Source organism: Anoplopoma fimbria, chromosome 17 (genome assembly GCF_027596085.1).
Source record: "Anoplopoma fimbria isolate UVic2021 breed Golden Eagle Sablefish chromosome 17, Afim_UVic_2022, whole genome shotgun sequence".
NCBI classification, from domain to species: domain Eukaryota; kingdom Metazoa; phylum Chordata; class Actinopteri; order Perciformes; family Anoplopomatidae; genus Anoplopoma; species Anoplopoma fimbria.
The window spans coordinates 7,105,263-7,249,441 of NC_072465.1; the positions used below are offsets into that span (position 1 = coordinate 7,105,263).

General features: G+C 41.0%; 4 protein-coding genes across 5 annotated transcripts; all 4 read right to left on the reverse strand.

Moving 5' to 3' along the window:
* Nucleotides 1-6,157: 6,157 nt before the first annotated feature.
* On the reverse strand, nt 6,158-10,213 carry bhlhe40 (basic helix-loop-helix family, member e40). Its single transcript, XM_054617484.1, is given in 6 exon segments — nt 6,158-7,714; nt 7,717-8,376; nt 8,478-8,601; nt 8,976-9,083; nt 9,190-9,253; nt 9,415-10,213. Coding segments are annotated over 6 exon segments (1,212 nt in total). The 5' UTR covers nt 9,474-10,213; the 3' UTR covers nt 6,158-7,517.
* A 3,069-nt stretch (nt 10,214-13,282) lies between these two features.
* Nucleotides 13,283-97,638, reverse strand: itpr1b (inositol 1,4,5-trisphosphate receptor, type 1b). Of its 2 annotated transcripts, XM_054617485.1 has the most exons (60): nt 97,472-97,638; nt 95,990-96,103; nt 91,807-91,877; nt 81,977-82,092; nt 81,705-81,791; nt 80,746-80,904; nt 79,281-79,379; nt 79,094-79,177; nt 78,508-78,654; nt 78,245-78,349; nt 77,982-78,026; nt 77,115-77,269; nt 74,182-74,281; nt 73,933-74,093; nt 73,624-73,765; nt 73,363-73,521; nt 73,102-73,274; nt 72,308-72,427; nt 72,032-72,223; nt 71,676-71,927; nt 71,446-71,587; nt 71,197-71,350; nt 70,019-70,212; nt 69,793-69,931; nt 69,503-69,557; nt 69,228-69,393; nt 68,910-69,077; nt 68,725-68,796; nt 68,491-68,628; nt 67,425-67,550; nt 67,065-67,265; nt 66,625-66,876; nt 65,420-65,545; nt 65,069-65,197; nt 64,931-64,948; nt 64,423-64,449; nt 63,983-64,103; nt 63,683-63,867; nt 61,506-61,654; nt 59,852-59,963; nt 49,686-49,815; nt 47,268-47,452; nt 40,764-40,947; nt 40,114-40,370; nt 39,131-39,331; nt 37,701-37,811; nt 37,066-37,161; nt 36,860-36,994; nt 36,237-36,344; nt 35,479-35,710; nt 32,063-32,185; nt 27,419-27,594; nt 26,819-26,983; nt 26,121-26,310; nt 25,707-25,799; nt 24,214-24,362; nt 23,020-23,185; nt 21,907-22,067; nt 16,032-16,193; nt 13,283-14,610 (listed from the first exon to the last, which is right to left on the reverse strand). In XM_054617485.1, the coding sequence occupies exons 2-60, from the start codon at nt 96,079-96,081 to the stop codon at nt 14,524-14,526; spliced, it is 8,244 nt and encodes a 2,747-aa protein (XP_054473460.1). In that variant the 5' UTR covers nt 96,082-96,103; nt 97,472-97,638; the 3' UTR covers nt 13,283-14,523. The 2 variants fall into 2 exon arrangements, with proteins under 2 accessions (XP_054473460.1, XP_054473462.1); XM_054617487.1 differs by lacking the exon at nt 64,931-64,948.
* Nucleotides 97,639-105,933: 8,295 nt separating this feature from the next.
* setmar (SET domain and mariner transposase fusion gene) lies at nt 105,934-109,095 on the reverse strand. The gene is made up of 2 exons (XM_054617579.1): nt 108,902-109,095; nt 105,934-107,121 (listed from the first exon to the last, which is right to left on the reverse strand). Exons 1-2 carry the CDS (start codon nt 108,998-109,000, stop codon nt 106,318-106,320), a joined length of 903 nt encoding a protein of 300 aa, XP_054473554.1. The 5' UTR covers nt 109,001-109,095; the 3' UTR covers nt 105,934-106,317.
* Nucleotides 109,096-122,824: 13,729 nt separating this feature from the next.
* On the reverse strand, nt 122,825-134,815 carry lrrn1 (leucine rich repeat neuronal 1). Its single transcript, XM_054617327.1, has 2 exons — nt 134,707-134,815; nt 122,825-125,522 (listed from the first exon to the last, which is right to left on the reverse strand). Exon 2 carries the CDS (start codon nt 125,358-125,360, stop codon nt 123,207-123,209), a length of 2,154 nt encoding a protein of 717 aa, XP_054473302.1. The 5' UTR covers nt 125,361-125,522; nt 134,707-134,815; the 3' UTR covers nt 122,825-123,206.
* Nucleotides 134,816-144,179: the final 9,364 nt, after the last annotated feature.

Consider the following 144,179-nt stretch of genomic DNA (forward strand, 5'->3'; position numbering starts at 1 on the left):
CGCTTTGCAGAACAAGAACAACACTTCCGATCCGAGTTTTTCAGAATAAGAGCGGGTCAAAAAAAAAAAAAAAAAAAGGTCATATAACTCAAAGCTTCCGCCAGCCGATTTCTTTTGGCTTTATATTAAAGCTAGGGTGGGTAATTTCTTTACTGTAATATTTGGCAAAACTGTCCTAATAGCCAGTCAGCTATATGTAGGTGAAGTGCTCTGAGAATACTGCTCATAACTTTGCTCTCCCCTGCCTCTGTGGGCCGCACCCAAAAATTGCCACCGCTCATGTACACTTTGACCAATCAGAGCGAGGCTCCGATTCTCCGTTCTTATTGGCTGTGGGACTGTCCGGTCACCTTGGCAACGACGTTGGTGCGTCCCTGCGTGTTTCGTCTTCCTATCAATGTAACTGAATTCACATGAACGCGCATAACTGACGTTCGGTGGGAGGAGCTACAGCAGGTAGCGTGGCAGGGAGAGGCCAGAGAGCACGCGACAGAATCTCAACGGCTGTTTTCTCCAAAATCGCCCACCCTAGCTTTAATGATGATTACTAAAAAAATATTAAGAAAAAATACTTGAGAAAAACAACTTGTACCCAAAATATGAAAAGTAGGCTGCTCTTAATGTAGAATATTATTGCATCTTTATTAATGCATTATGGGAACAGTACTATAATGTTGTAGCTGGTCGAGTTGAAGCTAATATTTTCTGCTTAATTTATTGTTGGGTAGTTAAATATATAGAAATGCATCATATTCCATGAACTGATAGTGTTTTTTTCAGTAAAATATTCCTGTGAAAAATAACACATAGATTTTGTTCTTAAATACATGCGCTGGTGGATAAAAAAAAAGTACAATATTTCACTCTAAAATGCAGAGGGGTAGAATTATAAAAACTTAACATCGAGAAAATGTATTCACTTACCCACACTAAATAACTGATAATGTACTTTTCTTACGTCACTTGTTGAACTTTACAAGTAATTCCAAACAGGAAGTTCATTAAAGAAATCAGTGTAACTGTTGACAGAGGAACTCTTTGGTCTGGTGTGAATGTATTCATACTTTTTGGTATTCTGCAAGTCACATTTGTTGAGTCACATTTTCCTGCAAAGATGAGATGTCATTCTGTTGGTTTGTGTTTGGACAAGGCCTAATAATTTGAAGTAGCGATGAAACAGAAAATATTGTGCACTTGCTTCTCAACTTGTCACAATTAAATTGTGCGGTTTGGAATAGTGATAAGTTTGATTGTAGAATACTTTGAGTCCACTGTGTAGGGTACAATAATTCTCAGTCACTATACATTCAAACCCCAGTGTTCACTGCCCGATGATCACAAACAGACAAAACAATAACAATAACATCTAAATATTGCAATATAATTGTATAATACACATTACGCACGTTGGAATAAGGAAACATTTGTGACAGGTAATTAGACTAACTGTTATTGTAATAGAAACCCAAACGGAAATCTTGCCAGTGGAATGTGGTAATGTTGGTTGGCTCTAATCTGCCAAACAGTATTGTTGTGAGCCTTGTAGATCTTGATTTGTATGTGGAGTGTATGCTCTGCAATTCCATGTCTACACACCCTTTAATGGTGAGTGTGAGCAGTGTGGTATATGTTCAGCTTCTAATAGTAGTAGAAAAAGGGGAACATTTTATATTATGATGGCATAAGGCTGGTATAAACATGGTGATCATTATTCCCTGCTTGGTAGATCGCCTAAAGGGAACCTGCCCCCCCTCGTCCCCCACGGTAACTGTGGAAACCACCACCAGCTTGAATAAAATCCAGTTGAACCTGTTAAAAAAGCCAAATTATTTGTGTTAAAGTTCCACAGGATGTTGAAACTTAGTTTGAATGTCAAAATCATATCTAATAATAGTATTAAGTTAAATAAAAAGTTATTGAGTTTTCAACAAGCACCTCAGCAATAAGTTGTCATAAGCTCCTCTACACAATGCTTTTTATGTTACGGAATACTGTGTAGTGACCATTTGTCGGAAAAATTGAAATCAAACCTGAATCAAAGGGCCACTGATACATCATGGGTATGTACATTACATTACATTACGTTACAGTCATTTAGCAGACGCTTTTATCCAAAGCGACTTACAATCAGTAGTATATTACATATCATTCACCCATTCACACACTGATGACAGGCTACCATGCAAGGTGCCACCATCAGACTCTAACTAACATTCATTCATTCACATCCAGTCCACACCGATGGCAAGCCTTCGGGAGCAACTTTGGGTTAAGTGTCTTGCCCAAGGACACATCGACTGCCGAAGCCGGATATCGAACCACCGACCCTCTGATTGGAGTAGTCTGAGTGGAATGTAGTATATATGCAGTTAGGAGTCCATTGCTCACGCAAAGTTTCTTTGTTTATTATAATGTATTTATCAAAAAACAAGCAGGCAAACAAAAGTACACAGAAATGATGCCTCTCTCTGCCTCTCCTGCTCATGTTAAAAAAAAAAGAGCCAGACCCCGTGCATGCTGGTCCTATACTCATATATATACCTGCAGGTGCCCATGGTGTTACCCAATTCATAAACAAAACAAAACTATATGCTAATTATGCAAAATATAAATACATCAAAGCAACCAATTTGCTCTGGTTTATGCTCTTAGATGCTTGTTTAAGAAAGGAGATGCACTTATGACTTCTGGTGACTAGTAGTTCTCTTGAATACCTATGTTGAATACACTTATTGTAAGACGCTTTGGGTAAAAGCATCTGCTAAATGACTGTAATGTAATGTAATCAAAGCAACCAAAATAATTAGACAAAACAAATAGCAATTAAAAAGGCTACCCAAATTAGAAAATCTAACAACTAAATCCTAACAACAAATAAATAGCTCCTACATACTACTTCAGGACCTCCTAGAGAGTTCTGTGGTCCTGGAGTTCCTTAGTGTTCAGCTGCTGCTCCTCCTCAACAGGACACACACTCACACACAGCTGAAAGTGTCAGGTGAACTGATCATTTTGGCTTTGGGGAATGGAAACTTGGAATGCATTGGACTGTTTTATCTCAGGCCTCATCTGGCCTGGGGACTCCTCGGGGTCCTCCAGGAAGAGCTGGAAAAACATGACTGGGGAGAGAGAAGTCTTTCAGACCCCGCTTAGTCCATGCGACCCAGTGCCTGATATGCAGAAAGGATGATGGATGGATGGATAAATTCAGAGCCAAAAAATTAAGAAATACAAAAACAAACACCTTTAAGGCATGAGACCGTAGCTATCTCTGTAGTTGAATGAACAATCTAGTAAACACTGGGAGGAAAGCCAGGGTTGATATACTGCAGCAGATGATTAGATGATGAGACTCAGGTGTACCTGCTGTGAGCTCAGGAGCAGGAGAAGCCACGCCCTCAAACACACACACACACACACACACACACACACACACACACACACACACACACACACACACACACACACACACACACACACACACACACACACACATTACATACTAACAGACAGCCAGACCACACGAGTCAGGAGGGCTGGGAACACAGAAAACACTTAGAAGAGGCAAGACAAGAGAAAGAGATCATGACAAAATGTTGGCCTGCAACTAACGCATGAATATGTGCTGTAATCCATTCATAAACCAATTTTCATGTGCAATACAGTGCTGAAACATTTGTGTCGTTGTAAATAAGTATTTTCTGCTGCTTAAGGTTAATTCAATTTAATACTATTAGCCACAATCAATTCCTTCTTTTGTAAATCTATAAATTCAGGAATAAAGGCGATTGGTAGTACAAGCTTTTGTTCTACTTGATGTATGAAGTTGTAGCACAATTTAAACCTTTAACAAAAATGCATCAAGGTACTGTTCATTCTGTTAATTAAACCTGATAAGCATAAGGTCGTCTGGTGTCGTGTATTAGGATAACATAAAAAAGCCCTATCTGCAATTGTGTGAACTGCAAACTGTCCAGTCACACATCTATAATGATTAATAAAACAGTTATTTAAATGATCTAACACCAGTAACATGTTGTCTCTGTACAGTACAGTTTGATATAGCTGATGAGTTTCTGCATCAGGTTCTCTTGAAAGCCTCTTGACCTCAGTTAGTCCTCCACGGGGCTGGATGAATGGAGGCTTTTCAACCTCCTCTTTAAGGTCAGCCTGATCTTTGATTAGTGCTCACCAAGTGTTTTGAGCCTGAAGAGAAATCAGTCTCACAGTGCACACTCTGTTTCCAACAAGAACAGCCATCGAGGCCGAATCCTCGCACTTAAGCTTCCGCAGTCATCCCAGTCACAGTCAGGTTTTAAAGTTAGACTTTTATCAGCCAGCATCTCAATAACAAGGACATTCATTTCTCTGGTTCTTGGAAGGCAGTCTTTATCGCGTGTTGATCTTTTTTTTCACACTGGTGTCAGTGTTTTCTGCAGTAGCCGCCAGCAGACCCCATTCTGCCTCGGCTCAGTCATCAATGGCCTTACAGTCAGTGGAAGATACTTTTTTAGAAAGGATTGAGAACCAATTGAAGATGAAGGAAAACAAACAATATGAAATAAAGTTTAAAATATTTATTTATTAGTTTTATTCATATTGTATTTGGCTTCACCGCAGTCAGCATGAAGTACAAATAAGTCAACAGAAAGAATAGAGTTCAATCATATGAAATCAAATAGTGTTCATTAGGCATAAACACAAAGGCAATTTATTTGTCCACATGGGGGCAACATAAACAAGTTGTAAACATAAAATTGTCATATTATTACCATATTACACTGTAATTAATATCTCTGGTCAGGTTTCATCAACTCTTGATAAAAAATAGCAGACTCTGTAGCTGCTAAATGCTCCACTGTGTTCACAAGCTGATAATGTTGTCATTTTACTGCTTGATGCTGAGCAGGTAGTGTTCAGTAAAACCAAAACAATGAACTGAAAGAACCTGAGAGGAACTACAGAGTTGAGTTTTAATTCGTCACTAATAGCAGCCCCTTTAATTGTTCATATAGACATTTTTATTAAAGCAACTTTCAAGACTTCTTTTCTCCTCAAACTCTATGCTGTTTATCACACAGGATAAAATGCTTGATATTTTAATGATTGATTTCACATGGGCAGTTCTATACGTCTATTAAATTGTAACTTATTCTCAGTTTGGTTTCCTAAAGGCAGCATATAAGGAGGATTTTTGCTTTGGTGTGAAAATTAGATGACAAACTAATTCCACAAGGTGGAGCCTGAACTGCATTTTTGAGCACGTCAGGACCGTCAACAGGCCGACGTTTGGTATTATCTCGCTGATCTGCCGACCAAATTACAAAATACTGTTGTGATGATGTAAAGGAACAAACAGCCATTTCCACATTTGTCAGGGAGGAATGGTGGGTGGATATGATAAAAGCCTTTTTATTTTAACTATTACTAGAGCTACAGCAGCGTCAGCAACCAGGAAACAGACACACAAACATGCAGCAGGAGGTCGGGGGGAACTGGTATTCCATATTATTAAATATGAAAGTAAATCAAAGACATAAAGTCCTTTCTCCCACAACCTCAAATACCATTTCCATCCTCTGTGGTGTCAAGTTGACAGACACATTGTCTTCTCCTACTCAGCACTCTTTCAGTATTGTTACAGTGACTGACATATGGTATATAAACCATATTAACTGTATGTGAGAGAAATTACTAAACCACATTAGAAAAATTCTGATAGTTCAGGGAATGTGTCTTTTATGTGTACATTCTTTACAGAAAACCAAAACCTTTAATATCTCCCATTTAGAAATTTTGTAAATAGCATTTTAAATTATAGTGTATAATATTTGAAAGTATTTAGAAAGCAAACATTTGTCCATAATCCAAATTGTGATGAGCTAAACGTTGTACCGTTAAAGACAGTGGGATCAAATTTAGGAATATAAAATGAAAAATGATTAACTTCCTACTGTTAATTTTCTAGAAATGCTTCAGAATTTGAATGTTTACAGCCTGCAATCTAAGACATGCTATTGATTTACAGAGGCTGCGCTACTTTACGGGTTATGTAAGTGTTATGTAAGTGTGTGTTGTTATGAAGAGCTGTCAGGTTTTCTGGCTGCAACACGAGCAAGCCGTCAGGCAGTGAAACACAATTTCCACGGGGAAGGGGGGAGAAAAAAAGCTTTATTAATATTTTAATATATATCAATAATACTTTATATACAAAATATGTACAACAAACAAACAAACCTCTTTGTTACATTTCAAAATAAAAATCCCAAGTACCTCTTTCTATACAAAACTATTATTTTTCTTTGAACTTTACATTCACTCTCTTTGTCACAGACACGACATTTAAAGCAAAAAATACATAGAAACACCTGCCATCACTGTCTGTGTGTTTGTGTGTGTGTGTCTGTGTTACGCGAGTAAAGGCAACAGCATGAGCTAAGATCAGGCCTTAACATGACTGGGAATTTGTGGGCAATTTGCAAATAAATCTGGTTGAACACAATGCTGTATGCTGCGCACGATGTCTGGGCGTACAGCTAACGACTGCCTCAACCTTCATCTGGTTCGCAACTGCGAATACACTCAGTGGGTCACGTATCAAAAATAGAGATGTGTACAAGTAGTATAAGCAAAAATAATTACAAGACATTACTTCACAGGGACTCCATATAGATGCACGAATAGTCATAAGTCACAAATGAAATCGTTAAAAGCGCGTGCGGCCACATCACTTATTTTGTTTAAATAGACACGAGTGGCACACCTTGTACAGTGACAACACCCTGAATTCTTGGAACGCCATGAACACTGTTCATCTGACTGCAAGGTAATTGAGGGATCATCATGTCTTTTGTGACGTCTCTCATCAACATTTTTTTTTTTTTTTTTTTTTTTTTTGGTAACATTCTAGTCTAAACAATGGTTTGTCGCAGCTACAGGAGCGACAAATAAAGTAGATCCTCCGTTCACAGATCTACAGCAGGTCGTTATAACTCAAGCAGCATCTACAGGGGGCTTTTTGTTCAATCTTTACATTCATTACAGAGTGGTGTGTGTGCAAAAAGTAGGTCCAAATAATTGTTGTGGGGGGGGACTTATCTGTGCCTTACATTCTGTGTTTACCTCTGACATTCAACACTGAGTGCAGAGAAGCTCACTGAAAAATAACATAGAAAACCTCTCTAGATCTCGTGCGCACACATCGTCTTTGAACTTCTTCACAGTGTTTCAGAGCCGTGCGACAGGTGATCCTCGAGCCTTCACGTTGGCACTCCAGGTCGCCCCTCCAGGTCGCCCCTTAAAGTCCAGTTTCAGTGTGTGTGGAGCCGACGGTAGACCACTGTGACCTTTTTTGGGGTCTTTGCCGGGGGTCAATGTTCTGATGGGCCAAAAAAAACCGCTGTGGTTTGAAGGGTTACCAGTGCGTTTGTGGGTTGTTGTTGTTTTTTTTTTTTTTTTACCCTCTTTTCAACCTCATCAACATTCGGAGGTCAAGATTCCAGCTGAAACACATCCGCTCAGTCTTTGGTTTCCATGTTCAACGGGGGAACCTGCTTTAAAGCTTTGTGGAGAGCGGGGGAGTCCATGGGGTTCTGGTAGGACGCTGGGGACGCTGCCCTGGGGGACATCACCAGAGATGAGGGATGCGTCTCCGGGGTCATGCTCGCTGCTGAGCCGCACATCCCCGGGTACATGACCGGCAGGCCCCGTGGAACCAGCGTTTCTCCAGCATGGGCAGGTAGGCTGCCGCGGCCGCAGCTGCGGGGGGGATGAGGTAGAAGGGGAGGCAAAACGGGGGCTGGTTGGGGGAAAAGCTCATGTAGCCGCCGGGGCCTCCTGCTACGTGAGCGGAGACAACCTCGTCCTCCGAGGAGTCGGGCCTCGACTTCTTGGCCCGAGGCTCGTCACCCTCCTGCTTGATGGCGCTGGCCGTCGCCTCGGATGCGGCGCGCCTGCGCTCCCCTTCCTTGGCGTGGCTCTCTGACCACTGGGCTTTGGCGTCACGCTTCTCATGCTCCCCCCCATAGCCGCTGTCAGTGTCCGTGTCACTGCCGCTTTGCTCCCCCGTCGCATGGGGGTAAGTCCTTTGAATGACGGGGACACAGTTCTTGGCGGAGCCCTCAGACGCCCTCTTGGGCTCTGCGGCGGGCTGCTTCTTCAGATTCTCTGAAGTCTGAGGGACGGACTCGTCTGGGCTGCTCTGATGGTGCAGGACCTCAGCTGCGACCTTTTGGATGTGGTTGATGACATGGGAGGGGGTCAGGTCCCTGCTGCTCTCCTGGCTGGCCAGATAGTGGAGGACCTCTTTCGCACACAAGTGAAAGCCGGAGCGGAACATCTCCTCACTACTCTCGGCGCCGCCAACTCCATGATCACCTGGTTGATCAGAACCACAAGGTTAAGAATGGATCTTTACAGCACAATTTCTCTGTGAAGTAGTTCCGTAGTATTTCACGCACACACAACATCAAACTCACCGATCTGCAGGTCGTTCTGTAGCGCCATGATCTTCTGCTGCTGCTGCTCCAGGATGCCACTCAGGGCTTTCACGTGCTTGAGAGTGAGCTCCAGCACCACAGCTTTCTCCAAATGACCCAGCGTCTAAAAACAGGAAGACCTTCGATAAGCATGTTGATCTTTCTTATGTAACACATTCTGCAGCTGAACAGAGGACAAGCACCGAACACCCGGGGAACTCATGCGATCCGCACACACACACGCTCAAAAATTCTTGACAAACTAAAATCTAAAACAAGAAATTAGAGGATTTGTTTATAAAATGACAAAATTACAAGAAAGAAATGAAGTTTATTCATCTCTACTCTCATCTTAAAATGAAAAACTTTTATTCTTTGAGACTCCAAAGCTGAATCTCCAAAGGTTCAGATCAAACAAACGGCTCAGCAGAGAAACATGCAGCGTATCCGTTTCCCTGGCTGTAAGCAAACATGCCATATGTGGAAGATAATACTCACTGTAAGCTTGAGGTGTTCTGGCAACAGATCCTTCAGCTGGGCGATGCATTCGTTTATTCTGTCCCGTCTTTTCTTTTCGATCAGTCGGTGTGGCAACTTGTAGGTCTCCTGGAGGAGAGGGTTGAAAAAATGTTGTTTGTGAAATCCAGGCTGCTCGGTTCAAACTGATAAAGGATATTATTTAGGAATATTTAGCATTTTAACTTGAATTTACCTTGCTGTCATCCCGACACTTCATTCCCCTCCTGGATTTGTACACATACATGGAGAAATCGATTCTTTGGAGAAAAGATGGAATTTGTTAGACTTCAGTTTGGTGAGGATTTAGTATTAAAAAAAAAAAAAAAAAAAAAAAAAAAAAAAAAAAAAAAAAAAAAAAAAAAGCTTCATATAGTAGGATTTAATAGAACAGAATAAAATGGAAATATATTCCTTTTACCCTTGCATGTCAGCTATATCCAGTGACGGTGGTGGTTGCGCGCTGGTAATCCTCTCCATAATGCTTAACTGTTAAAAAAAAATTAAAAAAAATCCCTTGAAAACGTTCCAAATGTGTCTCTGCAGTCGCACTTCAAAACCGTGGTTGAAAAAAAATAAATAATAAATCACACATAAAAAAAAAAAAGAATAAAGTCAAAAGTATCTCCTGATGTCCAGTGTGCTTGTGTGCGAGTGTGTGTTTTCCCCGCTGTGTGCTCGGAGTCGGGGCAGTGCGCAGTGTTGTCACCCTGAGGTTCCTCACTCGGTAGTAGGTCTGGGGAGGATCCACGCCCGGCTCGGTGTGTGAGCGAGAGAGAGAGAGCTGGGTGGGTTTTTGACTACGTGTTAAACAAACCCTGTGACTGCAGGCACGTCTCTCGGCTGGAGACACAGACTCGACACCGTCACATGAGCCTCACGTGTTGGACGGCGCTTTCAACTCCTCACCCTCCCCGCGCAACACACGCACACACACACACACGCACACGCACACGCACGTCCCTCCTCCCTCCCTGCTGCTGCTGCTGCTTCTGCTGCTGCTGCTGGAGTACAACCCATTCCTGTAGTACTCCTCCACCGGGGCTGAGTCCCGTGTACCACCATGCTCCGGCTCTCGGGGGCAGAAACCGTGTTTACAAAGACAGAAAGTAGAGCAGCGGCTGAGAAGCGCTGAAGTGATAGTCCGCACACTGCAAAACATGCGAGCCTTTATATCACACTGCAACACCAATAATGTATGTATGCCTGTATGTTATTAACATAAATGTAGTTATAGCCTAGCATACGAGAACAAGTGTGATAAGGTCACAGTCAAGTCAATTCTACGTTACACTCTTTTGGGAATGTTTGGGAATGTTCGACCACACCATTGTTGTTTTTTATTAAGATAAAAACTATCCCATAGCCTACAACAACACGAATTATAATAAGAAGAATTGTATTATTATTATTATCCTAGAATATTTCAAATGATTTGGTATAGCTTTGACACATTTGTAAAAAATAACTTTGACACATTTTCAATTATTGTAATTAGACTATATATATATATATATATATATCCATCCATGATGTGTTTTTATATGTATATATATATATATATATCCATCCATATGTGTTTTTATATGTATATATATATATATATATATATATATATATATATATATATATATATATATATATATATCCATCCATGATGTGTTTTTATATATATATATATCCATCCATGGTGTGTTTTTATATGTATATATATATATATATATATATATATATATATATATATATATATATCCATCCATGATGTGTTTTTATATATATATATATCCATGGTGTGTTTTTATATGTATGTATATATATATATATATATATATATATATATATATATATCCATCCATGGTGTGTTTTTATATGTATATATATATATATCCATCCATGATGTGTTTTTATATATATATATATATCCATCCATGGTGTGTTTTTATATATATATATATATCCATCCATGGTGTGTTTTTATATGTGTGTTTTTATGTATATATATATATATATATATATATATCCATGGTGTGTTTTTATATATATATATATATATATATATCCATATATGTATATATATATATATATATATATACATCCATGGTGTGTTTTTATATGTATATATATATATATATCCATCCATGGTGTGTTTTTATGTATATATATATATATACATCCATGTGTGCTTTTATTTATATATATATATATATATATATATATATATATCATCCATGGTGTGTTTTTATATGTATATATATATATATATATATATATATATATATTCATCCATGGTGTGTTTTGTTATATTTTAGTGTTTCAATGTGACCAACAAGGAAATCATTTCTACTTTCCACATTTTTTAGCCTGGCATGTGTCACGCGCCAAGTGAGCGCGCCGTGTTATTTCATACTGTACCCGCTGCTGTGTGGCACGTGCACCTGCGGCGGGATACTGTCGCTGTGGCGGAGCGTTTTGTTTCCCTTTTCTCTTCGTACCGGCTGCCGTACTGATAGTATTAGATAGTATTAGATAGTATTAGAGCGGCCTCTGCCCACCGGCCCGGCTGTCACGTTGAGCTCCTCATGGTCGGGAGAGAGCCGAGGAGCAGATCCCTGCCGGTGACGTCAGGCGCGCAGACAGCCGAGGGTTCCCGACTGGTCGGTCGGCTCCTCCCGCCGACGTCCCGAAGCAGCCAGGGACTAAAGATAGAAGCAGCTCCACAACAGCGGAGCGCCAGGCAGGAAGCGAGGGAGGGGGAGGGAGAGGGGAGAGGGGGGGGTCTCTGTCAACATCTGATCTAAATCCCGATAAGATCTTGATGAAAATGACTCTTCTTTCTGCTCTTGTTTTTCGGTGGAGAAGAAAATAACGACGTTGTCAGGGTGCTTGCTCTTCCCACGTTTATTTACATTTTCATAATAGACCTAAAGGCACCATTACAGGTTTTATTATATATTATGATACACATTAACGTGACATGGCGACCTATTGCATACATCACTATGGTACTGCTGCAGGTGTTTTCTAAACTATTCCATGCCATCGGTCATCAGGCCACTGCATCTGAAAATGTTTTGTCCCCAATATTTAGTGGTGGAAAAGTGGTCCTAAAGTTTTAAGTAAAAATAATAGTGCCATAAATAATAAATAAGATATATAATAAATATATATATATTTATTTTATTTATTCAATAAAATTACAATAAAAGTAAAAGTCCTGTATTCAAAGTGTATTAGCAACCTAATGCAGCCTTCCTAAAAAATATAACTGTGAAATGGCTTCTGTCAGTGATATATATATATACAATTTGATTATTCATATTCTTTTTATTTATGTATTAATACAAATGTGTTGTAGTCAGTCGAGGTGGAGCCAATGTTAACTACTTCATATGCTGTTGGGTTGTTTAATCTTTGCTTTGTATTTTATTAAATGACCAGATATTTTGTAAGTAAAGTCTTAATCTTAATCTAAATGTACTTGAGGTACACGTTCAATATTTTCCTCTGAAATGTAAATGTCACAGAGAAGAAATAAAAAATATCATGATGATTTTCATGATGATGAAAATAATCAAGTAAAGTACAAGTAGGCCACCTCAAATTATGACCTACTCAAATACTATGGAGTTAATAGTTACTTTCTATTACTGCATACCCACCCATTTAAAGCAGCAATCCTTTTCTCAAGACTACATCAAAGGTTAACTTGGGGACACTGTTGGCTCTCAGCAATGTTATCTGTCTGCTAATGCTCATTGCATAGTCGCCGTATTACTTCAGTTTTAGTCTGACTCATCACAAAACAGTGTCTTGACTCCAGCTTTGAGGCAGATCAGCATCAGCTCAACTAAAGACGAGTAAAGCTTGGCTATTGATAAATACTTGGTATAATTAATTAGGATAAATACTATTTTAAGTCCACCTGCTCACGCACATTCCACTCATACTACTAACATTTGCTGGTTTCATTGACGCATGTTTCCAGTTGACAGAGGTAGTTTCTCTGAAAGCCCGGAGATTAAATTCAGGACATGGTCTAGATTATTTTCTGAACTAGAAAATGACTGAAATTCCTGTATTTGACTCATGGAACATAATGTATATTGTCATCAGGTATATTATAAACGTCACTTACAGTGTGCATATTGGACCCGTTTTCTCTCATTTTGATCTGCGCAATAATGTACGATGGTGTATAAATACACTGAGGCAATAAACAGCATCGAAAATCACCTCAACAATAAACAAACACAACATGAAGTAAAGGATAATTACATCAATTTTAATAAATAATTCTACTTTAATATACAAATTGACAGTGCTTAGATTTTTAGTTAATCTTAACATTCATGGGTAACAGTTTTTTTCTCCATCTCATTTTTCTATACAAAAGCAAAGATATGCAACAAACTTAAACATAGTATTCAAAAAAAGAAAGATATCATTCTAACAGCAGCATGAAAACCAACTAATACATTTCAGTGAAAAGGAACATAAAAGTTAGTGACTGCACAAGCAGCAAACACGTATCAGACTTCAAACAAAGACATAAAAAAAACAAATAGGCACCAATGGAAAATGTTTGCTGCAAAACAGGAAATTATGCTAATGACATTTGTGACAATAGCAGACTCCTGAGCAAATTGTAATAGCATGAGTGATACTGAATAAATTACACAGTATAATTAACGGACAAGTCAAACATTCTAAACGTCCTTTAGAACCCAATTAAATAAGAAAGCAGATTTATAATAAAACAAGTTAGCACTGAGATGTGATACCATTTTATTTACACAGGTGAAAGAAAACTATCTGTATATATTGCCCTCACACAATATACTATCTCTATTGAGAAATAAAAAAAAAAAGTAAAATTGAAAAGGCCAGCTTATTAAATATTATCTCTATATTTGCGTAAGTAAAGACAACCAACTACTCCCTATTTTATCCAGTACAAACAAAAAAATTGGCCCACGCTTTTTAATAAGACAAGATTGATGGAACTTAAATCCACACACCAATGAGGTTGCATATTTAAGTTAATATATTGCACGACAACATACAAAAATAAGACATTTAATAATGTTTGTTATGCCAGATATATAAATAGTAAACTTTAAAATAAAACAAAATGGTACTAATTCCTCCTGTCCAGTCAGCGTCACCGTGTTTCAAGTTCAACCAGTAAAGGCCATGTGTTGAGAAATCCAATTTCTTTTTTTTCTTTTTTTTTAAACGTAGAAAACATTTGGCACCAATTCCAAACCGGACTGAACAGAACGAGGTGGGTGAGTGTTGCTGTTCGCAGAGACACGTGCGTGGGGCAGAGCTACACATCGCCTTATGACTACCTATGTTACAGTGTTTCCCTACTGTTACCAATCACACTCAGCGCAGTATACGTTATGTGCAATCTCTGAGTGAGGACCGTGCACACACACACACACACACACACACACACACACACACACACACCGTCCGTCCACGCGGCCGATGCTGTGAGCTGCTTCGGGGCCCGTTTCACCTGACCTTATGCAGGCTGCTGGGGGTTGACGTTCATGTGCTGTGGGTGTCCCAGCAGGCCAATCCGCTGCTTCTGCTTCCTCTGTTCTGTCATCTGAAGAGCACAGAAAAGACGGATATAGATTTTTTTTTTTATTCATTATACCTGTACCTCTGGTGGCACGCACGCCTTCCTCCGCAGAACATGCTGGCAAGCCTCCCTGGTCTATCGTCTTCATGGATACATTCTCTCAAGTCGCTTTACAGAAACTAACAAATGCCGCACAAACTCGGCACACCGCTGAACTCAAAAACGGAATCTTTTGAAAATACAGCCGGCCTCGTCATCCACATTGCTGCCGTGTCCTCTGACGAAAGCGGCACAACACAAACTACTAATACTGAAACTCAGTCAAGAACAATTTCAGAGATCAAGCAAAGTATGTGAGTCATAACACAGGTGCTAACCTTTATAGCAGCAGTAGCTAGACAGGCTTTTCTGCTAAGAATTGACTTTATTTAACGGCAGCGATTTGAGCCTCGACACTGAAACACAACAATATTAAGAGTGAGAAGACAAAGTGGTCCTGTGATGAGTGTTCCAGGAGAAATAATTCTGCGTAGAAGGACGTGTTGGAGAAAAATACCATTAAGACACATCAAGAGGACAGTCTAACCTCAGTTAGCGGCAGAATGCTGGCCTCTCACACTTTAATTGCCTAATTAGGCCAATTTTACAGAGAATGCTCGGAGCGCAATATTCCTGTTTGTGCTATACTCTGAATGGATGCCCATTTCTTTCTAAGGAGAATCAGAATTCACGCAACAACACTTTTCCACTTACAGTCGTACTTTCTCCACCGTTTCTTAGTAACATAAGTCAAAGCACATGTTGAGTTTGGATTGAAAATGTGACTGATGCTGCTGTGCCCTTCACAGCTTGCAGAAACACAATAATCATTTCCCCCCCTGTCTGGGTCAAAATGTCTCGGTAACATTCACTTCCTCACAGATAGTTCTCATTTCAAGGGTAAAGACATTTTTTACAATTCTGTTTACTAGAAAGGTCAGATTTCAGTGATTGTGCAATTCAAGCCTCATTCGAACAAAACATCAGCAGAATGTATTCTGACACAACTAAGAAGAAGTGTTTAAAAATGTCTTTTAGAGTTATTCTCACATTATCACAGAAATAGTGTTTAATTAACAAGTCTAATATTTGGCAATTATGATGAAGGAAATCTCTTTCTTAATTATGTGCTCTTCTTAAATCGAGAAAGGCTTCTTCCATTAAATCAAAATAAAGACCAATGAAAACCAATCAAATGGAAGCTGATTGAGAGCCTCGTGAGATGTGTTTAGAAAGATGACTCACCGACTTTTGCATTTCTAGTAAGCTCTGCATCTAAAGGGCAAAGAGCAGCAAACAAACAAGCCTCGAGCAACGTCTGTGGTCCACGTCTCAAGAGAAACGTGTCTCACTGATCGTGTTTTCCTCGCGGTAAAAGTCTGCGTCTTCGCTTTCGTTCAACCGACCTGTTCTTTGAGCTCCGTCAGCTGGCCCGACAGGTTGGACACCAGCTTCATGGTGGACTCCAGTTTCTCCTGCAGGCTCCTGATCTCATTCTGCTCCCCGTCCGCATCGCTGCTGACCAGAGACATGGCCCGCATCCGAGGGAACCAGTCCAAGTTATGGTCCTGGTAAACACAGACAGCAACACAATGAAAACTGATCAGAATGTTTATGGTACTTCCTCAAATCTGCTGTAAGTTTTTGCTTTTTTAAAGAAGTGATTGCTGCCCTTTCTAAATTTGATTAAGAAATAAACGTAGTTTTCATTTATATTTCAATTCTGCATATACACTATTCTAATTTCTACCTTTCAGGGCAGTTGAAAATGCTTCACACATTACAACACATTAAGTGCGAATAACTGCCGAGACCTATTTGCTGAGTGTTTTTCACCGTAGGCCCTGTTTTGTCTCTTTGGCTGTGAGCAATGATTTCAAGCGAACTCTAAAAGTGGACTCAAACTAATCTTGAGGGACTTTCCAGATTTCAATCACATGGGATATGGGGGCATCCTTGAAATCAAACGGAACAGGCTGTTCACTTATCGGTTATACGTTTCCATCACGTCTAGTCTCGCCATACACACAGCAAAATGTACAAAGAAAGCTGAAACAAACAAGATGGAGGAAGAAACTTCCTCATTTGATTATACACGCATCGCCTCACATGCAGCGCTGAGATGAACACACAGTACTTGAATGCTCCTCTGAGCCACAGACAAGAACTCCGTTAAGCTGTTTCACCAAGAGCTGAAACCTGGTACACTAGCCACAGCAGCTGGAGGCGAGGAACTGAGCTGTTTTCAGTTGGAGTTTGTGTGTTGTCAGGGTTTTTTAAATGCGGGTTGGAGAGAGAAAACTTTTGAACTACCGGCTGAGATGGTGATTTGTACTGAGAATGAAAGATGCCGTTGATAAGTAGAACTGGCACACTGGTGTGAGCAGCAACCAAGAAACATCCAGATTAGATGTGTAGATTTGTATCGGTTCTTTCATAACTCTGAAGTCGCTGTTGCAAAGTCAGAATTGAAGGAGCTGTTAACTGCCAGTGAATGGTCACTGCCAATGGAAGGTTGAGGTGTTGAGTTTGGCATACTTTGGGCACAAATCGTTTCAGTATGTCTGAGGGTGTAAACTGATTACAACAGTTAGGAACAAACTGGCAGTTTTACATAGTTGGGGGTGTGGGATTATTCTAAAAGACTGAATTATTGTGTGTGTGTGTGTGTGTTTATATTTGATGAAGTACTGAAGCAAAAACAACAAAGTCTGCAAAAGTTATAATCATTAAGATTTTCATAAAATCAATCCCTGTTTTTGATACTCTATATGGTAAAAAAGCCATTTAATGTTTCTTCATTCAGTAATTACGTCTCTGTACAGTCATTTTCATTGTTTGTGGCAGAGTCCACATTTCCTGCACTGGATTCAAATTTCCTTTATACGTACGAGGGATTCAAAAGAAGCGATGCTTACATGTAATCCGTCGTTAAAGTAATATCTGCCCCACCATTTACTGGTCAGTCTCCCAATGCAGTATCAGAGCTGTATAAAATGGACTGCTCACACAAACCCAAAGTCTCTCACTGGTGCTGCCTTGAATTTAAAGCATTAAATGAATGACACACAGGGTGTGTCTTATTGTGACACAGTCAGAGGAAAAACAATTCATCTGTCCCAGAGGTTGGTGCAAAAAACAAACTTCATAAGATATTATAAGTTATGGAAAAATCTATTTCGTGCTTCTTTAATGCACTTAACTTGCATACATAGCATGCAAAAATGGCAGAGGCATGACACGCAGCGACCACCTCAGAGGTTGCTGAGTTCAAACGGGGCCATGGGCCACTCGGCTGCATTCTTTAACGCTTCCATCTCCCCCGGCACTCGACTACCACATGCCTTTGTTATTGTGTGTCGTCTGGACCTGCTTCCAAATAAGCCCCGGTCACAGGAACACATCTATGCTTCATTCTTCACAACACATACATGCCATATCTCTCTATCATGTGTCCTCAATCGGCATTAGCCATCTGTCCTGACGCAGCATGAATGAAAAGTGAGGATGCTGCGTAGCGACTGAGGTCGCTGGCTGGAAACGGCTCAGAACCGGTCTGGAAAAAGTCCCGTAGGTTTCAGCGGTTAATTCGGAGGCGTAGGGGTGAGTGAGGTGGCCGTCCGAACCACAAACCAGCCGTGGGTCAGACAACAGCCCGAAGGGGAATCACACAACACTAAGATAATGAGCAGCACATACTCATTCTGAGAATAGAAGAGGGCTGCTGTGAGCAACATCAACTTCCTGAATGTGAAGAGAGAGGTTGTGTTTACCTAGTTTATCTGCCCCGTTCTCTATGTACTGACTTTGTCTACTAAAAACATGTTCCTTGCAATATTTGTAACATACTTCATTTAGTAAAAATCTGTTGTTTTTATCGAAACAGTGCTTTAATTTATCAAAGCAAGTCTGTCTGTTAAAGAATAAATAATAAATGATCTCTGTCTTTTAAAAAAAAAAAAAATGTGTCACCAGTGTTTCCCACACTCAGTTCTGCTCATATGCTGTCAGCATGACAGAGGTCACTTCCCTATTTCGGATCTCATCTGTGGCGCCAGAGGCTCATGTTTGTTTGTTTGTTTGACGACACTGTCACCACCCGCCTGGCCCTTCTTTCCATCTCCACTGTTTACAAATGTAAGCACTTCCAGTAAACTGAGAACGTGGCCTCGACTTAAGACTCCGCACCACGCCGGTTCAATGGAAATGACGGAAGTGGAGTTTTCATTATTAAAACCGCACGGCCATGAGAGAGAAACAGGATGCTGTGTGGTTAAAACAGCAACAGAAAACGTCACAGTCACGCCACAAGCCACCTGACGAGGCGACATAGCCGACAGCCCACTCAGTCAACAAATATGCAAAATAAATGGCCCCACCGAAAATATATCACACATCAAAACAGACGCAGACAGATATGGTTTCAGCATATTTCGCTACACTCGTATGCTTTGTGGCTACTGATGTTTCGAATCAGCTCGTGGAGCTGGGGCATCCTGTGGTGCTGAATGCATTAAAAACGAGGCCAATGAGTGTGAGCCAAGCATCATCTTTTTTTACACCCTAGATTTGACACTTCACTCAGAGACCTTCAGCATTGACGTCAGTCCTAGTCATTGTCAGAGTGATCTGACTTCAACACCCCCTTCTGTCCCGTTTCTTCTTCCACCTTACTGCAGCATGGGACGAATCGAAACGGGGTGGGCAAGAAGCAGCATAGATCGAAGGAATCGGGCCTACGCAAATCACATTCTATAAATAGCATGGGATGAATCTGTGGTAGACTGCGGAAAATGCAACTGCAAGATCGGCAGAAAAAATTACAGGAGCATATAACCAATAAATGATTTGATCGCAGTACAAAATAAACAGCGATTCATTCTCACAAAATGTATTTTAACAGTGTTTCGTAATTTGTTTGATTTTCTAAATGTATACCGCCGTGTGAACCTTTGTAAGGTTTTATAATCATAACACAACACTTTGCTACACAAATACTGTGGGTAAAGTACATGTAAAAAATACATTTTCAATTAGTAAAACTTTACAACCTATATAACCACAGAACATAAGACACAAAAACTTTAAAGGAGAGAAATAATAGAACGAGTGTACTTACACAAACAGTAGGGATAAGGTTAATTACAAATGCTGCTGCTTGATAAGACATATGAGTCTTGACAGACAGCAAGATGAACTAAATAAAGCATTTTCATTAAGAAGGGCAAAATACATGAAGACACAATATATGATTGTGATTTCCCCCTCATTCAGTAATACTGTTCATTTTCATGGTACAAAGAAAACTGACTTCTTCTTATGTACATTTTTGAACGTAAATGATATAGTTTCTGTGATGATGTATATCTACTTTATTGAATTTCTAAATGCTCATTGATGGTTTATCTCCCTGGTTTTTTTTAGATTAACCACAGCCACCATCACAGAGCTTGTTTGCCTGTTCACATGCGTGATGTATAAATACGGGTGTGGTTTGCACTCTTCAAACATTTTGCTCTTACAAAGATTCGTAGAATTGTAGAATTCGTAGAAGTAGGGTCGAAACGTAAACAAGAAAATTCATTTTTGTAGCCCTGAGTAGTGTGCAGGCTTTACCTTTTTAATCATGCATTTACTTGATGTATAAAAACATTTACTTTCTTCAACAAAGAGCATTTCTGCTAAGTCTGCAGACCTAATGAATCTTTAAGTCTATTATTTAGAAATTGTGAATAGTATTTTTGCATGTACACATATGTTTTGAATATTTACAAACTAATATAATGTCTTTTCTGTTTCTCTGCTAATTTCAGAAACAAAGAATGTAGAATACTCAGACAACAAGGAGGCCATGCATCAAACAGTTGCATGTGAAGGATGACTGGGTCAGCTGATGGGTCATCGGGGTCTTTCGTACCATGTGTGCCCTCGCTGCTCTGCCTGCCCCTTAAAGCTGCCGGTCAGAATGCAACCTTAACAAACTCGTTTTGGATCAGTGGGGTGTAAGGTTAATGGCATAGAGGATGGGGGTTAATCCCAAATCAGGTGGTTCCTCACAAGACCGAGTGTAGCAGATCAAGGCAAAAGGCAGTGATGTGTGCTAAATGGTATCTAATGAGAAACTGTGTCAGAAACTGACAGCAGCACAAGTGCGTCAGGAAAGCAACCACTTCAATAGCAGGGGCTTTCCTGTGGCAGTTAAAAAAGCTTTCTAATTGCTCACAGGCTACGAGTGTGATGCAACAATCAAAACAATTAATTCTCTTTCTGGTTTTTATTTTTCGCAAATGGAAAATTTCCAGAGTTTGTCTGGTTAAAATAAGACGTGACATTAAAAGCTGACTTGTGCGTGCTTGTATCTGTTGCTCTTGTTTCGTATTTATGACGTTCAAAAGACAATTCTCATTGGTTGGGATTTCAACAATTTAATGCTACGATAACCTTTGCTAGAACTGCACCAATTTTTGATTTGAATTAGTTTTTTTTAAATCAATTCCATCTGATGTACCATTTTTGTAAGTATAATACACATACCACAAATGTGTATTTATATATATACACATTTGTCGTATGTGCGTATATATATATATATATATATATATATATATATATATATATTTTTTTAGAGATAAAATAAAATAAAGAAAAAAAGAATATAAGGCATTCCTTTTTTATGGTTAAATATTTATACTTTCTTGATATTTAATAAAGAAGACATCTTCAAACTGATGCTTGACAAAAACCATTCGGCTAGGTCTGGGTCTGCCTATCATTAAGTTATATGCAGGGTGGGACCTGAGTGTGTTTAATGATTAAAGCAAGGCATGGCTGCTTTGGGGGATTAACACATTTTATGCCAGTGGCAGACTCCATCTGAATGTTAATTCTCCGTTCACAGAGCTGACTGATGTGATAATACTTTGGAGGGATTCAAGGTCACGGAGGCAGGGATTACATCATGCAGTCCTGGGACTCTGGGACAGTTGATGTTAAAATGCTGCCTATCGTTGGTGCAGAGGGACAAAAAGGCTGCAGCAATCAACTCTGTCCAAACCCATATAGAGTCACAGCGCCTACTGTGCTGCTTAGAAGTGAAGGTTAACCTCAGTGAACACCACAACGTCAGCTGATATCAGCGTTGCACGGTAGTTTTGCATGCGTGGTCTCTGAGGCTCGTGAATTGCTACCTGCAGTAGCAAACAATATTTATTTTGAAAGGAGCTTGAAGAATGAAGCATTTGTTCACAGGAAGTGTATGCATGTGCATGATGACATACTTACCCTGATCATTTCAGCCACGTAGCTCTCCGGGCCGGTGTACTCTGTGGAATCCTTCACCTTCACCAGGACGATGAAGAACAGGTAGTGCCACATATTGTGCTCGACTTTGATGTGCTCTTCGAAGGTAACAGTCTTATTGTCAAACTTGTCTCTCTCCAAACCTAAAAATGAAAGTAGACCACCCCAAAAGGACCACACACACACACGCACACACACACACGCACACACAGGCAACCACACACACATTCATTTCTTTGGAAGAGTGAAGAAATACGCTTTGTGTGGAAACATGACTTAATCATTCTTGTGACCTAAATGAGGATGACTTACTGAAAAAAACAAAGAGGAAATGGGGTCACGAGGGGCAGACAAAAACAAGTCAGGTGAGATCTTCTAAAAATGTTCATGTACAGTTTGTCGCAACAAATCCCTGTAATCTATTTAGATTCTTGCAATGCATTTGCAAAAAGAGGAACAATCACTTACTAGCAAAAGCAGTAAGAATGACCAGAAGTGACCAATGATTGTTTGGGGACTGTTTAGAATGAGGCCACAGTGAGTCTGAGTGAGTGTACAGTCTAACATGGTCAAGACCCATGTGGCAACAGGAAGAAACACTCCTCCTCCACAGCAGCACCTGCCATGACTAACCATTCATTCTGGGAAGAGGAGGCGTTTCGTTGTTTACACTACCCAGAAAAACAGCCCCCATTTCTCACAGAGGACCGAAGCAGATCTGCAACGCAGCAGTGACACACTCACACAAGAGCACGCTCGCTGCAGACCGCTCATTTGATTTGTCTTGATTTCGTTAATATCCAACCTCGGCATTCACACCTGCTGATTGTACTGCATGACAAAATGCCATACAGCAGAGTGTCAAGTATCGCTTGCAGATCCAACTCGAAAGGAACTGCAAGGCATTTCCACCTTATTAAATGAACTGCTGCTGCCTTTAACTGCTGAGTAAGCCGAATGCTTTCGTGGCAAAGAAAAAAAGAAAAATCTAAAACAACAATTAAATTACGAAAAATAGTTTTGAACCCATTTCACAGTATCACTATCCGGAGCAACATTGAAAAGGCAATTTTAATTTTATTATTTCTTCCTCACCGCAAATAAAACATGTGGTCTTCAGGATTTCCTCTTTTTTCTGCTTCTCACTCCTCAGGTCAGCGAATGTGTCGATGATGACACCAAAGATGAGGTTGAGGACGATAATGATGACCATGAAGAAGAAGAGCAGGTCGTAGATCACCCTGGCTGCGAAAAGGGGCTCCTGTTGAAGCCAAACAGGAGAAAGGTTGTGAGTCTTGTCACTGTCACAGTGGAAGCAAGGCCCTGTTTAAGAAATGCAATGTACAGTGGGTTGCAGAGAGCTTGAACCCTATTTTCTGGATCACAAAGCCAGATTTGACTAAGAAAAACTTATAGTATTTATTTTCTCAATAAAGACTACGAGCGAAATGGACTTAACTCTTTTGCAGATATGCTAACAAGGCTGCATGTTGTCACATAAAATTACCAGTGAGGTTGCCTTCTGTTTTTATGTAACAAGGTTTTGAGTTGCCCGTTTATAACAAATGCTACTGTTATAACACGTTGGAGTGACTCACAGTAGCCTATTTGCCTACAGAGTACCATGAACATGGGCCATCCTTGTATGTCGAATGCAACTGAAAACACTACAAAAAATTCACATGAGTGTTAAGCTAACTGAGGTTTATATAAGTAAGAGTCATGCCCTCATTCTAGGGGGAAAGCTCCAGATCTAACACATGTTGTGGTAGGGCACAAGCTTGGTACCATTAATGCTTTTTCTGGCATGTTTGAAGCTATGAAAGTCCCCCACACAACCTCTCTGAGCAACTCTCAAGTCAAAAGATATGCTGTAGCCTTCTCATCTTGGAAACCACCTCCTCCTCTGGATGAGGAATTAGCCAACCACTTGATTTTGTTTCTTATTAGGTCAAAAACGTTATGTAAGAGCACTTAAAGATGTATGAGTTGATTAAAATAAAATGATTAAAATAATCACATTTTAAGATCTAATATCAGTTTCCTCTATCCACTCTAATTGATTTCAATTTAATTTAATTGTTGTTGTTTGTGTGGTAAGGGATTGTGCAAGCATTAGAGTGTATTGCATGTTGGTAGATTACATGGTTGGTAGATTGAAGTGGTAGATTGTAGACAACTATTTTAAGGCGGGGGGAGGGCATTAAATGATACGGTTTTATAAACTCGTAATCTAAACTCAGCTTGGGTGTGATTCATTCCCTGTTGTTGTGTTCCTGTACTTTGTACCTCTTTGGATGGCTTCCGCAGGACGTCCCCAACACCTCCTCCACTCCTGAGGCCGTGACTCAGTACTGTGACAATGCACATGAGCAGGGAGTCACACGATCGCTCCTTGTCCTCGATCACCACTGCCGACGGCTGGACGGCAATGGAAGCTATAAGGAGACACACAGATACAACCTGTGAACAACATGGTCGCTTTATACCTTTCCCATCTCCTACACCGACACACTCCCACCCGCAACCTCAGATCCACCAACGCCAACCACCTCAACCCCCCTACTCGGTCCAAGCAACAAACCTGGGGGGACAGGTCCTTCTCCATTGCTGCCCCCCTCCCTCTGGAACTCTCTCCCCTGGCACCTCAGACATTCCCTGTGACTAGCCACTTTCAAAACTGCACTTAAAACTCATCTATTCAAATCTGCTTTCAACCTGTGATGCTAGTATGTCTTTTTTCTTGTTGTTGTTTTGTTTATTTCTGTTATAATATCATCTCTCTGCCTTGTTTACATTGTTATTTCTTTGTTTGTTTCTGTCTTCACCATGTAAAGTGCGTTTGAGTACCTTTTAAAGCGCTATACAAATAACATTTATTAATATTATTATTATTATTATACAGTCAGATAGTCATTCTTTGTACAGGCTGAGTGCAAAGCGTTTTCTTTTCCGTCTGTTGCATTACTTCTACCAGTCAAAGATGACTTAACACTTAAATCCATGAAGAAGAGAGGCTGCTAAGATCATGGATACATTACAAATAAAAGACTTTAGATCCAATACACAACCAACTTGATATACTCTTATATATACTATTATCAGTCTCAGCAAAGGGGGTCTCTGAGGACACAACAAGTCTTGGAATTTTCTATCCACACAGAAACAAGTCACCAGACTACCGTAATTAGACAGCCTGGGGGTGATGGATAGGGAAGCCTAGACAAAGTCGCAACAGTGTGTGGATTCAACATGGTTGGCTGACCGATGTTAAGGTGGTGCATGGGTTCCTCTTTGGTTGAGGCTTTCCCCAATTAAGGTCAGTAGGTTTGGAGGAACTTGTTGTTTGCTGTGAGAAGCTCTCTGCGCCATCACTGGTTGCACACATGGACTTGCTTTGTACCTAATAGTAATTAATCCCTGAACTCTCAACCCTGGGCCTCTACATCAGGTCTTAGGCGAGTCTAAACCCCTTCACCCTGCTCCCTGAAAACCCCCACTTGGCCAAACCAGGTTTTAATCCCATGACCACCCAGCCGACCCAGACTTGCATCTCGGTGGAAACGAATCTCCTGTGGCTGAGTTGTGGAGTCGTCCGCAAGGACATAAGAACTTCACATATTCGCACATACAGGCTTGCGCTTTAGCACAAAGTCACACACTTGGGAATCTCTTGAGAGACACGCATGCACAAACGCATGGATTTACCCGACTGAACCCTCCGACCCTGACGCCCAGTCTCACGCACACGCAAAGATTTCCATTCACTTTTGTCAACCTACCATCCATAACGGCCTCTGTGGAACAGTTCTCCCCATTTTCTTTCTGGCACACTCCACCAGAGAAGAACTCTCCCACCATACTGGCCCCATGCTCTATTCAATAAAGAAAAACACGACAATGTATTTTCATCAATCCATATTAATGGCGACATCCTTTATATGCTTGTTGATGATGATAAAAGCTAGAGAAGTTTAGAAATAAAAGTAAATGCATGTACATGACACACTCTTTTTTTTGTCTTCCTTCCCTTTGACTACATTTTTTTTTTCATAGACAAACGTGTGTGTGTGTGTGTTTGTGCAGCAGAAAAAACATTACATGTTTCAGTCTCTCGACTGTCTGGGTCAGGGAGGTTAAGTTATTTATGTGCATTGCAGTAAGAGAAGTGAGAATTAATCTGCATTTGAACGTACCTAGAGTTTTGTTGGGTATCCTGTCGACAGCCAAAATGAAATCGTCTTTGAAGAAGATGTAGCCCACAATGGAGAAGAGGTAGACGAGGATGAGAGCCAGCACGGCTGTCAGAACAATGGAGCGGCCATTGCGAGTCACACTCTTTATCACGTTCAGCAAGGTCTCTTCTCGGTAAACCAGATCAAAGAGCTGGAAAGAGGAAGGATTCAGAGATATGTGTGTACAGAGTGTGCTTATAAAATGTGGACAAAGGATAAATCTTTTAGTGAACCATTATGATCAATCAAAAGGCATCTAAATATATTTTTATCTAATGTTTCTCTGTGTTACAATGAGAATGCTTTTTTTCTTCTATTCAGGACAAGTTGAGCATTGTTGCTAGTAGTACCTCACATCCGAAATATTGACTCCCTCCCTCAGTTCAAATCCTCTCTCAAAACCCACCTTTTCAGGATAGCATTTTCACTGTAGTTGTCATGTTTTTTACTTGCACTTTTAATGGTTTTGTTATTTGTTTGCCCTTGTTTTAAATTGTTTTAAATTTGTAAAGTGTCCTTGAGTGACCTGAAAGGCGCTGTTAAATAAAATGTATTATTATTATTATTATTATTAGTATACCATTACTAAGGGGGCTATGTCCATATGTGTACGTGTGTTAAAATGGTTAAGACGATATGTCTAGTGTGTGCTCACGTACTAGCAGGCTGTAGAAGAAGACATGGACGAAGACCCCCAGGCTGCAGATTATCAGGTAGAGCAGGTGGTACAGGAACTCCACGTCCATGATCATGGCTATGTAGCCACGTGTGAAGGTTCCACGGTTCCCAACGAAGCTCGTCAGGAAGATCACCTTGTTACACAACTGGAGAAGGATGCACACCACAGAGACGACTTGTAACGCAGAGACAGTAGCCATGGTAGCCATGACAGAGGGACAGTTAACTGTTTGAATTGAGAAGGGAAGGTTTACAGAAGCTTCAGGTAGGAATTTCAAACGCTTATTGCTCGGGGCTAATGCTTCAACACCTAACAGCAAGGCGTGACATTTCTATTAGCAGCTGAATGCTTGATGTTGCGCTCCATTATTAGGAGATGTGTGTTCCTGCACTGTGTACACACCAGGTCCTGCATTAATACGTTAAATGTTACGTTAATGTTTGGCAAGTGACTTTGTTGTTTGCCAAAGGCAACTCCAATGAAGCATCCACTGTGCAATCAAGCATAATCTAAATGGGACACCGCATGGGAGGTCTGAACAATTGCTCATTGCTTACTGAACACACGGATACACACTTACGTTGAAACCCCCCAGCAGAAGCAACGTGGGCTCCAGGCCTACAGAGAAGATCAGACGCAGGATGGTGGAAGCAATAAGCGCCCGGATACCGTGAGGCTGAGGCAAGACGATGACGATGGCCAGGGAAACCAGCATGGCCATCCACAGCAGGGCGGACAGATGGGGCTCCAGGGTACCTGAGGATAAAGAAGGTCACATTTAGGAGATGTGTGAAATGAGGGCATTGTTCTCTTTCTAACGCGCCAACAAGAGGCTAACTCAGTTACCCGGGGGTGAGACATGCCATTCCTCTTCAACTGTGCGTGTCTGGAAATTAAACAATAAATCTCGACAGCTTTACTCCAACTCATCCTCACTGCATATTTAGAAAGAACTGCAATGTCAACATCAGTTAAAGTATGTGGCGCATGCATCCTCTTTCCAGCACGGCCTTCTTTCATATTTGCTTTATATACTGTTCTGTGACAAGAATGTTTCCCAGAGAAGAGACCCAATCCCTTTTTTTGTAGTACTTATGCTTTTTTTCTGCCTCTGAGGTCATTACAACTACAAAAACACCACTTTGAACAACCCATTTGTGCCATTACAGAACATGCCATCATGAAGTAGAAGTGAAGTGGCATAACTGAAGCAGACTTATCTGTCGGTTTGTGAATGATGTGTAACCATAACAAAAGGTATCCCAGAGCTCCCAGAGCTCTTTGCCTCTCTCTGTGAGTGTGTATGTTGGCTCTTATACAACAGTTATGTGTTCCACATCAATCATTGCCAGGTCAGCAAAGTGTTATCATGAGCTCACCAGACACTGACTCAGTGTGAATCCAATTCCTCTGTGTTAACACACAAATGAATTTATCAAGTTGAAAAAAGGTCAGTCAGGTTTTCTTTTTTCACTGCAACACCAAAAACGCCCCTCTGAGCCTCTCCCTCCCTGCTCAGGCCTCTTTCTTCACGCCTCTCTGTGTACAGATCGGTTACTTGTTACATAACCTCCGGTTGGCTAAAAATACGCTTGCTTCCAGCAAAATTCATCGGGACGGTCCTGGGCACTATGCTGCCTGGGCGCTTGGACTTGGCACTGCAGCCGACCCAAACAGAGCAGCTTGGATGTCACACACCTACAGTGCGGTCTATTCATCTAGCTTACTCTGCAGCTATAAGATAGAGAGACTGACCTTTAAGCTAAACCACTTCACCAAACTAAATTATAGACACAGCCAGACGTTTGATACATGAAAATAAAGAAGTGTCTCTTATTGTTGGAAAGTGTCTGCCCTATAACTCCAGTGTCTACTTGTCACATAATCGAGCAGTGCCTGTGACAGAGTGAAGATTCTGTTACTTTGACTTCTACTGGTCAAGGGTTGGGAAAAGATCACAACCACAGTTTCCCATCAAACAAACCGCCAAGAGGAAACATCAGCTGAGAGACATGCGAGTGTGGTGTGCAGCTGATACAATAATGTTTATGGGGATTTTGCGGTGTTTATCTATACAATCTGCAAATTAAAAAGGAAAGATCAGAGATTTAGAGCATTTTGATTGTCTCTCAATGGCTCTCAACCATATGCTACGTTTCGTTTATCAGCTGTAAATGCTGCATATGAGCTGTGGCTGTGAGCGAACCAGTGGAGCTCGCTCACATGCACAAACGTGCGCGGCAATGTCAACAAAGAACGTAGAAGATCGAAAAACAACAGAGTGAGAGAGCGAGAGAATGACTTCATTCTCTGCTCAGGTGCCACTATATCTTTACATAGCCAAAGGTGGTTTGAATGTAAAATACAGCTCCTTTAAGCATACCCAGTAAATATATAAAGGTGTCTTAAATGTTAAACTGTCCCAAATGAAGTTCACTGGAGTAGCTTGGTTTATTTAAGGTTTACAAGCAGTACATATCAGAACCATCTGCTCATATTTAATCCAGGAAACAGTGCGAGCATGTGTGTGCGTAGACACTTAACAGTTAACTCAACAGTGGCTTTTTTTTTCATCTGATATTGCCGTGTCCTGGAATGAACTGTTAAGCTCCCGGAGGACCTTTGACCCTGAAAAACCCCATGGAGTTTCTAAAGCTAAGCTAACAACGTCTTTTTTTGTCTCCTCTACACCACTGTGAGGAAGTTCAAACAAAAGGGAGCTCGCCGTTTGACCCCAGACAGAACAATTGAAAGTTTATGCGAATCACAATGTGTGTCTTCTTTCTGCTTCTCTGCACTGAAACAATGCCGGCCTTAACGCCTGCGGCTTTTCACATCCCCACAAACACTGCCCTCGAGGAGAACTGAGAACAAAAAAGGAAAAGGAATAAGAGACAGCAAAACAAAAAGAAAGCTGAAACTGCACGTAAAAGCTAGCTCAGGTCTGCCACTCATTCCTTTGGTTTGTGAAAAACCTCCAGTCATGCAAGAATTAGTATCACTTAGACAAATCCCTTTGAATTAATGTTTTATTTATTACAAATCTGTCACACCTTGTGACCCAACACCAGACCAGATTTTCCCCAACCTAAATCTGGACCTTTAGGCCACATGACAGAGCCTGACTGATCAGGAGTTAACATGGTGTGGCAAACAAGGTCAAATATGTGGCTCCCACAAAGGAACTGAATTACCTCTTGTTTTTTTGGTTTTGTAATATCTTTTGTAATATGATATTTGTAAATATCATATTTTAAACAAAGAATTCGGTTTGTATTCTATTGTTCACACTCAGTGTTGGAGAGCTGTTTAGCCTTAGGTTTTTTAAACATTTTCATGAGGTTGTTTCGTAAATGTTTGTTGTGTGGTTTCGGTTCTTTATTTTTCCTCAGAGACGTGTGTGTCTAGTAGTTATAGTCTGGTGTTGTCTCCCAGTGGATAATAATCTTCTTCTACACCAATGAAACAGGCAAAAAACTTGGATGCAATAAGAAAATCTTTTTTGAATCAGTGACATTCTTTTAAGCTGCTCTGACTGAGACTAACAATCAAAGTAAGCAATTTCCGAGGTTACATGAGAATAAAGTGAGAGGTCTGACGTCTGACTTTCTCTGCTGTGTGTCTGCATCTACCTCCTATCAGGCAGGTGTCACTTTCAGTGGTAAGTTGCATGGTATTGTTTCCTGCTAGGGTATTGTTTCCTGCTAGGGTTTCTGACCATACAGGGGAGACCACAGTATTTACGTAGATCAGTACACAGAAACACACAGGCACACAAATGATTACCAGAAATGACACATATGGAGAAAAAGACTACTCAACCCAAGACCAGTGTGAGAACGAGACTTGAAATCTGATTAAATGTCAAGTCGTGTGTATGTCTCAAGCTCAGAAAAGATACAGTATCAATAAACAAGTCAGGAAGTAATTAAGAACAAATCCATCTTGGTCATTGGTGACGGCACAACAATTTCAAGATGCAAATGTTCTGCTGGGATTACATTCTCATCACACCTCCACTTGTGGTGAAACTCACTTTGGGAGGTGTGAGGCTACACCCAAACCACAGGCACGAGAGTACACAGTGTTCTGTAAAGTCCTGTGCACACTGAACACTAATAATGAAATCTTACGAATGTCTGAATACATGCCAACTTCTATAAATACATGTACTGTATGATTGTAAATGCAACATCATGAAGTGTTCAAGGATCCACGTTTCCAGGGGGAAGCAAACAGTCCAATGACTGCACTCAATCTTCCGTATTCAGCTCTCAGATTGAGAGAGGCGGTGTTGTTAATGATTGTGTTGGATTATCAGTTGTTTGAAGCTGGTGTAAAGCAGATCTAGTGTTTTGCTAGTATCAGCTAATGTTGCCTTATGCCTAATTTATGCTTTGGCGGGAACTACCGAATCACACCTATCAAATCAAAGAGAAAGGATCTGAAAACCACGGGTCCGAATTAAAAATAAATTAAATGATAATGGCAATCCGACGCAATACTTTGTATGTCTGTCGTGGGTGATACCTGCCCGCACCAGCCCACATATAGTCTCAATAAAAAATGTACGAAGCCAATTGCAAAATACCCTCTGTCAGATCAGACCCTTATACACTTCTTTTCAAGTATGCAGTAGAACACCCAAACACCTGTAAACAGACAAGTTCCCCTTTGAGCTCAAATCTGAAGTGGAAACCATTTTTAAGTAAATTTTGTCACTCTCTGTTGCTGTCAAACTATATACAACTTTTGTTGTGTTAGACAAATAAATTCCTCTGTTTCCCCAGAGCTCCATATTTGCCCTACCTTCCCTGTCACTAGGGTAGTCGAGGACAATGTCCGCTTGTAAACTTTGAACCAGAAGATTGTTTACCTGGCTGCCAAGAGCTAAACGGGTGTAACACTATCTTTCCTGCCCCTAAAAACAAAGCGCTTGACAAGTTTTGAACCAAATTCTATTCTCGTTAAATCTTCGTCATACAGGTTTCTGTTAAAGTACAAAATGTACTATAAGCCTCCTGCCACACCCCTTGCCGGTCCCAGCTAATGTTTGTGCCAATCACTCCCATTTCCTGAGTTGTAATAGTCACACTCATTCTGTTTATCGCAGTGCACATACACACAAACACAGGATCACAACAGCCCAGCCTGTTGCTCTCCAAGTGTGAAACAGCTCAAGGAAAGAGAAAGCTTAAAAAGGTGAAGACTTTAGCAGACTGACCTCCACGGACTCCCTCCAGAGGGTAGAAGAAGGCCACAAGCAGGTTCATGAGCACAGCCAGGTTGAAGGAGATGCTGCTCCAGAATGACATGTTCCTGGAGCACCAGTACAGGATGGGCTGAGCTGGAGGACAGGGTATTGAAATTCACACGGGTCATTGAACTGCAGCGGGATCATGCTGCCATCGCTATATGGAATCATCAAGCACAATGTATCTTATGATATCAAAGAACACTTAAGTTTACAGTAAAAGTAAAACACATTATAGCTGATCAGTGTTTCACACCAAGGAGGAACAAAACACGTTGAATTTGTGCTATGAGTTTATTTCCAATTAGTTTTATTTAAAGCTAAGATATAAATGTATATGGGGTTTTTTTTCCCGTGCTTTGAGTTAAACAAATCATATCAGTGGCAAAATTCCACCATGTCTCTCCACAGTAAATTTATTTTTATCAACAAGACTTCAATTTTAAGCACTCCAAAGTTGAACAGGGAGTTATTTCAGTCATTTGAGAGATGCATTAAATTTGGGGTGAAACACATTTATCAAACCGTATCAGATGAGGTCTGTATGGTGCCATTATCAGCACCAAAACTGTAAAGAAAGGATTTACCTTGAAGTGTAAAAACAGGCAAAACTTAAAATCTATTCAAGCACACCAAAACAATTGGTCATGCACATTTCACACACACTACCCAATTTGCACATCAACTTGCATGCTTGCATGCACACACACACGCACACGCACACACGCAAAGCCTTCTCAGACCTCGGTCAGGAGATCAGTATTGTGCCATGGCTATTTTGAGCCGGTTTATTAGAAAAGAAGAACTGCGGGTGGGGATTTAAGCACAAGAAGTCACAATGTGGTTAGCACCAGCAGAATAATAAGGTCTGAATCATTCAGATAGGAGAGATACGGATGTTGTCACGTGTTGTCACATTATAGACAAACCATCCTCCTTCAGACCTGACCGTGGGACAGGCCACACCATAGCTGACAGAATCACCCAGGCGGTCAACAGGTCAACGTGGGGTTTAGGCCTGTACGACTATGGTATTTAAGATTAGTGAAAAGACTTGCTTCTGTTAAAGAAAGAGGACTTATGAAGTTCCCCATGAAAGTTTTACACACATTATCTTTTTTCTGGATCCCCTGTGAACAGCTTCTCCTGTGTCCGCTTGCTGTTTCTGATCTGCCGCCTGCTGATTCAGGAGCTATCCTGCGTTCACTACCGGGCCTTCATTTTTCTCAGTCGGGTTGTGCCGTGTCAGAGGTAAAGAATGTCTGACTGAGCATGACCTCCAACTGGCAGGTAGATGAAACAGGTTTGAGACATTAATCCCATTAAGATGGGAGAGGCTTGGAGCATCCTGCTAACTCGGGATCTTGTGCCTACATTTTGACTTTTAGCCCACTGAGTTTAAATCTTTATCACGTCTTCACATATTCACTTCACTGCCAATTTTTTGGTCCGTGTTTACTGTTCTTATTTTGCGTATAAGGAAACAGGAAAACAAAAAAAATAACTTAATAAGTCAAAGACTTGGGACAGGCTTTAATGCTCCAGCCATATATTTTTTTTTTTTACCCATTTGACACTCTTGTGACCTCTTAAACACTAGTTCACAGTTTAAGCTCTAAATTCACTAGACTTAAAAGGAGGGACGCCGTTGAGGTTAATACTCTGTACTACTAAATCCTGCTAGAACATTTTTCTGTTGCATTGTCCTCTCTGTTTTTCTGTTTCCAGCAAGCCTAATCCAGGAACCTGCCTATCTAATGTCCTGACAAAAATAATTGACATTTTTGTGAATGGGCTTGCGTACTGACCACAACTTTTGCGTTTACCATGCACCACATCACTCTCACAGAGCTGACATCACTCACTCTTGGCTAGAAAACATTAATTTACATCTTTAAAACGACACATTTTCTCATCTCATCTTAGCCTTTAATTAACTTACATAGATACTATTGTAACTATGTTTATATTTAAATAACATTCTTATCAAGGTTTACATGCTCTCTCCGCTTCCATTCCTCCAGGCCTCAGAGTTCACTGGGCAGAGTGAAGCCCCTTTTACACATGAAACCTGCAACATTTCTGGGTTCAATTATCAGAATTAGTTCGTAGTCTTTCTTTACAAGTTATTATGATTTAGAAGGAAAATGTGTCGAGCCTGTTTACACACATGCATGACCATTCCATCCAATAGGCTTTATTTTGCTACTTGCCAAGGGTGTCATATTTGGAGTACCAGAGGTGTGTATCACAAGGCAAGTTTGACAGAGCCAGGCTTTCATATTCTGTAGTTCAGTAAGAGCAATAACAACCCTACAAATAAAATATGCTATATTCTTGCTCAGATTTTCTAGTTCACCACATGACGTACAGTACAACAAGTTTGCATATATAACGTATTCTCTGAGCCGAGAATATCTTTATTGCTCATAGAGAATACCTACAGGAAGCCAACTGACATATTTGGTTCCTAAACATCCCCTCTTACAAGTCAAGGTATGTTTTTTATAGCCGAATTCAATCAGAAACTGGTATGGACCAGGTTTGGTGTCCACCATAAGTTACCATGGCATTCTAGCCAAGTTAAAAGAGAGCCACCTTGGTGACATTGAAAACTCTGACTTTAGGCTCAGTTAACCCCGCCAACCCACTAACCTGGCTCTGTGGTACACCCCTCTGGAGTGCCCAGCACTGGGCAGCTATGGTCTTTATCTTAGCATGATGCTTTAAGTGTTGCCAACATCTTAGACTCCACAGGATAAGAGGTAGATGTACAATGCTTTATATTTCCTGCCCCTACACTCCAAAAATATTAGTTGAGCAACTCTCTCCCAAATCCAAAAACTACAGTGCTATAACTCAATTTGTGATGTCATTAAGTATGAAGTGCTTAGCTGGCCCATAGACGATGAATTGGGAAAGATGTTATGCACCCAGGAGGATGTTATCTGTATTTGGGCACTTTTTCTGAGAACACTACAATAGAATAAAACTCAATAGGATATAAAAGAGAAACCAAATCACAAAATCAGTCTCCCAGTCACTGTCTATGGATGACAAATACTTGTTGACATCACAAGTTTGGGACTTGCCGCTCTGGTTTCTTGCTTTGAAAGAGAGAAGCCAATGGCTTTTGATCACACAAGAGGTGTGGAGGAAGAGTTTGGGGAATCTTCTAGATCTTGAGTTGACAAATTGCCAAAGTGAATACATGGGAATTTTGTCTCCAGTTCCTACTCTCACATGATGCCAACATGTGGAATAAACACTTTTGGAATGTATATCTAAAAGGGGGGGTGGGGGTTCCTCAGGGGCCTGGAGGGATGCAAAGGGACAGCATGTAAACCAGGAACTAGGAGATAAAGAGTTGAGGAAAAAAGACGCACAGGGAACCGTGTTTGTGTCTCCAGTAGCCTCTTGAGTACCTCGCAGCTTCTTCTGCCAATTCATCTCATTGAAAAGGTCCTCAGAGCGCAGGAAGAAGTCATTGATCTTACTGCCTTGCTCATCTCGCTCTGTGGTGTAATAGACACGCAGCTTGGACTCCTGGGTGAGGAACTCGCAGATGTTGGGCACGGGAAAGACTATCTGCTCCATGGTGCGATCCAGCCGTACAATCTGGATAGAACGTCAGAAGCGGTCACCAATCAGATACACTCTATGGCAAATAAGTCTTAACCCCTGGACTGTCTTCTTTAAAGCAAAGGTTTTTTTAGATCATTCAAATGTCTGGTTATTGTCACAAAATGTACTTGCAATACCGATAAATTGGGTTGTTTTCTTTAAAGGGTGGCATGACAAACTAAACCAACAACTTAGGTTTGGCACACGGTCAACAATCTGCATTCCTTCGACCCAGGAAAACGTGTTAACATGCCAAAGGTGTTTGCCATTCTGTTTAGGTACATGATGTGACGGCCAAGAAAAACATCACATGCCCCAAGTCAATTGTGAGGCCAAAATGTCTCAATCCTCTGCAGCTCACGCAGACGAATCAAAATACATGTCAGATAGTGGGGCAGACAGAAGTGACAATTTTGGAGGATTTCTCAGTAAAACGTAATAAATAACAATAAAATACAAAGATGGCAAAAGCAGATCCAATATGGTTCAGTTTAGTCCGTACATCGACCAAACGACTGACCTCAATCTGAGCTGTGTGCTTGGCGTAGAACTCCAGGGCCTCATCACCCTCTCCATATGTCCCCCCCGGCTTCAACATAGCCTGCAGTTCCTTGTTGTGACGGGCTAACTGAAATGACAACAAAACACCATCAAACCAATGCTAAACAGATCAATGAATCATCAATTAAAACACAAAGAGATGCTTCTTTGTCTAATGTGTTATGTTGGTATGTGCTTCTATGATTTACGAGCCAACATTGCTGGTACTTAACGACTGGGTACAGTACATACGTGCTATTTATTCTTTCCTTTCAATGCACAATGTTCTGTCCATTCAACCGCAATGAGGCTGCACGGTGTTGATTGACAGTGGGTGTTGCACAACCGCTATTGTTGTCATTAGTAAATTAGGTTTTATGCAGACACTCTGCTAATGAGAGACCCATAGCCCAAGGGCCGGAAAAGAGGATACAAGTCCTGAATAGCAGGTATAACATGTCTTAACACCTTCAGGAGAGGGCACAGACCTACAATAACAGTAGGGCCACTGAAAGTCCAAATGCTACATTATGCATGTGCTACAGAATTTGCTCAATTTTGTGTCTGTATCCGTGCTGATTTCACGGACAGTTGGTGGCTTACTTGATGTGCCAAGATGTAGATATTGTGACCGACGTTGCGGGGAGACGCAGAGTGCTCCTCCTCGCCATCTTCGCCCTCCTGCGGCTCCTCCACCTCGATCTCACCCTGCATGTAGGCCTTTTTGATCACTTCCACCTGCAGGAATACAGACTGTCACATAACATCCACTTAATGCCGCGAGATGACTTGCATGACGTCACACTCACCAGCTCCTTAGGCCTCATGTTGTACAGTATCCTCTCAGCGTTCTCGCTGTCATGGCGACTCTCCATAATCGCAAGAAGAAGCTTGGAGGCATTATTCTACGGAAAGATGAGAGCGCAGATAGCGGCGCAAAAATAATCGACTCAGGTTCATTTGTTTGGCATTCCAAAATGTACACAGGGAGATTAAAGAGGAAATCCATCTGTTAATATTCTTATTATGTAATTTGTGATGGGGTACTTAATAATGATGTTTTGTAATAACATATTTTGGGTAATCTAATCTAAATCAACAGGTCCAGAATTTTCTTCAGTCAGTGATTTCCTGTAATGACTTGATAGACTCTAGAGAATGATGAGTCTTAGCCAAGTAGCTCACAACATCGGGCTGTGACTGTGATCATTACACTTTTTTTGTTGCCTTGGAATGTCACATCTGACATTTGTGTTTTGAAACTAATTTTAATTAATCTAACTAAAATATCTGACATTTTTCCACAGGAATTACAAACATGGAGCATCAAGCAACATGTTTTGTAATTCCTCAAGCAACAAATCAAAGACTAACATGCCTGTTATGTGACACTAAAATAGTTTTGAAGTGTTTTTTCCTCTTCCTTTTATCGATAATCACTCACTTTGAGTTCCAGCACAAGATCCATTCTCTTCTTGCCGAGGGGGTTGATGTCATTGAGGATGAGAGCGATGATGATGTCAATTCCATTGCATTCATGAGTGGCGATGCAGTTCTAAGGAACGAAAGACATGAACATAGATGAAAGTTCAGACGGGAACAGGAGAGCTACCGGTATTAAGTTGTAGGAAAGTTATAATTACCATTAGAAGGTGAACTTCTGATTGACAGGACTTTTATGTAAAGAACAGAAACACTCAACAAGAATTACATATAATATTGAATGTTTTCTGATGCTGCTGGTCTTTGGTTGCCAGCATTTTCAGTTATGATCAGATAAACACAACCTGTACTCTATCTATTTAGAGCTCTTCAATTTTTTTTCTCATACCCGCCACCTACAGGCCCTGGCACAGTCATGTGCTGATGAGATGGGTCACAGTTTATAACTAATGGGATTAACCAAAATCACTCAACAACACAAACCAATCGATCGAAGCAGCGGTAGAACAGTGACTTCTGAGTTCTGCAAGGAAAGATGACGTTTTTTTTCCATTGGGATTTGGTGGCTTTGAAGAGAGCATACATGGATATATATTTGCTTCTGATTAACAGTTTAGCTGTCTGACTGTAAGGTATACTGTGGTGAAAATATTCTAAATTAAGCGTACACTTAAAGTGATAAAGACATTTTTTAGGTGGGCCCTTCTTTAGGTGGCTAAAATACATTATGCTGCTGCATAGGACCACAGCAGTAGATGCCTGTATGGTTTCTCCAAACTGTGGGTGTGCCGGCAGCCATCTATGGTTAAGTACCTCATACAAACCCACTGCAAAACATCCCAAGTATCCTTTTAATACCGCACAAACAAAAATAATTCCAGCACTTGTCTCTCTCTTTTCCCTCTCAGTAGAAATGAACAAAGAGCTTAGTTTAGTCTGGCCCTTCTAGCGCTGTTTGAGGGAACCGAAATCAGTTAAAGCGGCGGCTGCATTTAGCCAGTTGCTTGTTTAGTCATGCCAGTTTCACACATGCCATGAACGGACCCCACGGCGGATGGAACAGAGGATGTCACCATCATGTGAGAAGACCAAGCAATGCTGATCCATACCAGAGAGATAAAAAAAAAACAACACAGGCAGGCTGCCCAGTCTTCTGCTGTTTGAGAAACACTGAATAGCTTTAGTGCAGCAGCTGAGTGCTGGGCATGAAAAAACAAACACTCAAGACTAATTACAGTGCTACCCAAACAAAATCACCAGTGTGATTACTGAAAGTGAAAAGGTCCCTCTGACATGAGCAGAGGACCTTTTTTTTCAAACATTTGATAAGAAAACAACATTTAAACATTGAAATGGAAAAAAAAAAGGCTCTATGTATTTACAGAAACACCTGCAATGTGATTTCCGTTTTTCTTTGTCTACATGTATCACCTGGTTCTCATGACAGGGACCTTGGCAGTACTCAGTCAGGCTCTCCACAGTCTGGTTGATGAGTCCTACGTTCTTCTCATTGATGTAGAGTCCCAGCAGCCCCAGTCCGCCCGTGGTGCTGCCACAGATGCAGTCCAGGAACTGAAGTGTCTCACACACCAGATTATAGTTGTTCTTGTTATTCTGGTTGCGCAGAAAGTTCTGGAGAGGGAAGGAGATAAAGCATACGCTAACTATGGCACATCCTCAGGACCCATGTTATGCCCCTGATTTTGGGCGGTGCAGTTTCTTTGTCATCAAGACAGTGTAAAAAAAGACAAAGCTGTGGGATTTGATGTTGAGCATCATGGTCTCTGGATCGGAAGAAACACTCTTAAGTCTATCAAGCTTCTTCTCAAGGTATCTTAAATACTTACCCAAATGTTCTGTCTTTCTCTGAATTGAGAAATAAAAATATGAAGTTAAGAGTAACGAGGCTCATTCTACTGTTTTCACTTGGATTTATAAGCATGTTATCCTATACAGCCGGCAGAAAATTACTCCATCTCTCTGGAAAGAATAGAAACATCTCAATGAATTGATCATATGTGCTGCGTGGCTAGCAGTAAATCAATATCTTGCACCCACGCTTGGTCAAGATGGACAAGACAGAGTGATTCAGTGCTGAGCCAACTACCATCTAATGAAGGCCTGCAAAGGTTCCGGATGCAAACTGAATCAGTGCAAGAAGGAAGTCTTCTGTCTGGGCTGCAGGAGCCAGCCATTACTAAACACCAACACCACCCTCATAGTGAAACCAGACCAAGCCCCACTAGTTATGGAAACAGCTGCATCAGGAAGTTCTGCAAATGGTACCTATTTTCTACCCGGTTTCGTTTCTGTATAACCGAGTGTGGTGATAGAAATTCGGATCACAGTTCAGGGGGGGTGAGGGTTTAGGCAAAACAAACAGCCACTCTACACAAACTGGTGTGACAGCTCACCTGCAGATCTCTGTTGTGGTTCTCACAGAGCAGCTGCATGAGGCGCAAGATGGGCTGCATGATGGTGATGATGACGCTCATCTCGCCTTCCTCCTGGCCCTTATCAGGAGTCGGGACGGGAGTGCCGTCAGCGGCCGCCTGGTGCTCTTCGGCTTCGGCCTCGCGGCGGTAGGTCGTGAAGGCCTTCTTGGTGACAACGGAGGCCTCCACCAGCTGCTCCTTCACCTCCTCGGTCACCACTGCCACCACCAGCACATCTTTCATTAACCACAGGTAGAGGAGAGTCAAACACAGACCACTGGAGATAAGACATGCATTCATGGACTGCGTCGTATAAACATTAATATGTGTATAGCCTTTTTTCAAGGAAATATTGTCTTAATTCAGGAAAAATAAGGCTTTAATACTTGGATCTGTATGAAATTCCTAATATAAATGTCCACAGAAAGTCTTCAAGAAGTAATAAACTAAATAAATGATGTGGCAGTTTCTGTTTTAACACATAGGACATTTAGAGAATGTGTATTTAAACAGACTAAATGCCATGTTCACAGAAGACGACAGAGGATGTATTTAGCCAGTTCTATGATCTCATGTGAGTATGATGTCACATTTCCAGTTGGCCTAGACCTACACTCCGGCTCCATCACCTTTCTTGCGTGCTGGCGTGTCCTTGTCGGGCGGCTCCTCTTCCTTCTTCTTGCTGCCCAGGTCGCTCGTGTTGACCGTCACGGTGGCTTTGATCTCCTGCTGGGCCAGCTTCATGCGCTCATAAAACACCTTGAAGAATTTTTCGGACTTGTTGTCCCCAGTCAAACGCTGGTAGAATGACCGCTGGAGAAAAATAAGAAAAAAGAAGACGATGCATGTTATTTGTACTCCACTTTCTCTGTGTTACACCAAAGAATGGTTACTGGACGGAGTTCACCCACCACTTTCTGCTCACTTATTTTTTACCTAATGTTATGCCAAAATGGAGATTCGAGGAGGCTAGTTTTCAACGTCGACATGTTACCTGCAATGTTTCCTTTCAACAAATCTCCCTGATCAGGGAAAAGGTGTTCAAGGTCGGAGGACATTTTCTTTTTAATAACCCCCACTCCTTATCATTGTCTCTCTTATTGTTACTACGCAGCAGCCAGAGGTTCTGTTAGAAGCAGTTACATAACCCCTCTCCCACAGTGCAAGATATGCTGCAAGGCCTCACCTTGCACACCTGATTTCACACCATCTGCCCCCTTCTACATAACATGGCTGTAGCACCCTGAGGACTAGCTCTGGGCGGTATCACAAACAGGCAAGAAAGTGCAACAAAAAACCCCACAATAACAACGACTAGATTTGGAATATTTACATACTCAAATACATGCGCACACACAAACACACAGCTACACACCCAGCTGAGGACACAGTGCTGTCCAGTGTACAAACACACAAACAAAGGTGCGCCAGATCCGCACAAGCAGGTAAAAGCACACACACACAGCTGTGGAAAGACTCATAGAATTTGCCTCATTTGATTGCGTAAGGCCAAACATATTTGCTTTCATGAGCTTTCCAGCTACGTAACAGTGAAAGTGAGATTCAGGGTGAGTAAGTGTTTTGTGAAGTCGGGTTTAGGTTCTGCAGAACTACATACGGGACAATCTTGTCTGAGAACCTTGCATGCATGGAGCTATTGTTTTTCTGCTACGGGCTCATATGTTCTGTTCCCATTTTCCTCCCCACAATCCCTCCTTACATAAGACCTGTAATCAGCTGAGTGGTTACAGTGAGGGCACACAGCGCCTCAGCTCTAACACTGTTACATCAGCCCACAGAGGGCGATCAGCGGAGAGAGGAAAACCCTGCCCTACCTTTCAGTGCCAGAACGCCATGAATTGAGCGTGTGGAGGGAGGGTCCGAAAAATGGGAGCAGAAGTGGCGGTGTTGGTGTTGGTGTTGGTGGTGGGTTATCGCATACATGGATTTCTGGGGCAGTTTTGAAAGGCTATTACATAAGACTCTTTCCAGGTTTAGCTCAACTCAGAGTTCCGAAAGAGGGGAAAGACATTCAGTGGTGGGTTAGGAGATAACCTCTGCAGACTCACCGGACTCAAGGCCTAATGGGTTGCAGAACACTTAATGTTATTAAGCAAATCCGTGTTGTTGTCCTTCTCCCTTTCTTGCAATGGTTTATCCTTGCTTGTTTTTCAAGCCTTAACATTGTGTTGTTGACGAGATAGGGTCATCCACCGATAGTGATCTGATTATGAGTCAGCAGAAGACTTGCGTAAGCACTCCTCCAGACAGAAACAACAGCTCCAGGACAGCAGCTTTACAAGATTACCATATTAAATGGACCTCATGACTGGGGCCTTAAAAACTCTATTTCTTCACCGATGTGAAGGGAATCATGTTGTCAACACTTGTCGCCGTGGGCAAAAGGAACAGAATGCAACCGCTGTCGCCCCGTGCTCTGCCAGCAGAGTCAGTTAAAGAAGGGCTGGGTATCAAACTTTTTTGGTGTCTGATGCACACAGTCTCAAAAATCTGCGATGAAAGGGATGAGACTTAGGACTTTCATGCAGAAACTGGTTCCGAGGAATAACTTTGATTTTGACAAATCTCTACCAAATTTAGCCCGGACTTCTCCCCTTGAAACGCTGAGTCATTCATTCAAGAAAATGGTCAGTCAGCCAATCAGCGACGTCTTTTCTCCCTGAGGTGGCTTTGCCTTTTATTGCGTCCCACTGTAGAGCCATTAAGCCTCCTGGGAGCTCTGCTGATCCTACAGCTGTCACTCATGTTTAGCACAGCAGGCTTAGGTCGACTCATGTATTCACTCTCCGATTCTTCAGATTCAACATGATGGCACAGTAGGGCCTCCTGATGATTACGCCTCCCTCCTACTTCTCTCTCTGTTTCCCCTATCAGCTGCCACCCCTGCTCCTGGCATCAACACGGGCCAGTTATGTAAGGCCTGTTTACACCACCAGCTCTCCTTTTCTTTTTTATCCCGTCTCCCGCCTGACACCTTGGCGAGCGACAAAGCCATCCCTGTGCTTATTGGAGGGCTCTCAGTGGCGTGCTCTGCCACCGCCCGGCTGGTAACCACGGAGATCTGCTCTTTGAAGCTACGGCGGAGAGCTCCAGACAGGAGGTTGAAATGAAAGTGGAATGCATGGGTGAGCGTGTGTTCTCCAGATTCTGTGCAGGCAGCAAGCCAAGCCAAGTATTAAATGTAACCAGTGATTTAACAACAACAACAAAAAAAAATGTGAATGCACTATTCTCATTAAAATGCTGCACCAGGCATGAATGACATACTTAAACTTTAAAAAAGCTATAAACTAAGTTTTAAGAGGAGAATCCCCTGGCCCACTCCGCAGCTAAAAAAGAGCTGGTATGTTGATGACACCGATGCCTGGAAGTTCACTTTGTAGACGCTTTTTAAAGCTTTCCAAGAGGTAGCTGTAATGTGAACATGAACCGTGCAGAGGTGGTGGTGGTGGGGGGGGAGTCGGCGTGCCACGACAAGCCTATTGAGTAAGAGTGGTGGCACCTGTTTGGTCCTGTAACAGTTACGGATCTGAGGTCACAAAGACTGTGTTGAGTAGATGGATGGTGGGCTGGGAGGAGCAGAGCCGCACTTCTCTTACATAACACACACAAACACACACACACACACACACATACACTCTCTCTCGCTCGCCAAAGTCTGCTTTTGGAATGAGCTTTGCAGCCTCTAAATATATATCCAGGAGTGTGTTCGTGCGTGCGTGCATGTGGTAATGGGGTGCACAGATGAGTATGCAGGAGTGTAGTTTTATGCATATGATACAGTCCGTGTGCGCCATGTCTGCTTGAGTTTCACTATTAGTGTCACAGTATTTGCTGCTTATCACTGAACAAACAACCTGGAGGGTGTGCGCATACGTGCCATACAACATGTTAACTTGTCCATGATGATCTACTCAGGTTTAGGTTATTTATGACAAGTCATGTCAGGTCAATTATTCAAGTACTGCCAGATTTCTTCAAAGCCCAAAATTTGCCAATAAGTCAGTACATTATTATCACCAATTACTTACTTCACTTATGTTTCTGCTGTTTCTTTATCAATATGGACAAGGCTGAGCCGGCGGCTCGCAGCTAACAGTGCTAACAAAGTTTAACAGTACAATCGATGGCAAACATGCTGACAGTGCTAACAGTGTTTTCCTAAAGGGGAGAGTGAGTTCCTTCTCTGCTCAGGTAGACATTACTCCACTTAATCTTTACATAGCAAATAGTTGTTTGCTGCTATATTTATGCTCTGAATATTGCACCTTGAAGTTTCGACATTTCAGCTGCCCTAGCTGAGCATGGATTGCTTCTCGGTGAGTGCTGAAGCCTGAAGGTAAGTAATGAGCATATTACATGTATGAGGGATCGGTTTTCATTGGTTATAGATGATAAATGATAAACAAACAACTAAATAATCATTTTCAGCTTATGGGCAGATGCTCGGGTGAGAATTTACACAAAACAATCCTTTAAAAGTTTAAAGCAAGTATTAATATTGCATCAAAAACATTTCATGTTCACCCATTAGTAAGTACTGTATGTGTTGATCAGGTGATTCCGTTAGACTAAATTTGTGCGGGCTTTAAACATCTAAATGGATAAATATTTGCCACTTGTTGTTGTTTCAGTACAACAAGTAAACGTGTGATAGAAACCCAAGTTGTAGTCTGATATCACAGCCCAATGGAAGACATTGAGCAACATGTTTGTGGCTGTAAGGGACATCACCGGACAACCCAACAAATTAAATTATTAGGATTTAATAAAAGAATAGATAAGGTCTAAACGTCTGAATCATGAGGCTCAGTTAATGGGCCTTTAATATTCTTTTCCTGATGTTCCGCCCTGTGGCGTTCTGGTGATGTGTCTAATGATTTTGGCCAGCTTATAAACATCTCTGAGGAAGCAGCTTTGGCCCGTTCAGTGTGTTACTCTTACACGTCATGCAGGGGGGAAAGCCAGAAAAAGGCTGCTAGGACAGACTGGGTCCTGCCCTATTTCCTTTTTGTTGTCACTAACACACTTAGCCTGTCCCTTGCGGCTGCCATATCAAGTCCAGCTAGCACAGAACTCTGGGCCCTGGATGAATTCATTCTGAAGCGAACTACCATCTATCCACCTTTTCCCCTTATGCTCTCTTTCTCCCCCAGAAATTTGGTTGGCTAGGCTACGTCCCTGGTTTACCTCGCAAAAAAAACAAATAAACAGGACTGCTTGGAGCAATCAGTGGGCAAGTTTTTTTCCTGTTTTTCATTTAGACAACAAGAACCCTTCTGTCCAAAAGAGAGGCAGGCGACCCATCGTTATGTAACACAGGGAAATGTGGTGCATCTGCTGATATGTTGTAATGTCACTCTGGACCATTAATGATTGCTCAACAAAGCTCTCTTGTTCCCAGACATGCTAAACAACTATAAAAACGCCCAACTTAAAGTCGGAAACAACAAGCTTCTTTATAATTGTGTCTCCTCCTTTTTTAAGCCAATAAACTGCAACGTGTTTCAAATTCCCTTTGAGTTTATTTTCTATAGGCAAAGGTAAAGTGGGAGAAATGCATTGTCACGGTTGGAGGTAGAATTGTAGACATTTTACTCTTCCTTTTTTGCAATTTATGCCAGTGACTTAGTGCCTCTTGCCTGTAACATGAGCACATGCACTTCAACAAGACAAAGGGCTTTGCAAACATTTATTATGGCCTGGGGTGCACGACACAAACAAAAAAGGTCCAAGCCCTGTTCAATATCCGTGCCACAGGCTACTTTCATCAGTGGACACTGAGCTTCTTCATCATGGCCTGACCTAGAAAAGGCAAGTCAGCACATGAAATGACCGCTAAGCGGACAAGACAGCTGAGTTGATGAGCCCTAGGGGAGGCCATGGGAGCTGTTTCTCCTGAGGTAGCACCAGAGAGCTACTGAAATCTATCTGATCTCTCAGGAGGCCTCCGAGGGTTTAAGCCTTTTCCTTCCATCTTTCCACCAGCAAAGCACAACCCAGTTATGAGTGTGGTTGGAATGTGAGGAGGCCCGTTGTTCTGGCCGCCATTCACCCGGGAAGAGAGGCAGGCAGCAGCTTATGTAACGGGAGTCATGCATGAGCCTTTGTGTATATTTGTGTGTACAAAGACATTCAACCACAGTAGTTCAGTAAAGTACTGACTGTAACCTCCTACCAAATTAAAGCAGTTAATTGGTGCAAGTTAAAAGCAGCATCTTTGCAATTTCCTGTTCAATCAGAAAGACGTCCTTATCATAAACAGTTATTTTAACTGAAGTTAATGTTTCATAATTAGCCTGGAAAATAAAAAAAAATTGCACACGTTTCTATTTATACAATGGTGACAATGACAATGGTGACAGCAAGAATAGGAATCAATTCAATCCCAGGATTCCCAACCTTTGTAACAACACTATGCAAACAGGGGTCTATTATGCAACAGGCCTGTTTATGCAAGAGAACACAAAGGAGCACACATGCACAAACCACAAAACCAAAATACACCGATAGACGGCTTACAAGCAGCATGCTCTCACACACACTTGATCATAACTACACGTTTTCTACTCCATGCACTCTATGAAGACACACACACACACACGCACACGCGCACACACACACACGCACGCACACGCACACGGAAATAATGCAGTTGCAAACACAGCAACTTTCTCCCCTCTCAACCTGCTTGCTGTGACGGTTGCAAAGAGTTAGCGTTGCCTTAGCGACCCCTGGCTGGCTGTGGGGAGGCGATGACGTGTTTGGCTGCACAGCTTTGACCTCTCCCAGCAGACAACTGTTCCTCTTCCCTTATGACATCCCTTTCTCCTCTACATGGCCCAAAATCACTTTCCCCTTTTTTCCCTCCACTCAAAATCAACTTAACTTCAACTTAAAATGTCAAGTCCAAACATGTCAGGATGCTTCCTGCACAGGACTGTGAAGCCTAGCTCCTTGAGGTTGAGAGATTAGAGTTCTTCACGCCACAGCTTTGAACTCTGTTGAGATAACATTTTCTTATTGAGATTCTGCTAATGCCGCATTAACACTTCCGCCCTCCTTTGCACCGCTTGTTCTTTTCACTCCTGAACCCAGTAACCCACACCTACCTGGATGACTGTGTTTCCACCCTCCAGCAGAGCGATGGCCAACAGGATGCTCTCCTGGAAGATGCGGTCGCTTGTAGCGTTCATGATGAGATCAATAACCAGATCGGAAGCCCCTTCTTTGTCCAGATGGCACTGGACCTCTGCCAAACTCAGCTCCCCTCGACCTCCGACCCCAGAGCTGACAACTATGGAGGCAGAGGTGAAAGTGATTATCATCTACATTAATGCTGATGCATTCAAATGTCAGACGGGTTACATAATAGGGCATGGGTGACAATCTATTATCATATTTAATTACCAAATGCATGCTAAATGCAATTTGAGTTCAATGGATGCCTATATTCAGAAACTCATTCATATCTTACTTGTGTTGCGACAATATAAACAAATGAAATGTTATTGTTAGTTATAACTTACCAATATCAATTAATAAATGTAATACACAAATATGGTTATTAAATTTCAGGAGAATGCTAAACTAGCTAACAAAAATAATAGGATACGGACCATTAATGCTAGTGATCACAATTACAAATTTTAAAAATGTGTTATTATAATTACTGCTCCACGGATAGTACCCAATGAAACTGAAGATGATGGATTCATAGACTGCACCGATTTTCACCGGGACTATTTCATTCACAAAGCAAAAACCTTCAGAATAATAATGTCTTTTTTTTTAATATATATATATATATATATATATATATATATATATATATATATATATATATATATATATATATATATAAATATATAATATATATAAATATATATAAATATATATATATAAATATATATAAATATATATAAATATATAGTGGCTTTAATAAAAAGGTCCAGAGGATGTTTAAATCAGGTTTATGAAGGATGCTATTTGGTAAAGAGAGTTTGTGCTGCATGGAATGAACCGCAGGTTTCATTTCTATCCATAGTGCACAAATAAGATCAGATGTGTCTGTAATCCATGGAGGTCCTCCAACTCCTACTGCTGCTGCCGGCTACCACAGCCAGCCAGGGAAACAGTGGTGAGATAACAGCACCCATCAGAGCCATCTCTGGCTGGGCGAGCCACTGAATCAACAACACATCCCATTCTAGACAGAACTTGGCTCGCTGGTCGCCTGGCAACAACACGGCCCACGTTATGCTGAGGAGAGAGCCAGTATGCTCAGTAGCACAGCCAAGGTCCAAGGGCTTAAAGGAGTACAAGGCCATGGCTGTGAATACCATTTTTTTCTCCTTCCTCCGCTCTAAAGAATTAGAGATGAACCATGAGTCATAGCTGCGATGACAGACACAGAGCGACTAGATGAAATGAATAAATGTCAGTTTACGAACACTCGATTGAGCAAAGATTGAGACGAATGGATGAAGAGACCGCTTTTCTAATAACAACTGTTTTCTCTACCTATGTATGGCCCTCTGTAAATGTATTGAACAAAATGCACATATGCCCAAATGTATACTGCTGTGGAGTAACATTGTCCAGGTGAAAGCGATCATGTGTTCACTGCTACCCATCGGAAATTGCCAGTGACACCTCTCACTATGACTATTCTTTGTAATCGGTTTAAAAAAAGATTTCCAACATGAGAGGAACTTCCACATCATCTGTAAACACTTTCCTGTGCAATTCATACATTGCTTTGAAATAATTCTGAAAGTGTAACCTTGGACTGAAATACACAGGCATTTTGGATAACAGGTTTTACTCATGTACTGTATAAATCATTTGACTGATCATAAAAACAAAAATAATATGCATCAGAAAATAAAAAAGCAAAAGAATGTACAGGTTCTCATGTAAGCTAAGGGCCCAGCCTCAAAGGTTAACACTGTTAGATCTGTCAGTATTAGCAGTTGTTTGCACTGTTAACTCTGTCAGCACTTTTAGCCTCTAGCCTCCTGCTCAGCCGTTGAGCTGAATAAAGCTCTTTTGTAAGCATCTATTTAAACGGAAAACATCTTCAATTTCATTATATTATCATGAAGATCATCATCCTATCGTTAAATGTTCTGATGACTTTGAGGAGATTATACATACGCAATGGTCAAGAGATTTTCTTGGACAATAAGCGAATCTGAAATATCCCAAGGCTTTATAAAACACCTTTCTTGAAGTTTATTTCCTGGCTGGTGTAATACAATACTTTAGCTGTTCCCTCTTTTAATGTTAGTTTAGTAAATGTTTGAATGGTGCGACTAAAGGTAAAAGTTTTTTTCATGTTTTTTCTTTATTAATAGCAAAACATTTTTTGTTTGCATCATATTCCAGCTGGAAGCTGTAAACTGAACTATTTAAATCTTTGATTCATTTTGTTTGTGCTGTGTGTTGAGCTTGTTGCAGCACTTACCCAGCATAAAAGTACCCAAAGTTAATCATTTCAAAATCATATCATCTTATTTTACACACACCTGTAGGTAATTTCCCCTGTGCTCCAGGAGAGAGTGGCACGTTGCTGAATGCCGAGAGGCTCTCCCTCCTCTGGCCAGGTTTGACGTTCCCATAGTATCGATTGACAAGGATCTGCCGCAGAGCTTCGCCCTGTCATTGAAAATGGATGTTAGGAGATGAAGCCCAAATAAGGTTTTTATCACAGAAGTGGAGCTGGAACCTAAAGTCAGAGCTACTGTGCTGATGTAACAAGACCAGAACATTAATGCAAGAATACACTTAATCACACTAATGGTTTGAAATCCCACATCAAAAAGACAACAATATAAAGCTGTGAAAAGTTACATGGTCACCTCTTTGTAAAAGAGTTATAAGATGGATTCTGAATTCCTTTAAGAGATGCTGACGGCAATAAAATAAAATAAATTTAAAACTTTAAAATGAATGAAGAAATGTTGTAAAAATAGGAATAAAATAAAACAAATACAGAGAAATAAAATGAAAAAAGAAGAGTAAGAATGATTAAGCATTGTAGGCTAATCATAATAACATATCCCCCTTGGAAGAACTCAACTCACAGCATCTTCCTTTTTGACATTTGCCCTCTGACCTCAGTCAGTGATGTTCAAAGGCGGCGCTGTGCCGTCTCCCATCTGTACATATGCTGACATTCAGTGTTTCCCCCTATTGTTTTGATGTAAATAAGTGTAGCGTAGTCACCTACACAACCCACTCTGGGCCAAACACGTCAGAGGCCGTCAGAGAAGAGAGGAAGACCTGAGGTTAACGTCCATCAGTTGATGTGCCAAACGTGTCACTTATCATATAAGTGACAGGGGAGTGAGGGAGTGCCATGCAGTGGAAGCAGTCTGACTGTGAGAGGGCATCCCAACCTTTTAGTCAGTTGTCGACCATCACTAAGATGCAGTCGTAAACCAAACTCAGTACCTACCCTCCTCTGATCCTCCAGTTGCTTCTGCGGCTGGTTGGGATCAAGCTCCTTAAAAGGTGAGGTGAGTTAGCAGAAAGCAATAAAATAGAAAAGAAAAAAAAAAAAAAAAAAAAAAAAGGTCGGAAAGGAAATTAGAAAACAAAATAGGCTGTTAATACAGTGCAAATTAGTTACTTTACTAGCATGCAGGGAGTTGGGTGCCAATTAGATCATGCAGTTAACAGGGAAGTGGTTGTGTGAGGGGAGGACGTGAGGTCGAGTCAAAGTCATGCAAGGAAGGAACGATATTCATTCCAAAACATCATATACCTACATATGAGTTAATCATTATTAATAATAATTAATAATTATTTATGCCCACAGTCCAGTGGGGGGAAAATTCAAACATTTTACCCTTTGGCCTGCGGTGCATCACTCATTATTTCAGTCACAGAGGAAAATTATTTACATAAGAGCATGACAAGCTGCAGGAGGGGGATTAACACAAGCCATGAAAACAAGAAGGGAAAAAAATAATACTAAAAAATAAAACCTGTCCACGTTACATAATGAAGCTGTGAGCCACTGACACACTGTAAGCACCAATCTGGCATGGAAAAACACCTCCCCGCCCCCGCCCCGAAGAAAGATCAGGAAACTGGACTTTGCTCAAAAACCAAGAGGTGGAAGGAAAGATGAACAAAAGGTGGGAGGGAGGGAAGAATGGATGAGCGGACACGGCACTCATACACCACGCGGGCCGATATGTAGCACGTTACACGGGGGTGGGGGAGATATGCAGCAGTGGGCCGTGAAATGAGGAGGTTTAACAAAGGGATGGATGTGTTTCTTATCTATTTTGATGGAGAAATGCTTAAGACTGAGGACAATTGTAATGGGATGAAGTTAGTGCATAAATATGACAGATCTTTGATCAGCAGTGACCCATATTAGCAGGCAGCAGGGCCAATAAGGGTCTTAAACACACCTCAGCAGGGACTTCAGGCTCGGGTGGAGGTGCCAGCTGATTGGAAATAAAAGGATGATGTTAGTCAGAGTTTGAAGATGTTGAATTAGTTACGTTTCCTCCAAAGAGTAGCACCCTTACCTAAAACAACTCCTCGTCCCTAGAGGCTGCCATTCACTCATGTTTATTTCTGTATCTGGCCTTCTACTGCTCACTAAGATTGCCGGTCACATGCACAACTGCACATCATACATGTGCGAGACTTAAAGAGCCAGGGGGCAGAGAGAAAGCGGACGAAAAAACATTTCGCTCTCCGAGACCTTGGTGATAATGGATTGCTTTCAGTACGTGGTAAATTACTTGATTTCAGTACGTCTCGTGTTTTCGTGGAGCTGGTGTAATAGGACAGTACGGATGATGAGTAGCATTGGCCTATTGCAGAGCGAAAGCAGAAACTCTGTTTCCACCTTCACCACACCGGAGACCGTATGCAAAGCTACACTGTGGTGTATTTAGTATTCTGTGGTTCGCTGTTAACCTCCTGTTGCAAAGTGTTCCTGCCTTTCACTCTACGTGACAAGAAAGGTAGGGGCTGATAAAAGACCAAAAAATATGCACACTCATCTGCACCCAATATGTACATTCATCTCAGTGTGCATATTGGTTGCCATTAAAGGCCAGGTGAAGATTATTGTGGTCCAGAAGATTTCTACTGAAACATTTTAAGATGACAAAGTTTGTCTTAGCAAAACATAAACTGTAACGAGAGTTGTAAAGATAAGATATTACCAATGACACTTTTTTACTCAAAATCTGATTAAGAAGCTCAACTAATCCTTTACCAGTAAATGTTAAAACAGCGGAAATTAGTTTTAAGAAAAACACATTTTCAGTGCGTTTGCCAAACAAAACAGTTCCAACCATTCAGTTAAAAAAAATATTAACAACATGATTTTTGGGGTTGCTGTGGCTCATGGCATGTCAGAAATATAGTCTGAAAAGGACAATTAAAACAATTAAATAATAAAAAATAATAATAATACAATTGTTGACCAAACTTAACAGTCACTTTACACAAGACTACAAATTCATACAATTTTATTTAAAATTAATAAATTCCAGTTGTTCAAGAAAGTAAACTTCTTATTTAACTGACAAAGCTTATACCTAAATACAAATCCACAAACACACACCCACATACCCCTTCACTGCAGCGAATGTACTAAATAACAAACACACAACCTAACATTGGCATACATTACATCACCCTCTGTAACCCAGTCATGCTGGTTTATGCTGATTCATTGTGCAACAGGACAGGAATTCCCCTATATCAAGCCCCCTTTTACGTCAATACACTGATTTCCACGGAAAAACGGTGATGCATCATGCGTGCGGCCAAAGATACATTACTAACTTCTTCTAATTCACTGAAAAATTAAACCTGCTCGTAGGACATGTTAACTGCCGTTTGTGTAATCTGAGCTCATTTTCCATGTTATAACAACTCGCCTGTGAGTTTTCTGGGTTATAAAATATGCATCAGCTGGACAGCTTGACGACATAGATGTCAGCATCAGTTTCGCTTGTTATGCTTCCAAGAATGTGCAATAAAAACTCCATAGACAAATAAACACAATGAGATTTGGAGCATTTTGCGGAAACAGAGGCAGCTAAAGTCATATGATATTGCTGACCAAAAAAATCTGTGTACTCCTCCAGTGGTCAAACCATCCCTCGGTTTACAATAACGTAACAGAGAGGCCCGACATGTCTCAAAACAGCCAGAATTGTCTGATCATAATCAAAGATAACAAGTGTTCAGCGAAAAGGCCAGAATGATGGCTTGGTATAGCGCTGGCTTAAGTGCACACTCACCGCCTAAAGTAAACCCCTTCCCTGTCCCTGCACCAATGCTACTGTCTCCCTGAAGACATCTCTGCTGCACTTTTAATGCCAATTACCAGCGAAGGTCGCACATCAGTGGAGAGTTAAATATTACTGGAAAACGGAGGAAAGGAAAAAAAAAAAAAAAAAAGGAAAGAAAATTGTTGGCTCTTATGTAACTGCTTGTGAGAGCTGGCTGGATCCCAAGAATCGTGCAGCATTAAGTTCAGGCAACTGGGAACAGCTGCTGCTTGCTGCCAAGGCAGCTCCCCCTGTCGACTGAGAGACGAAACAAAAAACAACAACCCAGAGTCTCCTGACTTCACCCACAGTCGCAGGCAGGAGGATAAACGAGGACATGCTGGAGTCTATCTGAGGGCAGTCTGGCAGAGTCAGTGATGGGAGTGGCAGCAGGATAGGTAGCACACTGAGAACAAAGCACGGCTGAGAACGTGAAAGTGGACAAAACAATAATAATTTGTCAAAAGGAGTGGCACGGATGCGGTCAGAAAAAAAAAAATGCAGAAGGTAAAAAGAGGAAACCGTTATCGAGAAATCTCAAGCTAAACAAATGTGGAGATGGACACGGATAGATGGAGAGCTTGACACACACACACACACACACACACACACACACACACACACACACACACACACACACACACACACACACACACACACACACACACACACACACACACACACACACACACACACACACACACACACACACACACACACACACACACACACACACAGTATAGAAATAGTCCCTTATATAACCCTTGCTACATGTATGGGTTACGGGCTCAGCGCCGTCCTCCTCTGCAAACCGTGTAACATCACATCGTCTCTTACTGACCACTCCGACCTCCCACAGTCTCACAAACAAGCACTTGAAGGGAAAGACAAACACATGCAGTAAATTGTATGATCGGGGCCTGACGACGAGGGCTGCAGGTCGATCATTTCCTGTTTTGTTCACCACCCCCCTCCCCGGGCTTCTCATTTTATCACATTTCTATTTCTGGTCGAGTGAGATAACCTCTGCTAATGGGCGAAACCGTCACACTGCTTTATCCTGCTCTCTCATCACTCTCCATAAATGCACACACACACACACACGCACGCACGCGCACTCGCACTCGCACACGAAAACTAGAGGTATGATTGGAGTCTGTCAGACAGTAGTGAAACTGACAGCTGCACTCATTCCTGGAGACCTTCGAGTGGGAGTCGGGTGTGTTCGTGTAGGTCAGAGAGCTAAACGCTGTGCTTACATAACAGCTATCATGGCAGTTTATCTCACTCCTGCTCAGGGGAAGTTAAGGTTTTGGCCTGCCTGTCTCCCATGTGAGTGACATCCACACATATGCTGCCAGCCGTCAACTCAGGGCACTGTACACTAATGTTAATGTGAGTGCGTGCATGAATGAGTGACATGGAGCATGTGCTGGGCGAGGGCGTTGAGGGAGTGTGTGTACATTCTTAAGATGCATAGGGGAGGAGTTGATGAGACCAGCCCGGTTTGTTTTTGTGGAAGCCGGGGATTTCCACTGCTGCAGCACCGAGCGGCACGCACAAGGAGAGAGGGAAGGAGGGAAAATGAGACAGAGAGACATAACAGAGAAACTGAGAGCATATCGCTTCCTGGCAACTCTGGAAAGACCCTTTCCGACAATTTCGCCATTTCCCCTGCTCACATCGTGTTCACTTCCCTTGCACTCAACGCACTCTTGATTAAGTGACTAGTCTGCAGTGTAGAGTGTTATTTTCCTGCTGGCACAGATTACTCCCGCTCTGACTATGTGTGCTTTCAGTTTAGACAAATGTACTGATTTCTAATGAAGAATAACGTACACATTAATAAATGTTGTGCCAAACGAACCCAAAACAATGTCCTCTCCCTAGCTTTTCACCGGAGCATACAACCACGTTACACAGTCCTCAGTGGACAGAGTTTGCTCAGTTGAGCTTATAGTAGCCGTCTCTGTAGCACTTTTAGGCTTGCTCATCTTAAAGGCTCCAGAAAAAGAAACTAGCAGGTGGACTATTTACGAGGCCAAGAATGGATGAGATGTCACAAAAGTGTTACAAATGAAATATTAACAGCTAATAAGCTACGTCTGCTAATAAAGACCCTTTGATGCGGTGGAAAACACCAGAATTAAAAATGTAGAGGACTTGGGGAATTAGGACTGTTTCATCAAATTGTACAGTGCATTTCTATATAAAGTACTTGACAATATACACAACCTTTTAAAGAGCAAAGCAATCCAAATATAAATTACAAAAATAAAAACAAGACAAAAATGAAAGCTTAATAGGGACAGAGAACATGTGTCCTCGTCTTCTAGCAATGGTCAATAGAACAGTGGCTATCTTTTAAACGAGCCAAAAGGTGAGTGGATTGACCTCTGGTCTGAATAAATAGAACTGCCGCAGTCAAAATGAGAGGCTACTGAAGTACTACGGGCTACTTTTTCAAGATCTCTGGGTGTTAAAAAGGATCTGGTCCTACAGTTATTTCAGTGCCCTAAAACTAAGATAAAATCTAGAATTTATAACCCTTTCAAAAAATATCAGTCCAAACTAAATAAAACAAAAAAAAGAAAACTAAATGTCTCAAACAAAACCGCTACAAACCATGAATAGACTTGTGTGGGAGAGGTCCCATCCTGTGATATTTGTCACCAGTCACATATCAGATATGGTTCCTCTGTAGTCGCACCCATAACCCCCGTGACATCTACTCACTATAACAAACACAAACAGAAAGGAGAAACCTCTTTTATCCACTTCCTTAAGGCCACAGGTCACGATCACACACATATTTTTGCAATGTACACGCATGACATGCACAGCGCCCCCCATGTGTTATGAACTTTCTGTTAGAGTACACATATACTGTGTACACACACGCACACACACACACACACACGCACACACACACACACACACACGCTCTTGTAATGGTGGCCAAGGGCTTAGAACATGATCTCCGACCACCATCCATCATAAGGAGGCTGTGCAACATCTGGATTGAGTGACCAGAAAAATAGAAACATCGCATTGATGTTGATTGATAATTATCATAATCACGATTACCAAAATCAAGATTTAAGGGACAGTTAACCCCATAATCTAAAATACATTTTTTTTTCTCTTACATGACGTGCTATTTATCAATTTAGATTGATTCTGATGTGAGTGGCCTAATTTTGGAGATATCTGCCGTAGAGTTGTCTTCCTTCTCTCCAATATAATCTATGTGGCACTCAGCTTGTGGTGCTCAAATTGCCCAAAAATACTTTTGAAAAACTCAACAGCAATGTCTCTTTCAAAAAATCATGACCCGGTTACTCAAGATGATCCACAGACCTTGCCGTGAGGGGTTTCGTGTAGGAACTATTTTCTTTCTATGGAACTACACGCGACAACCGTAACACCACGCAGAAGGAACTGTGCTCAACTCTATACAGCTACCTCACCTAGCATCCCCAAGCTAGCTAACGTTACAACTCAAGTGAAGAGGACACCATTAATGTTTACATCTTACGCTGTCAGAAGCACGACTCCACCTGGTTGTTACAGAAAAGTTTGTGACTGTGTCTTGATCAAAAGAAAGTAAAAAAAGAATCACACTCTGTCCCTCCACGGAAATTCCGGGGCCCCAAAGTCCCACACAATTTGTGATGAGCAATCTTAGCTGCATATAAAAGCTGTAATGGCCATACTGTAAAACTGTTCTGTTATAAACACACTTAATGAAGAATTCGAAAAGGATTAACAATAGAAGTACACCTAAAAAAAGTTGGTAAAAAGCTGAATCCCTGCATTCTCTAGAACCTATTCAGTAAAATAGTATTGTTCTAAAAACTAGTTTTTTTCCTTAAAGAGTGCACCAGTACAGAAAGTTAGTACACGACCATATGCAGGCAGAACAAACAAGCATATGCATAATGTGAGCTAGACATGCTAGCAGTATGCTACATTATAACATGGAGATCAGGAGCAACTCTTACAGACACAAAAACAGGGATGGATGGACTGAGCTACTGACAGCAGTCACGGATGGTAACGTGAACCATAAAGACTACGAGCAGCACAAGCATGTCTATGTTGTTAGTGGGAGACAAATCAGATGTAACATCACAATAGGAAGTAAAATGATCAACCTCAGCCACATCCATTTCATCATCAAAGGCAATCAGCTGCAAGAAAAGAAGTATAGGGGGCAGAAGGTTAATAGAGCCAGATTAGTGAGTTAGAGCTCCGTCACAAGTGTGCAAATGTAAAGCTTGTCACAATCACACACATACACGCAAACATACAAAGCATTTTATGCTTTTCAACAAAAAAAAACAGTGAAAGGATAGAATGTTAATAATTGTAAAAACCCACTCCTATCTTCGTGTTTTATTGTCCTACAATATTAAAATCACAGATGATTTTAAGTTTGTTTGGCATTGATTTCCCAAAAAGTATTTACTACCTTTTAGTAAATATTAAGTAGAGGAATATAAGGTGATAACTGAGATTAACTGAGATCCTCTGCCATAAAGCTGCAACAACTAAAGCCGTTGGGTCTCCAATTTCACGACCACTAAATGTTATCTTTGTGGCCTTTTTCATTAGTGCTTTCTCGTTTGTGCCATTTTAGAGGACTTCCTGTACTAATATATGAAGCTGTGTCATATTTTGCACCATTATTTCTTTAAGTCATTAACTTGTTTTTTTTTTTTTTCTTGTTTTTTTTTTTACACACAGATGATGACACTCCTAAGAACAACTGGCTGCACGATCCGTAGATATAATTTTTTCCCACTTTGACACATGAAATTCTTATTGCTGTTGATCAGTATAAAAAACAATCCTATTTTCTATCCATTGTGGTGAAATGTTGCTGAACATTAAAACAATAAAATATATATTATTTCAGGCACTTTACATAAAGTTGAAAACAGCAAACTCTTCAACATCCACAACCCTCTAGAGCAAATCTTTTTGGGATGTTTTGAGCCTTCTGTCATCACAAAGAAAAAATCTTAAACATATGTATTGTATTGTATGTATGTATTCTGATTCTTAGGTTTCTTAATGGTTTAAATTTACCAATTCAAAATATATGTTATGTCAATGAATAAAATGTGAAGTGCTTTGGATACCCACACCGAAGCTGTATATGCATGTCAAAGTGATCTATCACTTTCTATGCAGATGACATAGTTCTGATCTTTTAAAGCAGTAGAGTATTTTGTGAGTACCCATTGACTTTTGTGATTGTTTTATCTTCTCTTAGGTAAGACAATTTTTTTGCACGAGTGGTCAAAAGCACTCTTACCGCGAAAAGAAAAAAACTTCTTGTTTTCATGGTAAACAAATTGTTTGTCAAACAAGGAAACGTAAGTTTCAGATTTCAGCAACATAAAAAATGTATATAATTTAATCAAGATTAGATTATTAAATGTTGTACTCTATGTATTCAATTTAATCTTATTTTTTTCTTATTTTAACATCCATGTTTTCTATAGCAGTTTACTTCTTCTTTCCTCTGGTTGACTTTAACCATCACCAACTTTTGGTAGTGCCCACATCCTCTTACATGTCCGTCCTATTGCACATACATAAGATACAAACGGCTTTAAAATACATGATCCGTAGTGCTGCTAGTGGCCAGAAACTCCAGAGTACCTTTACCACCTATTGCATCAAAATATGAAAATAATTCAATTTCCTGAATCTAAATCCTTATTCCAGTTGTGGGTTGACTTTGTTTCTACCAGTGCACTAGAACATACTGATATTGTTGTAAGCTGCAAGCTGACAGAGTTGAAGCATTCAATTAAAGATTAGTTTCATTAGTAGCCAATGAGGTCATTAGTAACCGATGAATGTTGTTATAAATGGTTGAGTGAAAGATTTGAAGCATGTTGGATGTTAATAGTGTTAATAATGTTGATGTACCTTCATTCAATCACTAGAACTTATTGTTTGTAAGGTCCTTTGGGAATGAGCAATGACGGAATCGTTTTTTTCATTAAAAGAAGTACCAGTTTTTGCCAAACATAAAACTAAACATTGTGATGACAGTATTCATAAACTGCCCTGGCTTTAGTGATTTCAAATAAAGGACTGGATGACCTATGTATGTATGGGTCTTTTCTGTTAAGCGTGCTATACAGTATATACAGGCTCCGGAGGCAACCAAGGAGAGCTCAGTCTCTTCTTATATTTTACCCTTTTTTTTAATCTTATGTCTCCCAGTACGTTTGGTGCAGTGGTACACAGGGACACTGTATCCTGAGATATCAGTAAAGTGTTTTATCTCATGTGTGGGTGATTCTTGGGCACGACAACAAGCAGATGATAAAAAAACAGGAACGCAGAGGGTATTGTACCTTTTCCCCATAGCCCCGGTCTTTTGTCATCATTTCCCTCAGTGTCTGCAGTACTTTGATGCAGAGACGCTCCTCGTTCTCTTCCAGCAGCTGTTTGGTGTGTTTGATCAGCCTGGTCAGGAAAAGAGAAAGCAAAGTGAGTGCATACAAATGGATCTGTGAAAGCCGCAGTTCTCCAACCACGTAACTCCACTGCTGAACACACCTAAAACACCTATGAAAATCACAACATATTATTTGGGCTAATTTCCATCACAGAATGGCCTTCTTCTAGCCCACAACATCAGATTTGGAGGACCAGGGCCTGACAGCACACTTAAATGAGTGAAAGTGACAGAAAACCACTTAGTAATGGGTCATTCAGAATGCATTAAGGAAACTTCAACAGAAGAAGGGCATTTTTTTTTAGCCCTCAGAGACCTACAGCTGTGCCAGTGATTAACAAAGCTGCTGAGAGTTGACACACTTCTTCACAAACTACTGTACTCCACAATGGCAGCCATAAGTGGGATAATCCCTGCAACAACAACGACTCTTTGTGTCCTGCAAGGTTCCTGTCACCCAAGAGCTCTAATCAGGCACAAAAAACACCATCATAAAGTACAGCTTATCATTGTCCATAAATGAAAGGGAAATACCTTGTTTTAATCAGGCCCAATAATATTTATCGTATTCGATGCATATTTTTCTTTACGACTGAGTATTTCCCCAACATCTAATTTGCATAGTTTGATAGTTTTCAATATTGTGGAAGTTTTGGAAAATCCTTGTCAATAATGACAATTCATATTTATAATAACGTCAGCCTATTATCTGTAAGGTTCCTTTATTTTATTTGGACTACTGTTTCCACGATACTTATGAGCTTGCTGTTTAAAAAAGAATTTATCAGATAACGTTACAAAGCGGCCTACGCCAGATCAATGCCGTGTGGCTAAGTCACAGCTCACTGACTAACCTTAGCTAAGCTTATGTTACAAAAAAGAAAGAAAAGAGAAAGCATTTGTTATACACCTTTGCTTTGCATCGTTAAACTATTGTATATGTTGTTACTACCATTTGTCATAATATATAAGTTAGTATCATAGATCATGTTTTCTGGTGAAGTATTTTGGCAAGGTAGCCAACTAACATATCAACTCAGAATTCTGCTAGCAGTAACGTTAGCGAGCAAGCAATCTTAGATTAGTCAGGTAGCTGTAATTTAGCATGGGTCTGATGTTGGTTGCTTCTTAACGCTAGCTGATAAAGTAATTCACATTTGCAAAGCTAGCTAATTTACCATCCAGATCACCCCTGAGAGAATCTATACTTAGGGGAGATTAGGAGAGGCAAGGCACTTATGAGCACAAATTAACGTCACATCCTTTGGATTTTCCAGGCAAAAAACAATCAGTCCACAGGCTGTTATAGGTAATATAGAAAGTTGGGAAACTTCCAAGTTTTAATTCATAATCTGTTGACACATTAAGTAATACAAAGCAATTAACACATTTTTTAATTGTTATAGTATCTTTATTTTGTTACATTAAAAAAACGAATTAATGGTTGATGTGAATTTTAATGTATCTATTACAGTTATACTGCATACATCCCACGTTACCTGGAAGAATAAAACTTTACCAGTGGGCCAAATTCTGACCTTTAGACTTACTTTGATATGAATCCTCCACTTTCACATTTCTTGCGAGCTTCTGTGTTCTCAGGGAAGAGCAGCTCTGGACGATGCAGGACATCCACCAGCACTGAGAGCTCAGCTTGGACCAGCGGCCTCAGTCGGTCCTCCAGCGCTGATACTATGTCCTACGGAGCACAGGGGCATAAAAACAGAGCTGAGACATGAACAGAAACTCCAGTTTTACAACGATTAAATTCTTACTGACTGTTGACACAACACAGCTTTTATAAATCATTTATGACATTATATCTATGTATTACAAGGGGAGTCGTGATGAATCCAAATGAGATGATTAAGAAAAATCTAAAGCCCATTTTTCTTATGTAACCTGTAGGACATACTATACTATCACATATATTAAAGTGTATTAAATCGTTAAGATAAGATAGTCTGAGTCAGAGTTATAGTATTACTAGTTCAACATTTCAGCAGCTGAATTATCTCTCAACATCTTCTCTACATGCATCCACATCAGATATTTCATGCAAGAAATCCAGTTGCCACAAACCTAAAAATATCTGAGACATTGCTTTATGAATTAATGTAAGAGAAACAGAGGGCGTGACACATATTCAGTACACTACATACAGTACTTAAACAACCCATACGTATTATGCACCACCAAGTTCCACTTCTCTATGCACTTCCTGTCACCTCTGATGAGGATTACTGTGAAAATATGCACAATAAGTGAAGACGCATTATGAATACTGCTGGTCTGGTGTGGAGTATAGTACTGTGTGGGCTGTCTAGTGAGCAGCAGAACAAAAGGGGGATTAGGAGGTGAAAAAACACAACATACAAAAAAAAGCATTGAAGCATGCATTCCCTAAATAAAAGCAAAAAGAAAAAGAAGAGAAACCTTTTGAAAACCACATAACTCTCTGCCTGGGAATAGGTCGGTGAAAAATCCCAAACGACTTGGGAAACTCTTGGAAAATAGTATGACTAGGTCGGTCTCATACTCTCATACATCATTTATTTCATTAAACCTAAAATGAACTTTTCAGTCGCACCCTTATTGCATATCCTGTGAAAGTAGAGATAACAGCTGAACTGAACCAGACATGTCAAGAGATTTTTCTGACTTCCAGCGAATACTGAGTCATGCATTACAAGAAAAAAGGGTGTAGCAGCCTGGTGTATGACGAAAATAGGGCTTAAATTAGGAACCACTTCTACAGTATTTTGTTTGCACTCTTGGCATATTACCAACAACCACACACATCACTTTTTTATACCTATTCAAATTACTGATGTAAAGAAAGTCTGAACTTACTCTAATCATTGTTTACAGAATCAGAGTCACAATCTGAAATAAGTATGTGTACACATATAGCGTTCCAACACTTTTTAGGACGACAGAAAAAAACTTACTGGGCTGTAAATTAACAGTTAACTTTAATGTCAATAGAAGTAGGGGAAAGAAAAGTGTATACACACATACATATATATATGTATATATACACACACATATATATATATACACACACATACATAAATATATACATATATACATTACATATTTACTTCTATACATGTCTATCTACAGTAAATATTAATTTATATTTAATATATTATAATTATATTTTAATATACGAACTATAAGGTCTTCTATTCAAAATGTGTATTAGATGAGAGATTAATCACTTTATTTATTTTTTGTGTATTTAAAAAAATGAAGCTTCTAGCTGGGAATCTCATAATAAAAAAACTCAGTAACAACAAAAACAGCTGCATGTGCATGCTGTGCAGGTGGTGGTTTTAAAGTACTTGCACCTTCTTTATTCCATTTCAAGCTCATCTCTGCCAGAATGACTATGGCACATATGACCATCTTAGTAATACTGAAAGAACTTCATGTCCTGTACCACTCTGCCATCAGATGTGCCGCTAATGCACTTCATAAAAGCCATTACCGCTTTCTGTTCTCCTCAATAAACTGGCCTTCTTCATACTCACAGCTGACAGAGAGATATCAAAAAAATATCAAGAACATCTGCTCTTCAAGCAGTCAAATTATTTTACCAATGTTTTATTTAACCCGTGATTTAGCTTCTTTCCCCTAATGTTATAACAGCAATTACTATAATATAATTAAATAATTTATAATGAAATTATAAGAAAACTATTTAGCATGTTATGCTACCGACCTGTAGCCTTTCAATGATGTTTCTGTAGTCTTTGGAGGAGGTCAGGCCAGAGTCTCGTCTGGAGGTGTTCTTAGCAGATAGTCTCCAGCTGAGGATGCTCTTCTGCACAACATTATTGGACTTGACAAACAAGTTGTTCACCTGACTGTCCAAGTCCACTGGGATGGCAATGGCTCTGCTTTTAGCTGGGTAGAGGTAAAAAGTGTAGATATTTATATTTAATGCCTTTATCATGTGCCACAATGCAATTTTTGACAATAATAACAGAGATTGGTGGTCGGTGTTAGCCCAGTCTCTTACCCACGTCTGATAGTACTTTAATGCAGGCCTCCACTGAGGCCTTCTGAACAGGGTTAAGCCAGTTACAGTGGTACACCCTGAACACTCCCTGGAGCAGTTGTACAAATACTGGCTGACGAGTCTGGAAGACAGAGAGCGAGCAAGTGAAAATAAAAAATAAACACAATGAGAGAGAGTCAAGAATAAGGAAAGCATATACTGCATAGTATATTTGGAGGAGAAAAACTGTGAACATTAATTTAATAACCAACAAAGTGACTATTGTGTTCCCTGACTAGGTTGAACCCATAACCCAGTTTGTGCTAAAGATGTCAATGTGAGGATACTAGAGCACCTATGGTGGAAGGGTCTACAGCTTTGGGGCCAGATTATGATCACCAGACCAGTGTTTAGCAGAGTTCATCTATCAGCTGGCCACAGCCCTAGAGTACAATAAATACCTCAGTTATCTTTCCAAAAATGGCGGCCTGTTGCGAGAGAAAAAGGGTTGTGACGTCATCATATATTGGTTAACCTCAGCAAGCAGAATTCATAATCATTTCTACTGGGGCCAACTTGGAACAAAACAATTCCACATAAAAAGAACCTAAGGTGTCAAGAAGGGCAACTGTAATATAACTGTAATAATACACCACAACATTACTGTACAAGGGATTGGCTCTATGGAGGTAATGGTCATGATTTACTGGGAAAGTTGTGGGCGACTAGCCACTAAAACATCAAGGTCTAGGAAACGGAGTGGCCGTGTTGCGTGAATGCATCATCTGCACTATATCCCAGCAAAATCTTGTGCAACACACCCACAGATCTGGGAACAACAGAGTCTGCGTGCTGACTAAGCTATGGGAACGAGAAAACCCACACAGTGGAGATACTTCTTAAAATTCCAAGCCTGTGGATACACCCAAAGGGGGACACAAAATGTGGGGGAGGGCTACCATTACTTACAAACATACGGCGAGCCATCTACACAGACAGAAGAATCGTGTCAAACAAACTAAACTTTAGCATGTACATTTATAGGCTTTAAATTGCAATTGCAGGACTGCTTGTAAAATGTACTTCAAATGCTACACTCAAGATTACCTGCAGGCTTGTGCTCTGGTCAGAGAAAGGAGAGCTAAAGAAACATGTGACAATGCTCATGACTGTCTCAGTAACATAACGCTCCAGGATGGTATCCGCATGCTTCCTGTCACTGGTGTTGTTGCACACCTAGGCAAGGGACAGAAAAAGATATTAGCATGATGCACAGCCACTGGATCACACTTCCTGCATGTCGGCGACAGGTAACATATGTTCACTGCATGCTTTGTTGATATAATCACCCAAACCCACGACATAATATAAAGCAGAAAAGCTATCTCCCTCTATTGATTGCATTGTCTGAGAACAGTCGGTCACAGTCACTCTGATGTCAAACACATTGTGGCTTACCCTACAGATGTCCACCAGGAAGTTCTCAAACAGCTTCCACATATGGTTGGAGGTATAAATCTCCTTCATCTCCACCTCTGTGTCAACGTAGCAGTGGTTCAGGAAGTTGATGTAGGCAATCTTCACCTATTGGGATCCAAACAAAGAAATTGAATACTGAAACTAGCCCTCAAACACGTACTGTAACATGTGTTAGTTCCTCCGAATTTTTATAACAGGGTCAGAACCTTAAAACGTGACCTTTGTATATATACACATTATCTTGATGTATTGCCAATCTGGAACACCTATCATATTACCAGCTGCGACGGCATGTGGCTGGATTTGTTTTCACCTACTGTAACAGGAACTACCAGGGCAGTCATTTTGAGTACATTGCCAGGTGTTCATATAGTATGTTTGTGGACAGTTTTTGTTAGCACAATAGCATCACAACTGTGCAAGATGCAGTCATGAAACTTAACAGGTGTGTAGTTGAAATCAAAATGAAGCCAGAGTTTGAAAATGGGTGTGGTCCGAGCAAAGGCGCCAAAAGGGGGTAGGAATTGTGCAAACACCTACACACATTAACCTTGCCTCTAATCGCTCTCAGTTTGTTCACACGAAGCCTTTTCGCGGTCTACTTCGGCCGCGTCCTTTGAATACCGCGAAGGCTACCGAGCGGCCTCCGAAAGGAGACGGTCTGGTCTACAGAGGATTTCCTGTTTGCGTCACCAGCTTTTCGCGCCCCCACCCGCTGCTGGTCCACTAGTTGCCATGTCGATTAAAATCAAAATCAACTTCACCGGCACGCAATCAATCTTGGGATATGTTGTATCCTCCAAATCTGGGAAAAGAAGGCTGCATTTGTCGGCTGTATTAGAAGGAGTCTTCGAAATGTGACGGCCTCGTCAGCTAAAGATTCTGAATACAAAATAAGACACATTTCAACTGAAAAGAAATGCTAAAGACCAACTTGTGATGGGATCACACCAGTTGTGATACGAAATTTGGACCAGGAACGTAAAGTAGGGGGGCCCTCAGCCTTCATTTTGATCTCAGCTATATACCTGTAAAGTTTTGTGACTGGATTTCACGGTTGTGACGCTATCGTGTTGACAAAATCTGTCCACAGTTATTTGCCATGACACGCACGCACACGCACACAAAGTGAAAACATTACCAACCACACGCTGTCGTGGCTGATAATAATTCATTATTCATACCTCAGGAATGCAGTCTTCATGAGTGACCACCCGTACGATATCATCCAGAGGCAGCAGGGAGTTACACTTGATCTCAGTGTAGACGTTCTTGCCCTCAGTGCAGACAGCCAGCAGCTCTACCAGGTGGATGTGGTACATTAGAGGGCTGTTTTCATCCATGCGGTCCCGCTCTGAACGCATCATCTGGACTAGGGTCTGGAAGGAGGCTCGGTCGTTGTAGAAGACCAGGACGTCCTCACCCGAGTTCACCAGCTGAGTGGGGAGAGTCACAGTGGAGAGTACAGTTTTTTAACCAAAAGATTACTCTACATTTGTCAGTTACCATTATTCTCAGCAACATAAATTAGTATCACCACTCTTTTCATTCATTCATTCAGCTTTATTCTGATAATTCTATTACAATATTCTCTTTTGTTTGGTATAAAGATCATAGAACGGACCTCAGCCATGACAACGTCCTGACACTTCTTGATGAACTTGTTCTCGGCCTTCACAATGGTCTGGAGGAACTTGAGATATTGGACATGTCGACCATGAGTCTCGGTGCAATGGACAAAGTGCTGAACCACTCGTTCGTTGATCTCACTGCACAGCTGGAAGTTATTCATGAAAATGTGTTGCATGGTGACAGCCTCTAGGATCTGAGAGAGTTGGGAAAAGAGGGAACGAGAAGCAAAAAGAATCAAGTCATGTGTGAATTTCGGATTTGTTTGTCCAAAAGTTAGTATTTTGGAAACTGAACTGTATCAACTGTAGAAATCAATCCCTGTGAGTTAACCTGATATGCCTCTACTACTCACCCCCGGGTTGAGGAACAAGTTGATATGCTTGTGAAGAAGAACCTGATTCTGCTGATTCCCAGCACAGAAATTCTGCAGGAACTCGTGAGCCAGTTTCATGATCTCCTGCATTCGGATATCCTCACCCTGATGCAGATAACATACAATGAGACTTCTTTTTTATTAACAGTACATCAAAGGGATAGTTCGAATATTTTGAAGTGGGGATGTGTGAGATACGTATCCATCAGTGTATATCCTACATTGGATGGTGGTCTGCACACCCCCAGAGAAACAGAGAGGAGCAAAGCAATGTACTGCTATGGACAGGGTGCAGCAGCAAAACATATTTAGACACATAAAAGAAAGGCTCACCATAAAGAAAAAACATCGATGTCAGTTTGAGGGAACACTGTATTTATAATACGTTTTGATGGAGAACTCAAGCAGTTATCTATGTTCTCCTTAAAGCCAAAAGGCCTGACAGGACACTGGAGTTGCTGGTCTATCACTGGTTTGATCAGTTAGTTTGTTTGTGTTATTGTGTGACTATGGTGGTTTAAAGGGTTGGTTTGAACTCACCACAAGTCACACAGTTACCCAAACTAACTAACTAACCGATCAAGGCAGCGTGAGACCAGCAACACCTGTGTTCTTTGAGGTTAATTTACCGTTTTCATCAAAGGAGTGGTGGCTTTGAAGAGAGCATAGATGGATATAAGGGCTTTAGTTCCCCATGGAAAAGGGACCTCTGTCAGCAAGGTAAAGCGCGTAAATTATTCTCAATATGGGGTACACTTTTTTAAAATGGCTAAAATACATTTAGCTGCTTCCCCCGTCCACAGCAGCACATTACTTTTCTCCTGTGCTTGTACTCCTTTCTGTTTCTCCAAACTGGGGGCCTGCAGACTGCAGTCTACTGTAGATGATACACTGAATATGGATAAGTACCCCATACAACCCCACTTCAAAACATCCCTACTATTCCCTTAATGGGGAACTGCAATACAACGTGCAAAGGCTATGTAGAGCTTTAAATACTCCTAATTATTCTGCAGTGATACAATATTAATTTGCAGTGTTGCACCTTCTCATAGGGGATCTGTAGGAGCTCCAGCACTACACTGTGAGCCCCCATGTTCCTCAGCAGCCTCTGCTGCTGTTTCCTACTCTTCTTCCCTGAACTCCCCTCCTGGACACACAGCTTACTGAGACGCAGAAGAACCTGAAAACACACAGCAGGAGACATTTTAATTGCAGGCTAAAAATCACAAACATGAAAAATATTTTTTGTTATTTTTCTTTTTAAAAAGGGGCATACCTCTTTTACAACCCTGTAGTTGTAACTGCTGGTGCTTTCTGACTTCTTCTTATCTGAACCAGGTGAGTCTTCCTGTTAAACAAGCAATAAGGAGCAAGATGTCCATTCAATTTTATAGCATAACTTTAATGAATTCTCCATCTTCGTCAGTTCATACAAGGTTTTATCTTTTTATGTTCTCGTACCTTGTTTTTGTTGTCAGACTCTGAAGGTCCATCTCCGTCATTCCCATCTTCCCCTTGCCTCTTATAAACCCACAGTTCAGACTTCTCTACAATGGAACGCAGCTGGTCCAAATCTGACTTGATCTGCTTGTAGTTGTCCACATCCTGACTGGTCACCAGAAGCTGGACCTAAATTTAGGTGAAGAGAGGTGAGGTGTAGATTTGCATCACCTTAGAGGTTAATCTTGTTAATCCTTACATTTTTCAATGATCAGTTTTGCCCTTGTGAAGTTAGGAGGTGTGCATTGTCAAATATGAAAGCAAAGTGGTGAGGCCTACTTGTTTGAAGGCCATGAGGACCTCCTGCCTCTGGCTGAAGTGTCTGAAGAGCAGGTGAAGGGCTCCAGACACCAGAGGAGGGTAATCGTGCATGGTCAGGTGCAGCAGGACCCTTAGGAATGTACGACCACCGTGGTCATCCAGGTCAAGAGGAGTGTTCTCCTCACTACAAAGTCATTAGAGCAGAAATTACATCAACTTTACCTTGCTTTATCTTAAAGCAAGATCTTGCTTTTATCTCAAAATAGCTAAGGAAAAAATAGTAAGCTACAAACCTTCCTCCAAAAATCCCCTCTGCCTGCTCCTCAATGTTCTCAAAGTCAAGATTTCCTAAAGTTATTAAAATAAAATAATCAAATAGTCAATTTGTCAAAGAAATCAATTTCAACATTTGGATGAGACAAAATGGTAAATAACAATAAAATTAGGTGAAACTAATTTCATGATGGCTTTGTTCCATTAAGTGTCCCAGTAAGCCATGACAGTGGCTTACTCAAAGCATGCTAAAAACCCACATGACTGCTGTAAAAAAAAAAAAAGTCCCTTAAATCAAGTGGGATCTTACCTGGCATCTGACCTGGGACGTTATTGGTTCCGTTCTGACTGGCAGCGTTGTCCGCTTGTGCGTTGTTCTCATCAAACTCTCGTTTGAAAATGCAAAGCAGGCAGGAGATCCTGTAGTCTAGCCGCACATTTAAAATGAACTGAAGGAAAAAATTAAATTGTAACTATACAAATAAAAAAACAAAGGGTTTGCTGACAAGGAAGAACCAGATTTCCTGATGTCCCACCTGCAGAATCTCAATGACCTTGAGCTTCGTGTCCATGACCATGATGTCTTCTCTCTCCGGTTCAACCTGTGTTTTAGCCACATCTCCCTCTGGCTGATGAGTTGGTGTGGTGGGCAACAAGCCCCCTCCTCGCAGCACTACCTGGGTCATCAACTCCCCGACTCCGTGAATGGACTTCATCACATTACTGCCAGCTACCGTTCATGCAGAAACAGAGCAATGATAACATTCAAATCAACACAAATTATGAATATTTGTGTTAATTAGTGTCCCTTGTATTTAGATTGTATATGACACACTTGGTGAATTAACAGTAAAAAAATATAAACATTTATTTGAATGAATTAATAAAATAAGGGTTGGTTAAAAAGACACTTTAAAATATTTTTTTTACTATCTTACAAAACTTTACTTTAACCCATACTTCACATATTAATCATGTTCTTTAATACAATGAAGATTTAGTTGTGACCTTTCTTAAGGTGATAGTACTTATACACAGCCGGTATGTTATCTACTATAGATGACGGAGGAGTAACAGAATTGAAGTTAAGCAATGTACTGCTGTGAATGGGGGCAGCAGCAAAAAATCAGTTCAAGTGGAAATATTCAATATTTTGAACATATTCAATATTTTGAATATTTCCAGCCCTTTATGTTGCCGTCAGGCTGCCCTTTCCGACTGGAACCTGTAGCCGTTATATCCATTTCTGCTCTGTTCCTAGCTACCAGACTTAATGGACAAAAACAGTCCTTTTACCTCGCAGAACAGGGAAGTTGTGGGTCTTCTGCTGCCTTGGTTAGTTTGTTTGTGTAATTGTGTGACTTTGTTCGACCATTACTCCTATCTGTTTCTCCAAACTGGCGGCTTGCCAACCACAAAGGTAATACACAAACTATGAACAAATACTTCATACATCCCCACATCAAAACACCCAAACTATCCCTTTAAATGACTTGCCGGTACTGTCCCTGTACATTGCTGCAAAAATGCAATGTTGATCAGTATTTCATTGAATAAATCGGTCCTTGAATAATGCGTTTGACACCAAAAGAAAGGAACAACAGCTTAAATTACTAATGACAATATTGACTCATTGTATGGTGATACCACATAAAACATTCTTCATCGCTGTACATTAAGTACACAGATAAGCCTTAAGGAGCTGGGTGTTTACCTTTGTTTTCCTCTCCCTTCTCTATCTTGTTGATTGGATAGATGGTGTTGACATGGACACAGTCTAAAATGTTCAGTAAGATCTTGGTCAGTCGAAGCAGGTCGCTAAAGTTGTAGAAACCAAAGTATATGAGGTTCCTTGCCAGGTTCACTACCTATGGACAAAAAAAAAATGTAGAACTATGATTTACAGTTGAATTAAACCAATGTGACTTCTCATATTTTCACACCATCCACAAAGAGGCAGTACCTCAAAGGTAAGCTTGTTTTTCTCCCTGTCAGAGAAGGGAATGTTCTGTGACACCACCTCTCTCAGGTAGTTCTCCACAAAATCCATTGTGAGGCAGAACCGCTCTTTGATCTCATCTCTGGTGGTTCCATCGTTGTCATAGCTGAATAATTAGAGAACAAATGATCAAAGGGACGTCCTTGGGGTTGTAGCAAAAGTCAATCACACGATTATTCATGGCATGAACTCACTCATCAATAGCAATCTTGGAGGGAATCTCAGACCAGAGACGGGCATATTTGACAGGTGTGACCTGCTCCTGAGGGTCCCGGTCCACATGCATGTGCAGCATCAGGCGGCAGAAAGATGCCCGCAAATCAAAGGGCAGGTCCTCATCAGACATACAGCGCAGGATCAGATCCACATCCAGCTGACCAGAGATCTTGTTGATGGCCAGGTACTGACGGTCCAGACACATCCGGGCAAAAAGGTTCAGCTGGCACCTGTGATGCAATATCATGCCAGTTTGGAAATAGATAGTTAATAAGATAGATTGATTAATAAAATATTATACGTTTTCTTTTGTTCATAACCAAAGAAATCTCACCTGTAGTAGCTGACCACTTCCTGGTCCTCCTTCTGGCCCTCCTTTGCATCCTGAGCCAACTCCCTGACGCTCTTACTCCGGATCTCCTTAGAATTGTCTTTCCAGAACAGCCAGACCTCCTCTTCATCCTCCGGCTCCACTGGACTCTCTCCATTTGTCGTCGTCTCGATTTCAAACCTCGACAGGACCAATCTGGAGAACGGCATGAATGTCATTTCCAAAAGCCCATTTCAGTTTAGTGAAAAAGTCTAACAATAAAGAAAATGAGAGGCTAACTTGGTTTCGATGAGGATGTCAGCATTGGTAGGGTCCAGTACTGAGTTACAGATGAGCTCCTGTGTCACAGGGATGGACTTGTGCATGGACACGCAAAGATCTGAGAGGTAGTCCAGAAACCTAGGTACAGAATACGGGAAAGTACATTTAAGTCGTAGGTAGTAAGTATTGAAGCCCATATCTGATGAAAAAAAAACCTGTAAGTCATTATAGTAAAAAACTTTCTCGAAACAATGACTTAGTATCGCAAAATACTGAGAAGCTTTCTCAAAATAATTACCTAATATCTAAAAATAAGTTTTTTTTAGTGTTGCAATACTGTAATTTTTTGCAATTCCAAGTCATTATTTTGAAGGTACCAGGCAGAAATGGGCTTCTATCTTCAAGAGGTATGTATGTTCAATTCAGATTAAATTATAGATGTGTGTAAGGAAGTACAGGAAATATTAATGCCTTTTTTTTGGCCTCACTTTTTCAATTCTATAACATTTCAAACTGTGAGGCCTTCCTCTGTCCAAACTTCTGGACCAACCTGATTCAGATATCCTCAACAGAACTTGACAGGACTTTTAACACAACACAGGCATACACTAACTGTCAGCAAATGACTTGCTGTGCCAAGGTCATGCACAAGCAGTTGCACTCATACTGCTCTGCACACATTTGAATACATTTACATAGATTTACATTCCTCAGGAGCCGTTATACAAACACATCTGACCCAAACTGGCCACAGACACTTCTATGCCAGTTTAAAATACCAGCCAGGCCTCGACCCTTCCTGTGGGCCTCACCTCGGCTCCCGGTTCTTCCTCACTAGAGTCACAAATGTGTCTATCTCAGCAGCGGTGATGTGTTTCTCCAGCAGCTTGCGGTTGTTGTGGAGCAGAGCCGTTATTGTGTCTTCTGCCAGCACATCATATCCTATCTGCTTCTGCATGAAGCGGAACTGTTTGGCTATGTATTCCTGTGGCGACAAGGAAAGAGGGGAAGATTACTGGAAAGATAAGGCTGGAGTATAAGGGGGCTGGAGGAGAGTTGTTGGGTCCACCTACCTGGTTCTTCCTGTAATCCTGCTGGGAATGCCGCAACACCCTGTAGCACAGCCTGCAAATATGTCTAAACGGAGCGTGGCGCTGGTCTCCAAGCTCCTCCAGTCGCAGCATGGGACCATCGCCACTGTCTGTGAAGGGGGCTTGTAGAAGTTTGAAAATCTGGAATGGAAAGGGAGGATTTTAATACCCAAAAATGTAGTTCATCATACACTCTAAAAAAAAAAATCAGTGCAGTTACATTCTCTGAGGTTTAAGGCCAACCTGCTTCAGGATATTCTGCTCTCTCATGAGTTTCTGTCTTTCTCTGTTGGGTTTGTTAACCATGATCTCCAAAACATCCTGCCCACTGTTGGGGATGTCCACCACGAAGAAAACTAGATCCTCCAACAGCTTGGTCACAAACCTGAAGAGTGTACATATGCAAGTATACAAGTCAACACACAATCAGTAAAACTTCACAGACCACTTTAAAAACAGGATTTCTTTGAGAATTTCAGCAGCCACTCCAGTAATTAGTGGTTGTCCTTCCATTACATATTTACAGATATACACATAGTAACAGTACTGTACCTTCTTTCATTCTGTGTAATGGTGCCCTTTTCAAGCTTGCCAGCGATGGACGCCAACACTTTACTCGCGTCATTGGCAAAGTCTAAATCACGCACTTCTGCCGGTGGCACTGGTACGATGGCAAAAGCTTCCTTGTCCTCTTTAACTGCTGATGTTCCAATCTGGAAAATTAATTTGCTTTTAGTACATCTGTTCAGGCAAACTCACTCAGCCATGATGTGCATCTTCACCTCGCCATCAGCTACTCACCCGTAACATAACAGGTTTCTCCTCCTCTTTGTCAATGGGGTTGTTGGTGCTGTGAACCCACGTGTTGGTGCACAAGTGTCTTAGCCTCACATAGGAGCTCCTACAAGTGACAGATGAAATTATATGAGATGATACAAAAATAAATTAACCTGCAGGCCACAGAACAAAATGTCATTATGCTTTGAAAATCTGATTAGTCATTAAGAAGTTACGCAGTTACACAGCTTTCGACTGCTGGACATGCCTTGACCAGGATGGACAAAAATCTAACTAGTAAAAACACTAATTACTTAGTTTTTCTTATCAGAGCATCCAAAAGTATTCAGTGGAACCTTAGGGAATGGAAGTGAAAAAAGAATAGGTCCAACCTAATTAGCTTTCAAAATAAGAATAGAAAAGCCTGAATGTATATGATTTGGTAAAAAGAGATATAATACTTTTGGGGAATGTTACTTTTTTCCCAGTTTCCCAGTGTCAGCAACTAATAATTGCCTTTGGACAAACCTTTCATCTGTATTTTGTATAGTCTGAATTATTTAAAACAGCAATATTAGGCTATTTTAGCTCAGTTATTGAGCTAATTTAATCCCATAAGCATACTGAGCAAAACTAAGCAAGTAAACTAAGGGGTAGCGTGGAGGCTCCTTTTTCCAAGCCCTGTCTGAGGAGAAGCACACAGTACCAGACTTTGAAAACCCTTAGTTTAGAGCACAGGTCCACTAAACCAGCTGCTGGTGTTCAAACAGTAATGAAACACCAATGTATACATATCTGTGTCTTAAAGGTCAGCATCTAAAAGTCTTGACAGGATTGATTGTATTTATTGGGTACAACAAAGACTTACAGTGAGGAGGAAACATGATGATACATAGTCTCCACTTGGTTTAAACAGCGTCACGAGTAACAGACTTTATTTTCTGTATTTTAGACACAATTAACTAGAACATGGGGAATATCCCACAAACATTCATGAAGGAGACAGAATATTTTGACACAGTCCAACACTCCACCACCATATTCTAAGGTCTCATAAATGATGATAGTGTGATTAAAAATCAACATCTCTCAGAAAAGGTGGCAAAAAAAAAAAAGTTATAAACACCAAGACAGGATTTATTGCAGATTGCATTAGACAGCTGCACCTAATAAAGTGCTAAGTGTATATTGATATATCAGTTCCTATCCTTGCTACTCAGAAGTAGCAAGGTATGTAAACAGTCTTCCATGGTAGGGAAGAGGCTGCTTACGAAGGCTTCCTCGGCCAAGCGTGTGGCATTACAGATTAGCCAGTATTGACCTGTACAGTATCATCTCCCCTCCATTGAGCACTAAACCTTCACACATAGTAAAGTCTGAGCCAGCTACGTCTTTCATACCCGCTGCACGTGTGGAAAAGTAGGTGTGTGTGTCTGTGTGATGCTGTTAGCCCTTCAGTACAGACAGCAGACAGTAGTTGTATTCTTGGCAGGCATTACGTTAATGCCTACTGAAGCTAACAGGCTTACAGGTTGATTAGCCCCCCTGGCTAAAGGTAGGAGTGGGAGGATCTAGCAGTCGTAGCCTGCAGCACGCAGGCACGCACCTGATTATGTGACACAATGGAGGCTTTGACGCTAGGTGAACAGCCTCGGCGTTTATCTAATGAGCGCTGACAGGGACAAGTGTACCATTGTAATATCAACAAGAACAAAAAGGAACAGACTGAGCGTTTTTTTTACCATCTTCAAATATTTTGACACATCAAATATATAACTCGGTATGACTCATTTTAAAACTGGCCCTGAAGTAAAATTTCCGATTAACATTTATCTGCCTGATCATGGGTGAAGATATCATCAGGCTCTGTTTATACAACGTCTAGTTTGTGGTTTTAGCTCAGACACGACACAAAGTTCTTACATGGCATTGTCCATAATTACTGTCAGCTTCATAACAATGGTTTCCTGTTCCATGCCATGCTGGGGACTTTCCTTGCCCTCCTCGGCAGGTATCACACAATGCAAAAAGGTGACCAGTACACACGCACACGCACACGCACACACACACACACACACACACACACACACACACACTTCAGTGGCATTATTTCTTAAGCAAAAATAAACTACACTGAATTGACTACTATACACTGGGCAAAGTCTGCAAACAACTTAAAAATTAACCAAATAAAAACTCATAAAGTTCTAAAGTTTTTATCCATGGATTATTTTTTTTAAAATACCCTATTGATATGGCCACTGACAGAGTCTTCTCCTGTTATCTTTCATTCAACAAAAAACAGAAGACTGGGCAACAATCTCTTATTTGAATGTCAAGTCAATAAATGACCAGAAAAAAAACAGTTGGTAAACCAGACATAACAGAGCACACATAACAAAAAGTGTCCGTAGTTGCAAAACCAAACACTCTCAGCACCTCAGAAACGGCCTTCCTAGTAATGCTCCAAATTCCCCTTCAACTTTACACGAGTCAAATCATTACTACTGCCACTCTGATTTGTTGTAGTCTTGACATCACTGTGGTCTTGTGGTGTTGAAATATTTGTCATCCCACCCATTTCCCTCCTATATGTTCCAACATCCCTGATGTTATTTTTTTCCACTAAAGGGCAGAAACATGGTTTCCCTTGAGAGCTTCTCTGACATTGTCTATGATATTAAGTATCACTTCCTGGGCATGTTTGCACATTGGTGCGGGTATAAAACAGCCTTGAGCAATACTATATATGGCAAAACAAATACAATTGACATGAACAAACCAACTTTTTTTCCCATTCTGTTGATGTAAGTAGAGCGAGTGATATCATGTTTGTATCATCAGATGCCGTTCAGTCGTGTTCTACCACTGTGATATCTGAATGTACATTTTAAATGAATGTACCCCTCCCACCAGAAGAAGTACTCTTTGGCATGTGGGTATACTCTGTATTATACCTGGGAACCATGGAGTCTCCCCCTCTTAGAGTGGTGGGGTCCAGCTCAAAGATGGAGGAGATGTCCATGCCGTCGGGAACTGGCACCAAAGTGTACATGATCTTCTCCTGCGGGGCTCGCAGACGACCTCGTAGAGCTTCATTATCTGCATCCAGCTAGAGCGAGGAAACACAATGTGAGAGAGAGAAAAAGAGAGAGAGAGAGAGAGAGAGTGAGAGAGAGAGATAGGGCAAAGCACTGGATTTAAACTGCAGTGACGTTCACACGTATATAAAGCCACGCTATCAATCCTGAACCACCATGAGGCAAAGGAGGGTGCATGTTTTCACTTTAAGCTACTGGTTGCCACTGAAGCTGATTTCACACTCTTGACTGAAGTAGCGCAAACCATAAATAAATGCAGACTGTTGGGCCTTGTTGTCACATAGTTGAGAACTACAGCTGAACACAACATCCCTGTTAGGTTCAGAGTGGTTTGTACAACACTGCCGCCTAATGGTGATTTTCAGTGAGCCATACATCAGCTGAGAGATGATGCCTTGGTGACACCCAGTGGTGATCTACTGCTACTAAACTGAAGGCACACGCAACCTAGATGAAAATAGCTTTTTGATGATTGAGGGTGCCGAGAGAGAAACCGGACGGCAAAAGACAGCGTGTGCAGACATGACAATGACTTTTTGCGCTAGGGTTGCAGCAGCCAAGTAAAGATTATGTGACAGTACCTGGAAATTAAAGGGTGTAAAGTCCACCACCTGGAGCGGAGAGCAAAGATCCAGCACAGAATTGAGCGGATTAGATCAATAGAAGTGGGGCAACCAGCGTGACGTTGCTAAGCACTCAGGAGGAGAAGAGAAAAAGTCTTACCGAGGACCGCTGCTCAGCACTCTCCTCCTCAAAGTCTTGATTCACCTGGGAAAACACACTCAGGCATCAGTCATTTCAAATTGTGGTCACTGGAGCTGGGCATCCAATTTACCTGTCTATCACCACATGGCTTTAGATGATGTCAGAGTACTTTGCTGTTTAAAACTTGACTAAATGCAGCCATGTTAGAAACACACTGTATGAAAGGCAATTTATAGTATCCATGGGTACAGAGATAAAAAGGTAAAAAAGTTGACACACACCTCACCCATCTCAGCTGCCAAATAACACCCTGTTGCCAGGTGTTTAAACCTGAACAGGCTGTTCCAGTAGCCTGCACCTCCTCTACATGGGTCATGGTGAACCACCTGGAAACCGCAAAAGACATCGAAAAGAAAACATTATGTTACGTAAGGGCACTGGGCTGTTAAAAACTAGTCTTTTGGTTATCTAGTAAATAAAAGGACAATGACAGACACCACAGAGTGAAGTAGCTTTTTAATCAAGGAGAACATGCTGTGCTAACCTCTACTTCCCACAGCGCTTTGCTGCTGGTGGCAGAAGTGGCAGACTGCCTACCGGTTGTTCGAAGGAAAACATACTGTTTCTTCCTGTGGTCGTCACAAGTGAGGAACTTCTCTTGCTCAGCATGAAACAACCGGACGACATCACCCTGCCATAACATACAAAGACACACACACACACACACACACACACACACACACACACACACACACACACACACACACACACACACACACACACACACACACACACACACACACACACACACACACACACACGCACACACACGCACACACGCGCGCAAAGTGTGTAGAGAATTAAAAAGTGAAATCTTTCACACTTATGTCAATTTTGTATGGTTTTCATTTTCATGCAGGTGATTGTTTTTTTTTTTCAATGTATCTTAAAAACTGTGTCCAAACTGTTTGATAACGTAAAATAAATAAATAAATAAAATGTGTTTTAGTTTTTTTTACAATGTTTAATGTGTTTTAATATGTTGGCTTTGAAGATGCATTTTACAAGAGGTACTTGTGAATTTTGATTAATGTAATTGAATGTCACAGTAAAAACCTGAGGGTACCTACCCCTTTGAGTATTGTTTCCTTGTTGTCACTCCATTTCATGAACAGAACAACTTTCCAACTTGTGTTGCAATTTACGGAATTAACCTGCCAGGCAGAGAAGAGGAGTTTGTACATGTCTTATTAAACATATAATATTGGCTTTTAAGTTTTCTTTTCCACTTTAATAAAGCAATTGTGTCTTATTTACCTCATTGCATCCTGGGTTGTCGACTAGCTGGTGGGTGCTGGCATGCAGAGGCTGACCCGCATTCACAGGGTTAAGAACCACTTTATCTCCAATCACCACCTGCAGGAGGAGGACAAATAAATACACAGAGCACACTACAGTGGGCGACCTTGGCCCAGTGGTAGAGCGGGGTCGTCCTTCAATCAGAAGATCGGTTGTTTGATCCCTGGCTCCGGTAGTCCATGTTGATGAGTCAGTGGGCAGGACACTTAACCCCTCATGGGTGTGAATGTTAGTTAGTCCTGAAGGGCAGGTGGCACCTTGATTGTTAGCCCCTATCATCTGTGTATGAATGGGTGAATGACATGTAGTGTCAAAGTGAACTGAGTCGTCAGACGACAAGAAAGGCACTGTACAAGTACATGTCCATTTAGCATTTTAAGATTAGACGCATTCAACTAAATTGTAAAACATAGTAATATGTTACTGTTACTAAAAAAACAAGATGTAATACCGTGGTGCAGTATGGAATAGAAAGTAAGTGTCAACTAACGTCCTTAAATACAGACTTCTCTAAAAGTGCAAAAGAAAATCTTTAAACAAGATTAAACATGGCTGCTCTGAGGGCCACTGTGTGCGTCTGTGAACTCCATTTATATTCCAAACCAAAAGTATGTCATGTCCCAAGATATCAGCCATCATTCTTCAATTCTTTCTCTTCCTTCACACCAATGGGAGATCATGCTAGCCCTCCAGATAAGCACTAGGGGGAGTTTGGACCACATGGTGTGCGAAACGACGGGGTCAGGGTGAGAATCATTGAGGTGCAGCCCTGACACTGAGCATCACTCAATAACCGCAGCAAGGGTCGATAAATATACACTTTGTTCTAATCATCATTAACTTATTTTCCTTTTAGAGTGTGACATCATCAATCAATGTGCATGTGAGTGGATTATAGCTAATGGCAAGAGAAAGTGCACATTTGGACCTCAAACTGAAGCCTTTATGTTCTCACAAACTCATTACACAGCATGTTAGCACCCCTCTCCATTGACCTTGACCAAGACCCCGGCCTCAAAACTGTACTGACTTCCCTTGTAACTAAATAGTTAAGAGGGGTCAAATGCAGATGACGCATTTCCCCCCGAGGGGATTAATAAAGTGTGACTTAATTGGCTAATTAGCTGTCTTAACTCTATCAACTTCCATCAGCCACTAGCAGAAACTGAAGCATGATCAGCAAAGGTTATGGCAATGTGGTTCGTGCTAGGTTGATAGCATCATATCTTACATTAAAGACTGACCTGGTGCTTGGATTGGGCTAATTGTCCTCCATCTTTAATTCATTCTGTCTTATAAAAACACGCTCCATGTGAGCTCATGTGACTTCTGTTTTTTAAGCCCAGTGAAAAGCCGTGAAATACATCCTTAATTTCCCCCACTGATCATAATTAGCTCGCATCCCACACCCCGCTCTACCCACACTGTCTCCCAGGGACCGCAGCTTGTAGAACGGCTGGATGTAGAACCAGGATCCCTCGTTTCCCGCCGAGTCCAGAGTCACTCTCATGGCGTTCTTCTCCAACAGTGCAGGTAGGCGCTTGTTCACAGTCAGGTATTTATTGCTTTTCAAGTGCAGCAACTGTTGGTGAAACCAGAAACAGCATTAAGACACATAGCTACTATCAATAACATAATGCAGACAGTGGAAACCATTAAAGGTTGGAGCAGAGATGGAAACGTGTCAGTCTGAAACAACTGGTGCCAAGGGAACCAGTCCCTGGCACTGTGTGGTGTCTACATTTCTTACTACTTGAAATCTCCTTAAATGCTTCTCATGACCTCTGTTGGTTCACCGATTAAAATAGTTCCCACCCTGTCAAAAATAATCTACTACCAACTAGACTGAAATCATAAACTCTGTGTATTTTTGGGCCCACAGCAGAATTAGCTATAGCCCAACTTAATCCCACAGCGTGATGTTTTGTGTCAGAACTGGTGACTTTCCACAGAAGAGTAGACCTGATGAGCCTTTGATAGAAAATGACAACTGCACCTGTCTTAGTTATTTGTTGTCTTAATAGATTCCAATGGCAATCCAGGAACCAATTAGAGGTCATTAATATTAGAACAACCTGAACTGTACAGAAAGTACAGAATGTACTGTTTCCCTGGTACGTGTGTCACTGAGAAAGGAATGCATGACCATTCTTGGTTTCGGATGAGCTCATACCTGTGTGCAAACTACTCCTGTGCAAATAGCAAAGCACGATAAGACATTAGAACAGACAGCTTTGCAGCATGCCTGTGTGCTGAAGCAATTATTTAAAACTCTTCTCTGATTACAACTGAATTATAGTCAATATTACCAAACACAGGTTGTAATATAGAGTGTAGATCTATTTAACCAAAGAGCCTTATCTCGTAGGTTCCTGAACACACCTGAATGACATTTCCATACTGGATGACTGATCCCAGCAGCTTACGGTTTTCAGACTCATTCTGCTTCTTCTCCAGGTCAGCGGCATGCTAAGACACAGAGCAGGGAAGACAGACGCTCAAGGAAAACAGAGGGCATTCACTACTGTTTCTGGAAAACGTGATGCTGCATATACATTTCACATGAATACAAGGCTGGAGCTTTGTGTCAGTAATACACCAATCCATTGTTTTCACCATGACAAAAGTCGAACTAAGGTGAAGAGGACACTTACATGAAGTTTAGTGAGGAGGACTGTGTCAGTGGTGCTGTTGCCTCCAGGTTTTGCCGCTTTCCAGAACTGTTTCTGTGCGGAGTATCTGTTCATAGGGCACAGTTTGAAAAGGCAGTCTAGGGGGGAAAAAAGACAGGAAGAGAAAGGTCAAGAGCCAAACGTCATTATTCTGTATTAGTTCTTCTTGACATATACCAGGCTGCCTGAGCTCCTCCTAAAAAAAAGAGACAACATTTGGGGATTTGGTCCACTGGTTATATTAGTAACGGGAAAATAGACATCAAAATCATTGAATGTATCTTCACAGTACTTTGACGATCCACATTAACACTTTGGAATTCTCTAGGTTATCTGTAATAGCAGGCCACGCTTTAGATTTCAAGTAGGTGTGATTCAGTTTGGGTTAGAAAGCAGTACATCCTGCACACATTTTAATAACAAGATCAGATAAGTGGGAACCAGTCAGACTCCATTTACTCCTGGACTTACTGGACCCATGACTATCTGGACAAATAGTACTGGGTCATATTCTCCTGGGGTTCTATAGGATTCAGTTTATACAATACCATATATATTTTAGAGGTAGGAATTATAACAACTTTGTCAATCTCGACTGGTCGGCCAGTCTTGACAACTAATGTTCATCTTGCCATGAAATTTGCTCTGGAGGGTAATTTCATGTGTCCATAACTTCCTCTAGTGACACTACTGGACAAAAATGTCCACCTCTTCATAAGAAATATCAGAATCCAATGAAGATATTGCACTGAAAGTTACTGAGCATATTCATGCTCCCGACAGGATAAACCATTTGAATGTGGGACCCTCTGTGGTCCCTCCTCTTGTGCTTCCTTCTGACTGAAAACAGTGTGAAATACAGCATTCTAGTCGGCCCTCATGATGTAAGAATTGGACATGAAATGGTGCAGATCCGGTGGTGTGGCCTTTAAAGGACATCAGGGATAAACTACCTGCTGGGTAGAGCAGACGTCTGCTCTTTGGGGTGCTAAGGAGTTGGACTGTCCAAGGGCAAATATTTGGACCAACTAACAGCTTCTGGCCATTGAGGCCAACGAGGGGCCATTCATGCCGCAACTGAATTCTGTTTTTAACATCTAGCAATTTTTTTAATATGTAAAGATCCTCTTTCCTTATCAATGATTTTACACCAAATAAATGGAGAAAACATAGAATAGTAAAGATGGCAACATCTTTGATGATGTTTGATGAACAAAAACGTTGTGGATTAAGCAGGACAGCTACTGGGTCACCTCATTTTCACTGTCGATGCTTTCAGACATAAACTAGTCTTGCTAGTTAACTTGCTCTGCTGCCCAGCAATTATATACTGTTTTAAACAAACAGTGTCAGAAAGACTTAAATTTGCTAATTTGTCCTTTTTGTGCATCTTATGTTCAAACTGGAAGAAACACTTCTAAAAAAATAAATACACAGGATATGAAAGCTTTTTCATTAATTAAGAGACAGTCTCTTCAAGCACATACAGCATAGCGATATCTTAACTGCTACAGGGGACCCAATGAGCTATAACCAGGGTAAAAATAGCCACTGGGGCTGCCTCCTTTTAAAATGCGGCCAACACAAGAGTCTCCAGGGGTTAGCCATCATGGACCATGGGGTTGAGGACAGGCAGAGAGGAGGCCAAGGACCAATAGAGAAAATGGGGCACTGGGAGAACATCTGTCTGACCGGGATGAACAATTGGGGTTATGGTGCAAAGTAGAAAATAAACTGGGACGTATGTGAATTTCATGGACAGGGAGGTATTTTGTAGTCAACACTAAACAATGTAGTTCTGTTGTTTGCATTGATTCATTTTATTCTAAAAATATAACTTAAAACTTTAAAGTTTGATCTGCTTAAACACACTTTACAAAGAAGCTCAGTACCCTTTGCTTACAATCCCAGAATATATTGTGTTGCATTTTCCAATAATCCATTTATGTCTGACCTGACCTGCACAGTTTGGCTCTTTCTGCAAACTGAGTTTGATTTAAGGGAACATTTTGAAGAGACCATAACAGTATCTGGTGTTCACAGGTGGATTTAATAACATTATTAATGGACACATTCCACTGAAGATTTATTAAGCAATACCAGTGCATCAATGGCAGGGTCTGTAGCCATCATTAATGGTATCTGTTACACCTGTGTTTGACAAGTTTAATGTAAAGTTTCTCTGTGAAAAAGGTCTACTGGTACGATAAAAGCGTATTCTGTCAGAACAGAGGTTTTCGCACAAATAATAAAGAAACGTCTGCTCCTTCTCTGAGATACTTGATTGTAGAGTTTGAACTTTGACTTTCTTCTGGTCGCGTTCATCAATGTGTCCCAAGATGATGACCCTCCATGACTAGGTACCACTCTAGGTAAATGGGTATTTTTCTTGTGTGTTTTTTAGTTTTGATTAACTGCCCCAGAATACATCTAATGAAACAGCCAATGATTTCCATCTGATGTGATAATAGAAATAGCATCGTTAGCCAGTCATCTCCAGACCAGGGTGATGAACAAAGATGCAGCGTGTGAAATTATCTGCTGCTTTTGTTTCAAGAATTCCTTGAAGCAATGTTTTCTCTTGCTAAACTGATCTGCCAAATTATATCAACAAGGAATTGCAGATATGTAACTTGCATATGGCTCATATTCTGAAACAGAAATAATTAGTGTGTTGTCTGCTCATTTTGGTTTTCTACTTGAGAGGTAGACGTCCCTTTCGTCCCAAGACTGGGATGAGTTTTTTTTTTGGTTTTTTTATGTTTTGTGCATGTTTAGAAATTTGTGTCATTCAGAAGAACCTTCTACCTGTGAAGAATGAATAGGTTTAACCCTTTGAATTTCTCTTTAGCCATTATCATGTAATAATTAGCAGATGCTGGAGCGGTATTTCTGAGTGATGCCACAATTACGGTTTTTTTTTTTCAATCAATCAAATAATTTTATTTGATTTTCCCACCCAAGTACAACACAGCTATGAAAAACTCAGCAACAAAGTATTTTTGAGAGACAATATCTTGGCAACTCTAGAAAGTATGGATGCCCCTATTTATTGGATACCGATCGTTATCATCCAGGAGCTGCACGATAACAATAACGTGGTTGCTCAGGCGTGCGACACGCCACTAAAACAAAACAAAACATAACATGCCGGTGTGAAGCACAGTCCTGCTTGGACTAAGTAGCAGAGCTAACAGCTAAGTAGGACAAAAGTTGCATTGAGTGACATCATGATTCCGGGGCGAAGATAAAATCATGAAATTTGATCTTTCAAAATCTAGTTTTTGGCAAGAAACTTGAATAACTACAGCTGTTTGAAAGAGATGTTTTCACAGCAATATAAAATAGATATTAAGAGAGGAAATTACAACCTGTATCCAAAAACAAGATCGGGGCATTTCTACTGGTAAGTCCACACAATGTCAACTGCTTTCACTGAAACTACTTTATACCAAAGAAAGTAGCCCATATCTTGTGTTTTACTTTTAATGATGATTTAAGTATCATTTGATTAAACAGCTTAAAGACAAAACGAGCATAACATGTCCCAGAATACAGTGCAAACAGTCTGCAACACAAACAACATGATTTTAAGCACACACAGATGCTCAACAGTCTCTTGCATGTTCAGTCATCTCTCACAGTTTTGTGTGCAGCCATAACGAAAGGGAAACAAACATGGCAATGTATCAACCACTCAGGTCAGAGAGACAGAAGTTGTGTGTAATATGCTGTGCTACAGCTCCCTGCTTTACAGACTTTCTATTTTACAGGTGCTATTAATAATCAACATGTTAGGATTTAGTCCTAGTACACTTTGCTTCGGTTTAACACCGGCTTTATAAGAGAGGTGAGATTGCAACCTGTGGTGGAGGTAGACATGTCTTCACATTTAATATAAAAACTATCCTTTGGATACAGAAGAAGAAGAAGAAGAAGAAGAAGAAGAAGAAGAAGAAGAAGAAGAAGAAGAAGAAGAAGAAGAAGAAGAAGAAGAAGAAGAAGAAGAAGAAGAAGAAGAAGAAGAAGAAGAAGAAGAAGAAGAAGAAGAAGAAGAAGAAGAAGAAGAAGAAGAATTAATACAAGCAATAATAATAGAAACAACATGCGACGCCATGCATTTTTATTCCTTTGTAGTTTCGTATCTGACAAGTTCTACTTTTGCTTTTACATGGCCATTGGTTACTCTGCTTTGAATATGATTTGAATAGCTCAGTTATTAACGGACAAGTGAACTCGTTTCTTTGCATCCCCAAATGGAAAGGCAGTATCTTGTTTAAAACCCATGCAGAAGTATGATCCAGTATCTGCTGTTCATTCAGTCTAGTTCTGGTAGGGAGAACTTGTGCATAGGCCTCTGTTGGCACAGAGCCAGTACAGCTGGCAGCAGATAACAGTGAGTAATAGTTTGCATTTGTACCAGTAGTAATCAATTGTGGGGAGAAATATATGATGTGGACATTCAGGGCAATAAATAGCAAGAAAGTCAAGAAGAAGTTTAATTACGGGAAAGGGTTCTTTATTGTTGGGTACCTTTTCTTCTGATCAGTGCTGTTCTGTGTCTTTCTACAATAAACTGGTAAAATCAGTAAACTATTCTTCACAGAGGTTTAATAGTGTCAAAGCAACTGTGCTTGAAAACTGGCTATATGGGAATAGTCTTGAAAATCCTGATAACCAATGCAAAGAAACCACAAAGAATAGTGGCAGTTGAAAAGCTATCAAAGTCAATGTCTTAAAATGTATTACATTAATTTAGATTTCACAACTATTAGGCGTTTAGTCATGAATTTATCTAAGTAGTAAATCTATATCTCAATTTTATCATAAACATTTTATCAGACAGAGACAATATAATCGGCACACTCATTTCCATCACTTAAATCAATCAGATAAAAAGATAATGATTTGTATTACAGCTAACGAGCCACTGTCTCTAAAAGGTTCAGACCAGGAAGTCGTGTTTATTGTAGGTGTAGTAATGAACAATCCCCTATGGTTGGTTGGACTATTTTAGAGGCATGATCTGATGCCTTGCATGAAGTGGATATGAAAATTTCACTCTTGAATGAAACCTAATACAGCCCTCCTTTGCAGTAGAGTGTGCAATGGTGACACAGTTACTACAAAAAGGTGTTTCTATTCGTTGCATGTACCACACACTGCTCCACGGTGTATCACCTGTTTTTGCTCTTGGTTTAATTTGTTGGCTTAGTAAGAAAGAAAAAAAAGAAGCTACTTATGGTTAACATTCATTCATTCATTCATTCATTCATTCATTCATTCATTCATTCATTTTCCGTAACCGCTTGTCCTGTAAAGGGTCGCGCGGTCCCTATGACTATCACAGGGCTGACTATCACAGGGCTGACTATCACAGGGCTGACATATAGAGACAGACAACCATTCACGCTCACATGCACACACCTACGGGCAATTTAGAGTCTTCAATGAGCCTTAGCTGCATGTCTTTGGACTGTGGGAGGAAGCCGGAGAACCCGGAGAGAACCCGCGCTGACACGGGGAGAACATGCAAACTCCACACAGAAAGCCGTCTAGCCCAGGAACTGAACCCGGGCCCCTCTTGCTGTGAGGCGACAGTGCTTATGGTTAACATGTTATGCGTAAAGCAAATTTCGTGAAGTAGATCATCAATTTGACTGAACAAAGAAATGCTTGCTATTGGTCATGCCTGGATCAAGCTCCAGCAAGGTCACACTGTGCTGTTCAAACACCAACCTTGTTTACTGGTCCGGCAGCCATGTGAGCGTCGCTTCAGTTCTAAGAAAAATCCATGTTTAATAATCCCACTTCCAGATAACAGCCATACTCTGCACCTGCTGTGAACCGACGGGGAACACACTAGAACCGCTAAATCATATGAACAGGACACACACTGACATACTGTCACAACAGACCAACCCACACAACAGCTGCTCTGATGAATAACCAATTCCAGATGTACATTGAGCGATGCAGTACAGTCAGTTCTGGGGTTTGTGTTCAGGCTGTACTTTGAGGTGGTGTTGTACTAGAACACAAATATTGGAAAGTGTATTAATTAAAACACCTAAGAATTATGCTGTGATCCAAAACTAAACACAAACTAAATACAGCATCAGCAATTACCATTTAATTCAGGGCTTTTCTTCTACAGTCTTGTAACATTTCCAAAAAGGTTTCATTTTATTCCAACACTCTTGCTATCTTCCTCCTTCACCTATGTTAAGGCAATGTCTGTTTATACATGGGACATTTATCATCAATCACGACACGTCTGTCTTGGCTGATGTTTATATTCGACTCTTGGTTCCCAACATGAAGGGCTGGACCCCCTAAGGGGTCGCAATATGGGACAGAAGAAGAAAAACATTTCTGCCCTAATAAGTAGTTCATTTCTTTCTCAAATATTGGCTTTTTTTCTTCAGATAAACAAGAGTTTTACCTCTTTGGGCCTCAGACACTTTTCAAATGAAACCACCTAAGAACTCGTTGGATAACTGTTCACGGCTCGAGACTTTATGCAACTTGTTACAAGGAGTCTCGAGTGGACACTGTGTAGAACCAGCAACATAAAGTTGGAAATACATTATACAATTTAAGATTGCATTCTGAGCCGTTTGTGGAGTAGCAAGACTCATTTTAAAGTTGGTAAGATTTTCAGATTTGTAGATCGTTGATTGCCATGCAGCGTACAGGGGTAAGCAAGGACCAATCATGGCCCGAACAAATGCTCCCGACCAACGAGCAGACATTTTGGATGGAGGCTCTCAGGCTCCAGCACTATTGAAGCAGAGCCAGGAGTGGATTCAGTGCCTTCTTTTTCTCTCTGCGTCTGAATCACAACAGGCCGGGTTTCAGCTGATCGGCAAAACAGTTTCATATTTCTGATATTTTGCAGGTCACATTTACACAGGTGTGCCGCCCCATGATAGTTAACTTGAATAAATATAGTTTCATTGGTTTACATTGACTTTGGGATGGTTGAAATTATGCCATGCAGTTGTCATACCAGTGCTCTACCCCTTTAGAAGCATTTATATTGACTTTTTAGGAAAAATATACCGTGATATTTACCGAGGTATAAATGTTAGGCCATACTGCCCAGCACTATTGTAAATCCTACTCAGAGTTATCAAATCTTTATTGACAACTATCAATAGAACGGTCTGCAGGGTCAGACGGGTCATTTTATTTTTTACCCTTACAATGTGAGCACTCTGGTCGCGGCTTGATGATCACCCCGTGAATTGTACCATAGAATAAGAAGTCTGACTGTATAGAATTCTATGAGAAAATGACCTTACTTCTTACCTTAGTAAACAGTAAACATGAGTTTATGGTCAGAATCTCTAGTTTCAAGTCTTCTTCAATACAGTATGATGTTGATTTTGTCAACTATGGTCCCATTTAGAGTAAAATAGACAATATAACAGGGTATGCTGTGGGGCACGACAACCTTGTGATCAAGTCCCTACCATGGCGACCTGTGAGGATAGAGGGGTAGCAATCCCTCCCCGGCTCCACCCTCTCATCCACAGGACCATCAGTCCTTATAAAATGCGATAGATGATTATCATGGAGTTTGATAGTTTAAAGGGGTAAGGAAAGCAAATCAACAAATGAGCTGCACCTGGTCTTCACAACAGACAAAATACATTGTATTTTTAGCCACATTTGCACTGATTAGCTGCTAGTTAATCAGGGCAAATGCTCACGCTGTCAGGTTACAGCCTGTTATTAGATGTTAAGATGTAATGGCAGGTTGCTGTCATGAGCCTGCTACTAAACTCTGAAACGCCTGGCATTCTGCCTGAAATCACAACAAAATCACTACAATTTATACAAGTCTTGTACTTGTGCCTGGACAACCAAACAGAATCTTCCTAGACAAGAAAAAGTCAATCTAAAAATATTTTCCCTCTGGTTAGGAAACGTTTAACTGTGGACCATAATCTTTTTTCGAAGGCAGTAAAAACTCTACAGTAAATACATTAGCAATGTTTGACAGTGGCATTGCAATACAGGGTAGTAATGATCATTTTGATATTCTTAATTTTGTTCATTTGTTATTACAGACTTATTTAGAAGTTATATATACAAAATTTGAGCAACTTCTCAAAAAGGGAAATTCCTCCCACTGATATGAGCCAACTATGTAAAAGGACTTGTCTTCTGACCCATTCTCTTTTTTGGCCTTCTTAAATCAAACAGACACTAGCTCTAAGGATTATCCGCATTTTCAGTCATGAATGGTTTCATAAAACAGAATTCTGATTCTGAGATTTACTTCAGGTTGCGAGCAAAATCAGCCCTCTGACTTTATCAGGTTTTTGTAACACAGTTATAGAAGCCAAATAACCTTAAAGGAAATGTCACATGATATCAAACTATGGTCAAATGTATATGGATCTATGTTGTGGTAAAAGGATCTTAGAGGATACAGTAGTGAGTCTTTGTATGAAGTATTCTCTTCTTTGTTATACACACACTCAACGACAACCCTCAGGAAAGCACAGATTATGATATATTTAATAAACTCCTGCAGGGCTTACCATACATACAAAAGATTGATTGAATTCAATCAATTTGGACGGAGCACTGTTCCAAGTAAATGGAAATGAGATTGGCAGCTGTGTCGTTTCACTCTAAACTAATTAACAAAACACGTCCTTCGGAAACCTGCCAAAACTAAAGATGTATTTGCTAGGAAGTGGCAGCCAATTTTAGACACTTAGTGGATACTACATTAGCTACACCTGTCATCACCTGGTCATCCGTTTCTGTTGTGATTGATGACAGAGACAGAACTGTATGCATCCATCATGTCTTATGTGTGCCAAATGTTTTCTTAGGGCCCTTCTTTCCAAGTGAGCACATCTGAAGGCAACAGCTCTCAGTGGCATTGGTCAAACCGTTTTTCAAACATGCTTACTAAAAGATAATATGCAAATTTAACCATTTCCATCTTTACAGGGTTTCAGGAAAAAGAAAGTGACTTTATTTACAAACACATTAAAGCAGTGAATGTGTTATCTAAACTGGGATCTTAGCCAGCACACCAATTTACTCTATTATCACTTTTGAGTAGAGCGCTCACAGCACGAGAAACTAATATAAGGAGATAATTATGAATTAATTTACATATATACTCCTGCATCACAAATATCCCAGGCCACCAGAGAATCATCTAAACAAATACTCAATTAAATCAAAAAAGTTAAGCAATCAACTACAACATGTGCAGCTAAATGAAAGTAAAGTGAACAAAGAAAACACACAACTGCATACTGAAAACACTGGCACAAACCCAAAGCCTATCCTATCATAGCCAGTAACCCCGTATATAGCCTTGATTTGTCAAATACTGATGTACTACAGGTTTGTATTGGCTTTCTATACAAGAAAATCCACTTAACTAGATCTGTCTTATCTTTATCCGTACAGAATAACATCTCTGAGATTAACAATGTGTTTTTCAATAGTGTCTCTGTTTCATTAGGCAGCAATGGCCAAAACGGATGGGACTCATATAGCAGACACTTGACGGAGACCTTTTGAAATGTAGAGAATTTTACGGAATCAAATTCTCTTACTTTTAAAATTCAGCTGACCTGTCTGAGAGAAGACCAAAGACCATGTCGGAAAATAAGTAAGGACAACAAAACAAAAGTTTTAACCCAACCTGCTGAAAAGTAACTACTACAGTGACATTATTAAATTAATGTTTAATGTAATACACTTAAACTGCCAATTATACTGACTTCATCGAAATGTCATTAAGTAAGAAACAAGTGATTTTGAGGCCTTACCTCTGAATTTCTTGGGTGGGTTGTTGAGGTCACCTGTGTCTGGTTGTACCACACAGCGGTCGTCCACAAGCCTGAAGAACACAGCCATCATTAAGAAGAGTCAATCACATGCAACTTTTATAGAACATTATATACTTTTTTAGTAAAGACATTATAAGTCAGGTATTGAGTTGCTAACAATCTCAAGTAATTTTGTTCACAACAATGAATCAAATTAAAAGTCAGATACATTGAAATACACCCTTACAATAACTATATACCCATCATTTGTACAACATGGCCACTGAGCATTTGTCACAGAATTTTGACGTGTCATAGCAGGAAAATCACAGTTAATGTAAAATCCATGTAAATGGGTCAGTTCCAGGGTCCTGGTATTAGCCCTTGCTTACTGGGACAATTAAATGGAACAAAGCCATTATTAACAGTATTACTAACCCCTGTGCTTTTGCTGCCAAGTCAAGTCAAAATGTCAGCTGTGAAGAAGTCCAACTGGACATAGAGACTGCTTGATTTAATGAAGAATGCCAGCTCATCCGTAGCACATGAATAGCAGGATCAGTGTTTTTTGTTAACGATGAACATAAGGTTGGAAACACAGGGAAGCTTGCATGTTCATATTCAAAAAGGGAAATTCCCCAAAGATGTATAGTGTGAAGAACACCTGCAGTTGTCACGGATATTCTCTGTGTCTCTGGGGCACAGTTGCAAAATCTGTTCCATATACCAGTGAAAGAATTACAGAGGGCTACTTCACCCTCCAGAATCTGAGCTGCTGAGAGTAAACAACAGTTTTTTGTTGGATGCTTTCGCCGACTACAACCACGAGAGAGCGAGCCGTTTGTGCGTTACATTACAAAAGTTTCCTTCCTCATTGTGACAGAGGAGTGCTCTAGACCTTCTTCAGGATCCAAAAGGTGAAGTGGAAAAGACAACCAAGACCAGGGCTATTTATGTCCTTGTGATTTGCTAATTTAATTGTCTGCATCCAAACAAAGAGTGACACTTGCCAACGATCCGCTGCAGCAGTGTTGTTGCCCACAAGCAGCCAGCATGGCAGAGAGTTACAGCAGGGGAAGACAACGTGTATAGCATATTTTCAGATTTTATTAATGATTCATTTCTACCAAACCAAAGTTGATGACTGTTGGTACAGTATAATGAAGACGGTTTTGATGAGTTTTATTTTGTTTTTGTACAACTCAAGTGTGTTTTACGATGCGTTAACGAGGCAGTTAAGCCGGTCTTAGTTCAGTGTAAAGAAAGAAAGAAACTTGAATTCAGAAGGTGTACAGTTGTATTTTGTGTAAGAATATTTCCTTCCATTTTGTATGTTTATTTTGTTTATCAGACAAAGCGGCATCGCAACTCGGGTGCAATGCATCCTGGTACATGCAGGCACGGAGATCATTTTTCTTGGTCAATATAGCACACACTTGGGGAAATGTTTTGCTTCAGTGGACTACATTTACCATGATCACTGATAGGACATTCCCTAAAGGATTTTGGAAATAACTCTCCAAGACATGAGTTCAAAGTGTTAAACTAAACCGTCAAAATCTCTGCAACCCAGCGAAAGAATTCACACCACCGCAGGAAGAAAAAAAAAATGCTTAAAATAACAGAGCCGGTATAACATAACACAGCATTTTTGCCCAGGAATTAATATCTCAAACATTATGAAAGGAAGTGTGCATAATGGGAGACGATGTAAACCATGGACTGAGAGGATGAGGATAAAGATTTCTGAACTGACACGTTACCTGTTAGGGGTGTAAGAAAATATTGATTATAACACTTGAATATTAATAGCAAGGTGTAATATATCGCCTTGCTTACAGTATTGCACTATATCGTGATTTATTGAATTGTATCATGATATGTATCGTATTGTAACGAATGCAAAACAGCGATACCTCAACAAAAAAAAAATCAATATCTACTTTAGCACCATTGTTCCACCTTGTTTTACTAATTATTATACTAAACATGTTTTTGAAATGAATAGCCCCATCATACTCAAGAGTTCTGGGGAACCCCGTGGGAATATTATGGAATAGTAGAGCAGCACATGTAATACAATTCAGTAGGAGGCTCTAGTCAGTCCAGTCAGTTGCATCTTTTTATAGCTCATGCAGTACACTCTGCACTGCAGGAGCACTGATGATACAGTAAGAAAGCGCATGGTGTGAGAGTCTCTTCAATAGGAATGAGGAGCCTTGATCACACTGATGCACCGATGGGCCACGGTCCAAAGACAACAAAGGTTTTTCAGGGCTCATCTGTATCCAAGGTCAAGAAGAAACCTCCTATTGCATTGTGGGATACTGCATCGCGGCCGTATCCCATCTCCTCAGCATCAAGAGGACATCGGGTGCCATCCTCTCTGAGCCATCAGTGGTCCAGGTGGCTGCAGCCGTCTCTGAGGGGGGTTACATTAAGTGTGCTGACAGCTAAAGAAACACCTAATACAACGATGCTATTTATAGCCTCGTCCTCTAAGCTCCTCTCTTTAACAGCGAGCGCTCACAGCACCGGTGTTTGGGTTGGGGGGGAATTGATTACTAGGCATAACAACGCTAGATGGGAAATTTGACAAACGAGCTCTGTCATGGTGGCAGTCTTTAAAGCCGCCCGCACATTTGTTGCCATGGTGGATGACGCATAACACCGGACTGAGAGAGAGGGAGAGGGAGAGAGAGCGTGGTTTCTGAGAGTGGACGAGGAGGAGGGCTCTACGCGGCCTGCGGTGAGAGGCAAACAGAGGAGTGACATGGCAAGAGGAGGAAGATTGTAGCACTTTAAAAAAAGGAGGAGAGGGAGGAGAGGGAAAACACAAAAGGCTGTGATCATTTTCACCTCAGAAGGAGAAAAAAAACAAACAGATTGTGGCAGAAAATAGCAAAGAAAGAGAGAGGAAAGAGACAGACTGGAGTCAGGAAAACAGAGCCTGACATGTCAGATATGGAGTCAGATAGTCAGGACAGACGGGGGCATTCACATCATTGATCACCCCCTCTCTCTGCTATTGTCTTCTTTTAGCCTTCTGTTAATGATGCAACTGTCAATTGTATGTCAAGATTTGCTCAATTTGCACATAATGAGACGCGCACTTAACTCGTTGGCTACAATTAGGGAAGAGGGAAGAAGTTAAGCACTTAAATAAACGGTGCTCAGCGTGTAGCAAGTACAGCGTAGACAGGCTAATTTGAGGACAGGCTACCAACTGAGCTCAGAAAATCAGGGAAGTGCAAAAGAAGAGCAATGACTGGAGCAGGATCCGCCGCTTCTCAAATAAGATAACCTTGTTCTTAGACATCTAAACTTGTCAGACGATTCTGCTCCGTGTTCATAGATAACACAAAGCCATCAGATTAATGGAAGATGAACATTTTACTACATTTAACCGTCCCGTTTATTAGCAGACCGCAACTGCAAGAGGTACATTTATGTGGGATTCATTCACTTTAAAGTTGAAAAATCAAGGTTCATCCAGTTCATCTGTAAAAGTTTTTTTTCTGTAGCGTTCTCTACACAGTAGTTCAGTTATTTTCTATTTCTGTGTCATGCCAAACATCTTGACCCCATGGGACCACATGGGATTACAAGATAAGACACTGCTATTTTACAAGCAAAACGCGCAGTATATGGAGCTGCCATCTGTATTAAACATGAGCTTCTGACTTATAAAAAAACAAGACAGGGCCAAGAATGATATTGACAAATTACAGCGCAGCAAATTGGCTTGGCCTTTTACTGTGCACTAAATAAGCTTGAGTCTAAAGAGGGCTTCATTTTGAAGAGGTGGGTCTGTGTTTAGGGATAGAAAGGCAATCATCATTTCCCTCTCTTGTTCAACTATTAATAAAACTTTTTTTCCTTTGTTACACTGAAATCATATAAATTATTATTCACTATGAAATGGGGAGGAACCAATGGGTAACTCTCATGTTGACAGTAACTGCCACTAACCAAACAGGGGCATTAAATCCATCAATTATACTACCCCATCGTCTCAAGAACAGCAACCATATAGATCATTACATGAGTTACTGTGTTTATTTTTTAGCCTTTTTTATAGTTGTGTATTCTGTACAGTGAGACATTATAATCAAGCTCACCTGGAATCCTGCAGGAGGGAAGTGGAGGTAGAGAAACATAAAAAAAAAACAATCAGACTCACCCTAAAGTGCTGATAAATCCATTGGTGGAGCCCTCTGCATACAGGGAACAAATGTCCCCAATATGGAGGAAACTGGACATCTTGTCCGACATGGCTCCTCAGGGTTGATTACAACTGCAAAAGATTGACACAACAAGGTCTTTAGAACAGTCGCCACACACAGTGGAGCTCAATCCAATCACACATTTCACTCCGCTCATCAATTAAGCGATTAACAGAAAATGAACAAAAGATAATTCTAATAATCAATCGTTCCAAAAATACTAATGCATCTTGCAGCTCCATGTTCCTGCGCACAAAGGTTGTCAATTGCTAAATAAGTTGAAAAGACTTAAAACAAAACAGTTATGATCATTTAGGGGGATCCATCATTACTTGACACGCACTGCTTCTGCTGGAGTTTATGATCGGTCTGGGTTCAAAGTAGACCATCTGAATATTGTTATTTCCATCCTCAGAGCACCACCTACTGTAAGATCATGAGTGACTAATGCAAGAAGAGAAATAACATTCAAATCATATCATTTACATTAGATATAAGTACCTAAGCAATAAAGCTAATCTTTGTTCTTCTATGGATGTGGACTGTGTATTTGTATTAGAATGGCTTCGGTCCTTTAAAGCATAGCCTACATGTATAAGACAAATACCATGACAGAGTGGTAGAGTTGATAGACTGCTCAGCTTTACAGCTTATTTGATGTGGACACATTTTTGTGTAAAACACAATGCATAGAAGTATTAGGACTGAAACAATGGAAAAACACCTGCCAAGAAAACTAAGCCAAAGTTTCTTTGTGCACTGTGCTATTGTTAGCTGTGTGACACCAATAGCCTACATGTACATCTTACATTTAGGTCACCTTTTCTTCAGTCTGTGTCCAGGTTGAAAGACTATAAACGTGTGTAAAAAATAATGCACTTATTGAAATTAAGCAATGGGGGGGTTTCTTCCTTTTTTGGTTGACAATGACATTTTTACCGTAATTGTATCTTAAAATGTGGCATAAACGTACAGTGTGCAGCACGGTAACAACAAATGAAAAGGTCTTGAAAGGAGTAAAGCACAAAATATGACGTGTCATTAAATATACGTTTATTTTCAAAAAACATATCGTTCGTACCGCGTGAAGTTGAAGGTCATCTTTACCAAGTTTAAGACGCTCCTTCTAACTCCGTACTACTGCGACACAAAGTTTGTATTCTGTTCAGCAGAGCCCATTGCCACGACATGTGAAGTGATGTGAACACCTCGTGAAACTCGAACAGTTCTCTTTATCTGGGACGCCAAATGGCAGACACAAACGTCTGCTAGCTAAATCAAACGTCAAGCCGCCTCTCTCCTCAGCACACGGGCTGCAGCAAAACAACAGCAACAAATGAAAGCGTGGGCTACTTCCTTGACAGGGATGCTCACACAAGCTCGCTTGACAGAATGAACAATGCCCTTGCTGGAGAACTACAGACGGGTGAGGACTTTACCTGGCAGAGATGGAAAAGGAGGCGACAGAGAGAAAGGCGTGAAGAAGTGGGTCAGCACAGGATAATTTCCACAGCGCTATCCTCGGTTAAGTCCATGGTGGTGAAACTCCAGGTGAGAGCAGGCTGAGCGGCGTTATCTCTGACAGCTGAATGCGTCCTCGGCAACAATCCGCTTCTTACCTCCTCCACATGTCACCGCGGAAACGCCCCTTTCGTTACTATTTATATGGCAGCGGAGCTCTCTGGGTAATGTAGTTCCTTGGGAATTTGAAACTAATGTCACATGCAGTGCTCTTAATTAGTATCTGATACTCAAATTTGATAGAACCAAGCTTGTTTTATTTTAGTATTTAGATTTTTTTTTTTTTTTTTTTTTTTTTTTTTTTACATGAGGTTTTTATCTTAGAGGATTAGAGAGACTGGTGGCCTTATTTGATTTAGTTTAATTCAATTAGCCTACTTTGTTCATCCCAAGTAGAGCACACATCTCAATAAAACACATACAGTACCAGTCAAAAGTTTGGACACACCTTCTCATTCAACTACTTTGAAGAATCTAAAATATATAACATATTCTGGTTTGTTGAGCATTTGTTTGTTTACCACATAATTCCATATGTGTTCCTTCATAGTTTGGATGTCTTCAATATTAATCTACAATGTAGAATTTAAAAAAAAAGAAAGAAAGAAAAGCCATTGAATGAGAAGGTGTGTCCAAACTTTTGACTGGTACTGTATGACAAAATCATACAATATAGATGTTTTGTTTTTCTCAATTTACTAACTAGTATTATCACAAAAATAGTAAATAGTAGTAGTAAGTACTGTATTTGTGTAATAACCATAGCAGTGTGACAGATGTACTGATATCGACAGATAGATTCTGACAACTATGGATTGCTAGCCAATAATGTACAGATATTCATGCTCCCCGGAGGATGAGTCCCACTGACTAAGGTGATACCTTAACATTGGTCACATTATTCTGTCAAATATCTCTTCATCTCCTAGAGTGATTGGCAAACATTTCCGATGACGTATCCTGCTATGACTGAGGAGATCTTTCCCATAGTGCCATCATCAGTTCATAGTTTCCATTGGTCTAATACTTTGGTTTATGTCCAAATAGGTGCAAATTCAAAATCAGTAAACACCCAAACATTATCCCTGCTAAGCATCATGTCAACATGTCATTGTGACCAACAGCCTGAGGAAGATAGCATCCATCAAGATCCACTGTGCCTAAATTCAGAGCATGTGGTGTGGCTGTTGGCTCTTGATCTTGTTTGAACCCCCATTAGCTGATACTTCCCTGATCGAAAAGAAGACAATAGGATAGACAATCCCTGCTCTGTCAGATCATGAACGTCCGGTCTTCATATAACTCCTTCAGCCGCGTAACATGTTGTGGACTATAGTGAAGATGTCTCTGAATGATCAAATCCATGTGACTGGAGGTTTTTGTCAATGCTTGCATTATTTCACATATAATGTCAAAAACAGAAGCACCCATACGGCCACATACAAAGAGGGGCTCGTGCTGTGAGTGTCAAAGTGTGAAAGGACATGAGATAAAGACATCAGTTGTCTGTGCTGCCTCCTGTCAGAAACACTGACACGACCACTGGCGGTCAGATTTGCGACGAGGACATGCTTGTTTGTTTAGCATTTCTTTTTTCTTTCTTTTTTCCCATTCCATACTCTTACAGATGGTTTTGCTCATGGACCACCAGGTTTCCACGTTTGTACTTTAAGCTTTGGAAACCTAAGCCTCACAACTTTGAGTGATCTGGTTTATTTGCGGTTGACCTAATAAAATCCGACTTTGACATTTTCAGCTACTAGAATTGGAACACACTTGCGTGCTGAAAAATTCAGAATTATCATTGTAGGATACTGAACTCATAAATAACTTGCCATGTGCACAAGATAAAGTGCGGGCTGACCGCCCTCACAATAATCCTATAATAATTCTTCCAAATTAGTGAAAAGGCTCATGTCCAGTTTCTCCACAAAAGCCTGCAAATGTTAGATGGTTGCATTTGAAAATGTGTAAAAGCTTGATTATTACTAATTATTCCTAATTGCAACCTGAATGAGAGAGAGAGAGATAGAGTGAGAAAGAGAGGAGTACAGGAAGAGAAAGAGAAAGAGCACTTTCATCCCTAAAATGGGCTCAGTGGCATTAACCACACCAGTTGATGGGCTGTTAATTTGGTTTCTAAGCTACAGAATCACGAGTGGAGTAAGTGGGGCTACACAAGTGTTCATTACCATAAAAGTGCTTCTCCTCTTTTTCAACATTCCACATCTGCTTCTCATCGGGCACAGTGAGGCCTTTGAGATGTAAATGTCTACAGATTGCTATGTTGTAGTCTGAGCCCCCCCCCCCAAAAAACACTTTAATGTGCTACATTCCCGGTGTTGACAAAAAACCCGGCTCTGATATGATGCAGTGGTGGAAGAAAACATGTATTATTCATGTGACTCCACTCTTTGTACTTTTGCAATCTGTCATCTTTATCAAATTATATCACAAATTATATCAAAAGTGCCTTCAAATCCACTTAAGTAGAAATAGACTAAGCTACTCCCTTTGTGGAGTCATTATCAACACGAAAGGAAGAATGGAAGAAAAGTGCTTCGCCTCAGAGCATCGTTCTCTGACACTGTGTCTAAATATGATGGTGTCACAACATCACAACATCACAATATCGACGAGAATAACCTTTTACTCTATTGAAAGTATTTCCAGGCTGTGTATAAATTTGACATAAAGTGAAGTTGAATACAGATCACTGAGTACTCAGTTGTCATGGATACAGTGTACAGACGACTGGCTACCATTCTACCACAGAGGGGGGGAAAAAAAGGTTTGTATATATACATAAAACTGGTCATAACTGCTGCTGTGTCTGTGGATTGTAGCTATGGTTTGATTTCATAAACATAACGCTTTGTTTGTTCTGGGTCATTATAGCACCTTTACTGAACATGAAGAGCTTTTCTGCTGCCAGAAGGCTTCCCCAACACGTTGCATAACCTCCACAGATTGTTTTTCGAAAATACCGTAAGGGTCATGAAAAGGCCGGCTGACTTAAAGGCATGGGCCCGTTTTTTCTTAACAGAATTAATACATGACTAACAAACGAGTGAATACGGAATCTGCAAGCTCGGAAAAAAGCACCAGTGGCAGACGGATGACAAAATGCAGCGGCCATCCGCTTGAGTGCAGATTGTGAGATTTGTCATTGTGCATGTGTTAGAGCAAGTATTCTCCTGTGCAGATCCAGGCCTTCCCTAAGCGCCGATGAGTGGGCACAATGGTTGGTAGTTTTCTTGTCTGAGGCTCCGATAGTCCTCTGTGTGGGCCATCTAATCCTGGCATTCATCAGAAATGTCGAGAGCATATATCAGGAACAAAGAGTCTCCTGTGTTTTCTTTTTTTTCCTCTTTGGAAGGAATATTAAATCTTGATTTCATATCAGAACCCATATGACTTTGTTAATAGGAGAAATGGAGGGCTCTGTAACTCTTTAAACAACATGGTGGCCCCAAACTGCTGCTCTGGATCTGGGACAGCAAACCACTGAAGACTTGATGCCGCTGGGAGTGAGCGCCGATAATGGCTTATTAGCAATTTCAAGCTAAATGTGGAATATCTTTCAACTGATATCCACTTATATTCTGTACAGATTGATCCATTTGACAATTTAAACTCTATTATTGGAGCTCTGTCAACTGGAACAATGACTCGAGGCTTACAAACAACAGTCTATTATCCTCTTTCTCTGTCTGTGTCTGCCAGCCTGTTTGAGCCTGTGACGCGTACGCAGACCGTACATCCACCTACTGTACCTGTAAAGCCGAGCCAGTCCCACAGTCAAAGCTTAAAGCGGTTTACCATACATCAGTTTCCTCAAATCATGGCACGTGTTGCCACAGTTAACTTCTTCTTTTACAGACCGCCTGCAACCGCTGAGCGAGAGAGCCTACAGCTGAACAAACCGGCGACTAGATGTGTTCCTAATTTTTTAACAACTTCAACTTGCCTGCGAGACAACAGGTATTGAAAAAGCACCCTAGTATAAAGTAGAGATCTACCTCACTAAAAATAAAAGACAATTATACTGGTGTAATGGCCTGCGTATTCCCAATGGAAATAGTCTGATTAGACCAGCTGCAGAGATATTCTAATTAGGCCTTGTGATTTTGTGGCAGAACTTGTTACCAGTGTAGGAAAAATAAGTTCCAGTTGGTTCTCTTATGCCACTCTGGGTGAAGAAGTTTATTAGTGATAACGGTGTTAGTGATGACATTTTGTGTGTGCATGTTTTAAGATATTCTTCTCTGTGAGGATTTGACAACAGGCTGCGCACTGATCAATTAGCGAGTCCCCCTCTTCATAAGCACTGTGCACAGACAGGAGGGTCACTCCACCTCATCCCCTTGGTTACGGCATAATCAATATGCAAGACCATACATAAACAGCAGGGGGGGGATTATCTGTCAGATGTTTGATATGTGGAGACAGATACTATTACATTTTCCTGTTTGCGCTAATCCTGCTGAAGGAGAGCGACATCCAAGCAGGCAGTGGTCTGAAGTCACCTATTTAACCTGCAGAACATGTCCAGTAAGCTGCTTTAACTGCATGTAATCCATCAGGATCAGCAGGGTTGGAACAGTCCTCACAACCCTTCACTACACTTCACTATAACTTACCTGGTTATCTAAATCAGGTTTTGCTCGTAAATATTAAATAGTATATATATATATAAAACATGAAAAAAATGAAAATGCATAATTGTTCTGACTGTATTTTTTTTTTTTTTTGCACCTTTAATTATTAAATAAATGTAATATAATGAAATGTAGCTTCTTCACCTAACAGTAACTGAATACATAAAGTAATATAATTAAACAACGTTACAGTGCATATTTCCAGAGTGAAAACAAAGCCTGTGCTGGAGGCTGCAAAGGTGAGACAGAACTGGTAATGGGATTGTCACAGTTTGTCAGCAAGCTTTTTGCAAAAGGTTTAAAATTGAAGTATGATACACACGTGATTAGTTTCAGCCTGACATGCACAGTAAGTGTCTCCTACTCCTACGATCGATGAGAACACCATTGTCAAGTGCATTGACACGCTTCACCGAGCATGCAGACTCAGAGGGATCATTTGAGGTAAGATTGTGACAGCAGTGGGACACAATGATGGATATTTTGTTATCTGGTGGCCATGACGGAAGCTATCATTACCAGGTTATTAAGAAAAGAATACCTTATACTCATTCCTACCTGTGTTTTCCTTTTATTTACACCTTCTAAATTCCACTCTGCCACTTTCAAGCACACTGAAGACCGCTAATGTGCACTCCTAAACTGCCAAGTTAAGAATAAGTGTGCTGTAGACATATGTAGGTGTGGTTAAGATATGCATGTAGACTGTGTGTAGGTATGCTCAGTGGTGAGGGCAGCTGTGGAGGTGGGTGATTCTTGAACTCTAGAACTTCCTGCTGTGCCCACTGCAGATGTCTTGGGCTAAATATAACTAACATCTGTGATGGGTGGAGCCAGTTTGGAAAAATAGATTGACATCCCCTTCCTCTAACACTGTGTGAACAAGTGAAGCTGCAAAACACACCCTACTCCATTAGAAACCATGTCAGAACAGGATAGGTTTCAGTTAAAAAGTCAGATCTATAAGAGAAGATGCACTTTAGGTCATTTGTGGCTACTGAGTGGCTTAACAAAAGGTTCACAGAATAATTCAATACGCACTATTTAATCTGTTTGTATCTAGTCAATACAACAGAAACACAAACAAATCATTGAAAACTACAAGCACCATGTGGTTCAAAGAAACAAATTATGTCATACGTTCCCAACAAAGGTAAGAGACGAAATGACTTTAGCAAATTGGACTTTGAGATGCCCTTGCCAGCTGAGGCCCAGCGGATAGCTGCTGTTTTTTTGTTCAATCTTGGGTTTTTTTCTCGACTTGGCTGCAGGATTCAAAGCAAGGACATCTGCTCCCTCATCAGAGAGGTGCTCTATTTTTGAACAAATGGACTGCCAGTTGTAATTTCTCCACTGGTCAGTCATCCTGAAATAGTGTCTCGCTCCTTTGTCGATGTGATGCATGGCTTCTCATCAAAGTGTATCTTTGTATCTTTTGTCCTTTCAAGCTTCACCTGGCAAGACATTTAGGCAGAAGTCTCATTAACCTAAATTAAAGTGCGGCAGCAACACTGCTTTTTGGCAGGATTAAACCAACGATATATACGGAGTCATTTTGTGAGCTTTAAAGGTGCCGATACGCTGTCACCTATGGACAGTCACTGATTAACTTTTACCAATCTTTAATATGTTACGGTAAGCTTAACAAATGCGGTATCAATCTTCTCATCTAACTCTCCAAAAGTAAGCCAATACGCATAGTTCCCAAAAATGTCAAACTATGTATTTCAATGACTAATTATTAGAGAACCTAGCAAGAGCAAGTGTAATAGGACCTCAAGCAGTAAACTACAAGCCTGTGTTTGTTGTTGGAAATATCCTCTCGTTGCTCACAGAGGTTAAATCTTTGCCGGAATGATAGCCGATGAGTGCCAAGATTGAAAAGAGCAAAATTCAATGAGCTCCTTTTACAGACAGAATTATTACATTTGATCTTTTGCCTCACTTTTGCATTAAACACCATGTTGCAATATTTCTGGGTGTTATTATTTTCCAAACATTTGTTGCCTTTGCAAGTTTAAGCCACCCAGAATAACATACCATTCAGACAATAGTCTTCTAAAAACATTTATTTCCCTTCAGAGAATTATTTTTTCGGAGATGGGATACCCACGTTCTGTCTCTCGAGAGACCAGTGCTCCTGCACTGTAAGGCATCATTGACGTGTTTGTTTTTGTACGGAGGGGGGTGTGGAGCGGGTTTCGGTGGGGATGTACACCTCATGTGAATAACTGGTGGTTGCTAGGTGACCATCCTGGAAAGGAGCCATTCATTCGCAGCGCAGCTCTTCCACAGTCAGGATTTGAGAACAGCCTTGGTTGCACCTCCGAAACCAACCGCTGCTGTCCAAATCACCTCCTGTACGCATAGCCGGTTGCCATAGGGATCCCAGGGACATCTGACTCACAAAATGACACTAGCCATGCATTTTTTATACTCGTAGTAGGGCAGTGGAATCTGATTTATCACAAAGGCACAACAAATTGGGCCACACTTTGAAAGGATTCATGGGTGCCTCTTGTATCCAAATTATAAATCAGATCTATCGGTAGCAGAGGTAAAATACCACAGCACTGCACACAGGATTTAGCTGAAGGTGGAGAGAGAAACCCTGACCCAGAACCTTCCATACATTTCTATACTTTGGTTTGAGAAATGCCTGGGTGTTGCCCTAGTTTTTCCCCAAGGCCACAGTTGCAGTTAACATCCATTTTTATCTGATAATATACAGCATCTATCAAAAATATATATATTTTCTACTGCTGCTCTGGCTGTTCTTTCTCTCGGATTAAAGGCCGTATCATCTACTTAATGCTTGTACAAACATGAGAGTGGGATCAGTCTTATCATTTAACTCCTGGCAAGACAGATAATAAAACGTTTTTTCAAAACTATTCCTTTAAATTGAGTTTTAAATGTTTTCTGAGTGTAGATCAGATCATGTACAATGCAAAGAGAAGCCAATTTCTGAATAAAAATAAGAAAATCTCAGGTTACCCTCGCAGAGGAAAGAATATAGGTCAAAACACAAAAACAAATCAACTTGACATCAGTCTCCGATCGGCAGAGGGCTTTCATTCCCCCCCCCCTCACCATTGGGTCTCTCTCAGGCCCAGTGTGGCTGCAGCACTGGTCCCATTTCTGGATGAAACACGGTCTCCATCCTCATTAACCCAGATGTGGATATTAATAAGATGAAAGCAGGTCTAGACTAGATAACAGGGCAGGTTGAGCAGAGAGGGTCCTGGTTTCAGAATGGTCACAATGAAGTGGGACACCTTCGCCCCTCCTTTGTCAGGGGAATAAAGTCTGTTCTATATTAAAATATACCCCCTGGCCCTTTTTAATTGGTCCCACCTCTCTTGAGGTTTGAGCGCAATGAGAGAAGCTGAGAATATCTACAAGAAGAGGCTGCATGAAGATAGAAGAGAAATGTCAAGTTGATCAAAACATATTCAGGTTATTTCTTTAACTGAGCATTTTGGTGACATCTTATCGCTAACAAGCTTCAGCATCTGAAAAAGTATAAAGATCAATTCTGTAGCCAGTGTGGCTGATAATGGAAACCTATTGAACATCACCCCTTCAATCTCTGTCAGTGCGAATGATGCTTCTGCTCCTTCCTGATTTAATGTGTGGTGTGAGAAATGGGATTTTAATGTGCCAGGACAAGATGACAGCTGCAAGATTGTAAATCTGGTGGGAAACGTCTTATAATGGAAAAAAACATCCCCTGGTAGATTAAATGAATTGTACCAGAACAGGACAGGAACATCAACAAGTTTACTCTCTCGGAAAAATAAAATCTTGTTTTGGTTTTCATTGCATCATCTTACATTGAGTGGGAGACAGCGGAGCGTCGGAAGATACTGGCGGGACCACAGGAAGCGATGATGGACTCAGACATGACTCATCCAGCTGATTGTGTTCATGGAGCCATTAACCAGTTGCATTATCTTCTTCTAATTAGTTTTTGGATTGACCAAGATGTTGGAGAAGCGGAAAATAGGCAGAGAGATAACTAAATAGAGATAGTTTTAATATAAAATCTTTTCTCTTGACATTCACATAAAAACACACATGATATCAAACAAAAATTTTGATCATTCCCGGTTGATAATAGATAAATCTAATGGAAGGAACTGAGCACAATTGTTTGCACCACAGTGGCACTCTTTCCTCTGGAGCCCATGTGTCCTACTGGCCTGTATGTCAGCGTCCCTTTGTGTGGACAGCAGCTCTACGGGGAGTTGGTTACTGTATCCACCCGTGTAGTCAAACGTCAGCTCCTCTTGCGCATCAATGTTCCGTCCGGCAAACAGCGCCAGCCGAGGAACCACTGAGTGCACACGGACCGGCTGCATGAACAGGTTGGGCTGGCACGAGTGGTTGAGGAAACGGCCTACGTTTCCCACCGCGGCAGGGTCCACGAACGTCTCGGTGACGGAGCCCGTGCCCGCGTGCTCCCTCACGGCAATGATGTAGTTATTTTCCTCGGCTCTCTGGGAAAGCTGTCTGCGACGGGCCTCCTCGAGACCGATCACCTCTCCTGCATACTCGCACACAAACGTCCCATGTGGGATTGCCTCTAGTGTCCGCACTCCCCACCCCCTGTTCTCTGTGCTGCAAACCTCCAACCGGAGCCTCACCCCTACCTGCACCACCCGGTTAGAGCAGGCATCGCTGCAGGTGCAGAGGGCATTACACTCAAACACAGGCGAGCAGTAACCAGAGTCTGTTTGGTTGAGGTTAAGCAGTGTGCCATTGATGTCGTACCCACGGCCATGTGTCTGCAGGCAGGAGCAGTCCTCGGTGCAGCAGGAGGGGGACCGGCAGGAGCATCCAGGAAGGGTGACCTCACTGGGGTCAGTGCTGCAGCCTGGTCCCTGAATGTTATCTGGGGAATACTGAAGAGGGACAACAAAGAGCAGTTCAAGTTTAACTTTAGAACTATAAATAACAAAAACACTGTCAGAAAATTCAGTCTGCAACTATTTTCATAATCGATCAATCATTTGTTACGTTCTGCTGTTTGTTTTTATCCTACGTTATAATAAACTAAACTTAACTTTGGGTTTTGGAATGTTGATCAGGCAAAACAAGACATTTGAAGACACCTACTTGAGATTTATGAAAATGTGAAAGTCATGTTAAAGACTGAAATATCAATCAAGACAATAATAAGTTAGTTGCAGGACTAGTTTTAGAGCAGCGGTCTGAATGCTTTGCGACTGCAAACTTGAAACCTATTTCTTTACTTAGTCAACCACATTACCACATTCAACAGTTTCACCACAATCAGCGGTCAAGATGAATAACATGTGCATAAAACGTTGAAAAAAAATAAGCAACATTATAAAGCAGTCAGAACAGTCTTATAGAGCAGGGTGAGCGAAGATTGTTAACTAGGACAGCATTAGGACTTTATTGTAGTCAGAGGATGTGTCTGTAGCCTGTAATGATTTGCTGTCATCTGCTGGTAAAACAGTATATTTCATTTGATAGAGTTTTATCACCTGCAGGTTTTGGTTTGTTTTTGCCACAAGCAGGTTTTCGGGACAAAGCCCAAGCAGGACTTTGAGATTATTCTTTCAACGCTGTCACAATAAATAAAAGACATTATTACACGTACATTATTATGACATCATTAAGGTGTTTATTTATATGATCTCATATATTTCCAAACACATGTCAATTATGTATTTTTTGCAGTCGATTTCTTGCAATCCTAAAGCTTTTATATAAATATATTTATTAATTTATTATAAAGCTATAAAATATATCACATATGAATTTGGAAAATCCATACTTAATATTGATATTGATAGAATTCCCCATGTACTATAAATATAAGCCACATCACAATATCTCCACAATTCTTGCTTTTCACAACTTATTTATTAGAGCCCGATCGATATACGAGTCGATACTATTTTACTGCAGATATAATAGTACCAGTGTATGTGCTGTCTGATAAATAACAAAGATATCGTCACAACTTATGGTCACAATTCTTTAAACATAACATACTGTTTGATTATTGGTAATGGTTGGGATGTAGTATCTAATAATGATCTATTATCATGTCAGATCAAAGTGATTTAAACAGGAGTGACACTAGTGACCTACAGCATCATCATCATCATCATCATCATCAAGCAGCTCTTGGATGCATCTACTGTATGGTACGCCTGTTCTCACTGTAGATCCGTTCTGATTGGTGGACTCAGTTGTGTTGTCATGCAGGTTTATCCTCTGGTTTAGAACAGATACAGATGGGAGGAGGTCACACTGTCAGCTGGCGTATCAATAGGCTGCTGCACAGATGCTCCAGTGACGGAGAATAGGTCTTTTGACATGTTGCAGTAGGAAAAACGCAGGCGGTAATAATGATCTTTTGCCACAGTTTTAGCTTGATGGTAATAGACATGCTAGTAACACCTGTGTTTATTCGAAAGTCCGCTGTTAAAAAAGGTCTTTTTCAGGAGACAATAACTGTTATCGGTAACGTGTGTTGTTTGTAATTTGTAACTTCCGACCCATAAAGCTTCTTATGTATCAAATTGAGATATTCGTTATACACAGACTAGACTACGACACTCCTCTCGCCCATGAACGTAATAGATACTACGGTGCAGTCCGTGGTTAAATGGTTCAACCAGAGAGAGACGTGCTACGTTACGTTACCTGGAATTCAGGAAACGTCATCACGGTGGAACTCCGCTCGATTAGAACGGGGACGTGTTCGAGGCCGTTGCTCAGATCCACACGTCTGTCAAAACTCATATCCCAAGTTTTCTTCTTTTTTTCTTTTTTTTTTTTTTTAATGAAGCAGCAACCGGTCAGCTGGGATGTGTAGGACCCAAAATTCAAACCCAGAAGCTGTAACTTCCGGTGGTTTAATGACGGGCTAGCTCCCTCTATGGGCGTGTTTGTATTATTACGCCACTGTAATTATGACCCATGTGGTTTGACCATGCTGCACGGTGGTGTAGTGGTTAGCACTGTCGCCTCACAGCAAGAGGGGCCTGGGTTCAATTCCCGGGCTGGACAACCTTCTGTGTGGAGTTTGCATGTTCTCCCTGTGTCAGCGTGGGTTCTCTCCGGGTTCTCCGGCTTCCTCCCACAGTCCAAAGACATGCAGCTTAGGTGCATTGAAGACTCTAAATTGCCCGTAGGTGTGGATGTGAGTCTGAATGGTTGACCTGTCCAGGGTGTACCCTGCCTTCGCCCATTGACAGCTGAGATAGGCTCCAGCACCCCTGCGACCCTTAACTGGATAAGCAGGTTACGGAAAATGGATGAATGGATGAATGGTTTGACCATCTGGTCTCACTCAGGACAAAATGGGCTGCAGCAGCTCATTAAGGACACATTCAGCACAGCACGAGATAATGGTTTCATCTAAACTACTGTGAGTGTGAAACTGGAGAGCATTCGAAACGATACGAGCGACCTCACAGTCCCAGACCTCTTTATTCTGTTTTATTCATAGGCACAAGCACTGTTATAGCATTCAAAAGTGTACTAAGACAACTGCAGTTACATCATGTGGCCTGCAGATGGCAGGACTAGTTAGGCAAAGCACTCGTGCTCCTCTCTTGTGAAGCCACAACTGAAAAGAGAGAGAAATAGATGTTTGGACAATACACAATCAACACAATCAATTGAAACAAATGCCAAACAATTGAAATTGAATTAGAGTGCATGAAATATGCTATCCTCTTAAACGGCTATACCTAAGTCTTCTTCAATGACGAAGCCCACTTTTACACTTCCTTTCTCAAGATAAAGCACATTAAATGCTAGGGAGGATTTCGACAACCCCCCTAAGTCTTCTTCAATGACGAAGCCCACTTTTACACTTCCTTTCTCAAGATAAAGCACATTAAATGCTAGGGAGGATTTTCCGACAACCCCACATGGGCAAAAAATTGAAGCATGGCCGTGTGAGAGTGTGGGAAGCTTTGGTTTCATAGAAGACCAGACTAAAACACAGGAAGACATGAATAGTCATGACTCAAGGCCTTTGCACACTGAAGTTCAGTTACATAATTCAACTGTGGTGTATATGTCAAATGATTTCTGACTGCTATACAATTATTTGTGCATTGAATGGTCTCCAGAGTGGAGAATGAATAGTCATCTTGTTTTTAATGTCATTCCTTTTTTTCTTTTTAAGGAGACACTGAAAGTTCTGAGTGTGTTTCCATGCCTTTCTATGGGTGTTGTGTAATTCATATGCAGTGGTTTATTCTCTGGTGGTTATCCGAGGCAGATGTGGGGGAGGTCACATTGTCAGCTGGCATTTCCATGCTGCACACAAGTGACCAGGGATTTTCCTTTGAGAATCATCCTTCATCTTTGTCCTTGGGCAACATTAGCGCTGTCAGTTGTTTGTCCCGCGGCTGGGTTTCTCATTTTGCATACTCAATCGCAAGCTGAAAACGTAAGAAGAAATTGATACAAGTATTTAACAATAAACTTGATTGACCGATTTGACAACAACAGAGGTTGGTGCTGGAAAGAATGTGGTATTCATCACTCAATTGTGCCCCACAATCAGATCTTCCAAGATGAAAAGATTTCAAAGTACATGACAGACATTTGAACCATCTTACTTTAGTGTATTAGCATTCTAACTATCTAGTGCTAACACAAGTTCAAATTTCGACCTAATGGTGGCGCTAGTTATAAAACTAAACATATCTGTAGCAGATTTCATGGCAATCCCTCCAACACTTGACAAGGTAGTTCAGTCAGACGCACAAACATCAATCTCATGTTGCTGCAAAAGAGGAATAGTCAGGGAATGACCTAAGCTGTTCAACCTCTGGGAAGTGTGGGGTGTCTGTCAAGATGGAAATAAAAAGTTATCATTCTCATAGTCTTTTTGTATGAAATGAACGTAGTCACCATGATGACACCCATTAGTTTGTGAACCACTGTTTTGAAGCCTCGTGTTCAGTATTTTGGCTGTTGCCATCTTGGTTTTTGGTAGTCACCATCTTGTTTATTCGCAACCAGAATTGACATGAGAGGGTGGAGCTAAGTACAACCGAATGATGAATAAGGCATTTTTAGGCAACCAAAAAGGTTACAATTAACTTTCAGGATCTAAAACACTCAACACACACAAAAGGTTAAAGTTCCAAGAGAAAAACGCGGACAACTCCCAGACCGGACAATGGCGTGGGAGCAGCCTGTCAATCACACGCCCTAAAGCATACAATGCTTTATGGTCTATTTTACTGTAATGGGACCATCATTTACTAAGTGAACATCATGCTGCATTGAAGAAGACTGGAAACTAGCAATTGAGACCAAAACTCATGTTCACAATGTTTACTGAGGAAATATATCAAGTGAGAAGTACAGTCGTTTTTCTCATAGATTTTGGATGCAGTCAGATTTATTTTTTCATCCAGAGGAGTCGCCCCCTGATGACCGTTATAGAAAGAGTGCAAGTTTAACACACTCCTTGGCTTCACTTCACAGACCGGGAGGTTGCTGCCTAATCAGACTGTAGTTTATACATCCACCCACTTATAATTGATATATATTGAAAAATACATCTTCCAGCAACAATTTACAAAAACAATGTGTGAAAGCTGACTAGAATTTTTTTTATATTAAAATAACTTGTTTTTATTAGGGCACGGGGCGGAAACCATTCCACCTAGATATTCTTGTGTTCATTAATTTCTTTGGTCCTTAATTAAGGCCTGAATACTAATTCTGATGAGTGCATTATTAAGGATTTGGTGAAAGAGTTGCATAATCTGGCTCAAGTGCCCCCTATTTTAGAGCAGTAATAATACACTGTATTTTCCATTGCTCAATCTAAACATTGATCATGTGATTTTTAACAATGTTTTGAAAACTTGAGGTTCATTTTGGGTGAATACCTTAATTAAATAATCTAACATATGTCCACTTCCTTTAGTCTTTAAAATGGCCTCTCCTGGTGTATATAATATGACTTGACATTGTAGATCCCATTGTGTCGTCTGACAATGGGGTGAAACGGCTTCCCTTGCTCCAAACGAACCAGGTTGTTGGGGTTCTTTAATAAACCCCGTTGTCAGGGATCCTCTGGCTTTAATGAGAACACACACACACACACACACACACACACACACACACACACACACACACACACACACACACACACACACACACACACACACACACACACACACACACACACACACACAGAGAGAGAGAGGAGCTGAACTTTTGAGGCAGGACTACAATTGGTTGGGGAGTTAATGAACCAGAGGCATGATAGAGCATGTTCTCTGGGGAGATTATCAACAACAGTCCAGCACTCCCTCTGCTACTGTGCTGATTGACTTGGCCTCAAATTGGCTGCGATGCCTCACACAGCTTGTGAGGAGAGCTGCGCCGCGGCCTAGCGGATGCACTCTTGTCTGGTCTGACAGTGGGGGAACAAAGGAAATTTCAAAGGTTTCCCTCCTCTGCCTTTGTCAGCCTGAGTAGGCATGATTATAATGAGTTGACCCCAGAGGTTTCAAAGGAGCTTTTTTTCTGTCTACTCCACTGGGTTCATCAAAGGCCATCAAAAGCGATGAAACAAACAGGGAAACAGAGAGGAATGGAAAACTCAAGGATCGCGGTGTGAAATCAAGGTGAAAAAACACAAGAAAGAAAGATTGAAATACACTAACAAACAAAATTTCACTGCGTTCAAACTTTTGAGTAAAAACACAATGCGCCCCCTGCAGCAGTGTTCCCATGAGACTCCTATGGGTGCCTTCCTCCGCTGCCAGGCAACTGCGGTGACAGTGTGATTCACTCACATGACAAGATCTTGCAAAGCAATTAAGCGAGGACTCAAGCCTCCTGAGGCAAGTTACATATTTAGCTCTTCACTCCGAGTTTGAAGAATGAATGAAGTTTGTTAGAAAAGACTGTACACAGATAAACAAGATTTGAATTTCTTTATTGAAACTTTTTGCTCTTCTACCAAGACAAAACACGGCATACCCATGAAAAACTGGAATTACGACACAAACAGCAGGACAGTTATGATCACATAGATTCTTGTTGAAATTTGACATTCTGTCTTTCTGTCATTTGAGATTATTTGTGGATATTATTTCAAAAGCTTAAAATCGTGTTGGTAAATGGTAAATGGACTGTAAACTCAGGGTGCTTTACACTACATGTCTATTTACACCATTTCACACACACATTTATACACTGATGGTAGAGGTGCCACCTGTTCAACAGGATCTAATCTAATGCTCATAATCACACACTAACACACCGATGGCACAGCCTTCGGAAGCAATTTGGGGTTGAATTTCATACCCAAGGACACTTTGATACGTGTACTGGAGGAGCCAGGGAATATTCTGATTAGTGGACGACCTGCTTTTCCTGCTGAGCAACAGCCGACCCTAACATGACGCCATAATTATTAGTCAGAGCTAACTGGATTTGGTTCATGTTAAAAAATGTTTCACTCTCTCAACCCCCAAACATATACACATATGGAAGGTTTTATAAGGAACATTAAATTGACAACGTCCTAAGGAAAGTGTGCATTATTTAAGGGTATCTATTGGCAGAAATTGAATATAATATTCATAAATGTTTTCTTTAGTGTATTATCAAGGAAACCGTTTAGTTTTTTAGGGTTTAGAATGAGTCCTTCATATCTACATATGGAACAGGTACCCTTCAGGGAGTCCGCCATGTTGCACCGCCATGTTTCTATGGTAGTCCACAACGGACGGGCCAAACACTGGCTCTAGAGAGAGTCTTTCATGTTTTTATGTGACTTGTAGGCCACCATAGTTCCTCTGCAGTTACCCTGGTTTTGCATTTAGTGGCTCACGTTACCAGCCTTGGAAAGGTAGGAGTTAATGGAGGGGTATTCAGTTTGTTGCAGTCTGCAACTACAGCGCTAGATGGCGCCAAATCCCATGAACTGTACCTTTAAATTAACAATACGTTGACATAATTTGTCCAATTGGTTATACCTTCGTCAATATGTAACATTGCAGCAACGTCCAACGAGGAACGTTAAATTGGCAAGGTCCTCATAATATTATCAGAATGTGGCAGACATAAAGTCATACCAGTGAAAACATTTCTACAGGGAACGTTAAACTGACAGCTGTATTAGAACGTGGCAGCCCATCATTTATCCACGTGTCAGGTAATTTCTCAGGTTGACATAAGCTTTGAAAAAAAAAGTTGTGATGAATTTTGATCAAATCAAATGACAAGCACTAAATGACAAAACAAGATTTCAAATGTTAAGGTCAAGTTTAGGTCTTCACATGTTTTATACTTATGTGTCATGCTTCATTTTCCTTTTGTTCCCATAGGTACAACGTGCACAAACACAGAGTAAAAGGGAATAACGGCAGTGCATAATCTCCAGCGATCAATGCACAGCTTTCATGAATCAAGTCAGACAGGCGTGTTCTCTGTAAAGATGTTGAATCTCTCAAGAGGTTCTGCTCTCCCGATCCAATCAATACCATTTGTCTGTTCCCACTTAGCCAGCTACGGGTCAGGGTCTGTGTTTCAAATGAGGTGTAATAATCACACATTCTCTGTCGTGCTGTGGAGAGACAAAAGAGTCTCTCCCTTCAGACAATCTGTTTTCATTCAGCTTTGTTTAAAAGACATGTTCACCGTGCCTTGTCAAACTCAGCTGGATCCTACGTTAAATCAGTGTGAAACATCATTTTCAATAAAATCTCCCTGGTCAGTTCAGGTCTAGCAGCAGGACAACATGGGTTATGAAAAGCACAAGATACCCCTGGATCACTGAGGTACAAAGGCACAGGTTTCACATCCTCTGTAACTGTCAGCAGTGGTAACAGGAAACACTGTGCGTGAACTCACTGTTCACTGCTCATTTCCAGCCCCTCATCATTAACGATCATTCAACTAAACTGGCTGCATATTTCTCCGAGCTGTCACCACGTTCTGCCTTCAGCGTGCATGAAATGGGCTGTCTATAAGAAGTCTATTTGTGCCAATCTGCAACAGTATGGAATGATTACAACCCACAGCAATGAGCGTCTTTTAATGACGTGTCATCATCGTGGAAAATGGGAAAAGCATTTGAACAATGGAAGGCAACTTGTTTTTGTTCCCCGCATAAAATGTAACCTAGTTAATGTGATCATTTGTGCAAATATTTGCTATTGGCTGGGACATATAGGCAGAAAGGAGTTACTGTGTCATAATAAAGACAGACACATTTCACCGTTCTTTATACATCTTGGATCCACCTTTAAAATATTTGAATATTTGAACTTTAACTGAATGGTTTGATGTTCCTCTACAAGTAAACAAGACAAAAGCCTAAGGGTCTGCTGGGTCCAAGCTATGGGGAACTTAATGCTAACATCAGCTTGCTAATGTGGAGGGGAATGCTGCCATATTTGCAAGTGAATACAGTATCAGATGCAGGGTTAGTGAATGCAGTAGCATGCCTTAGTCCTCCCACAACCTATTTCTCAATCAGGGCTAATATAAGAGACATAAGCGTTGGCTTTGGCCCAGATGCAAGGAAAAAATATTAGCATTAAATGTTTCTGCAAACCACAGAAGTTATGATAAGCGTTGTGTAGAGTTAGGGATATAGTATGAAACGTAAAAATGCCTTAACGTAAGCATTATTATAACCAATGTATTGGAAAAATCTAAACATTCACCTGATGATAGTGCTCAGAGGATCAGATGTGGCATCTGGGGATCACAAAGTCATTAGGATTCTGACTGGAGTCTCGGTTTGTTCAAGTGCTAGTCCATCAATAAGATGTTGTGACGTTTTACAGGGAAAGTTAAAACTTCTTCCAGCTGGTGGCGCTAGATAGAAACTCATGGGATCACCAAAGTCATGTGGATTCATCACCTGTGCACTATGTGTATCTGTACCAAATGTGAGTTAAATCCATTCATTAGTTTTTAAGATACTTCAGAGCAAAGTAATGGGCTTACCAACTAAGAAATCGACATTGCCCATGGTAGCAGGATCTGGCTGCTACCATGGAACCATAAAAATGTCAAGCCCCAATCCTGACCAATCTATCCATAACTCTAAGTTCGGAAATGCCTGATGAGTAAAATCAACGTCTTTTGTCTCAGAACTTGACACTTCCAAGATACTTTGTTGTATCAAAAAAGTTGCACACTGACTCCCTAATAGTAAAAACTCATGTTTTAATGTAAATGAGGGGCAAGACCCTTTTGGATTTTCTAAGTAAACAGATGGTCGACCTTTTCTGAACTGCTTTCTAATGTCACCATTGTGCAGGAGGAAAAGTCAGAGGCAGCATAAGGTCAGGTCAAAATATGTTGAAAATATTGCTATGCAAGGCTGAAATCTGCCATATTTCTTTGGTTGTAACAGTAACTCACAGTGGCCACTTACTGTTAGCACACACACACACACACACACACACACACACACACACACACACACACACACACACACACACACACACACACACACACACACACACAAACATTAGCAAATATTGGAGAACATTTCCTACTGTTCTGATGACAAGTAAATAAATAGAGGAATGGAACGAGGCCACCTCTGATTGAATTGTCCTGTTATTGTGTGAACTATCATGACAGACAAAATGGAACGCGGCCGTTTAAATTGTTTACTCGTAGAAACCAGAATGAGTTTTCTTATTGAAATAGTCTTTTGTTTATTTTGCACACTTGTATATTCTTCTGTATATCTTCCCCATGGATTGTGAGTTGCATTACTACAGAGCACTGTGTACTGTATGCCTGTTTGAATAAAGACAGCCGTGACAGTAGGAGATGGAAATCAACGAGAAGCCTATGTGTCAGCAATGAGACTGAACACACATTCACATTTACAGAATGCTGCAGGCAAAAAGCGAAGCGCTTTAATTGGGCCCTGGGAGAATACACCAGAACAATCCGTCCAACAATTCATCACACACTTAACAGATGATCGAGATTACCAGAATGCATTATGTTTTCACACGTCTGTTGTGATTCTTCCCACAGTGCGCCTCCACTATTTAAACAGTATAGAAGGATTTATCTTATCACAATGAAGTCCTGTGAGTAAAAGAGACACACAACAACAAGGGAAAGTAACCTCTTTTCTATTACCCAAACTGTATTTTTGTGTTAGTAAAGGCTAAAAAAAGCAACAACATACACATCCAACCAGCTCCAACTCTCAATCAGATTCTCCAGGCTGTAGAGAGACATCCCACCACTATCCAATGAGGTATTTCATGTTTTGTTGACACTGGTGGAACTCATTGCTCCATCGCCCCCATGCTGCAGAGACTGCATTTGTTTTCCCAACATTATCATAATGGTTTCCACTGTTCGGTGACCATTCCTGGAATACGCTGATTGCATTCTGTTAGAAAAACGTAGGTGATAAGGTGATAAAGGCACACTATGCACATATCTTTGTATATATTGGTGTTTACCTAGTGAAGAAATGATTTCCATGCCTTCAAACTGTACACGGAAAGTACATCTCCCAGAAACATCAAACATTTTCACGTACACCAGGTGATAACAACTAAAGCTCCTGATGCACCAGGCCAACAGTCGGCCGTTTAAATAAACGGTTGATGAATGAACCAGGTATGTAAAATAGTCTCTGCGTGCATTACTTTGATTTCATGGGTTTTTATGTTCCATTTTAAATCCTTAATGTTTTTTGTGTAAATTCAATATGCCTGGCTAAACACTCATGTGCCTTCATCTTTGTTTATTACCTTTTTTTTTAACGCCTACAGGGCTCCACTGGTTAACCCGTGTCTAACATCATAATACTATGAATTGTGGGTAATTCCTTCGGGCAAAGTCTGCAGTAATTTGGATTTACAGAAAATGTTCATAAAGGGCTCAATATGTCTGCGAGAGAGCCCTCAAACACTTGATGATGTGACGGGGGACAGACCTAAACCATCACGGACGTTAAGGTGGGTTTCAGGAAAGTCTGTTAGTGTTGCTTAGGTTCACCAGGAAAGGTCAAGGTCGAGCTGATGTCAAGCGATCCCAGCGGCTTCAACTTCACCACCTTCTGCAGTGTCGACAATGCTCAAACAAATGCTCGCTTGGTAACAAGCACTTTCTGTGAGTAGCTAAATTTATTTATTAGTTAGTTAATAATAAGAGAACGGGCTTACAGGTGCTGTCTCTGCATGGCAGCCGGTAGATTTCAGGAAGAGGTGTGAAGTCACACCCACACTCTTCCCACAACAATGAAAATAACCCAGGCAGGGCCAATGTGATCGGTACACCAAGCAATGAGCCATAATAACTTTGGTTATGCATTCTTCCTCAATGTCTTGGAAAAAACAATCTATGTGAGACGCCCTGCTGTTGAACCGTGTTGGTGATCACCTCTACTTTCAGAGTGGACCTCATCACATTGTCCAAATACAGGTAGCGTGGAGCCAGGGCACTCTGAGCCATCAAAAGCTGAGTGCTGTGTGAATTACTAAAGGCAGGGAAATGCTTTCTGCTTTTCTCACTTGCCAACTCATGTATTTAGCTGCCTATAACAGCACTCAGCTTTGGAGGAGGCTCTTGTATTTCTTTCAAAGTAAGATTACGATTTTAACTTCAAAGGTTACTGTTACCACATCATCATCATCACTTCACCCTTCACCTCACCACAGAGGGTAATCGCGCCTCAGAGAAGAAGCACCTGTCAATTAGGGAAAGGAATATGTCACCAGCTTCACTGTTGAAAGTGACCTTGGTGGAAGTTGGTGATGCATGTCATTGGTGTATTTAGAAGAGGATATTTGAAAGTTAATACACATTTCATATTCCCTCTCCGCTGAGTAGGACTCATGCAGAGTGGCAATTTGGGTTTCACTTACAGTGGCTGGTATTAGTAAAATGATTTTAGATATCAGGTTGTAAAAGCTAACTCCAGTGAGCGCGATTCACTCAGCTCCTGACTGTATCATATGATGCTGCAGTACATGTCTATGTCTGTTAATCTAATAACATTCCTGTCCAAGGCTTTGTATTAATCACATATTTTTTGAATTACAGTATCAGTGTTTTTTTTTGCCTGCCAGACAATTTTAAGTACAGTCCCAGCAGGCAGCGGTTACCACACGGTTTCCCTTGCTGGCTACAACAGTTATATTTACCACTATCCAAAGAATGCCTGTCTAGAAATTCTCTCTCAAGAAAACCAATAATTGGTCATAAGCGTTTAACATGTCATTGTACTGTGTTTAACTGACCATCAATTAACTTGGTAAATGAATGTAGCTAGGCACAGAAGGCCTCACAAGCTTTTTAGTAAAACATAAGGATTGGTGAAAACACTCTCTAGTCATGTCATGTGTTGTAAGCCATCAACTGTGTTCTCCCTAAACCTAACTAAGGAATTTTGTTGCCTAAACCTAACTTCCTGTAAAGATGGAAGTTTAATTTGAAAAGAGGGTATGCATGTAAGTAGCATATAATAAAACGCAGTCACTGATAGGTGCAAAACTTATTCTAGAGGGGTATGTAGACCGTCTTGTTCGAAGCCTTAGAACACAGTACAAGCTGCATTATTTGACGCATTGGTGTGAAAATGTGTTGCATGTATAGCCAATTTAAGACCTATTTTCATCATATTCTTTCAGCTTGTAAACATTAGAAAGTCAGCTGTTGATGTTAGCTTAAAAAGCTAGCAACACTTACCATTTCAGCCAGCAAAATTGGCGCTCAAGAAATAAGAAACTGCTTTTGTCTATCTCTGTCTGAAGTCAAGGACCCGTTGTTTGAAACTGATTGGTAATTATGATTGTAAACTGCAAAGTTTGTTGTTAGCTGTTTGAGAAAGGCATAGCAACAGTAAGTAAGGGGGCAGAGAATGGTCGATAATGTCAGCAGCAGAAGAGCTGTGCTGCTAGCAGCGTATGCAGGTTAACAGTGATGGATTTCATTTGAATTCATTTGCCTGTGCTCAAAGTTCAACTACTCCTTCACCCTCTCTCTGGTTTATCCTCTGCTCTTGAAGCAGGCGCTCAATCTTTTAGGCTTTAAGTGGACGGAGAGCTTCAGGTTCTGGCTCAGACTTGCCTCCAGCCTTCTCACTGGGAAGAGATTAAATTGCATATTATTTCTCTCAGTAACTGCAGCAGGTATGTTGGAAATCAGCTCAACATTGAGAGAAAACGTCCCTCTGTTCGCTGTCAGAACTGTACAAATATCTTGCTTCTGGTACAGTATTCATCTTGTGTTCAGCTGCAGTTTTACATAGTTCACCTTAAGCATTAGGGAAAGAAAAAAAAAGGAAGAAGCCCAGCTGAGAGACGCTCTGTGCCATTCTACTTCACCTTCAGTGCAAAGATGCAGCTTTTCTCTCTCCACACCTTTGAAAGCATACATGATGTTTTAGTGGTTTCCCACCTGCGGGGTGTTGACCTTGTCAGTGGTATTTCAGGCTCTGGGGACTTCTCTCACTTGGCTGCCAGCACCTGCAGGTGGATGGAGGGAGGGGTTGTCATGGAAACAGGCCACTGGGATGGGACACGGTGCCGGCTCCAGCACACGCTTGAAAAGCTTTCATTGATAGCTGTCCCAATGAGCTGATATCTGGTCTGTTACTAGGCTACCCTCTGAGACCGTAGAAAGGCTCGACCATTTCGTGCAGATGAAAGGACGCAGCGGATTTTTCAAAGTAGCAGTTTCAATGTGCAGGTTTAACAAATGCCAGCCTGCTGCTGCTTTGCCCTCCTCTGTCCATCATTCTCAGCATAGGACACAGGTCTCCCTAAAGGGTGCATGACATTCACTGACATTTTTGTTGCAGCCTCTCCTGACATCTCTATACATGATGAAAAGCAGTAGAATGAGACTGGTTTTCTTGATATACAATGCACACAAAGCCTAACAGTTACTGATAATAGTGTGACATTTAGAGTCAAGGGACTTTATCTGGCAAATATAATGTGTATCAGTAATAACTTATTTTAACCCCTTATTAACATTTAATTAAGAAGTACTATGAACTATCAATACATTGCTTATAACACACTATCATGTTATCAACATGTAACAGCATACTAAGCCTAATATACTTTTTAAATGTTTATAGTTTGTCAACAAATTATGAGATTGGGTTTATGAATGTGCATGTGAATAAAGATGTCATTACAAGTTTGTTATATTATATGTGTGATAATATATCCCAAATCATTAATTAACTGCTTATACACCAGTTATCTCACAGGAAACATTGTGCACAAGAATAACCATGTTGTCTTTGGAGACTAAACGCATATCGTTTGATTGCGCCACAAAGCCCAGATCTGTCAGTCAACATCTGGGCCACCGCTGGAGATCCACTTTTCTAGACAGTGAGCCACTGAGATTGGGATTTGCATTGTGGCGGACTCAACATATTACTGTCTCGCTAGACATTGCAGAGAAAGCTGATGGTTGTTTCATGTCATTTCACGGGAAGAGAACTGTAATTTTCCTTTCCACCAACAATACAAAATTGTGAGAATATGAAACATTTGGCGGATTATAGCATTGTTGCTCGGTGCCGAATATTGCCGCAGTCGGGTCTTGCTGTAACTGTCTATTATCCGTAATCACCATCTCCTTCAATCATGTCTCAGCTGAATTATACTCCCTGTGTTGCTTCCTCTCTAAAGCTTTGGTGATACACAGGTATGTTTGCAATAATTAAACAGATAGTGAACGAAACACACAGGCAAAACATTCACTGTCCTGGCTTTGAGTGACAAATTTCTTTGTTTTTGAAGTTACCGTATGTACTTCAAGGCATATTGTGCAGTGATTATATTCTACCGGGACTAGAATTTAAATTATTCTTTGATAATTGCTTTTGCAGAGGCAAACGCACTGCAGTGTGCATCTTCTATTCTCTCTTTATCTACAGTGAGGTCTAACCAAACACCTACAGCTACGCTCATCACACAGTAACACTGAAATTAATAAAATCCTAATGTAAGATAATATGAGATGAGTTTTCCATGCAGCAACAATCAAAAGCTTTAAAATCTTTACTTTCAACATCTAAAGTCTGTCTCCAAAGAGTATTTATTAAATATAGCATATACACTTTTTTAATGTAAAAATGACACTTGGTGTTGAAATCATGGTTTAGAAAATATGAGGAAAGAAGATTTTATTTAATTTGCTCCTCAATAAACAACATGTTTGTGTGTGTAAACCACAACAAAACCAGTGATTGTAGACATATTCTAGCAAAATAAGAAAGTAATATTTAAGAAATTGAAAAAGCCTTACATCTATTGACCTAGTTCATAACATTCATATTTCTATTGCTGGTTTACAGTAGCTGATCTGCAAACTTAAAGTCTAAATCAAACATACTTATTATGTTATTATAATCATTTAATGTACAAAAAGTAAATTAAGTCATAGCTGATACAACATTACAGAGGAATTGCTAACATTATTCAATAGACAGTATATCAAGTCTAAACGTACTTTGTCAGCTTATATTTGAGTTGATAGACAAATTAGTATATATATTTCAGTGCACAACAGTCAACAGTGAAACTGTTTTACAAGAGAAAGAAAAGGGCAGTCTCTAACAGTTCTGCCATAGAAACATGTCAAAAACAGGTTGGATTTCAGCTTTTCCGTTGCTTGCGTAGACTGAATCCGTGACAATGCTCATGCTGTGTTCATTAAAACAAGTACAAAAAATAAAGCACGGTGACTACTGAGTCCAGGGAGCTAAACAGATGCCATATTGTGTGTCAAAATGAGCGAGAGGTAAAAAAGGCAATATGCTAAACTAAAGATCTGAAAATCTTGGTTCGTCAAATGCCTTAAAGAGCAAGTCTCAGCGAACCGAAGAAAAACAAACAGGAAACATGGAAGACTGAGTTCAATTACATAAAGAAGCAAGTATGTATATTTGTGCTCCTGAAAGAAACATGTCTCTGTATCTCCCACTGGGTAGTAGCTCTCACCACATGTAATAGCTGCGTGTGGTGTCCACCTGACTGGGTTTGGTCTCGGATGAGCCCTCTTTCTCCTTCTCACTGTCTGCCTCCCACAAGTTGATAAGAGGAGGGTACAACTCGTTTAGCGGTATTGACGAGGTTTTCTGCATGTACTTTTTCAGAGAATGGTGATAGTTTTTCCTCTTCCACCTCTTGGCAATGTACACTCCCAGAGAGGCCAGACTGATGATTGCAAACATCGTTCCCATGACTGCTGCGAGAGCCGTGTTGGTCCCTTGGTCAGATATTTCCACGGCGAAGGTCGCCTGCTTCGTCGTCACATTCACGCACGACTTCTGTGTCTGTTGGTGGATGTTGGAGACGCTGAGGCACACCTCGTACTCTGTTGCTGGTTGTAAATGCGTAAGGTTGTACTCATGGACATCAACGGGTACCCTGGCAGTGTAAGTAATATGTGGGTTGTCTATTTTCATGGTGGCGGATGACCATTTAAGGTTAGAGGTCATTACATTGGAATTTATTTTCCAGGAGACAAGAATGGAGTGAGATTCTGTTTGTTTGACGTAGATCTTCATTAGCTGAGTGCTGTCTAACAGAGTGCCGTTCACCCGTACAGCTGTCACCCTTGTGTCAGCTCCCTCTGAATTTTGAGCCACACAGGTGTATCTGCCAGAGTCTTCTACTTGGATACGAGAAATTCGCAAAGTCCCTTCATTGCTGAGGCTGTACTTGTCAGATAGGGTGTCTATCATTACCTTGTTCCCCATTGGTGTCACCCAGTAGATTTCAGGCTCAGGCTGGGACATGGCTCGGCAGTCCAAGTCCAAGGTCATGCCGATGTCAAGGTTGAGGTGGCTTGGGAAAGTATCGTGGGAGATCAGGGGCAGGCACGGGTTTGCTAAATTATTCTGCAGCACCTCCCGCACATGCAAACCCCTTACTTCTGCTGGCATGGCACAAAACATGGACAGAGGCTCCATGAAACGGACGGTGGTTTTGTTGGAGCTCATCCACTGAATGACGCAGTCACAGCGCAGAGGATTGCTGTGGATGCTGATCTCACGCAAGTTGGGGAGAGAGTCCACCGTGGACTGATAAAGGGCATTCAGGGCGTTGTTGTTCAGCATTAGACTCTCCAAGGCTGGGACATCACGAAAAGCCTGACGGTTAATGAAAGAGAACTTGGGATTGTTTGTAGCCTCCAGCTTTGTGAGCTCAGGAAGATTGTCCAGTGCGTATCGGTCAATAGAAACCAGCTCTCCCATGTTGTTTATACCCAGCTCCTTCAGTCTCAGCATGTTCTTGAAATCTCCTTCCTGAATCTTGTGCACTGGGTTTTTGTTCAAATCCAAGAACTTGAGGTTAGGTAGTTTCTGGAGGGCTCTCTGGGGAACTTGGACCAGCTTATTGTCATAGAAAGATAGGCTCTCAAGATTGTCAAGTCCCACAAAGGCATTTCCAGGGACGTCTGTCAAATCCATCCCAGCCAAAACCAGACTTCTGAGATTGCCCAGTGGCTTGAAATTAAAGTCCATTATTCCAACAACAGGGTTCTCCCCAATCATGAGGATCTCTAGGTTGGGCGTGGGTTCGAACCACTGGCTGCTGATGGTCTTTATTTTGTTGGAGTTGAGGTGAAGCCTGAGCAGGTTGTGGAGCCCAGAGAAGGCATTGGCAGAGATTGTGTTGATCTGATTGTGGTTGATGTAGAGCTCCTGCAGGTTGCTGAGGTCCTGCAAACAGTAATCTGGCATTTCCGTAATCTGGTTCTCCTCCAGATGAAGCGTGGTGAGCTGGGACATATTTGAAAGGCCAACATCTCGAATGCTACTGAAGTTGTTCTGGGACAAGTCCAGCTCAGTCAGGTTAAAGAGCTGCTCCAGCTCATCCATGGTCCTGGCAATGTAGTTGCTTTGTAGGAGGAGAACCTGAGTGTCACTGGAGAGGTTTCCTGGGATACGTGTTAAGCGAAGGTCATTGCAGTCCACAGTGATGGCCTCTCTGTAGGTGGACTGGGGGGTAAACCAGGGCCGGATCTCGCATACACACAGCTGGGGGCACTCATTGCTCTGGACGAAGCATAGTCCTATCGATACCAGCATCAGGCCAGCAAACACCTGGCCTTGAAGTAAGCAGTCTAACCTCCGTCTAGCCATGCTGGGGTAGGACGGGAGGAGGGTCAGATGAATTTGGGACAGAGTGCGTTACAGTCATCAACCAGACTTCTGCTGATTAGGTCTTTCAGTCCAGTGAAGTCCAGTAGGAGGATGAAGCAGAGGGAAGAATTTTACCTCAAGATCTTGGAGCCCCAGAGTAATCTAGAAAAGAAAGATAAAACATAGATGTCATTATACAGAAAAAAAGCTTGAGGCTTACATATGTGGTTTGAATGAAATATCTCAGCAACTATTGAATGTATTGCCATGGAATTAAGCACCACCATCATGTCAAAATGCTAATCTGTCTAATACTTTGGTTTATGAACAAATACTTGACTAACATCAGCATGTTACCACTGTTATTGTGAATATGTACGCATGTTGATGTTACCATTTAGCTCAAAGCACTACTTTGTCTAAGTATAGCCTTACAGAGCAGCTAGCATGAGTATAGACTCTTAGTATATTTGTATGTAACAATTACTGGATTAAAACATCATCTTTCATGTTACTTGTAAATGAAGCAATTACGTAAGACAACAAACTGACTAAGAACAACAATTGTTTCTCCACTATTCTTGGGAGACTGAGTTATGTGCAGCATCAACAGTTTTGAGAAAATGCAAGTTCAGCTCATTACAATGCCTGCAAAAAACACCGCTCTGAACGACTTGGAAACAGATCAGATTCCATTGAGGGCTTTCATCTATCCAACAGGCCCATAAGGACTTGATCATTAGCTTCTCCGAACATCATTAAACACTATGAGATATTTGTATGTGCCATGCCTCAGAGAAAGCAAAAAAAAGTTGCACGTCTTCATTTTTAATGCAACGTCTTCAGCATCTGAATTTAGGGCAAACATGAAAAAGAAGTTTTCAGCAGGCCTGACATTTTTTCTGGGATGATTGGTTACAGAAGGAAAATTGTCAAAACTTTGAGTAGCATTCTTTAACTCTAATACTTGTGACTTCAAAACAGGATTTCAGGAGAACTAGAGGACTCTGGTCTGAATAGTCACTTGGTTCATCAAATGCAAGCTCCTGAGAGGTTAGTGGGCATCTGTTTGTCACACTTGCTCCAGTGACTAGGAAGATAAAGCATTAATTCTAGCAAACAATAACCATATTGTACTAAATGCCACTGCTACACTCTAAAACTCTAACTGTCTATAAATACAGTCATTACAGTCATATATTTTTTTATACCAGGGATGTTAATGTAGGTCTGTCAGTCCACCACTTTGGTCCAGACTGAGATATCTCAACAAGTATTGAATGGTTTGCCATGGAATTTTGTTTTTCAACATTGCTTGCTATTGTAATGTTTCCTTTCATATAACTTACAACTATTTTTATATTCGCACTCCCGTATTTTGGGATTGATGTGTTTTTGAGAGGGTTTTCTTTGTGTACTTGAATTTCTAATTATTTTGAGATATTTATTGGGTTGGACAGTTAACCACACCTGCCATCATAGTGCCTGTGACCATCTTTAAACATTTTTATTTCATGAAGATTTGTCTGGGATTGAGACATTTAAATTATTGTGTGGTTTGGAGTCAGTGTGCAGCTTTTACTCTTTACATCGATGTTTCACAGACATTCTGGTCCCCACACAATGAAGCCTCCTGACTTTTCATCTAACTCTACATTGAAATCTCTCACCAAGCACTTGATGGATTCCTATTAATTTTGCTACAGACATTCATATTCCCCACAGGACGAATTCTAATATATTTGGCAATCCTTTAACTTTTTCATCAGTAGTTCAAAACCTTAACTTGTCAACTTTGGTTTATGACCAATATCTAAAAAACAAAAAAAAATGCCATCAGCCTAAGCTGTACTTTGTGTTTAGTTTACTAAGGTTGGCAAGCTAACATGCTTAACTAAGATGGTGAACATGGTAAACATAAACATTATACCCGCTAAACAGCATGTTGGCATTGTAAATATAAGCATTTTAGCATGCTGACATTAGCATTTAGCTCGAAGCATCACTGTGCCCAAACCCCCCTTACAGTGCCTCATTCTCAGTCTTGCTGGGGGGATTTGTAGTAAATCATGCCTTTCATATGCCTGTTATCTCATTTACATGAGATATGTCTCTCAGTAACTCAATAATTCTGTTCACATGTAAATACTGTATATAGACATACTGTTTCCATGCAACAGTTTTACCCTTACCATTGTTTATTAACTGGATTAGGTTGCCAGCACTTCTTTAACAACCATGTGCCCTCGCAATATCCTACAACAACAGATCACAATACTAATTTTGGTCTATTTACTTAAGGAAGCACCCCACCCTGTGCAGAGCCATACGGCAGCACCGCAGTACCGTGGCCCTCCCCACCACACAGCTTTATGGTCAACACCAGCTTAAGCAGATAGCACTTAAGAGGCTTTCAAACAAGAGAGCTGACTAATTCATCTGAATGCAAACTGCATGGCAACAGCACCAGGGAGACGGGAAGATGTTTCTGCTCCTCCTATACTGGGGATTCCCTATGGGACAGGGCGGAGCATGCGTGAAACAGGGATAGCACAGTATCTTTTCTTTAAGCTAAAGCACTGTATATTGTGACGATCGCTGTGCCAGTCAGGATTAGTGGATGGAGATACTGAAGTGGAGATTAGCTTGAGGCGTTGTACTGGATTCAAACCCACAGGAGAGAAACAGGTCACTTAGCACTTTAATTAAAAGCAACATATCTGTGCAATCTGAGACACAAACAGCATAGAGATGGAGTGTTAATTCATTGGTAATCTCAAAATGAAAATAATTCCTCACCTGCTTGTCTGTCATTTTAGAAATGACTAAATCATATCATATAAAATAATTTTATTTCGTGACAGCATTGACAAAAAGTTTTCTGTGGTCTGTTCTGTCAGTACACCACAGTCATCCCATTAAAATAACCCACAAAGAAAGTTCCCGGCATTGTTTTCTCAAAATGAGAATTAAAATAAAAATAGAACAAAAAAATGAAAAATTGGTACATCTTTCAAAAACACCACGCATTAGATTGCACAAGATTAATTTACATTTTTTTTTTAGCTGACTGAAGTAAAAAAAGAAAGGCAGATTCAGGACTCAATAATTAACTGAATGTAATCAATATACCATAACTAAATGATTGTTTTAATTGAAAATATTAAAACTGTAAATAAATGCAATTGAGCACCTTTGGACTCATTCTTACATTGTTGGTTTAGTTTGCTTAAAGATATATAATGCATTAAGGTTGTAAGCCAGGTATATAAATACACAATTTTCTGCTCTCACAATCTTCCTCATCAATTGAGTGCTTTGGGGACGACGACTTTTGTAGGCCAAACCTGGAAGTAAGCATCACACTGGTTCTCTTAACAAAAAGCCAATAGGATATTTACATTGGGTTTTGGATCATTGCAGAAAACAATCTCTGTGGCAAACACATGTTCATGATACGTTTTGTTCAGCAAGATAATCTTCACAAATGAACACCACTTTTATGAATTTTGAAGAGTCAATGCAAATCTATTGTTAGGCAATAAAAAACTGCACCACGGTCCCCACGGTCCCATAACCACTAAGATAAAAGCAGACTGGTGTTCTAGTGATGACGTATCATTTAGGTTCTCTAAAAGGTTAGCCTTTTCTGTGACACATAAAAGCTTCATAATTCATCAGAGGGGTATTTACTGACATATTTTATATTGTAGATCAAAACATTTAAATCTCTTAAGCTTGTGTTAATCACAAACCTCAATTCGGGCATCTAACCAAAAACCCATTGACTTAGAGACGAGTGATATGGAAGTGCAAAAGTGCCAACTCATTTCCGGGTTTTAGGGCTCATTCCTGCAGCCCACTATTTACCACAAATGGGGTTAATCTTAGATTCTCCCCATTCGGTAAATGTTAACAGCTTTGTCTGTGCTCCCCTTAATGCAGTGTAAGATTAAGAAGTTTCTAAACCCCATTTAATACTGAACACATAAACTATGACACACTTTTCAAAGGGAAAAAATAGGTTAGCTGAAATAAAAAATTAAAAAAGAATACTGTTCTGATGTAACTATGAGCACTTAAAAGACTGACAGAACCTGTGTCAACAACCTGTTGATACCGGTTGATTTTTTTAACAACAACTAAAAGCTGTCTGGGACATCCTGACACAGGCTTCACAGGTCCATTGTGATTGGAGTCCCAGAGCCACGGGAGAGCTTAAAACCCACAGCAGGTGGAAAAACACTCAACGCAACACCAAAGGCAGGAAACAGGAAACAACCCAGAGGTTGTCACCACGGTCACCTTTGAACCTGTGAATGGGATACTTGAAATAACCACCAACAGCTCCATCATGTTCCCATTGAAAATCCATTGGTGAATAAATGTATCCTTTGTGAAGTATCACACTGGCTGCTGTCGGTGGTGGTGACACAAAAACACTGCAGACGACAAACTAAGTACAGACGAGTGTGTTGATGCATACTACACTCTTTTATATCTACAGGGTCACTTTTAATTGTGAACTATTGCCTACTGAGAAATCACCCTCTATCAACCATAGCTATTGTATAATGGCAGTGTGTTTAATGGCTGCATCTGCTACATACACAATACTGTCAGGAGACCTTTTTTTTCCTGAAATAAAGTTGTAAAAATTTGGATTCAAGATAGTAGATTTTTAATCTTTTTTATCCCAAAGCAACAGCACTAAAACAGCATTGTCTATGCCTTTTTGGGGTTGTTTTGGTTAACTATTTGGCCAGCATTGCTAGTAACTACAGTGATCACGGACAGTAGGCCGTCATTTCAGCCCTGAATAAACATGGCAGCCATGTAACTTCCCACTTTCATCACATGTCTGATTTGTGTCGTGTCCACTTGAGAAACTGTCATTTATAGTGACCCAGCTTGTTAATTGTCGTTCCATCAAGGCATGACCTAAAAATATCAAAACAGGTTGGTGATACAGTATCAACCATTTTCTCATTACTTGCCAGGACACCAGACTAATTTTATTTATAAAGTAATAACCTGCCGATGTACCAGTGTGTAATAATGGTTACCCGAGTGCTCAGAATATGAATCTTTACCAGAAGGAGTGGGGTTGAACAAACAGTTTTCTTCTGAAGCGTAGAAAACATGTCTGTGACGAGTACTAATGAGAGAAAAGTCATGATTTTCTTCTATGTATGAAAGTTTAAATAACCCAGATTGATATGTGAGGGATGGTAGATGTGCCTTTAAGTCTCCATCTTAACAAATCTGATTGTAAGTCCAAGTCCAAGAAAGAAAAAAAAATCCTCTCTATATCAGTCTGAGGACACTCAGGCTCATAGTCAAGGAAATACTTCCTTGAACGCGATAAGAACTGAGAGTGACATGAGAAAATGAAAATGTGATTTCAACTGGATAACAAGAATCTTGCATTAGGGCTCCCTCGCGTATAACCCTGCTGGCCCATGGTTGGTTTGCCTTCGAGCTTTAGTATACTCGTCTGCACACAGATTTAAAAAAAACAAAAAAACGGAAAGATAAAAACATAAATGAGGGAAAGCAAATCACAGGTAGAGCAAGTGAGATAAACAACCCCGGGGAGCCTCTAAACACATCTTGTCACAAATTGAACCAAATGGAGGTAATAAAAACACTCCTGAATTAGATGACAGAACCTGAGTGACAACAGCTCAACGAGGGGGAGTACGGAGAACAGACTGCTGCTGTGACAAGAAGGTTAAATGAAGTCAAGACACACCTAATATATGAAGTGAAACTCAACTGTGTCTCTTATTTCTTTATTCGTCTCCATCTGAACACCAGAATGAATAGAGAAACGCTCGTATTACAGCCGGAAAACAGGACTTCAATGTGCCCAAAATGGGTTGTCAGGATCCTTTCGGTCTTACTCACACCTGTTTCTAACGCTCTCTCTCTTTCTTGTGTAAGTAAGAGTAAATGTGAGGTTTGCGTGTTGGCTGGTTTAACATTCGATGATTCACATCAAGTCTCTTGTCGGGTAACAGAAGTTCGGACTGGGCCAGTTGATGAAGCTTTGAAGAAAGTTTGAAGAAAACACTGGAAACAGACGGACAGAGTTCGATGCAATAGAGTTTATTCCTTAAGCAAAGAAATAAACCCGAGTTGGCTCTCTGGAGGCGAACTGAATTGCTTTGTCCTTCATGATCTTACGTATATAGCGTCACAGCTCTTTTTTTCTATTCTATTTTTTAACTCTGTATGTCCTTCCCAGTTTTCTCTGATCAGATGCCCTGAGCTATCTTATCATCCAGTTGTCTGTGCAAGCTATCTATCTTTTTTTAATTGGTTTGGAAAGTCCCTAACCAAAACTTGAACTTTCCTAATGCCTATTATTCTCTTGCATGTTGTCATTTCATATAGGCTGAACTTTGTATTGCAAGTAGTCATTCTCATAGGCTGAAGTTTTGTTAGGCCTTGTCTTTTTCCTGCATGTCGTAAATTTGGAGAGCTGTAGTGTGTGTGTGTCTGTGTTCAGTGTGTTCACCCAGCTCTACTCTTCCCTGCATGTTGTAACACAAACATGCTGACGTGTGTGTGATTTTCAACAGCTTAGTCTTTTACTAAATAAAACAGGTTATATCTTATACCATGCAAATCACTCTATATTCACACCCATTTCAGTATGCAGATGCCAAGTTTCAAACATTTAGTTATATTCAAACATTTAGATAATCGATAGTGATAGTCTATTATGATTAAATCAAACTCCAACACTCTCCTGGTTGCAGAAACTGGGCCACTTGGTCATCGGCAACATTCATGGTAATGATTTAACAGCTGCTTGGCTGCCGCACCTCTCAAACTAGTTCACCTTTACCAATCATCGGAAAAATACCACAACCCTTTACTGGAACAACCGTTAGTAAGGTTTTATGGTGAGAACATTAAACTGCAGTGGAATGTATTTGAAACATAGGAGTGCAAGCTGCTACCGCTCATTAAAGATCTTTAAAAAAATAACACAACAACAACATTTAAGTTATTCATCATAAATTTCATGATTAGGCCATTAACTTTGAATGGCGAGGCCATAAAATGAGTTTTTTTCTGCCTGAAACAAGGGTTGAACTGAGCCAGAATAAATGGTAACGGGTAAAGAAAAGCTATTTTTTACAAATAAAGCTCTGTGCATTTAGAATAAAACAATCTAAGTTCTGGGGACAACATTAGGGGAGCACTTCAGGGTCCTGTTCTTGTTCGAGGACACTTGCGTGCAGGAGGAGTTGGGGATTGAACCACCAGAAATGACCACAAACCAGCAACAATAAATGGTCAAATGGATCTCCAGCCTCGTCCTCTTATGGTGCAGTCAGACCAGATTTGGCTTTCCATAAATGCAGCCTCCATCCTACCTTAACTAGGTTAGCCTTGCTAGCCTTTCAGGTTCAAACTACCCATGTACCTGTAGAATTTGCTTGTTACCTGACTTGCTGATTTTCCACTATTTATTGCATTTCAATGTCTTGTACGTGACGTAAATTTCCTTCAGTGTTGTGATGCAGGCGGCTGGGCCTGATCCACTACTTCTTTCCCGTCACCTAACAGGGTGTTAAGGACGAGGGGCTCCTGCTTTACACACACACACACACAGGGGCTCCTGCTTTACACACACACACAACACACACACACACACACACACACACACACACACACACACACACACACACACACACACACACGTTCCCCAGAGCCAAAAGGTGCGGCACAGGTATGTCTCTGAAATATCTAATCCGGCTAAAAATTTCATAACAGCAGGCTGAGCTAAGCTGAGCTGTGTCTGTCTGGAAGTCCACAGAGGACAAAGGGTTAATGCCTCAGCCCTTCTTCTAGGAATAATGGTGTGAGGCCTGAGCTCAATAACCCACCCGCCCCCTCCACGCCGTGCCTTATACCCTCGGGACCTAAATGTTGGTGGTGGTGGTGGGGGTGAAGCCCTTTACCCTCCCCCCCTCCTCCAATGAGCCCTGCTGTCTCCTAACAACCCCCCACACACACACACACATACAGACACCTGCCTGCAACACACACGCCCTATTGTCACACTTAATCGTCTTGATCAAGTTCAAAAGAAAATAGACATCTTGAGTGTGTGCCTCAGTATGCAGTATGGCGCGTGTGTGTGTGTGTGTGTGTGTGTGGACTACTTTGTCCATTTGAGGCAGGATCTCTGCGATTTCTTGCTCTTTCAGTTTATAAGAGTGATTAAGTCTCCTGCTCGCTTAGAAATGTGCTCTGTAAGAAGACAGCAGTGCAGCACCAACCAAGATGAAGTTTGCCCAGAATCAAACAGCTTTTGATCCAATGAGACATATCTGGGATTTGGCTGAAAAACCTCAAGAAAGTCTTAATATGAGTGAAACAACTGCACACAATGAGACTAAAAGCTGTTTTTCTTTTTCCTGTTTATTACATTGTGGGGCATTTTATTTGACCCAGAGGTCCACAGAGGAAAGAGGACTCTCAGCACTTTTGTTGTTGAAATAGGTAATAAATAGTAGTCCTGTGGGCAGACACTGAGCAGGGCAAGCAAAAAAAAAAACAACAACTCACATTAAGAACCAATCCCTTTATCATCCTAACCTTTCCACAGTGTGTCCCCTTCTGCCTGAAGTTGAGTGATGCCAGTCAGCAGTCTCCCATCACAAAAGCGCAACAGCTGCAGCGTCGGTGAGCCACAATAGACCCCCTGCCAATGCAACCCCATTCTCACCGCGGCATCTCCCACAGAAGGGCCTAGTGTCTGTCTCAAGACTCAGCGACTTTTTTTTTTTTTTTTTTTTTTTTTGCCCGTGGGGACGGAGGAATCGAGACATCTGCCGGCAACATTTTTAACATTAATATGCAAATCACACATTTTACAAGACGTCGCGCACGCAGCTCCCGCCGGCGCGCCAAGTATACCGCAACGAGATCAAAGTTTGTTTCCGTGTGGAACACCGTTTTTGACGCATTGGAACGGTTTGATGCATTTTGATCAAAAAGGTGAAATGTTCTTACTGTGGATTCAGAACAGATTTTAAGCCCCCCCCCCAAGTGATCAAACCAAAAAGAAAGAAAAAAAAAAGAAAGAGATCATGCCCTTGAGTGTGTCTGCATCCTAAATGTATCCTAACTGATCGCATCGCCCTCGCAGGGAAACATGTTATGAATGGAAACATATTCATAAAGTATGGAATGTTTTACACGTGAAAACAACAGTATGATTGAGTGTTTACATGATGACATATTTCATCCAACCCCCCCCCCAAAAAAAATGCAGCTTATAAAGAAAATAACAGTAAATGTTATTTCCTGATGGGTCTCTCACCTTGTTGGCATTCCGGTCCGATGTTCCAAAGCGCGCAGGTCCTTTATCCAGATTTACGCGATAAATAAGATCAATGTTATTGTGCCGAATGAACGGCGTTATCAATCAGAACAAGAGCACATATTCCTGTCTCCTAGTTGGGGGGGGGGTCAGCTGGCGGCTGGTTGCAGCGATTTGTCAGCCGCGTATCCGATCAGTCGCAAGGCGCCTCGGAGAGAGGCATGGTGCGGTCCTGAGCGGAGATCTCCAACCTGCTGCAACCCTACAACCACCGGTTTTGTCGCCCCCGATATTCCTCCGCTGTGCCGCCGTCTGCCTGCCTGCCTTGCCTGCCTGCCTGGCTGCCTGCCTTGCCTGCCTGCCTGCCTGGCTGCCTCAAAAATATGATAAAAAACACCTGGCGCTGTCCAGACCAGTCAGCTGATTCCCCAGCAGGCTATTGGCTGCGAGCTCCTGTCTGTCACCGGCGGCCAAGCAAAGCAGAGCACCATCTGCTCCGGGGCTTGTTGTGATGAGAACAAAGGCAGGAGAGGGCGGCGGGGCATGGGGGCGAGGAGGCGGGGGGGGGGGGGGACGACGACTTGTGGGGGGTGGTACATGGCATTATTGCAAATAGAAAAAAGAAGCCTCCACCTCTTTTCACGACCCTTAAGGATAATATACTTGGTGTCACTAAAAGATCATAAACGAGACTTCTGTGATCTCTGTGTTATAAATCAAAAATATACTCTTATTTTTTTCTCTTCTAATCTTGCTCGAAAATTGAGCACAAAAGAAGCAGATGTCACATGTTCTGTTTTCACCTTGAAACATATAGTTTTGGCAAACTTCTGTTTCCAAAGAGCTACAACTAAAATTGTCTCTTATTTAGAGGCCCAAAACTCCAACGTTCTCGTTCTTTGGTTTAACTGTCACAAGGCCCCAACAGGCAGCAGAACTTAATTTTAAATTCTAGCGAAGACTCCAAAAAGAGATTATAAACATGTCAGGCTGAATAACAGAGAAATGTCTGAAACATGATGACATATTTCCATTTGATAGAAGAGTCATGCTCATTGCTCATCAATAATGTAATATTGTATGATGTAACGCATCATTGTCTGCCTCCAGTTTTCCAGTTGAAATAAAAGGGATAATATCAGCAAATATCATGTCTGTGTCCCTGTTAAAAGCTACAAGTAACATGCATAATTAATGCCATAACCAAATGGGACAAATAAGATCACACACAAGAAATATGCACAGGCCATTAAGGTAAGCAATATTATGCAGTGACCTTTAAATATAAATTCAGCTGAATGCTGGGATCACATTAAACTGGAGCTGAGGTTGAAAAGCATCCTGACTCCATTAGCATTTGTGCGACCATATATGATGACATCTGTAGAGCATTAGCGCTATTTGAAGAATCCATTTGCTTACAGTTGCCTTTAGACAAGGAGATTATGAACCCGGTGGTTGCCGTATAGTACTTACAGCAGCCTAATGCGCTGCCCATGTTGCCTGTTGCCGCGTCCAAAAGTGCATGGCAACTGCAGCAAAGCAAAAATGAGATGTGAAGGGCTTGAAGTAGATACCCTGAATGAATATATGCGCTCCAGTCCACAGCCTCGAAAGCTAATCCTCCCTTCAAATCCACCTTCCTTTGAACCTCCCTTTTTAAAAAGCGTATAGCTTTAACATATGTGGTGGAATTTCTTATAAACATTAACGTATAGTTAAAAACACTTCTTTCCCAGTGAATGCCTGCTTTTTTCTTGGCGCATGCCCTGTTGGAAAGCTGCATTCACTGTCCTCTGGAATCAATTTGTCCCATGAGTGTCCTTCACTGTGAAGCACCAACATCTTAATGCACTCCTTCACATGACAGAGCTGCAAGTTCTTGAAATCATGGGAAACTGGAGGCGGCAAACACTCAATTCAGGCACTTATTTCACACATAATGTAGATTTGAGACATTTGGAAATCCTGAGACACATTTTCCTATGTACGTCCTTATATGGTCATGGATTCTTCCATTCCTAATAACTCGACACATAAGACAAATGGTAATTACCATGCATGCAGGTAACAGCGTACAGCGCAGGCAGTGCTTTGTTGGGTTTAATTTTCACACAGTCAGAGCTGTCAACCAGGAAGTACGTATTGCTGGCTTCAAAGCCACCCTTGGTGAGGTGTAGAGGACGGTGTGTGGGTAGGAGGCAGGTGGGGAGTAAAACTCTTATCTGTTCACCTCGCCTTTGGTCCACATCCATGGAGAGAGATGAAGACAGATGGCTCGCTCTGGCCCCGTCAGAGCCACAAGGCTGCACACAAACTCTCAGACCCCTACAGACACAGAGCCTCGAGCATATCGAGAAATATCTAGCCAGTGGAGATACTGCCACACAACGCCAACGGTGCTGTTACATCGACCTCATAAACTTTTTTTCCCAATAATTAAGAGTGGTATATTGGTAAACAGGTAATATTTTAAGCCCCATCCTGTTGGCTCAGGCTCTAGGTTTTTGTGGGATCAGGACCTCCTCATGTCTGCATTTGAGTAGTGTTATTCTCAGACCACACCATTTCAGCAACTAGTTCAGCACCATGGACAGCGTACACACAGTGGCTCACCTGTGGCAGTGTTGCCATACAGTGCAGTTAAGATTACATACAAAATGAAGATGATGTAATTGCCAGCATTATTATGTCAACACATCTCATCAAAATCATGTTAGTAACTTAACAGGTTTATCTAAATCAACTAATTAGAATCTTGCAACCATGCATATATTTAAGTGGTGTTACCCTGACTTACTTATTAAAAAGTGACGGAGCTATTTTTGCATTCAAAACCAAAAGCTTGAATTCAAACTCGAATAAGCAGATTTTGGATAATAGCTCAACGACAGGGAGAGTGTAGAACAAAGCCCCCATAACCTGGATACTGGAGATCCACCTAGTATTACAATTACTGGTCTTTTCTCTCGCAGTCCTCTTCCAGCTGTTTGATCTACTCCTCTTGAGAGTTGCATGGCTGGGAAAAAACAAGAGCCTGCATAACATCTCAAGAGTGCCAGAAAATACTTTTGAATTAGTCTACGAGCAGACACTGACACATGGCCAGACACTGTGCTTGCATCATCACGTGTTCGCCCCCATTAAGCTTCAAAAAGTTAGCCTCGTTTGAGTTTTACCGCAGTGCTCCAACGGTGGCAAATGTAAAAGCTAAAAACAGCATGCTGTCAGTCAGCCACTGCTACTTTTAATCTCTCGTAAACTTTGCAACACATGCTTTATCTCTGCTCAGTCTTTCACTGGATTCATTCATGATGTAAAATCTTGCCATCGGCCTTCTCAGCCTGGCAGTGTGCTGTGCTCTTTTTATGTTGCGCGTATGTTTACCCCTTTTAAAGTTAACAACAACGAGAACAAGAGTCTTTTTGGGAGAGTAAATCATCAACTTTGATTAGAATGTGAATGATTTTCCCACACTGGTTTAGAATGTGTCGGATGTTGGTTAAAGCCTGCTGCCAACAGTATATCACACCGCTAACCCTCTTGTTATCACCGGTCATTATCAGGCCTGCGGGTGTGAGGGGGGGGCTGGTGTACTAACATTATCTGTGTCCTCATCCATACATCATGTGTAGGCGGTAGGCCTGTCTGATCTAATTTTTAGTTTGAAAAGCCTTTATTTTTTTCTTGTCAGTTTATTATTGCAGTTTCTTTATTGTTTATGAGGACGTCCCCATCCTTCCTGTCCCCCCATTGATGGTGATACTCTTGCCGCAGCCGTTCTGTATTCAGAGTATCGAGTGGCGCTATTGATTGCCTCTGTTAACTTGTGCAGTAAACACTGTGGTTTATCAGGCCTTGTCATCGCCTCACAGGATGAGACACTGTGCATGCTAAGCTTTGGATAACATAACCAGCTTTAAATAGGGGATCCGAGTGACAGCAACAAACACATTTTGTGCTCCATGTGCGTGTGTGTGCGTCTCAGATTCCGGCAAACTTTAAATCTCTCAGGAGCTGGATTGAACCAAAAAGTTTTCTCTCCCATGACATGTCAGGTGCGATCCAACGATAGCTTTGTCTTATGGCAACTTAGGAGAAAGATCGATTAAATTAGCCTGTGTAGTGGGAATGCTTGTGCAGGCTGTATAAGTTCTAGTTTCAAGGCAGATAACAAATAAGGATAATCTCCCCAGTGGAGGCCGGGTGTAAAGTAATGGCAGTATATTGTTTAATATTAGCATTTCCATTCTCCGACACTACACCGCACTAGTCCTCCCCAGCCTGCGCTGCAGAAGCAGAGAGGGCTATAAATAGAGAGAAACAAACAAATGCTCCTCTTTTTCAGGTAGTGTCAAGTGGAAGGAGGGAGGGTGGTGTTAGAGTTATGGGTGTGAGGATGATTGAGGGCCAGACGTGGGCAAAGCCGAGTCCGTTGTGATGTGGCATTTGGCTGGCGAGCCTCCGGGAGGTCAGGCTGTCAGAAGAGCTGACAGTCAGCTGAGCATGAGCCAGGTGATGGTGCAGGGAGGAGGCAGGAGCAGACGGAGATGCTCACTAGCCGGGCCGACTGGTTAACTGATCCGCACTCCCAACTCTCAATGGGGGACAGGAGTGGGAGGAAAAAAAAGACACATGCCAGCCAAATGTGTACACAGTTAAGAAAGTGAAAGCAGAATGAAATTGTTTTGGGGTTTCTAGCTTATTTTTAGCCCACAGTTCATTGCTTGCATTTTGTATCAAACCTTTAGCCAAATATGTTCCTAGGCTGAATTCTAAAAAAAAAAAAAAATCCCTCAAGATGATGATTTCTTCATCTGCCGCCCAGATCTGCCTCCCCCTCTCTTCTGTTTATCACCAGTTAGCCTCAGAGCTCACGTTGCTATTTCCTCCAGCAAGCCAAGCTATCCTCCCAGGGCTTATTCAAATGTCTGCTCTTCTGCTTAGCATAGATTTCTCCTTCATAATGCACCAAGGCAGAGGTTAAAATGCACCTCACCGACCGCTGAAAGTTTTTTATCTTTTGATTTGACTTTTAGACGACAGACAAGGGAGTGAGATGGAATGCAGAAGGCAGAAGGCAGAGCCGCCAAAGGATGTAGGGACCAATTCGTCCTTTAATCTGGTACCTGAGGCTGTGCTGGTGCAAATCACAGACACCCTGCTGTCGATTTTTACTTTCTCCTCCTGTTAATAATTATAACAAGCTCTAAAACAGGTTGGATATAAATGTAATGGTCCAATCCATTAAACATTGATTAAAGAATTATATTCATTTTGAGGTTTCTTTGAGAACTAAAAGCAACAATATCTAATTTTCCTCTTTTTTATTTTGAGTTTCCATTTACAGTAAAAGTAGACTTCAACCAATCTGTTTACATTTTCCTCGGTGAAAGGTTCTGCACTCCCACACAGGTGTTTTCAATCACTGATTAGTCATGTGTAAGCTGGGTGGAGCTGTGCTTGGAATTAGGTGATGTCAACAAACAACAGAGAGATGTGAATTGAACTCAGCCGCTAGAGAAGAGGTCTAATTAACCTGAGTGAAAACACCTGTGTGTGTGGGTGGACTACGGATGTGCAAAGTGAGATAAAAGACATCTCCAATTACATTTCTCTTTTGATGGGAAGAGTGCAAAGCATATAATGTGAGGAATAAAACAAACATGACAAAGTTGATGTTTAATGACCACAGAGAAGTGGTCCACAGGGAAGTTGTCATGGAAACTCTGACAACACCGGCACAACAGGAAGCAAAAATGTTTCATTTCCCTGTAGGGCTCTTTTCTATAATGTCAGACAATTATTCTACCAAAGTCACCAGACTTCTTTTTTTTTTTTAAACAAGGATTAATTTACGTAATCATGTTGACTAAACACTCTGCAACACAACTGAAAAAAAATACACGATTACCTGAAAATTCATCCATTGTTATGGACTGCCCTACTTCATGCAGAGAGTGCTTACTTCCTGTGAGGGAGCCCCCTTCAGAAGATGTGGTTCTGACAAGCTCCACTGCATCCTGGGAATTATTTCGGGCCCGAATACCACAACTTTAAATGTGCTCTACTTAACAGTTGAAAAGACTTTTAGCTAGCAGGAGTAGTAGTAGGCAGGTGGTAATATTTTTAATATCCCTTCAATATGTGACCAGCAATTACTCAATCATCTAGAAACAGTCCACATCCAAAGTTTTTTTTATAAAAGCCTCTTAAATCCTATGCATGTGTGTGTGTGTTTGCTTTGCCTCCCTGACATACTGGAGGTCATTTGGTGAGGATGCATGGACATGCTCTGTAAATGAGCACCCACACCATCCTCTTTCCTCCCCCTTGTATAAGTATACACAAGTGATATGACTTACACTCTGCACAGTCTATTAACATCCGGCTCCCGGAGCTATGACATCATCTCGACACATTACAGCAACACGAACGATGACATTACAGGTGAGGGTGAGAAGGTCAGAGGGAGGAACTGCTGTAAGCTCCCAGTTAGTCAGCTGATGGATGCTCAACTAACTGTGGTTGCCGGGCAGATTTGGCAGCTTCCCATTGGTTACTTTCGCACTTTATCTTTTTTCGTCCTTTTTTTTCCCCCACCTCCTTCCCCTCCCTTGTAGCAGCCTTTTTTCCGAGTAACAGATTTGAGAGGTGTTTCATTACTCAGTCACTTCCCTTTCTGGCTTCAGTCACGCATCCCATGCAATAAGTCATGCATATGCACCCATCCAAACCTACCTGTAAATACTCATTCAGACCTCTACATCATATGGTTAAAAAAACAAAAAATCCACCGCCAAATATGCCCCCAAAAGCTAAAGAGTATCTCTCTCTATCTGCTTTGGCATTCGTGCGCTTTGGAATATGAATAAGCAAACACATAGAAAGAGGGTTTCTCTGTACTCTGTCAACCGTGTGTGACAACGACAGAGGAACAATCCTGAATCTGGAGGAGTCCCCCGTCTTATCCCAAGAGAGTGTGCAGCCTTTGCATCACTGAAGAAGTGAATTTACACCACAACATGCACAAGTACACCCTCTTTAAATATTAATAACATCTGCCTAGTAACCAAACAGGAGCTCTCTGTGGGATGCTCAGCCGCTTTTTCCCCCAGAGCAGCGAAGACCAGTCGAGACTGAGAGAGAGGTCAGCTGTTCACCCAAACAGGGGGATTTATAGAGGGGAACTCAAGAGGTGGACAATGTAGAAAATGTATTGTAATTTAGAACCTGCTCTTGCCTTCTCTCTTGATACATACAGTAGTAGTGGGTATCCTCCTGTGATCACTGAGCACCTGCAGGGTAAAGCTAGGAGTGAAACTGACGTGTGAATTTCCCGTGACGCTCTGGTGGGAATCGCTTCTTAGATTCATAATCAGGAAGCAGAGAGCAAACCGGTGATTGACCAGGGTTACAGCTTTAAAGATGAAAATCTCTTCTTAGTTCGAAGAAGTGTTCTCACTCGAAATATCTTTCAATTTTTGTCTGTTTCTTTTATATTATTTCTGCTAGATACATAACATGGATCTTTCCTTGAATCTCCAATCTGAATTGTTTTTCTTTTTCACCTTGACATATTCTCGAGCTAGTCCTAAAAAGGTTCCTGCAAAGCCACGGCTTTGTTTATATATGTTATTATTATTGCATTGTTTATAAAAAAAGGCTTTCGAAAATAAATGCAGATGTAGTTATTTAAGCTGAAATCCTCTTTTTCAGCCAAATGTCGTGCAAACACGTCTTTAATCCGAATAATCTGATCAGTGTGATATTAAGGCTGCTCAGACTGCAGTTGTGAACATTGCTTTGTTCGACATTATTGTGTCACTGTCGTACTACTTTGTTGTTGAACCTGACAATAGATATAAATTCGGCAAAGGAAGGAAAAATCAAGTTTGAATGCTGATATCAAGCCTGATGTACTTCAATTAACACTCAACAATCTGCAATGAGAGTATTTGCAATTTGACTCATACAGAATCTTAAGGCAATAAAGTGACTTCCTACAGTAAATGTCCAATCCTGATGTTCAATATTGTTGACTTTATTCTAATAAAAGACCTCTTAATTTCTCATATCAGAATTATATCAGCTATTGCGGTGGGAACCTCTTTGAGAGTCATTAAAGTGGCTATAATCAATATTTGAATATATTAAAATGTATAACCATAAGTGTTTATATACTGCTTACAAATGCTAAATAGAAGGTGATAAGACAAAGTCATAAAAAGAGAATAGGAGTAGAAGAGATTCCCTTTCAAATCCATGTAGCATTATGGTCAGAGCAGTCACCATAACAACTAAAAACATTTGTTCTTTTACACTAGTCAAATAAACACGGAGTTCAACGTGCATTCTACTCCTAATCTATCTCCTTAAAGATGATCTATGGATTAAGTTTTGCCCAAACTGCGTATTCATGCTTGCTATCTCAAGCATGTAAATAGTAGCTGTAACAGACTGCATTTTAAAAATAACTGTCCAACTCTGACTCAGCAGGTCAAAGTGACAATCAGGTTTTTTCAATGTCATGCAGAGTAGCTATTTCAGGTTCTGTTGTCCTTCTCTGGGCCTAGATCTCACTCTGCTGAGCCTGTCATCATCACCTGACTGCAAAGGACTTTCATTCAGTGCTGGAAAGTCTACACGTACCGGTGTTTTCTCCTCCACTGAGCATTTAATATTCAGACATCGTCATTACAGAATCGCCGCTTTCATGAAAAGTTTTTCGGTTCAGACGAGACAGAATCGTTATGGCCGAAATACCATTGATCAATCCATACTCGTGACTGAGTGTCTTAACTCCTCCCTACCGCCACCTGCCAGAACAAGAAAACTAAATGTCAGCTATCGACTGGATCTCGTATGAAAACAAGCGCTCAGCCATGTGCGGTAGCTGCTTAAAGACGCCTGAGGTTGTGTATTGTATTCGATAAATAGCAAGCGCCTGCTGCCATTAAGCAGGCTGTAAAGGCTACACAAAAGTGGTGATTACACCTGCTGGCCTGTGCTTTTTTAAACACATTTGCAAAAGAGAATTGAGTATATGTTCAGCCCCCTCCCATGACTGGCACAGACAGAAGGAGCTTAAAGGCCGACCTCATGGGGATCAAACATAGAGTCTACGGACCGAGTAGCAGCTTGGCTAACAGCATGAGATCTCACCATGGGCGCAGGGAGATTGGCTTCCCTTCACCCGATAGGCCATTAAACCGCTCTTCATTAACAATAAAGTCATACTGCTCTAAAATAGACACCCTCTCTCTTTCTTGCTCTTTTTTTTGTTGTTTTTATGCATATAATGTTATTCGACGGATGACATGCTGATGATTATTAATGCTGATCTGCTAACACCGGTCTGTTTACAACTGCACAACAAAGAAAATACAACAGATTAACTCTAAAATTAACACTCGGTGGGCTGTGATTAAATCCTTAAAGGGCATCTTAACACTCTAATTCTGTAATTGGAT

Bases quoted from the DNA above. Each gene is read 5' to 3' on its own strand.
- itpr1b (XM_054617485.1), bottom strand. From the start codon at position 96,081: ATGTCGGACAAGATGTCCAGTTTCCTCCATATTGGGGACATTTGTTCC. The intron at 67,551-68,490 runs GTGCAACACTGC...TATCTGCATCAG, and splicing joins TACAGATCCCCTATGAGAAG to GGTGAGGATATCCGAATGCA. The intron at 35,711-36,236 runs GTCAGTCGTTTG...CGTTCTATCCAG, and splicing joins AGCACACAGCTCAGATTGAG to ATTGTACGGCTGGATCGCAC.
- lrrn1 (XM_054617327.1), bottom strand. From the start codon at position 125,360: ATGGCTAGACGGAGGTTAGACTGCTTACTTCAAGGCCAGGTGTTTGCT.
- setmar (XM_054617579.1), bottom strand. From the start codon at position 109,000: ATGAGTTTTGACAGACGTGTGGATCTGAGCAACGGCCTCGAACACGTC. The intron at 107,122-108,901 runs GTAACGTAACGT...GTCCCTCTTCAG, and splicing joins TGACGTTTCCTGAATTCCAG to TATTCCCCAGATAACATTCA.